Below are 121896 nucleotides of genomic sequence, written 5' to 3'. Positions count from 1 at the left end.
GCAACAACGCCTTGAAAAATTACTCTTTTACTCAATCAAAAAGCATCGCAGAGGCGAGCGCTTGCAGTAAAAGGATATAGCGATGCGCGCCGGATGGCGTAGCAGAAGGCTTCGAAGGCGGCTGATGGCGCCGGCGTCCTCTTAGCGGTCCTGCTGTAGGCTTTTCGACGGCGGGCGAAAGACTCCAACAATCCGGAGGATCCAGCGAAGAGAAGGTCTTTGCTGAAGGAGATTAAATCTAAAGAACTCTCATGACGGGGCGCCTAATATATAGCCTTAGCCATGCTAATCTTGGCTGGCTCTGAGCGCGTGAGCGTGGCGGCTCATTGGTTGCGCGTTCAGAGTCGCCCCGTCATTGGTTCGAGCAAGTTGCCGCAGCACAGCCAATGACCGAGCTGCCTCGCTCATTGCTGTCTGCTGTGCAGCTGCAATGCGTTTTACATAAAGACTTCAATATTTCTCGAGAAACGGAGTTTTCCCATAGCGTAAGCTACTTACGCAATAGGAGAGACCTCTCGAGAGGGAACTCTGTATATGTCTATGGCACCATGCTCTGAAGGGACTGAAAATGTTCTTGGACAGCGCCACCTTGTGGTCAAAATGTATAATACTATTTATATAAATGCTAATAGTGATTGACTCCTTTTGCCTACTGTAATAAAACTGGTCTTGATAGATTTAGTTGTTTATGCAACAATTATCAATGATACCAGTTAAGTCATGATCGAGCTAACTTCCTGTCAGCCACCTTCAAATGTTTTGAAAAGCTACTTTTTCGAACTCCTCCTAGAGTGTTTCTCCAATTTGCATGAAAATTGTTCTGCATCATCTAGAGGCACTCACGACAAAGATATATTCACAGAATTTTTATAAATAATACCGCTTTGGAATGACGCTTAAATAAATTCTATGAAGAATGCGCAAAATTAAACTTGAGGCTGTATCTCCGCAACACTTTGAGGGATTGGGATGAAACTTTGTACGTGTTATCAACATTAAGTCCTAAGGTTACCTACCGTTTTGGCACACTGTCCCACACTGGTATGGAGAGAGAAAAATAGCTATTTTGGCTTATAACTCTTGAACGCTTTCTTGCATGATAACCATAATGCCCAGATATTACCTCAGCAGTTTCAGAACAGTGCCACATACTGGACAAAAGTGAAATAGCAATGTTTAGTTATTTTTACAATAATGGGTTTTTTATGATTGAAAGTTTACTTTTTCTGACTCCTCATACACTGTTCATCGGACTCTAACCGGAAACATGTCACAGTGCTTCTTTTGCTGCTCATGGTGCCAATTATTGGCTTGACCCCGGTATCGCTGATTGCAGCTATATTTCTTCTTGCATTTGCTCTAGCTCTCTTGCATTTCAAAATATTAGTCATATTCATGTTTTTCCTTTGTTGTTTGAATATATTGTTTCTTTTCTTAATTGCGCTATTGCACTCTTCTCTCCACCATGGTATATTCTTCATTTTCTGACCTGTTTTCCTTTGAGTGATATATAATATTGCTGCTTCTAATATCATATTAGAAAAAGATCCACAAAATCCACTGATTCTTCATTTACTAGATTTATATTTCTCTCACAATAATTTTTTTAAGATTTCCAGTCTGCTTTTTCATATAATAATTTTCTTTGTATCTGTTAACTCTTATTGTGCAAATTATTCAAAAGTGCTCACTCCTATCATTGATCACATACCATTCGAACATCTAGTTTGAAATCATTGTTAGATCTATACTTAATGTAGTATTCATTAACATTTAACATCAACATTTATGCATTTGGCAGACGCTTTTATCCAAAGCAACTTACAGTGCACTTATTACAGGTACAATCCCCCTGGAGCAACCTGGAGTTAAGTGTCTTGCTCAAGGTCACAATGGTGGTGGCTGTGGGGATCGAACCAGTGACCTTCTGATTAACAGTTATGTGCTTTAGCCCCCTACGCCATCATCACTCTATATTCCAATGATGTATTCCAAAAGTATTCCATTTTATATTATATCTAGTGCCTTCTCCTGTATTTAAACATACCTGTTAGCATTCCGTTTCACCGTTCATATTCCATGTCCCTGTTGTCCGCCCCGAGTCTCCCTGTCCTTGTGAAAAACTACACTTCCCACAATTCCCAGATCTTCTCACTGCCATTATTGTGTCATTGTTTGCACCTGTTTGTCGTTTGTGATCCTCCTGTGTCTGTGTATATAAACCCTGTGTGTTTTCCACTCCTGGTCGATCGTTGTATGTGATGTTCCATGTGATGTTCCATGTGATGTTCCATGTGATGTTCCATGTGATGTTCCATGTGATGTTCCATGTGATGTTCCATGTGATGTTCCATGTGATGTTCCATGTGATGTTCCATGTGATGTTCCATGTGATGTTCCATGTGATGTTCCATGTGATGTTCCATGTTCCCAATGTTTTATGCCTGCTCTTGTTCCCATGTTTGATCGTTCGTGGATGTTTCGTGTTCGTGTGTTAATTTCATTTTCCCATAGTGGACCTTTAATTTGTTCCAGTGTTAGTGTTCTTTTCACCCGTGTGTTAGTTTGTGTTTGAGTTACTTTTCCCATCGTGGACCGTTTATTTTTGTTCCAGCGTTTTGTGTTCCTCCTATTATAATTATTTAATAAAACCGCGTTTGGATCCGCAACTCTCGTCTGTCTTGTCCTGCTTCCACACCAGTCGTGACAGAACGATCGACCCACTATGGATCCAGCGGTACAGCAGGCAAACTACCGGCTGCTCTGCCTAAAACAAGGGGACCAACCGGTGGAGGACCACATTGGCGACTTTCTCGAGCTGGCTAACGTCTCTGACTTCCCGGACTCTGCCCTGGTGGTCTTCTTCAGGGGCAACCTGAACGCCACACTGAGGGAATGGTTGCCACCGGCAACGCACGAGTGGACTCTCTGCAGCTTCATGGAGGTGACTTTGCGGGTCTGCGGCTCGCCGTTAACCGTGGGCGTCGCTGAGGAGGACCCTACCTCTCCTCCCTCAGCGGTGACTCTCCAGTCACCCATGGCGCTTCCTGTCACGCCAGTCCCACCTGTCAGCGAGCTCACCCCCACGCTAGTCGCCCTCCACAAGCCGGCGCGGTCCACTTCATCTGCCCGGAGGAGGAAGAGAAGACGGGCTTCCGTCTCCCAGCCATCGCCTGCCCCGGTCTGCGAGCCTGAGCCCACGTCAGCCACGGTCAGTGAGCCTGAAACCCCAAACATCAGTGAGCCAGTGCCAGAAGCTTCAAACGTCAGAGGGCCTGCGCCTGTAGCCTCGACCGTCCCAGAGCCAGCGCCTGTAGCCTCGACCGTCCCAGAGCCAGCGCCTGTAGCCTCGACCGTCCCAGAGCCAGCGCTTGTAGCCTCGACCGTCCCAGAGCCAGCGCCTGTAGCCTCGACCGTCCCAGAGCCAGCGCCTGTAGCCTCGACCGTCCCAGAGCCAGCGCCTGTAGCCTCGACCGTCCAAGAGCCAGCGCCCCTCGAGTCTTCCAGGGCTCCTCCTCCCGAGCCTTCTAGGGCTCCGCCTCTCAAGTCTCTCGAGCCTCCCAGGGCTCCGCCTCTCGAGCCTCCCAGGGCTCCTCCTCTCGAGTCTCTCGAGCCACCCAGGGCTCCGCCTCTCGAGCCTCCCAGGGCTCCGCCTCCCAAGTCTCTCGAGTCTTCCAGGGCTCCTCTTCCCGAGCCTCCCAGGGCTCCGCCTCTCAAGCCTCTCGAGCCTCCCAGGGCTATGCCTCTGGAGCCTCCCAGGGCTATGCCTCTGGAGCCTCCCAGGGCTATGCCTCTCGAGCCTCCCAGGGCTATGCCTCTCGAGCCTCCCAGGGCTATGCCTCTCGAGCCTCCCAGGGCTCCGCCCCTCAAGTCTCTCGAGCCTCACAGGGCTCCGCCCCTCAAGTCACTCGAGTCTTCCTGGGCTCTGCCTCTCAAGCCTCTCGAGCCTTGGAAAAACTACACTTCCCACAATTCCCAGATCTTCTCACTGCCATTATTGTGTCATTGTTTGCACCTGTTTGTCGTTTGTGATCCTCCTGTGTCTGTGTATATAAACCCTGTGTGTTTTCCACTCCTGGTCGATCGTTGTATGTGATGTTCCATGTTTCCAATGTTTTATGCCTGCTCTTGTTACCATGTTTGATCGTTCGTGGATGTTTCGTGTTCGTGTTCGTGTGTTAACTTCATTTTCCCATCGTGGACCTTTCATTTGTTCCAGTGTAAGTGTTCTTTTCACCCGTGTGTTAGTTTGTGTTTGAGTTACTTTTCCCATCGTGGACCATTTATTTTTGTTCCAGTGTTTTGTGTTCCTCCTATTATTTAATAAAATCGCGTTTGGATCCGCACCTCTCGTCTGTCTTGTCCTGCTTCCACACCAGTCGTGACAATACCAGTGCTCTATCATCCATAAATTGTTCCACTATTTCCCCATTACAAACTATCTTTGTACTACCCCATAGCCAATTATGTGCATTGAATTCTCCACACCATAGTTTCCCTGTATTTCCACCAACCTTTTCAAGTAACTCTTGTGAAATTTTATCACATGGATTGTAAAAGTTAAAAATCATAATTGATCTCTCTTGGTAGAATACCTCTATACCAACACATTCTATTTCATAAGTGCATCTGTAAGTGTCTTAATTCCTATGCTATTCCCTCTTGAATAGTACATGTCTATGTTTGTGTGATGTATTTTTATGGTTATGTTGTGTTTTTACTATTTCCTTGAGTTATTCAAAATTTATATGGAAAAATGAACAACACTGACACTTAGAAACACTGAATCACGTTTTCTGACAAATAAAAGCTTTATAAATATGCAGATAAATATTTTATTCAGATAGTCTATTAGCCATTTTGAGATTTTAAGGGGAATTCAGTCGTAGTTCTTTTTAAGTAATTAGAACTAACAATTTTAGCATTCAAACTAAAAAACTTAAAAAGGACACTTCCCCTCACAATTAATATATAATTTGGAATTATTCATATAATTAGATTAATATTGCAATATCAATTATTATGTACATTATGCCAAAAGTTTGGAATAATGTACAGATTTGCTGTTTCGAAAGGAAATTGGTACTTTACACCAAAGTGTCTTTCAACTGTTCCCAAAGAATAGCCAGGGGACATTACTTGTGTAAAAAAAACAGCACCATCACTATTTGAAAAAAGTCATTTTTTTTATCAAATCTAGACAGGCCCCATTTCCAGCAGCCATCACACCAACATCCTTGAGTAATCATACTAAATTTAGTACTAGAAAGTCACTTGTCATTATATCAAATACTGCTGAAAGCTATTTGGTTTGTTAAATGAAGCTTAACATCGTCTTTGTGCTTGTGTTTGTTTTGAGTTGCCACAGTATGCAATAAACTGGCATGTCTTAAGGTCTTAAGGTTAAGCTTTCTCTAAAACTTGGCAGTCAATCATTGTTTTGAGGAATTAAGGCTTTACAATGCTTGAAATTGCAAAAAAAAAAAAAAAAAAACCTGAAGATTTCATTCAAAGGTGTACACTACAGTCTTCAAAGTCAAAGGACAACTGGCTCTAACAAGGACAGAAAGAGATGTGGAAGGCCAGATGTACAACTAATCAAGAGGATAAGTACATCAGAGTCTCTAATTTGAGAAATAGACGATTCACACGTCCTCAGCTGACGGCTTCATTTGAATTCTACACGCTCAACACTAGTTTCATTTGCAACAGTAAAGAGAAGACTCAGGGGTGCAGGCCTTATGGGAAGAATTGGGAAAAAAGAAAAACAAAAAGATAAGGTTAGAGTGGGCAAAGAAACACAGACATTTGGCAAGTGAAGGATGCAAGTGAAGGATTTTTTGATGAGAACACTTTGAAGTAGTTTAAGAAGTTCTGAACTTTTTTTTTCAAATTGTAATTGTAATTGTTTACCTTATTAATATCCTGACTATACATTGTGATCAGCTGAATGCAACTTTGGTGAATAAAAGTACCAATTTCTTTCCATAAGAGCAAAATTTGTACATTATTCCAAACCTTTGGTCACCAGTGTATATACAATATTTTCTCAAGAAAACTGCTATACTTGTGGATGCAAAAAACATATGCAGTTAAATGTATAAATAGTTAAAATTAGTTAAATTGGCCTTTGTTAGTTTGGTCATTTTTCTGTGTGTTTTGAGGCTCGGAATCTCAACCATTTTGACTCCATGGTCCCCCACAGACCAAGACAATATTCACAGGCCACTTTCTCCTACATAAAAATGGTCTGAGTGAGTGCTTAGTGGTGCCTTTTCCCCACTGGTTGAGAACCACTGTTTTAAGGAGTTACATTTGAAAAGTGTGTTGTATCTCTTGTAGAAATATATAAGTATGTTAAAGGCCCTCATTCCTGATAAATGTTTATACATTTTTGTATATGTCATGTCAGCCACTTGCTCAACTGCTGTCTACCAGTCCAATAAAAACTTGTAGGATAGATTAGTTTGAACAACATCCTCACCTGAGAATCACTGGCAGTTTTATTGACTTGTATACTCAACCACAACTTCACTTATGCAGTTAGAATCATGAAAAAGCTATTTGGATAGCTATGGGGATTACAGCACAGAGGTAAAGTAAATGAGGTCAGCTTCAATGCAATATGAAAGCAGCAGTCTCTATCTTTTGAAATCAAAAATAATTTTGCCGTATGTATGAACCACAATAGGCAACATTTAGCCAATTACATGGATTGTTTTTGTTCATCAATATGGAATACAGTCAATTGTCACAGAATCTGAAATCAGGTTTTTTTTTTTTTTTTTTAAATATGAGTCATTTTAAGACCATTAAACAATCCAGTCTTTGTGACTGTGCTTTAGTGAAAAGTTTAAATTTTTTTCTTAAAAAGCCTCCTACCTGAAGTATTGAAAACTCAGGGATTTCCCCCAATTTGCAATATTGTTTTTATCACTGGGAAAGGGAAAAGGTGTTGACTGAATAAGGACAAATGATCATGGGCAGCAGGTCATGTTGTTTCTTCATATTTCCATAATTAAACGTAATCTTATAATATTAAGAATTAAACCTAGCTCTTTCTGGCCAGGCAAATAACAGTTTTTCTTTCTTTCTTTCTTTCTTTCTTTCTTTCTTTCTTTCTTTCTTTCTTTCTTTCTTTTTTATATATACCTTATGCCCTAAAAGGATATGGTAATGTATAAACAAAGCTTTAACATATGTGTCCATGTTAGTGACCTCTTGTGGTGCTTGCACTAAAACGAGTAGGGCCACTGTTGCTTCATGAGCACCAGCAAACCTGAAATAATATTTCCTGAATAATCAGTGCTATTGACATTACTGACTAGTGACCCACTATAGTTTTATTATTATGCTATGCTGTGTAGGTTTATAATCAAACTATATATTCAAGGAATGGATAGTCGTCTCAAACACACACACACACACACACACATGTTGTGTTTCCATGTTTTATGGGGACTTTCCATAGACATAATGGTTTTTATACTGTACAAACTTTATATTCTATCCCCTAAACCTAACACAACCCCTAAACCTAACCCTCACAGAAAACTTTCTGCATTTTTACATTTTCAAAAAACATAATTTAGTATGATTTATAAGCTGTTTTCCTCATGGGGACCGACAAAATGTCCCCACAAGGTCAAACATTTCGGGTTTTACTATACTTATGGGGACATTTGGTCCCCACAAAGTGATAAATACACGCACACACACACACACACACACACACACACACACACACACACACACACACACACACACACACACACACACACACACACACACACACACACACACACACTCCTGAAGTGTTTCTAAATGACACGGCACACTTACGCACACCCAAACACATTGCTGTTGTTTTAAGTGTTGTTCTTCAGACTTTTTGTGTGTGTGCAAATGTCATACTGGCTTCTAAAGCATTTTAAATGTCCATACCGCAATGACTTTAGGAAAGTATGGAAAGCTGATTGCAAAGGAGAACACACACATATAAATTCAATGTGCGCGCGGTTTGGCTGCGCTGCAGAGCGCGCGTGCCTGTCTCGCGCGCTCTACTCATTGTTACAAACTGTCACACCTAGACGGCGACATAGAGCTCGAATCTGCTAAAAAAACAACAACATTTCACTCTCTTTTCCTCCTGGCCAAAATGCCTGAGCACGTTTGAGTGACCATGGAGCGCGTTTGCCGTCATGTAGTGAAACGTTGACAAGCGGAGGATTTATTTCGTTGGAATGAAAGTTTAAAGAGCACCGAAGGAGAACAACATGGCTGTGCGGGAGGAAGGAGAGGTTTTGCACAGTAAAATCAGACAGCACGATGGTGTTGTTGGCAATGCAAACAGCGCGGAGAGCTTCAGGAACGGCTATGTGAAGAGCTGCGTCACTCCATTAAAACAAGACCACCAAAGGGGCTTTTTATTCAACGTCTGTAGGTTTTGCAATGATGATATCCTCAACTCCAAACTATTCCGAGGCTCGGCTCTCTACCTTGGAGCGCTGGCAATTTTGGCGCTCTCCTTTTTATTTTCTAAGCGCTTTCAAAGTGAACGAGGCGTTTCGGAACTGTGGACTTTTCTGTTTGATTTCTCCCAGTCCATCAGTCCTTTATTCAGCATAGGCTGTGCTTATTTCTTCCTGACCCTCTATCTGAGGAGGAAAAAGCGGGAAAGCAGCAAATGTTGGCTTTTGTCTTTACCAGCATCATGCTACTTGGGGGATTTCATTGTTTTGCGCTTTTTGCAATGGGGAGAGGAGCACCAGCAGATGCAGATGATGGGCAGGTTGTTGTTTGTGCTGGGCTGTGTGGGTCTGCTCACTCTCATCCCCACTCTCAAACTAAAACACAGTGTGCTGATCCTGGTGTTCGCAAGCCTGGTGTGGCTGCTGTCCTTCACCAGCCTCGGCTGTCTGTCTCCATCTCTCAGGCCGGTGCTGGCGTGCATGGCGGGGGTCTCCGGCTCTCTTCTGGCGCTTTGTTTTGATAACTGTTGCCCACCGAGGGAGACGGCCAACAGAATTCCCAATGCGGAGGAGAAAGTTCCCGTCATTAGACCCAGGAGAAGGTCCAGCTGTGTTTCTTTGGGAGAAACGTCAAGCAGCTATTATGGCAGTTGTAAGATGCCTCGCAGACCTTCTCTGCCGTGTATTTCCAGAGAACAGGTAGGATCTATTCATCAACACACACTCTGATCCTAATACCCCATCACACAACGGATATACCATCACAGTACCAATACACATCATCATACTCCATTTTACGCACAGTTGATGCATCATTATAACACCAACACACACATTTCACAACTGATATACCATCACACACTGGATACATCATAACAATCCGGATACACCATCACAGTCCCAGTGCACACCATCACACTCCATTTTATGCACACACTTGATACTTCATTGCACTCCTTTTACACCATCACACACATCTCACAACTGATATATCATCACAAACCGGATACACCATCACAAACTTTAAACACCATAATAATCCTGATACACACCATTATAGTCCCAATATAAACCATTACACTCTTGATACATCATTGCACTCCTGACACACCATCACACACCTGATAAACTATAACAATCTTTATACATGCCATCACACAACTGATACACCATCGCAATTTATTGCAATGTTTATTCACACCACACACCATCATATTTTGACACTCTATACTGTACACCATTGCACTTCTGACACATCTCACAACTAATACACCATCACACACCTGATACACCATAACAATCATGATGCACGCCATCCCACAGCTGATACACCATCATAATTGATCACAGTACTTATTAACATCACACTCCATCGTATTTCGACTCTTAATACTGTACACCATTGCACTCCTGACACATTTCACAACTAATACATCACACACCTAATACACCATAACAATCCTGATACACACCATCCCACAACTGATACAACATCACAGTCCTGATACAGACCTTCATACTCCATTTTACACACACATTTGATACACAATTACACTCCAGACACATCACTCTTCTAATGCACCATCACACACCTGATACACCATTAACAATCCTAAAACACCATCACACAACTCATACACATAGTAATTTATTACAATCCTGATACACATTATCACACAACACTGTCACACATATCTCACTACTAATACACCATCACACACTTTATATGCCATTACACAACTTATACGCCATCATAATTTATCCGTCTTGATACGCATCACACTCCATCATACTCGGAGACACTCATCAAACCATTGAACTCCTGACTCATCAAACTCTTAATACACCACCACATACATCACACTTTTGATACACACTCCAATACAAAACATCATATTCCTAATACACACTCCTTATACATCATTACACATCTTAATCCTGATACACCATCACTCACATCACACTCATAATACACCAGCAGACCCCTAACACACCTAAAAACGCAACAGTCCACAGCACAGGCACCGATTTATGTTTCTGCCCAAGGGTGCCCTAATGAAAATTAATGGGGAATATCTTGTGTTTTTCCATGGGTGCTCAGCCATGTGCTCGAGTCCACAGCACACACTTTGTAACATCATGAATCTGATGGAAAGTAATTTTTTTTAATTATTATTATTGTTTGGCCAGGTCTGAGTACTAGGTCAGTTTCTGTTGCTTGAGTTAAGTTTCTCTGTGATGGGGCGAGAAATTATTGTATTTGCTTTAACATTTCAGTTTAACCTTGTTTAGTAATTTAAATGTGGTAACATTTTAGGATTTTTTAATGGAACACAGTAATTGGCCTAGTTGTCTAAAGTTTTGGGTTGTAATTTTCCCCCCAGTTCGCATTTTAAATAAATGTGTCATCTTTAATAGAAATTTCTGTGTGTAGAATCCTAGCAATATTTTCTTTATGGTCTCTTAGTACCACAGGAAACGGTTTACTTTTGACCGAGGACATTAGACAGTTTACAGTACTCTTGTAGTGCTGTTAAGAATTTTGTGTTTATACTAAAGTGAAACAAAACATTACACACTGTTAATCATTAATGCATTCTAACTGATTCAAACACTTGAAAAGTTGGGCTGATGCTTGTTTCAGTTGTTGTGCCCTAAATAGGGTATGGAGTTTTGAAAAGTTTGTCATTGATTGACTCTTCTTTAATGTTCTTGCGCAAGATGCAACATTTAAGCAAATCTCTTTTTATATTTAAAAATTCAAAAACTGCTTAATTTAAATTTAGACACAGGCATTTAGTATTTTATATGTATGTTGGTTCATGAGGTGGATATGGTGCTGGCAGCTGTTTGACTTTGATTTTTTTATTTATTGGTTTTAAGTCTAGTCCACATCGGCCAAAAAAAAAAAAAAAAAAGATAGTTCTGTCAGAGGGTAAACGGTCATGTTTAAACGTTAAATTCAAGGTCATCAAACCTGTGCTGCTAAGCAAATATACTGTAACATATTGTTGAGTTTTCATTTAGGCTAGTCATTCTGACTTGTTCCTACATATTGTAAATAAAGGTAACATTCCAATTAATAATAAAATATATATGATAATTCCAGTAAATTTGAAATGAGATCTACATGTTTTTAGACTAACAAAGATTAGTTAAATCTTCTGTGTACTTACATATAAGGCCATTCACTCTGTGCTTCAAGTAGTTTTAGTGCTTTGAATAAGTGCATTGTTCCAGATACGCCCATTAATTGAGATTTAAGTATGACCAGGTTCAGACTAGTTTGACCTCTGAGATTGTTCACCTGTTCTTGGAGTAGTAACATCAGTTCTCCCTTATATGAGAGCTGTAATGACACCTGGAAACAAGATTTCAAACTGGGGAAAAAAGTAAATAGTTTTTGCCAGGTTACGTTGCTAAGCCTCCTTTGCACACTTATCTAATTCCTCTCCATTTTGTCCTACTTTAAATTGAGGCAATATTAAATTCTAGATCATGTCTGTTATTGCCTTGAAAGTTTTGTCATGGCTATTAAGAATATTTCAAGTGTGATGTCAAATATATTTGTATTATCCTATGGTTTATGACATTTTAATGCATTGATGAAAGCTTTTGGCATTTGTGCCATCAGGCCATTACATATTTACTTATTTATTGGCTTTTTTTAATGAATAGATTTGGATTGAATACGGTTCTGTATAATTTATGTCATAAAATCTGTGTCCACATATTATCGGTGTAAGAAGTACACATAAAGCTGCACATTGAACACCGATATTTGTGTGAGTGTATATGCTGCAAAAGTTTTATTTTGCTTGAAGAACATTACAACCATTGAAAGACAAGTTCTTGTTTTCTGTCTGAGTTATGTTACACTGTGTGAGACACCTGACTTTCACTATTATTCTCGCTGTCTGATTCTGAGGCTTCAGCTCTTTTTCTGTGTTCATACTCGAGCACGTTGCTGTTCCCAGGCACATCATCGACAGCCATTTTTTAAATGCTACTTTTGCTAGATTTTCAAGAATGCAATTTTGCAATGTGTTGCTTTACTATTTATTTATTTGTTTGGGTACCACTTTACAATAAGGCTGTATACAAGGTGGTTGCTACATATAGTAACAAAGTTTTATGCATTATGATTAATGCATTATGAACTAACAATGAACAAAAGTATAAATATATAATGAGCTAAGATTAACAAATGCTGTAAAAATATTGTTTGTTCGTGATGCCTTATGCATTATCTAATGTTAACATGTAAAACCTTATTGTAAAGTGTTACCATTTTTTACAATTATTTTAAAATATATTTATTATTTGTTTAGGCAGTTTAGTTTCTATTAGTTATATACATTGGCTGTAGTAAACTTTGGCATCATCTGTCTGAAACATTACTTGTTTGTGTAGTCAACATAAAGGTGGCATCACTATTTTTCACCCTATATGTGCCTCGAAAGTCTGAGAGTGTGAAGTTGTTGTCAGTCAATATCTGCTCTGAAAAAACATAATTGGCAGTCTGCAGTAAACTGAGGTTTACATTATATCACGCATCGATTTCATTCTGTTCAATTCATTGCTGTGGAAAAAGCAAAAATTATAATTAGTTTTATTTTAAGAGCTTTGTTTTTTTTTTTTTTCTTCTGTGACAATAATTTTGTTAAGATTTTTTTTGTCATGTTCCGGTCAATGGTGTGTCTCACTTGTGGCCTTAGGACTTTCCACATGCGCAGAATGAGAAACGGCTCCAGTCCTCTCTTCAAGCCACCTGTGACTCATTGAATTTTCTACCCAATGTTCGTCACAGCCTGAGCTGTGTTTAGAACCAATGGCAGGATTATGGTGCTTTTAAGATGGACCACTGTATGCAGTAGCCAAACTGTTTGAAATGTTTATGTGGCTTGGAACTTTAAATCAGTTAATAATCATAACAAAGCCCAATCAATTTTAATTTGCACAGGCAGCGGCAATATATTGTGGAGATTCTGGGGGCTGAGAAGCGAATGTATTGTCCCTTTAATGTTACACTTTATCACTTAATTAACTTCATCATTAAAGTTTTGTTTAAAAAACAAGCAGTATCACTTTGGGCCTAATCTTTATATTATTACACACTTAGCTTAAGTGTTAGTATGGAAGTTGGTCCCTCGTAAAATTATAAGCATGACAATTTTATTATTTTTTTTGGCATTTCTATACATTTCTTAAGGATTTACCAACCTGAAGGCTAATGTACATCAGTGACTAAAGGGCATCAATTATCAGCATAGCATAAGGTCAGGTTGTGGTTGTTTTCTAAGAGTCACTGATTGGAAAGCTATTTATCTATACCAAAAAGATAATTTAGAATACTAATATTGGGGATGCACCGATCCGATACCTGGAATGGTATCGGCTCCGATACTGAAGCTTTTTGAATCTCCCATTACCAAACATGCTGCTCAATTTTGATCTAATGCATGCAGAAGATATGCTAAAGTTAAATGCCAAATGCATGTGTCCACCTTGTATTGTTTTCTAAAAGTCACCAGGTGGAAATGGACCCATGCATTTGGCATTTAACATAATTCTAAACAATTTTGAAACAATTTGGGTAAAAACAAGAGTACTATTTTAAAGTCTCTATGGCCATGTCTCAAAATAGTCACATACATGTGTTTAGCCAATTTTTATCTAAATCACTGCAAACAGAAGATATGTGACACGTCCTGTTTTCCATTTTTGCCATTAATTTAATGTCTCGCCATGACAACACCATTCAATATATTAAAAATCTGTTGTTCTCTAAATGTGGTGACAGTCTCATGAATCCCCTAGGAGAAGTATTTAAAAGTTTAGCGACAGCAATATTAAAATAATCCAAAATGGCTGACTTTCTGTTGGGCAGATCTAATGACAATAATTATGAAAGTTCTTCGGCTTGATGAGAACTATATACGTGCCAATTTTGGTGACTGTAGGTGAAAATGGGGGTGCTACAGGGGCCGTCTTTCATGCCCATTTTAAACCTGTTAACTGTCACTGGCCAACAGGTGGGCCTTTTGAGTGTGGCTAAAAAACAAATGCTTTGTTTTATATAAAACAATTTATCTGTGTTCACATACTTGGTATCAAATTAAATGTAAAATCTCAACTTTCATCTTCTGCAGTCTATTTTTCAATTAAAACATTATAGTGATACATATTTTAAATTGTTAAGAGTATTTTTTTTAAACATGTGAGTGACAGTCGGCTACTTATGTTTCACATTTTCTACTTATCCAAACAAATGATTGAAGAAAAAACAGCATGCAGTTCATTAGGCTCATTTGAGATGAGCAAGTTCTTTGCAGAACCGATCACATATGCATGCCGGTTAGAAATCTGTCTGACTTGTTATGATATCATGACCATTTTTGTCAAAAGTACTCCCGAGCTAGTTGTAACAGGCAGGTGGCACAGAAATATGAATATCACATATCCCACACAGCACTGTCATAGTGCCGGGAATATTCACATATAATTTATACACATAAAAACATAAAAAAATCGAACATTTTAGAAGATAACAAAACATCAAAGTTGTTTAAGCCAATGAGCATTAAGCGGTGTCGTCATCCAGTCATTTCCCATCGTGCTTGCAGTTTGCACACCTCGGACATAGCAACTGCGCCTCCTGCCTGCTACATCTGCGGCCATCTCGCTCTCGTTGAACATTTTTCATGACATCACAGCAAGTTGGACAGATTTCTAACTGGCATGCACTTGCCGGTAATCACTGGTGATCGGTTCTGTGCAGAACTTGCTGAGTCTGTCCTCGCTGCAGTCTGTAGCGCGATGACATGCTGGATTCAATCTACTACGTACTGGATGTTTGTAACCTCCGTGAAGTTGGCCATATAAATATGGGTTATCAGATACCATTCATTTGTGCTGTGTTTGTGTTGGTTCGGTGATTAGACATAATTTGTTTTGGCTGTGTGCCATCACTTTTCATCCCATGTGGTCCAAATTGCTCCAAACCGGCATTGTTTGCTTTTGCTCAATTTGTGCCATTAATAGAAACACTTTATCAATTTCCCTGAATTCCTTTTGAAATAAGAATTTGAATTTGGTAGCAGTCACTCTGCACACCATGTTATCCAAATCGCTCCAATCTGGTGTCATTTATTTGCTCGATTTGTGCTGGTTTGTACCATTTTAAAGAAACTCTATAACTATTTATCTTCCTTAGATATAGTTAGAAACTTTTCGGGAGCAGTGACGTCACTCTCCACCCCATGTCATCCAAATCGCACCAAACCGGTGTCATTTGTATGTGCTCTATTTGTGCTGATTTGTGCCATTAAAATTAGGCTTGTATCTATTTCCCTTACTTAGAAATAACATTAAACTTTTCGGTAGCAGTGACGTCACTCTCCACCCCATGAGGTCCAAATCGCTCCAAACTGGTGTCGTTCGTTTGTGCTCGATTTGTGTCGGTTTGTGCCATTAAAAGAAACATCATAACATATTTCTTAATTTGTATTTTACAAGATAAAATGCTCAACTCACCACGCGCCCCACCGAGAGCGAACCACATTATAGTGACCTCGAGGAGGTTACCTCATGTGATTCTACCCTCCCTAACAACCGGGCCAGTTTGGTTGCTTTAGAGACCTGGTGTCACTCAACACGCCTTTGGATTCGAACTCGTGAACTTCAGAGGTGGTAGTCGGCGACTTTACTCACTGAGCTACCCAGGCCCCCACAAGATTAATTGTAACCGCACAAATCGAGCACAAACGGATTATACCGGTTTGGAGCAATTTGGATAACATGGGGTAGAGAGTGATGTCACTGCTACAGAATTAACATTTTTATTTCTAAGAAATTCAGGAAAGTAGATACAGTGTTTCTTTTAATGACACAAATCGAGCACAAACAAACACCACAGGTTCAGAGTGATTTAGGCCTCATGGGGTGGAGAGTGACGTCACTGCTCCTGAAAAGTTTTTTGCTATAGGCCTATCTAAGGAAGATAAATAGTTAGTGTATCTTAATGGCGTAAATCAAGCACAAACGAACGGCACCGGTTTGGAGCGATTTGGACCACATGGGGTGGAAAGTGATGTCACACTGCCAAAAGTACATTTTTGTGGCACAAATCGGCACAAACAAATGGTATAGATATGGTAATTAATTATATGGGGTGCTGGTTTGTTTCATACTAGCTATTATACACCACCACGTTAAAAATTACAATGCATTTTACACACATTACATCTACTAATTGCTTATGAATTTATACTAATCACAAAATACATTTAGCTTTTAAGCTCACTTGATAAAAAAAATACTGAAGCTCTGCAACAAACACAAACATTAAGCATGAATATATCATGAAATATTAAAAATCTATTTAGCGTGTGGTTATTCTAACATCCAGAACAAATTAATTAAAATATATATATATATCATTTAAATCCAGACATAAACAATGACAATTTTTCAAAAGACAACATGAGTGCCAAAAATACATACAATATCAGTTCATCGATGCCATTGAGTTAGCGCATGTGTGTTCAAACAGTCATTACATCACCAAAATCGACTTATAATTTTCCACGGCACACCAGACGTTCTTTCACGGCACAGTGGTTGGGAAACACTGCCTTACAGGTCATGGCCAGTTTTGCAACTCTTAGGGTGGTTTATAAAGTTGTTTAAAGGAATATTCCAGGTTCAATACAAGTTAAGCTCAATCGACAGTATTTGTGGCATAATGTTGATTACCACATAAAAAGATATTTTGACTCGTCCCCTCCTTTTAAAAAAAATAAATCAAAAATCTAATTTGCAGTGAGGCACTTACAATGGATGTGAATGGGGCCAATTTGTGGATGATTTGAAGGTGGAAATGTGAAGCTTATAATTTTATAAAAGCAATTTAATTCATTCTTTTGTTAAAAGTCACATATTATTTGAGCTGTAAAGTTGTTTAAATCGTAATTTTTACAGTCTTTTTAGGGTTTTGTGACATGACATCGTCATGACAACGAAGTTGTAGAATTGGCTATAACGTTACACAGATAAGGTTAGTAAGTGATTTTATCACACTAAAATCATGTTAACACACATATCATTTACGTCTTGTGGCTATACTTTTGAAATCTAATATTTCTTTTTACGTTTACGGATTGGCCCTCATTCACTTCTATTGTAATTGCCTCATTCCAACACAGATTTTTGCTTTTTTTTTTTTTTTAAAGAAAAGGAGGGGCAAGTAATTTTATTTTTGTGGTAATAAATATTATGACACAATATTATGCTGTTAATTGAGCTTCACTAGTATTGAACCCAGAAGTTTCTGTAACTCTTTTCAGCATGCCATCATTTAATGAGGCCTCTGAAGTGTAGATGCTCAAGTATTGCTGAAGTCACGAAAGGTTTAAATGTTGTCAGAAGAGGATGCATCTCTCAACATCCACAAACTGACCAACGTTGATGAAATACAGTTTGTTTAACAGCTCACAGTTGATTGTGGCAATGTTTTCATTATGGTGCACTGTGGCAAGAAACAACAGCTTTTGGTCTTGCTGTTGTGTTTTTCGAATTGTACATTTATGAGAATTTTACTAAATATTTATTCAAACTGTATCAAGCACTAGAATGAACACTGATCAAGACATTGCATTGATATTATAGAATATCATACTTTGTGGCAAAATAAGAAGAATTTATTTAGTGAATCACTGCTCGATTAGGATTGTTGTGTTATTGTGACTCAAACTACACATTAGGGCTCATATTCAATGTAAAATAAACCATCAAAAATCATATTAGCTGTGAATTGAAAGAAAACTTCATATATTAATGTGCAAGTAAAGATTTGATTTTAGTCATGACTATGAAAGCTCACCTTCCACTGAGTGGCTCACTTTCTATGGACCCTTTTTACACGTCCGTGTTTGCGATAGCGGAAGTCATCATAGTTGGCTAAACTTTAATGGTGGTGAATGGGGGACCACAGCAAATAACATTTTTGCGGACACATTTGTTTGCTCCAACAGCAAAAGGAAAAAAAAATGACTATTACGCTTTCACAGCTTTGCAAAAGAAGATAAAATTATACAGTGCTGGATAACATCAGTAAGAACAGAGAAACGGGCCATATTTTCTGTCACTTCCCTCAGCAGCTGTGTTATAAGCCTCATCGCAGCTATGGTAACTTCTTAAAAACGTATTCCTGGGTAATATAATACCAAGTACAATGTTCTAAATTTACACTAAATATTTTTGAAATTGGAAATATTAAAAATGTTGCTACATTTACATTGTTAAAGGCGGCGGAAACGTGTCATAACAGGTGAAAAGTGTCCATTGAGTGATTTGCTGTGTGAATTGACAACACGTGAATTTCTTGTGAGTGTGTGTGATAATATAAATGTCAGAGAGAGGCCTTGTGTGCTCACAATAATTTCTCTCAGTTAGGAAAAATTAATGTCCAGTGTCTGCAATCCCCTGCAATGAATGTGGCAGATTTTGGAAGTGATCCATATTGCGCATTTATGAAAGAATGGCGAGACTGACAATTCATAATTCATTGGACTTGATGAGAGAGATATTGTACCTGTCCTCAAGCTGAGCCCCCCCCCCCAAAAAAAAAAACATTAACATGACAAAAACTCTTCTAAACAACACAAGAAAACTTTAAACACTAACAAGTATCTCCCTTTACATTCATCTTGCATAAAGGCACACTATGTAGCACTTAATTTTAACATTACTCTCCCTGTCGAGTGCCGTGTAAAGCATGCTGGGAAATAAAAATCCCCTTCCCAGTTTCAGTTAAATTAAGTTTGTGTAAATTTAAGGAAACAATTTCATTAAACTCAAAACATGTACAATCCACGTTACTTCAAAGGTGTATGTTTTGTGAACTCAAAAGAAAGATACATTTCTAAATACTCATTAAGATAATTATTTTTGAACTTATTTGTATGATTCAATTTTTCCCTACTCAAAACAATTAATTATTTTGAGCATTATGGTTTACAGTGCGCAGTCGGATAAGTGAATCGTTTCATAAAGGCCTTGTTGCGCCAAATCTGATTTAAATGTTATTGTGCCTTTTCTTCGCAAAATTGCAATATACAATGATTAGTTGTTAAGTTTAATTCACTGGTATGTTCTGTTCTGCTATTATGTTCATCTGTGAATAAATGCAGATCTGGAGCTCTTCAGGCAATTTGATCTTTGTTTAATTTTCAGTTGAGCAGGATTATTTGCAATCCCTCATTAGCAAGTGTGTATGTATTTGAAGACAGAACACTGTGTGAAATCAATAGCTTTTCTGTCACCACATGAACATGATGGACTGGTATTTATGGTGTGTGCAACAATGAGGTATTGCCACAGTCGTAATGCTTCACGTGTCATTTAAACTTTTGAATCATCAGCCATTGGGCAGCAGGCTCTACCGTGTTTTACTGTAATAATACAGAGGACTAAAAAAATATTACACAAATGACTGTCACACAGAAAGCACAGTAAAGTTGAATCAAAGGTATTGTTTGAAATGTATATTGTAAAAGTTGTATGCTTGTTGTTTCACCTGTTTCAGACTTGTTATTCCTGTTTCCAATATACCTATTGCTCCACCAGTGCATGTTGCTGTGGGTTTTTTTTTTCATTCAAACAAATGAGTGAAAATAGACCATTGCTATAAATGTTGTAATTAACATTTATAAAGACCTTTTTATTCATAAACACAGTTTTAAGTAATAGCTCCAAAATACCCTAAAATATAAGTAAAGTAAAATATAAAGAGCATGAGATGGAGAGAGAAAAGCTGCATGTGTGTGTGAGGGTGTGTGTGAGACAGTGGAATAGTGGAGCAGTGCTCCTCTCCGCTGTCACGTTCTCCTGCACTTATGCCATGTGGAATGATATAACATTGACGTCACTAAGCGGTGACGTACAAGAGTATGTCTACAGAAAAAAAGCCAAGTTTTACTTATTGCCATGTACAATTTACTGACTGCCTGCTCAACGGCATGATCAGAGTAGAGAACACTCTGTCCATACTGCCGAGAGATTAGACAAACCGCTCACTGTGTGTTTTTTGGTAGAGGGGTTATAGTTTCAATAATAATATATATTGTTTTCCTTCCAAAGAAAATTACAGCTTGAAAACCAGTGACTGGAATACATTTCATCCTTTTAATTTTGTGAAATACAATTTTGAAGCAAAGTTGTGTGAAACTGGTATGAGCACTGGGTGTGAATCTCTGAGAATGGCTTTTAAAGCAAGTGAAAAGAAAATGGGGAGGCTTGGCACTATTGTGTCTGAGTTTAAACACTGTGATTTTATTTATTTTTTTTCCATTATTTGAGTGCGTCAAACAGAAAGGAACGATAACTCTTATTCTCTCAATGGGTTGGTGTGTGTGTGTGTGTTTGAGAGATCTTGCAGTTAGGACCTTAATCGCACATTTTCATTTGGTTTGGTCATATATATTAAAGTAACTGATGTCTTTTTGAAGTGTGTATAAATTGGTTGTGTTTTGTACATGTTGAATTTTAGTTACACAAATTTTAAAAAAGGAACAATGAGGAATGGTCTTTATATGGCACCCATTTACTCTGTTAAAAATGTAAACACGTTATTCTTAAGAAATAGCTATTTTTTCCCCAAAGAGTTTTTCTGCTTGTTGTTTATTAATATTCTTAATTTAACAAATAATTAACTCCTGTAAAATTTTGCTGTAACCATTTATGTCAGGTCTGCTATTTATTGATTTATAGAGTAGGCTGTAGAAGTTAGTAAAACAATATAATTGTGTTGGATCATCTAATAATAGGCTTATTTGTTTTAATTGTTTTAAAGTGAAATGTGCTCTTTATATTGAGAGGAACAAGCAACCTCGAATATTTCAACAGTTGATGCAAGTTGTTACATCTTCTGCCAGAGGTGAAGAAATCAATGTAAAGCCAGCGGTTTCTTTTTCTGTAACTGCCCCCCCCATACTCATAGCACCTGTAGCATGAGTAATTGCTCAGTCGCAAAAATTCTCCAGGTTACGGAGGAAGGGGTTAACAGAGATCAGCGCCGTCTCTGTCTGTAGACTGAAACAGGATGCAGCGAGTGCATTGTCAGCCTGCTGGTGTGAGTACAAACAGATGAGGAAATGCTGGAGCGGCTACTCCAAAACTGTTACCTTGGAAACCGTTTGCGTCATGATCACCAGCAATTAGCTTGCAGCTCTTTAGTTTTTTGTGCTGGCTGTGGCGAGCCGAGCAGCAGTTTCTGAAAGCACTAAAGCCGCACTGTAAGGGTGTCAGTTTGGTTATTAAACACAATGTGGAGTTTTTATTGAATACAGTGTTTTTTATTTAATTTTTTTTTTTTTAATGCTACACACAATTGTTTTGGTAGTAAAGAAAGTCTTGAATTGATCATCTTTTTAATGCAATAAAACCATGTGTGTCTTTTTGTTTTTAAATGTTGTCTTGCAGTTTTTTCCCACACAAGTTAAACAGTAGTTGCTTTTATACATTGCTTGTGTTTTACAAGATTAACATTGATTGATCTTATTAATTTAGCACTGGAATGTTGTCTGATTTTTGTGGACAAGCTGTTCGTGCAAAAGTCTTGGCAAATTTAGCTCTTTTTGTTCCTCAATTTTTAATTTCAGCTCCTTATCTTGCCTTTCTCTACACTTGTGCTTCACAATGCATGTCTGTGCCTATGAAATATGATTTCCCCTTTTTCACCCAATTTGGAATGCCCAATTCTCAATGCGCTTTTTTAAGTCCTCGTGGTTGCGTAGTGATTCGCCTCAATCCGGGTGGCGTAGGACGAATCCCAGCTGCCTCCGCATCTGAGACCGTCAGCCTACGCATCTTATCACGTGGCTTGTTGAGCGTGCTGCCATGGAGACATAGCGTTTGTGGTTGCTTCACACCATCCACCTCTGCATCTATGCGCACATGCCCCACGAGAACGAACCACATTATATCGACCACGAGGAGGTTACCCCATGTGACTCTACCCTCCCTAGCAACCAGGCCAATTTGGTTGCTTAGGAGACCAGGGATAGTAGCCAGTGTCTTCACCACTGAGCTACCCAGTTCCTTACATGCATTTTACTATACAGCTATATGAGTTTTCATTTGGTAGAAAACTGAATGAAGCCCTTTTAAAGTTTGTGCTCATTAATCTGCAAAAGGCTGCAATGTAATCATATAAATATGTAGTTTATATTTATATGATTACATTGCTTCTCTGTGCACTTTTACATACTGCTTCTCTGTGCACTTCAAGATTAATGAGCGTTCTGTCGTCTACTTCACACACAGAATGTAACATGATGTTCATGTTGCGGTGTTGTCAGTGTATAAGCGGCCAGCTTCACACATTCACTTTGAAGTGGGCAGCACATGCAGACTGTATATTTGTTTAATTAAATCACAGCCTTTTTGGTTTAATCATCACAGTAGGACATATCTGATTTTTATTTGATCAATTGTGCATTCATACATTCATTTTATCCCAAATGTATAAAATTCTGTGACATCCCGCATTTTATAGTTAATTTAGTTTTTCTGACTAGATTCCGTGATTCTAACCTTTTTTTCTGCATCATGAAAATCATAGGGCTCTATTAGTGTGTGTGCACTCTCACTCCCTGTATCCATGCAGTGCTTTGTGTCTTTTTGTGGTTTGGGGACATTAATGGAAACAGTTGCGAGATAAGTGGCTTTTCCTGGATGTGTTGAAGTGACTGGTTCACACCATCCCTTAGTGGACAGGGTCGAAATTGGACCAGGAGACCTGCAGGTTAAGCAGGGGACGTTTAGCACACCTCCCCTCTTTGTATTAGCCACACAATCAACACATCTCATTGGTTTTAAGTAGGGCCAGGGATTTTCTGCATGACTTATCGGGAACAGTTTATTGCACCATAAGGTTCCCAGACACTCCAACATTTAATGTGGCCTAGTAGCTCTTAAGTCCACAAGGAGGTTGTTGAAGCTTGTATGTGTCCTGCATTTAAAAAAGTTGTTTGTTCACTTGGCTGACTGCAGGGGAATAAAACACATGGTCAGGTCAGACGGGAGGAGGGAATTGTGGGTCGTATGTAGAGGTCATGAGTAGTGAGTCCGGGAAGCCTGTGTCCAATTTACTTAAAGTCAGAGATAACGACTGTTACTTTGCTTCGGTTATTTGATTTCCATGACAAAAGATAATGAAAGGCATGCAGAATTAATTTATTACTTGATGTAAATTTGCAATGTACACAAATGAAATTTTAGGAATGTTCTGGGTTTAATAAAAGCATTTTTAAACGTAATGTTGATTGCCACAAAAATAAATTCGACACATCTCGTTTATTAAAAAAAAAGCAAATTGTGGTTACAGTGAGACACTTACAATGGAAGTGAATTGGGCCAGTCCATTAACATTAAAATACACACTTAAAAATAAATAAATAAATAAATATATATTATATTATGTTACATGTTATGTTGAATATTGGGATTAATGGGTTTCATTGTAATATTGGGTATAACTTTATACATTTAAGGTTAATAAGTGATTGTATCACTAAAATAATTTTAACAGGTATGATGTTTATGACTTGTGGAAATAAAAAGTGTGTATTAATAAAAAGTGTGTATTAATGTTTATTGACTAGCCCCATTCACTTCCACTGTTAGTAATTTAATTAAACTTTTTTGTTGTAATCAGCATTATACCACAACCTAAAAGAGCCTTTTGAAAGCTTAAAAAAGAACTCCACAGTTGTGTTGGAGAGCATAATTTTGTTGTAATTTCCATGACTACTAAATTAAAGTATTAAATACATTTAGCTGATTTGAGAGTTTTTTTGGAAAGCTTTATCATTAAAAATGGAAGGAAAGAAATCATTAAAGTAGAAGGAAAGCTTAGTTTCAGTTTGATTTCCGAGATTGCCAATATTCAATTTTAACACATGTACCTTAAAAGTGCTGCCTGTTATTCTTTTTCATATTTATGTCATTTTCTTTCTTTGTCCATCTCTCTCTCTCTCTCTCTCTCTCTCTCTCTCTCTCTCTCTCTCTTTTTGTCTCATTTGAAAACAGTGTCAGCACTGCCGCTTTTACACCAAAAGACTGTTGCTAGGTGACTGCTGACGTCAGTGGTGACTACAGAGGAAGGTCTGTGTGTTTAGCTGCCAAGACCAAACCCCACTGAAAGAGGGCAAAACTGTGAAACACTATTACTCACTACAGTGCAAAACCTAAACTCCTCAAAAAACGGACCTAAATATTTTTTAAACATATACCTGCTTTTGAAAAGTTTTCACTATGGAAGTATACTACTAAAATGGAGCTCTTCCAATGACCCCAACCCCATACCCACCCTCCTTTTGAAGCTTTAGCTATGATGACGTCAGCCGCATTTCACAGAAGGGGAAAAGTCAATCATTCATTAGTGTCAAAATAAGGGCTTTGAGTGAAGCCACGGGGTCTCACCCCCTCTTGCGTGAGCTCGTCCTGAATTCCCCTGACTTTGTTTACACTAGTCAGGAAGTCTTTCTTTTAAACAGATGAAATGGTTAAAGACATGTTTCAAATGTTTAGGTAAGATTTCAATTATTTTTTTTTTTCTCTGTTAAATTTTATTTGATAATAAAAAGTGTATTTTTATGAGTAGTGCAGGTTTTGTTAGTGCACATATAAAGAATATAACTAATATCTTTTTGCAAAAAAATTGCTTAATTGTACTTTAATTTTTCACTCAGTTAGAGCATTGTTAAAATTTTCTCCGTAAGGCTTTGACAGCTATAGAAAAACAACATTGTAAATGTAAGTTTTGAAGTACTGTCTATTAAACTGAGGTGAGTGGATACAGTGTGTGTGTGTGTGTGTGTGTGTGTGTGTGTGTGTGTGTGTGTGTGTGTGTGTGTGTGTGTGTGTGTGTGTGTGTGTGTGTGTTATGAATGATGTGAGATGTCATTAGAGATAAGAAGGCCACTCAAGCATGTGGCATGATGAAGAGTGTGATAGGCGTCTGTGGGAATCACGTGGCTTTTAGCACATAGGACTTGTTACTTTAGTGTGCACTTACACACATACTGAAGTAGTGGTGGATGTGGTGTGCTAGATTAAATCAGAATTATTGCCCACCCAAACTGCCACGTATGACGCACGCACAAGTTCTCCTCCAGGTTAATGAATGGAGCCCTCTAAGAAACACAGAAGTGAGCTTTGATTCTGATTTGCTTTATAATTGATTGTTTTCACAACATTTTCTTTGTAAATAACATGAAATGGAGTAATATAACAGTGTTTAAAAAGTGGGAATGAGTGTCCAATTACTCAAATACTTGTTTTCTCGATCAGTGGTTTTGAATATTGGTTTTAAACACATGGTTCAAAACTGTCTATATTACAATAATGTTTGTGAATTCTATCCTCCAAACTAAAATTTCAATATAATATTTTTGCTATAGCTGTTTGGTAAGCAAGTGAACACAAAAAATCAACAACACTGGCATACATGCAAGGGTCAACTTTTTTCATATATCATGTCGGAGTAACTTGTCACATTTAATTGGGGCAAGTTGTCACATGTGTTTTACATGTTATTTACTACTAAAAGGTATTATTAATGACAATATTTTTTGTCAAAAACATTTGTTTGATTTATTATTATTATTTTTTTACTGTAGCTTTTTTGTGCTGTTTCATAATTTTCTTACACATTTAAATGTTATGGTATGTTCCATTTTGAGAACTTATGCCATATGGGCACATGACCTAAGTGTTGGCTAAAAAAAAAAAAGCAACTGAACTATTTTATTGTCAAAAATAATACTTACCATGACAAATATTCACTTGAGTAAAAAGTGTGAGCAATCCTGGTCTCTACTCAAATGTTAATCAAATCTTTATACCAGTACCACATATATAAATTCAACAAATACAGAGTTCACACTCTTAGTATGTTTAGCTTTGGGTTGGAGGGGAATCGCAAAGATGATGTTAGAAATATCTGTGTAAAAATTATTAATTCCAGATTTTCATTAAAGGCCATTGTCTTGAGGCCTGTTTTTTAACTTAACTATCTTATTCTTTTGAAGTGCTTTTAAGAGAGAACAACCCCTTGGGAAACAGAGTGTGATGCTCGTTTTCACTTGCGCTGTGAGATTGACTGCAGCAGTTGCAGGGCTCCCATATGTAGTGATGTGAAACAGGGATTAAACTTGCTCCAGAGGTACAGGAGCACAGCAAAGCCTTTCTCACCACACAGATGCTCACTTCAGCAGGCGTACAGGCAGAGCTTAAGTTTCCTGGCACGGCCCAGTGCCTGACAGGCAGATCTGATCCCCTCAGAAACATGATGACAGCAAACACAGTCCTGCGTAGACATAGGAAGGGATGTATGACCAGAAGCCCTATCATGATCTCTGTCACTCCCTGTATCATGTTCACTCTGTGCATCATGGCACACTGGACAAAAGGTGCTCAGTGCTCTGATGGGCATCTGTATCCTCGATGACAGGCTGATGAAGTAAAACCTGCACAGGGGTGCCACGGATGCAAGTTTGATGTTACATGCTGCACGTAGGCAGAGTAACTTTTATTAATTATTAAGGCAATTTAATTTAAGGGATTGTACTCCCAAAAATGAAAATTCTGTCATCATTTACTCAGACTCATGTTGTTCCCTGCCTATAGGATTTACTTCTGTGGAACACCAAAGGAGATGTTATGCAGTATGTTACTCTCAGTCACCATTCACTTGTATGGAATAAAAAGTGCAATGTCAACATTCTTCCATTTTTTTCTTGTGTTCCATGGAAAAAATGTAATCATTCTGGTTTGGAACGGCATGAGGGTGAATAAATGATGAGAATTTAAATTTGGGGGTGAATTATCCCTTTAAAATAAAGATGCATTTAAGTGATCATGCAGACATTTTTGAATTGTGTAAAGGTAAAAACAAAAATTTACTTTTAGGAAACTGACAAAGAAAATGGTCCAACAATGGTCTTTGTGGAACAAATTGTCAATTGTTTGATTATTCCTGCGTGCAAAGTCTTCAGACTTTAGATTAGATGCTAAATATATTAGTCTGCTATAGTAGAATAGAATAATAGGATCAAAACATCTTTGAATGATTGTTTAGGAATGCCTTGGGTTTCTTAAAGATAACCTAAAGACCTGAATGTGGCAGATCTTTGATTGATGCTTGCTCAGGCTTTAGCATGAGACCTGAGTTACCTCCATGATTTAGTCACTGTTTCAGCAGGAGCCACTCCAGTCCCATTTTTTATTTTTGAGGATGTTCTCTCTGGCAATAACTCGACTGTGCACTCTGTTCTCTGTGTTTTTCTTTTCCCAAAAACTGATTGAGAACCTGTACAGTGATAACAGTTTTAAAGCCCTTTGGGGATCAAGTGGAAAGTATTCTTTTTGCATTCTTCACATAACTCTCTTTTTCGAGATGCTGTTTGGTTAGTGCAAATTGACACCACATGTAGAAGGTAACTACGCAGAGGGAAGATAATGGTTAATATGTGTTTATTTTTCTCTGGGCATATATATATATATATATATTTACAGTCAGTGAATTGTGAGACAACATCAACTAATATTTTTTTAAGGAAAGCTTTTTTTTTTTGGGCATTTTTAAAATGTAACTTAAATTTGAATAGCATTTATTAAACATCTATTTATATGCATAATAGTGATTAGAAATAGTTTTTTAAGCAATACATAGATTCTCAGATTTTTTTTCTTTCAGAAACAAATAAATGTAATCCATATTGTGGTCTATGTCTGCTTACTCTTATCTTTGTTTAAACTTGGAAAGTACTAAAGCACTACTGTTTTCTTGTGGGGCCATCTACAACATACATCCCTTCCATCTTGAAGTTTTCTTTTCTCTCTTTTGTTGTTTATTTTGCCTTTTTATCACAGAACAATTTAGTTTCAGTCTTGTGTGCATTGTGCTGTCTCTGAATGACAGTATGTTCTTCTCAGGTCTGATGAAGGTGGATTAGTGCACAAAGAGCTTTTTCTTTATGGGTTCATTCAGGGTTTACAGCTGATATTTGAAAATGCAGGCACAGCAGTGATGTGAAGAATAATGCTTGTACCAGATGACAGGACACAGCTCAGACTCATTTCATCTGCATGGTTTGAGATTACTACTTTTTATTTCTCAAGAATGTTGAACCTTTTGAGTTGCGATTTTGCTTAATATATTCAGTTTAATAATTTAGTTTGGATTTAATGTGGCCTTCTCTAATGCTCCGATTTGTGATCAAAGCTTTCAATTATCTGTCTGAAAATGTACACAAATGGTGAAAATATTGCCTTTACCAAATTTAGGGTGAATTTGAGGTGATTTAGTATGTAATAGGGAAGTGTATTGCAAATGTCCTGAGGGCAATGTGAATAAAATGCAGAATTTCCTTTATTTTGAGGTAGGCAAAGTGGTTAATTGGTTGTGGTTCTAGATTATGGTGGAGTGACCTAGCACCATGAGTAAAGGTACATTTGTGCAAATTTGTATATATTTGTATATTTATTTGAATATTATTCATTTTCTAAAGTAACACTAATAAATTGTAAATTTTGTTACAACACTGTTAAGACTGCTTTTCTTTAGCAGGCCGGTTGGATTTCTTATACTCTCTAATGTCAGATTAAAAAACAAGAAACCATGCATTAGGCTGCAATTCTTAAAAAGTAATGGTTACATTGACATTCAAAAGTATGATGTAATAAAATGTAATGATTGCAAATGAGATGTATGCAACATTTCTGGAATTCAATTTTCAATTTAATTTAAAACTTTTATTTGACACAATTAAAAATTTACCCAAAATATTAGATTAAAACAAGAAAAGAAATTATCTATTGATAAGACTCTCAGCCAGGTAAGCATGTTTATCAGCCGATGTGCTAATCTCAAATGCCAAATACATTTTTAAATAATACAATTATTTTCCTTGACTTTCCAAAAGAGGTAGCTAATAAATAGCTACATAATATATAATAAATATAATAAAACGGTCGTGCATGGATTACAGCATTCAGAAGAATATATAGAATTTATTTTTTTTTACATTTAATGCCAGTGTAAAATAATACAAAAAACATTGTTATAAATATAAACAAAATAGTAAAAATCGAATATAAAATTAGATGCTAGATTCATGCTGGTTAATAAGGCATAAACACATCATCACGGTCTGTGAAAAGGGTTTGCTCTGCAATCTAGCTGATATCTGTCTTGTTATTTTTTACATCATTCAATAGACTCTGTGACCTTTGACCACTGGGTGAAACCGTATCACTGATGGGCTGTTTGATTCCAGAGAGTGGACAAGAATTTCTTTGGGATGATGGCTGGTTTTCTAGTCTCTGCAGGTCTCGCTACACATGCGCACACTCTCTCTCTTGCCCTCACACCCTCTTGTTATGATTTGGACAAAACTCAGAACAACACTCCTATCACAACTTTCCTTGCCAACAAAGGACCATTTTATGATTCTCATAAAACAAATCATTACACTCACATTTGGCGACAAGAGGGCATTTTTAAGGGATTTCGCAAAGCATGCCTTGCAAGAAATTATGTGTCTGTTAAATCTCAGATATTTTATTTTGAAGTATTTTGGCCAGAATACCCATCATTTCGTTGATTGACAGTAGACAGAGGACACAGCTTGTCAAGTGTGTAAGCATGCAGAGATGAAACACGGTTGTGCCTGTGAGTTTGAGGAAGGTTAGCTGGTTAGTTAGTCTTGTACTGACTGTCCAGGCCATGCTCTGTGTAAGAGAGAGAACACGTGAGCATGAAGTCCTGTTTGCGCATGTGATATCTCAGTGAAACAAGGGCGGGCATCACACACTATAGCAACACACTAAATGCCTGACCTTTCCTGCTCTGATCCCCTTTTCACTGCTCAGAGCTCACTTCTCCTTGCTGTGCGCTGCTCTTCTCAAACAAGTCCCCCATACATTAACACCACTGTCAGAATCATCAGAAAGCTTATTACTGCTGTAGTAATGCCAGTCTGTCAACTTGTGCTTTTTGTATTAGTGGTCAACCGATATGGGTTTTTTAATGGCCTATATCCAGAGAACAGTGTGGCCGATAGGCTGATACAATGCAGATATATAACACAATTTAATATAGTAAATAACATAATAAAAAAAAAGCTAAAAATAATATTAAACTCTTATTTAGCACTATATTTACTTTGTAAAAAATAATATATATTGTATTTTAAATGGTAGATAGCAGTTTCTGCCGATTTCTGTTTAGTCATCAATTTGTTGTAATTTATTTGCATGAAGAAATCGTTAATATATTAGGAAGAAGGGCATAACAGGACACAGTAGTCCAGCAACCATAGATAGCATATCCACGTTAGCGATCGCATTTTCTCAAAAATACAGAATCAAACCAATTGTACATACAGTGCATAGTGAATAAGACATTTACTTATAGCACATGTGAAGCGCTTTTTTCTTTTTTTGCACAAGAGAGACAGACCACTTCTATTAAAATGAACGGGACAAATTTGAACGCCCAACTGCAGCCAATAGTCAACGGATATAGATAGGAAGTCCTGCCTTACAGGTAAAAGAGCCAATCGATACAGACATCGCCTGTCAATCAACTTGAGAACGCGCATGCGCATTTGCTATAAAAGCTGGGAATATGTCATTTTTTTGCGTAATCTGAGGTAAAAAAATCAGCATTTATTATGCCAGTGCTGACAGATTTTACTGCTGATTTAAATTAGGTTCTTTGTTTCTGGTCTGTTATTGTAGTAATATGATGGTATGTAACGACAAAACAAACCATGACTGGTCATTTACATGTCTCAGTTGTTTCACATGCAAACAGGTGATCTCTGCACCCTCAAGAAACAAATCGGCCAAAGGGGATTTTATCGGCTAATGCTGATAATGAAAAAAAAAGTCTGAATATTGGCCAATTTATCGGTGCAGAGCGGAGGAGGGTGGGGCCGGGCTGGCACAACACACGCCCCGGTCCCCAATCAGCCTGATGGGGCGCGCAAGGGATAAAGTAGGCCTGTGACGACAGTTCGAGAGAGAATTACAGGCAGCTGCCCTGTATGTGTTTATGTTTGTGGTTTTGGTTATGTTTATCATTAAACATTATTTACATTGTCAAGCCAGTTCTCGCCTCTTCCTTTCCCTTTAACCCCTTTACAATTGGACTTTGCAATATATCGGTCGACCACTGTTTTGTATCTTTTTGTGAAACTTTGTGTACTGTTTCATGCACTTTCTATCTGTAAACCGTGACTCATTTTTAGTGTCTTTAAGGAATGTTCCGGGTTCAATACAAGTTAAGATCATGCCACAGATTCTATCAATACCACAGAAAATAATTTCACTCAAACTCCGTTTATAAAAGCAAAACAAAAAACTGTGTTTACTGTAATGCACTTACAATGGATAATCTATTGGGCAAAACAATGCCTTGGGATACATTAAAACTGAAGTGTGAAATTTCTGTGCCACTAGTTTTTTTTGTTGTTTTCAAACCACTTGAAAAACTCCTCCTGTCTACCATTAAATAATCAATGAAACAGAAAGTCCCTCCCCAAATTTCAATAAGAGTCAATGTAGCTTAGGAAGTTGGGCTGTTCAAACAGAGATATTTTATATATTTAAGTGCTACAGATTTTAAGGCCTATTCACACCAAGACAAACATTTGGTGTGAATGTTTGTTCCGAACAAGCTTTTGACTAAGAACAATGGATTCCCATGGCACTTTTCACACTGGATCAGACCAATGAGAACTTTTTTTTTTGTTGTTGTTTTTGTTTTTTTTTGTTTTTTTGTTTTTTGCTGCTACTGCACAATCCAGTGCGTTTAGCTAATCTACTTTCAAATATCTGTGCTGTTTTACACTTCTCATGCACAAAACCTCTTAAATCAATGCAAATATGTAGTAAATAAATAATATATTGAAGCTGTTAATGCATTCTTTCTTTTTAGGATGTTCACTCAGTGAGCACTTTATTAGGGACACTATGGTCCTAATAATGTGCGTGACGTGGTCATCTGCCTCAAGGTTCGATGTGTTGTGCATTCTGAGATTCTTTTCAGCTCACTACAATTGTACAGAGGGGTTATCTGAGTTACTGTAGCCTTTCTGTCAGCTCTAACCAGCCTGTTTATTCTCTGTCGATTTCTCTCATCAACAGGCGTTTCCGTCCGCAAAACTGCTGCTTACTGGATGTTTTTTTTTGTTTTTGGCACCATTCTGAGTAAACTCTAGACAGTTGTGCGTGAAAATCCCAGGAGATCAGCAGTTAAAGAAATACTCAAAGCAGCTCGTCTCGCACCAACAATCGTGCCACGGAGATCACATTTTTTATGTGAAAATTAACTGAAAATTAACCCATATCTTCATGATTTTATGCATTGCGCTGCTGCCACATTATTGACTGATTAGATAATCATATGAATAAGATGTATAGGTGTTCCTAGTAAAGTGCTCAATGAGTGTACAGTATATTCACAATAATAATAATAATAGTGTTTAAGCAATCTCACAAGTAAGAGTGCGGTTGTACCAAATAACATTTGTTTTCAATGTTTTTATTTGTACTGTGATGCTCTGTTGTGCAGCACTCTGTTTGACAAAAAATAAGACCAATGTTGAGTTTTAAATTGTGCTGTAACAATCTTTACAGAAGCATGTTATTGGAAAAAAAAAAAAAAGTGCAAAGGTATGTTTGCGCTACTACTCATTTTGTTGCTGAAGTTGAAATAAACATCAATACATGGAATTCAGAAAAAATAAAATGTAAAACATAAGACTTGGGAAAAAATTTAATGTTTCATAATGTTTCTACTTGGAAAAAAGAAAAACGTTTTACTTTGAAATGCTAAAATGTATGTTCAATATCATATTTGTTTCTGTGGTATCGAATTTGGTATCGAGAATCATACAATTTACTGGCATTATTACTTCTGAAATTTTGGTAGCATGACAACCATAATCTGAGGCATGAGTAGACTAACGCCGGTTTCACACTGCACGCGTTAGCAGCGCGTAAGCAGCGCAGGAGCAGTGCGTACGGTGAGCGGAAGCAGGACACGCACGTTTTGCTTTCATACTGGCAGCGTTTGACGCGCGCGGCGTGTTTACAGACAAAGTAGGCTACTCTATAATGGGTAAGTTGGCATTGCTTTATTTCGTTTTCAAATACATTTATATTATATTATCATAATAATATTAATATAATATGATATAACTTTTGGTTCATCTTTGTTTTTGTTGACCGTGTAGTGCGAGTTGTTGATAGAAGGATGGCCATTGCGCTGTATTTGCTATTACGAAGACTACGGAAAAGACGCAGACTTTGGGTTCACTCCATGAACCGACGAAGGAGAGAATATGGTGCATATTACCATCTTGTCGCCGAACTCCGTCTTGACCGTGACCGACACCTAAACTACTTCAGGATGAATGCAGAGCAAGTGGATCACATTCTTTCCCTGATTGGAGGCCAACTAACAAGGCAAACAACAAACAGGCAGTCCATTGAACCCAAGCGGCGACTTGCAGTTACATCTGCTTCTCTTATTTATGTGTGCTTACTGTGTGCAAAATGTAAATAAATGCTTACATTTGTTGTTTCTTGGAGAAAGATTTTTTATTTAGATTGTTGAAATGTCTGATACACATCTAATTTACAAACATTACCCATCATGAACATCTTAAAGATAATTTATAAATGTGTGTAATAACAAACAGCACAGTTTCTCGAAAATTCAACGAAATCATGCATACTGAATGTGTGCTATAATAACATGTCTATTCTATTTCCCTTTCTATATTGAGTTAAGTTGTTTGGGCCAGGGAAAGGTTGTCAAAAACACTTTTAAATTACTTACCATCGGCACCAAGAGCTACTGCAACTTCATCCCATGCCTTTTCCTTTGCCTGTGAGTCTTTATAAAGCATATTTCGTGGATCATAAATAACTAAACGTTTCTCAACCTCCACAATGAGACAAGTGTCGTCCATTATTATATTTTCAAGTGCACTCGACCATGCCGGCTGTGACACCTTGTGCTTTTGTTTATGAATGTCAGCATGATATCAGCATGACATCCTTATGACTATATATATATATATATATTAGTTGTGTATATACATTTATACATTAAATTAATCTAACAAACTAAACTGGCAGTATAAATTATTTAAACTTGTTTTTGTAGTTTGGGCAACAAGTTTGTTTTTGGACATTTGTTTTCTTTTTAAATTGATGAAGGTCATTTGATTGACTGTTTAAAACACAATAGATATCATCAATGCGCTTTTGGTAACTGCTGTGTATTTTTGCCATGATCAATGCATTGTCACTTTAATTCAGCGTAAGCCGCGCGGCCAAAATAGACAGGACGCCGAAACGATCGCGGCACTGCTGCTCCTGCTCTGCTCCTGCTCTGCTCCTGCTACGCGCTGCCGCGCCGCCTCTGCGTGCGATGTGAATGCTCTAATCTGTTAACATGGGCGCCGAAAAAAATACACGCTGCTTACGCGCTGCTAACGCGCTGCTAACGCGTGCAGTGTGAAACCGCCGTAACAATTAGAAGTAGTCCAAAAGAAGGGGTATGTTAAATGATATGCAAATAAAACAACAATATTTTTACTTTAAGGCCACTTTTTGTATTGTAGAAATGCCTAACTTATACAAAATTATTTTTATTGGGGGCCTTTCTAGATAGATGCAATTAATTGCTATGAATTCAATTGATTCGTTGGTGCGTTGTGTAATTAGTTTGATTAAAAAAAATTACCGATCGACAGCCCTACTAACTATGCAATCTAAAAGTACTTTAGAGCTTCAAATTATCCTTTTAAACCCATTTAAATGACTTGCCCCATAGATTTCCATTGTTTGTTCTATAATAATATACTGTACTATACTACGATTGCATTTTATAGATGTTGTCAACAGTGCTAAACTTTTATTGAACCTGCAAGAATCATTTAAAATGACAGAAGGCTAAGTTTGAACCAAGCCGTGGATTCATTTACAGATATGATGGACGTGTATGAAAGGGTTAAGCAGGGAGATCTTGGTTATATGATTTCTTTGATGAATGGTTAAGAAGTTGGTGGGCCTGCAGCTCTGAGCCATCCACTTGTGTCTGTAAATGATTAACTTGTCAACAAGCGATTTCTCTGGGTTCTCTAATAGATGGCAGCTCGGCACCGTTCACTGGCTTGTTAGTGACTGGAGGTCTGTAGCGCTCCGGTGCGGCTATGTTTATGCAAGAGGTCTGTCCGCACTGATTCCATGATAAAGCCAGATGTTCCCTTACAAGGCCTCCAGCCCTGCACTCATGTGGCACTCATGGCCATATCAGGTGGAGTCTTCCTGTTGTGCTCAGATTTTCTCTCCCCTCTGCTTGATAGGATGCCTCTCTGCCAGCGTTGTTGTGTGTTTGGCCTTACTTGACACAAATCAGTCTTTCCAGCGAGCAAAAAATTCCAGAGCCTGACATGTTGAATCCAGCATGTTGATGTTTTAGAGAGGTTATGGGGTATAATGTTAACACTGGGGTTCTGGAGAAACTCTTGAGGTATCAATTATTTGTGAGCTGTGTTACACGGTCTGGTGTGTGTGTGTTTTCTGTTCCATCAGGAACAGCGGCCTGTGTTCGCTTAGCCTTCATTTACAAGGCAATTACTGCATAAATGTCTGTCTGTCTGTCAGTAAAAAAGCTATTTATTGCCTCCCTCCTTTCAAAGTCACTTACACAAAATATATGACTACCTCTTGCTGGTGAAAACAGAGAAGTCAAAGGCTACTTTAGTGAGTTTAATTTAGCATTAGATCTTAGATCGTGCTCTGTAACATTTCTAAACAAAGTTTATTGTTCTCAGTATTGCACGCAATGAGCAAAGTTCAAAGGAAATTTTATAATTCGGATTAACCTGTAAGATTGCTCAAACTTGGAGGACAATACATGAAAATACACTTGAGTGCTTCCATTAACATCCCAGTTTAGTCGAGTGGCTTGGAAGAGTTAGTAAATGAATAGTCCAGTACTTTGTTTTCTGATACTGTGCGCTAAAAGTATAAACTTTGTAAACTGACAAATGAAGAGTAAGCTCAAGAGGCTTGTCATTGAGAGGGACTATTCAGGGTATTCATGACAGTAGGGCACATAGCCAGTGTATTGCACAGTTAATTTAGACCTGTTTGTGCTGGGCTGTACAGCTGAGGTCTAGGTCAATAGAGGATACTGGATGCAGATAAAGCTGAACCCACATGAAATGCCACCTGCCTATTAACTATTAATGGGTGCGTGATTTATTGCGTGCTATGCTTTAACTGTGGATCAAACTAACTCTCAGGATCTCATTTCCACTCTAGCAAAAGTACACTGCCCTGGTGACCATCTCTAAGCCGCTAAACATATTGGGTGTGCAATAAGCTGAAAATAGGAGGTTTTATGATAAACCTTAAATGCTAATGTGATATATTTTTTTATGTGGTGAAAAAGCTTTGAAATATTTTTATAACTCTTGATTTTTTGCATCTTATATTTTAACCTGGGTAAAAGGTTCCAGAAAACATTAATAAATAGAAAACCAGAGGAGTTTGAATCGGTAGAATGAGGCTCCTTCAGTTTTCATGCTGTCAAGTTTTCACACTGTCCTATCAGCTGGAGTTTGAGAAAGTCAGTCAATATGTCACACACTCTTGCTAGAACGCCATGTGCTCTCTCTGGAAAAAGACCGGATAAGCTTTCAAAACTACTTTTAAGAAAGCCTTTTTTCCCAGTACAGTTCCTTGTGAACATTGTTGTGAATTGTTTTTATTTAATTTTTTATTGGTAGTTGTCTGTAAAATCAAGTTTAATAGCTGTATGCTCAAGCTCTGTGCCTATATACTGTGTACCTAACAGTATCAATATGTCATATAGAGATAAATACTGTATATAGATAAATATAAATATGGAGATTAGGCCTGTCACAAATATTAAATTTGGCTAATGATTAATTGTCAAACAAATATTTGTGATTTAAATTAATTGTATGTTTTAGGGCTTTCAATATAAATGTTTTATATATATTGTCATATTTTTTAAGTTGCATGTGTGCTTCATACACCATAAGAAGTCATTTTTACATATTTAATTTCAAATATATAAATCAAATAATAAAATAGAGATATATTGTTTCTTTTAAGGCTGTTTTAGAGGATAATGTTTTAAATATCAAAATATTTCTGAATATTTAAAATGTCTTTCTTTTTGGTCAACTTTTGGTCAATTTTACATTTATTCTGTTGTTTTTGGAATTAATTTCCTAAAATCTTTTACATGTTTATTACATGTTCTTTGACTAAACCCACACGCCCTTATTTCTCATGAAGAAAAACCTTTGAGATTTAATTTCATCAATTTATCACTTCCCATAAATATAGCAAACGTGCTTCTCCTCCTCCTGTGTCACTGTGTGTCATTAACCCTCTGGGGTCTGAGGGTGTTTTGGGCCCTGGAGAATTATTTACATGCCTTGACATTTGTGCTTTTTTCAGTTGCTTAAAAACACATTAAATGCTAAAGTCTGATAACACTGTATTCAGCACAAACTGGGCTACAATAATATGTGAGCAACATGTGTGTACATGTTTGTATTTTTGAGAAAATAATGTTTATGCATGGTTTTTGAAAAACTAAATTTTTAAGTCATTGAAATAAGGGCATATAACACATAGTAAACATTTGTACATGAGCCTTTTGAGAACTGCATCTTGCAGCCTAGAGTTTTTGCTAAAAAGTGATGTGAAAACCATCCTGATCACTCATTCATACAAAACAATATAGTCATTTAACTTTTGTAAGACACTTTTAGTGTTAGAAAGGTCATATGCGAGGAGGCGTGAACTATCATGAATATTGACTTAATGATCAAAATCAAGTTTTAATTTAAAAAAAGTAATCTGAAAGTAGTCTTTACATAAAGACTATTTAATTTTAGACCTACACTACCATTTAAAAGAAGTCTCTTCTGCTCACCAAGACTGCATTTATTTGATCCAAAATACAGTAAAAACAGTGATATTTTGAACTATTTTTACAATATTTAAAATGGTTTTCTATTTGAATATATTGTAAAATGCAATTTGTGATCAAAGCTGAATTTTCAGCATCATTACTGCACGAGCCTTCAGAAATCATTATAATGTGCTGATTTTCTAATATGGGCATATTTAAAGTTCATTTTACTCATTTACACCTGAACGTATATTTGCAAGCACAAGCTTTGTTGATGATAATGAGGCATCATAAACACTAGTTAAAATATAATCTAAACATTCATATTATTTTTATATCATATTACATATCATATTTATATCATACAGCATACAATTTAAATACCTGCTTTATCCTCAGCTGGATCAAGTATCTCTTCAAAATACAAATGTTCATCGGAGTCCCGCTCTTCTTCTGAGGAAAATTGTAACTCTTCGTCACTTTCCAGGAGTTTTCTCACTTGTGTATCGTGCTGTCTTCCAAACGCGCAGAAAAGTGAATGAACTATATGTTTTCAATGCACAGTTGGGGGCGTGTACCATTTGATTTGATCGTCTCAGCACATTACCATATGAATAGTGTGCTCTGCTGGTGGGTGTGATAACATTAGAGATAATTTGCTGAGCCAGAAGAAACTGTACACTGCTTTGTTTCATACAGATTACATTGCAGGAGAATATTTGTTTTAAATTTGAATTGTTTTATTTAAAAGTAAACATTTTAAGCTTTCTTTAGAGATATGTTTCATGTTTGTGTGATAAGTATACGCAGAGTTTCAGTTAATTTTTGTGACGCGTATCAGATATATGCTCGCAAACCCAGAGACTGCTTACAACTCACCCTTTTATTTTTATTTTTATTTTACAAATGCACAATGTTTTGTTGTTATTGTGAGTGTACACAAATAAAGGTAGACCCTTTATAGTCTCTAATGATGTCTTACACTTATCTGTATGCCCCAAAATGATGGTGAACTTTCTTGTTTCCACTGTAATGACGGAAAAAATCCTGCAGGATGCGCCGGTGTGTCCGTCGACCCCAGAGGGTTAACACTGCGTGTATAAACCCGAAACCAGGAAAATTACCAGGACAATTAGCCATGCACAATCGTTAAATTAAAGTGATACCAGAGACCTTTGAGTTCACTTTCAGTTTATTTTTGTTAGTTTATATTTTTGTTGGTATTTGGAGCGAGCCTCTGCTGATGGCACACAAATCGGAGCACTTCACGTGCTTTTCCGGACAGGAGCTGCTATTGTTGATATCTGCGTTGCGGCTCAGTGATGCTCGGAGTTCAACTGAATTACACATAAATGCGCCTTTAATGGCTTTTATATATTCGCTTAAAATTCCCCTATTTGACATTAAAATGTGATTGGAATTTGAACGATTATTTAATAAACATGACAGGCCTAATAGAGATTCATTGTACAGTTTACTTTCCTATAAATGTTGATTTTTATATATTGGCCAATATAGGAAAGTAAATTGTCATAGTTTAAGTTTTTAATACATTTTTAAAGAGTGCAAATACTCCATGTATTCTCTAAATTATTATAGATCTTAATAATTATTAAACTGTTTAATAAAACAATATTTTAAAATATTGCATGTCCTCATGCAATGGTACTTCTGGTATTTTCTAAACATTTTCTAAACATGTTTTTATGTGATCATTTGTTACTTTTTGACTCATGTCAGCTTTTTTCTTTTTTTTTTATGCAAACAACGCTGAACAATGCCAAATAGTGATGGGCTGTTTAGTCCTATAACATACCATTGTGGGAAAAAGTTCATCGTTGACGTAATATTGTTGACCTTCTGCATCTTGTGGCATTTTTGTTGTTCCTGTAAAAACGTGTTTGTTATTATGCAAGCTCTTCTCGGTCTGGCTTGCAGCCAAGATCCAAAACCTGAAGAATGAGTGAACAGACTGACACTTTAGCACAAATTACCCTCGCATAGCTGTAGCTTTTCAGCCTTTCGAGCTGTTAGCTGCCATTTCCATTTACTTTTTTCTTTTTTTTTTATAGCTTGCATTGCAATGCCCTTTTCTCAGAATATGTACACAGAAATGAAATGTGAAAAGGAAAGCCAGCGACACTGCAGTGATTACTTCATTGCATTTAATTTACATCATTATCACACCATAGATCAAACTAATGGGGCTGTGTTTTGGATATGACATGGTCCTTCACCAAGTTCTAAAATTGTTTATATTTTCAGTCAGAATACAAAAACTAAAACTAACTCTGTGCATCTATGTCCTGAACTTTGGAAGAGTGCTCAAATTCTATATGATTCTAATGGAGGAAGTGTTTGTAGAAAAGAAAGATCACACCGTCTAAGTTCAGAACCAGGTCATCTGTGCAAAGCAACAGCACAAAGCATTTGGCACAGATTTACTGTCCAACCAGCTCAGATTTCATTTACCAGGTGTCACGGATGCACTTATATGAGCTTGATGAGTCAGAGTTAGGGCCAGCCTCTGGAAAACGTCAGTCGCCCCACGAGTCACCACCTGACTTGCCCTTTGGTTTCTGATATGGTGATTGGGTAAGCAGGGATGGAGGTGTGTCTCTGAAAGCGTTGAGGCTGGGTTAAGAAGGAAAGACCTTGAGGAAGCCCAACAGAGTGGTCGGCTGGGGCTTCGCATACCTGCGTCAGCAGCATCTGTTTTGGTGGAGGCAGGTGGCCCCAGAGAGAAGAGCTGTAAATCACAGATCCACAGTATTTATTGTGCACACCCCTAGAGCAGCCCTGTCACATGGCACTGCATGCACACACTTTTTTTTAAACACATTTAATCACTTTGTTACACAAATACACTATTACTCACCCCATGAACGAAGCAAACTAGTGGAAGTGGGTGGACAATTACAGTGTAAACATTTATCCAATGCAGACAACACCACTTCTGGTCTTGTCACAATCAAAATTAATTTGATATTACTTGAAAAAGGTTTCAGTAAGCACCTCTGTTCATTTAAAGGCCCACCTCCATGTTATCATGATACCTGTGGTGCTTACCGAGGAGTAAAAGATCAGAAAATAAAGTGATTATTAAAAATAATAGCCAAACGGGTCCTGGGTAACTCAGCTAGTATTGACGCTGACTACCACCCCTGGAGTCGCGAGTTCGAATCCAGGGAGTGCTGAGTGACTCCAGCCAGGTCTCCTAAGTAACCAAATTGGCCCAGTTGCTAGGGAGGGCAGAGTGACATGGGGTAACCTCCTTGTGGGCACAATTAGTGGTTCTCGCTCTCAATGGGGTGTGTGGTAAGTTGTGTGTGGATCATGGAGGGTAGCATGAGCCTCCACATGTGGAGTCTTCGTGGTGTCATGCACAACAAGCCATGTGATAAGATGTACAGATTGACGGTCTCAGAAGCGGTGGTAACTGAGACTTGTCCTCTGCTACCTGGATTGAGGTGAGTAACTGCACCACTACAAGGACCTATTAAGTAGTGGAAATTGGGAATACCAAAATAATAGCCAAACAACAATTAAAAGTATTAGATGCATGTATAATTGTATGATTTTTGAACCAATGGAGAAAAAACTATTTAATGAATAAACAGAGTTTTTTCCCCTGTTTATAAAAAGTCTGTTAATATGAGCATACAAAACATTATAGTACTGAATGCTTGTTAATAATGTAAGTTAAAAGGTATTCCATATCCCTTCCCTTAAATAAATCTGAAATATGGCCATAAACATTTAAACTAGTTAATAAATTTGGTCATACTTTGACAATGTGTTTTATATATATTGTGATACATCAGATGTCTGCATGCGTTTCTCATAAAAACTAGGTAAACTACAAATGAAACTGAAATATGACTTTACACTGTACAAAAATAAATAAATCGGTCTAAATCGGCCGATTTTTGTCTCAAATCTGTGTTCGCAGATCAACTCTTGATTAGGTTCAGATCTGTTTTCCAGCATGCAGGGAATCACACATACACTGCTCAGCCCTTGAAGCATAGATGAAACTACTCTGACGTCACACTGCAGGAAACGTCTGCGGTTACACATGTAACCTTGGTTCCTTGAGATGAAGGGAACAAGACATTGTGCGCTTTTGGCAACTCCTTCTCCGATGACCTAGTTGAAGGCCTTCTAACACTAATTGTATGATTGGCAATGGTGTTTGAGCCCCGTCCTTTTAGGGGTGTATATTCCCTATATAATTGGGCGCTCAGTAACCATTTCTTCAGAATTTTCTGACTGAACGAAAAGAAGGCATCGAAACGCTGTAGTAGTTGTACGGCCATGTTTTGCAATGTCTTGTTCCATTCATCTCAGGGAACCAAGGTTACATTTGTAACCGGATATGTTCCCTATTGATTCAATTCACTCGACATTGTGGTGAAACGCTTTTTATGTAGTGCGCTCATGAGTACCATCATGCCGCACTACGTAACGTAATACCCTAAGATGCACCAGGGTATAAACACTTATGTATAAGGTCACGGGCCCGTCGACATATTGTAATACGTCTTCAAGTGTGTATGAAAATAAATAACCCCACATGGTGAAAACCAGATGGGAAGTTAATCTTAATCTGAGGATCAGGAGTCATATAATACGTGCAGTATAATTTAACCCCTTCATAACCAGAGGTAGGAAGGAAGGTTTTATTCTTATTGGAAGTGCTTGTGACTTCTAGTGGGAGTAAATTGGATAGCAACCTACACAGGTGGTTGTATAAAATTATAACAGGTAGCCCGCTGGAAATAAGAGCTCAGGCTCACCCGCTGGGTGTTGGAACAGTAATCTCTCTTGATAGAGAAGACTCGCGAAGCCATGGATGCCACTTCTAGGTTATAAAACCTTACAAACTTGTTCTGTGAAGACCATCCTGCTGCTAGGTGAGTCAACGTGAGTCACGGTGATGCACACACATGACACGGTACATAATGTTTGAGCCAGCACTGGAGAGGTCTCATGTGTAAAAGACCTAACGGTATTACAACGAATTCTGCTGCCATAAAACCCAGTTTTTCTGAAATTACTTCAACAGAAATGCTTTCCCCAGTTTGATCTGAGACGGAAACTGATGATTGGTCTGAATGCACTCACTCGTGAGGTGCAAACGCATGCTCACATAGACGAGCTGAACCCCAAAAAAGAGATTTGTTGGATGGGACAAAGTGTGCTTTACCCCCGGTTGACATTGAGACCTAGGCTGTTCAAATGAAGTATCAAGTCCCTGTACTCGCATATAGAGCCTCTGATTGGGCCAGTAATATCCAATCGTCGAGGTAATACAGAATGTACATGCCGTTCATCTTCAAAAGGGCGAGCGCCGCATCGACACATTTAATGAATGTGCGTGGGGCCAGAGACAATCCAATGGGGAGGACTTTGAATTGATATGTTGTTCACTTGAACGCAAATCTCAAGAAAAGCCTGTAATGCGGTACAATTCGGACATGAAAGTACATGTCCTTGGGATCTGTTGACACAAACCAGTCCTGAGGGCAGATGTGCGATAAGATCTGTGTCTGAGTTAACATTTTGAATTACTGTTTTGCAAGTGGATGATTCAAGCGTCTCAGATCTAGGATCGACCGAAGCCCGACATCTTTTTTCGAAATGAGAATGAGAAATGAGAGATTGTGAATTTCTGCAAATACCGTCCTCATTCATAGAGGCCTGGAGGTCATCGCGTGCGTACTGCACTAGCGAGGACACTGCATTGGAAGATCAAGGGTGTTGTGGGGCTTGCGCTGGTGCGAGATCCTCCTCCTGTTCTTCCATCTCTACCTCACGGCCCCTCGTGCTTCCTTATCTGCTCCCTCGAAACTTAACACAGTGGAAACGATGGCATGGGAGGTGGAATTGTCCCTCAGAATGAGGGTGACACCGTCTTGAGGGGACCGTCTTGAGACTCATGTCCTCACTGTGAGGGCAATATGTCCCCATGAGAGCTGCTTCGGCGTGGTGCGTGCTATTTTTTTTTTACATAAGTAATGTCCTGACTATACTTTGATCATCTGAATGCCACTTTGGTAATTTAAATTATCAAAGTCCTTCCGAAACAGCAAAATCTGTACATTATTACAAACTTTTGGCCACCAGTGTGTGTGTGTGTGTGTTTTTGTATATACACACACATGCACACACTCTACCGGTAGCATCTTTAAAGTAGTCACCCTTTGCCTAGAATTTGCAGACATAGCAACTTCTTGAGGTATCACCCTGGGTTGCATTTTAAACAATATTGAAGGAGTTCCCGTCTATGTTGGGCACTTAATTGGCTGCTTTTCTTTATTATTTGATCCGTCATCAATTTATTTCAGTTTATTTTTTAATAACATTTTAGTTTTATAATGAAATAAATTCATTATTCAATTTTTGTCTACAAAACTAATTTCAAACACCTTCAGATCAAAATATTTTTAAGATCATGAGAAATAATTTAGTCCAGTGTTTTAAAACTTTTGACCAGTAGAGAGTATGTGTGTGTCTGTGTGTGTATGTATGTCTGTCAGTCTGTCTGTCAGTCTGTCTGTCAGTCAGTCAGTCAGTCAGTCAGTCAGTCAGTCTGTCTGTCTGTCAGTCAGTCAGTCAAAGGATACAGCTCCTGCTGGAATTCTGCGGGAGGCGGGTAGATGTCTTGCTGAGGTGAAGAACCCGATGCCGTCGATGATGCAGAGAAAATCTTCGCTGGAACACTAGAGGGGGTGGGTGAATCCTTTGGTGCAGGCAAAGAACCTCCTGATGCATCTTCAGGGAAATCCTGTCCATTGGGAAATGTCTGTCGATGGCAAAGAGAGGGCTGATGTTTGCCGCAGTCAAGATGATACGATTTCTTTGTTGAAGGAAACATTTCTGAAGACATGGTGATTGAGTACCCACTATTATAGGGTAAATGCATGCCTAAAATGGTGGAGCTCAAACACTATTGCCGTTATGATACAAGGGCTTCAACTAGGTCTTCAGAGAAGGAATTCCCCAAAAGCATTTAGGGAACCCCGGTTCTTTCAAGCAGCGGATTTCAATGGTGGTAATAGGCAGCATTGCAGTTTTAATAATCTTTGAATCTTTATAGAATGTAACAATGTTTTTTAAACTGCAAAACAAGTTTAAACTTGGTTCAGTGAGCCTGTATGATTATGTAGGACATGTAACGGGTTAATGGATGCACATCCTCACATGTTAACACACTTCTAAAGCCTAAGAATTTGGGTACTTAGAAATTAAAACTACCATCAGATGTCCAGTATGTGTCTTAACTGCTTAAATTATTAACCCACATACAATATAAAATAATATTTTTACTTCAATATGATCATATTCCATATCAACTTAATAACAGACATTTCGATTGAACAATATTATTTACAACATTCAAAATAAATGCGAAGATATATTTAATGGAGCAGATGTGATAAAAATGACGGTGACCCGTGAAATATCATCATTGTTTTTCCTGATGTATTGATCTGGTGGAAATTGAACAAGCCCTAATCTCCAATAATCTGGGGAAAACGGGTTGTTTCAACCCCACAAACAACAATTTTGGTGCCGTTTCAGCACAATTTTAGCATTGCATAAGCATATCAAAGCTTTTGAGTAATTTTTTATATTTAGCCAATGTTCTACATATAGACATGCGTGTTGCTAAAACGTTTCTTGAATATTTTTCTCTAGCACTGAAACGCGCTTCACTGATGCCCTGTACCGGTCCGCACCCGCTTCCACTTTTCCCCTAATGTGAGTAAATATGAGGGGTGTGTTTCCAGAGTGCCTTTAAACATAATGTTTTTTTCTTTCTAAATGTAGTTTTATTAATCAGCATGTTCCAAGCCTTTAATAATAAACAAATAGATTTCTGTTCTAATTTTGTGAAATTATTCAGATTTCTTCATCTCTGACAAGGATGAAAGACAAAACAATTACTAGTTTGTAGCATAGTCTTTCTCACGTTAATGAAAATAGAAAAATGGTCCATTCAGACTTTTACATTTTCAAAAGTTTCTCTCTAGAGATACCCCTGAACCCCCATACAGTATTATTCCTCAGTCACAAGGGCTTCTATGCCCCCATACTTGGATATCTGTATGTAAAGAAATATGAATAAGCAAATATATATATATATATATATATATATATATATATATATATATATACATACCTTCATTATGATTCAAAATGAACAGATCATCTTATAACATTCATATCCAACGGCACTCAATTGATACTCTATAAAATATTGTAATATTTTCATAGAAGATCCCTCGGACACCACTGCATTGGCTGTGTCTGGGACCCCAACTCAGTTTTATAAAGAATATTTATACTGTTTAGATTTAGTTTTCTCTTCTTTTTTTGGAAATTCCAAAAAATTTGCAATATGATTCAATATTGTGATAAATATCGATATCAAATGATATGAAAAAGAATATCGGGATATTTTTTGCCATATCACCCAGCCCTAATTAGAAGAAATCTTCTTTCTGGAGTTTTTGCACTTTATCAAAATGCAAAAGTGTAACACATTGACAAAGTTATAAATGTAGTAATGGCTTCAGAGACCCCTACCTTGAAATCTGATCACAGGAAATGCTGTGATCAGGAAATGAAGTCCTCGAGGTAGCTTAGTGACTCGCCTCAGTCCAGCTTGTGGAGGACGAATCTCAGTTGGCTCCACGTCTGATACTGACAATTTGCTTAAGTGCATTACCACGGAGACATGGCGCATGTGGAGGCTTCATGTTAATCTCAGCGGCATCCACGCAAAACTCTCCACGTACCCCACTGAGAGCGAACCACATTATAGCGACCACAAGGAGGTTACTATACCCTCCCTAGCAACCGGGCCAATTTGGTTGCTTAGGAGACCTGGCTGGAGTCACTCAGCATGCCCTGGATTTGAACTTGCGACTCCAGGGGTGGTAGTCAGCGTCTTTACACTCTGAGCTACCCAGGCCCCACAGAAATACATTTGAGATGGATTACTACCAGAAGTGATCATATCACCTGAGACCGATCTTCATATCAGGGCCACAAACACACCCTGTAAACAGGGCCTCATTCTTTCCCTCCAGTGCCAATATTTGTGCTCTTGCAACAGTGTTACAGATCCGTTACATGGGCTTCTGTTTTTTTTTTTTTCTCATTTCACAGTCACTCTTTAGACAGCAGGACTTTAATTTCAGCTCTGGAAAAAGAGCAGTCATTTTGGAGCTCTGTGCCCCTACCTGTGCCAATACAGCGCAGGGGCAATGTGGTGTGGTGTAGCAAGCCAGCTGTTCGTAGAGGCAGGTCGAAAGAGAGGGTAGCCAAACTTAAGGACTGCCCTGCTGGCCCCTCAATGCCTCCCCAACAGTTCACAGCATCAACTCTTGTGACTGGGAGCTGAATGGTGGTGGTGGTGTTTGGGGGGGTGTAAGACAGTGACTCTTGCAGCAACTGATCAGCCATGAGCATTTGGCCGCCACACTATTTTTCCAATTTGCTTTTCAGGAGTGCTTGACCTCGCCACAGAGGTTTCAGTCGTTTAGAATTTTGAATGGATCGAGTTGCTGCTGCTGTCATATCAAAACACCCTGCACAGAAATGGGACAGGATCCCCCTCCACTAAGACCTGTGAATCTTACACACCACGGATGACCACGGAATAACCTCCCTTCCACACCCCCCTACGGCACTTCCAAACAAATGTTGATGGCTAAAGAAGATGCTAGCAAGCTCAGACTGAGACTACACACAATGAAATGGAACTTGTTTTTGAGCTTAACTGGACTCCAGACATTAATCTAATCCATTCTTGTGATGTTTAATTATGTTTGTCATATTATGCCAAAAAAATAAAAATAAATTTTGACCCATTTTGAAAAAAAAAAAAAAGCCATTACCGATGACAACATTGTGGGGAAATGCTTTCAAACTCTCCTTTTGGAACGACACTCCATTACCACCCTATAAGAAGTTTTAATAATTTATAATACTGAAACTAATGCATCAGTGCATTTACAATATCTTTGTTTTACAGCGCCTTATAATGTCCTATTAGAGTGCCTCACAATGTATAATTTCCAGGAAGACCACAATCACACAGTCGCTGTCATATCGGTTTGCTCAAGTGGAACGTTGAAAGCTCATGACTGGTTTGGGCTATATCTGTTACTACCCTCTGTAGTTCAGATCAGATTGAAGTGTTGCTTCCATGTGAAAAGCACAGGATATTGTGGTATCTCCCTGTCCACCCCCACTACGGGAGTGTTCCAAAGTCATGCCAGCTCCTTCTGACAACACAATCTTCCCTAAGATGGCATAATACTGTAATGACTAAGACTGTGAGCCATTATGGATTAAAATGTTTTTTGTTTGTTTTTTGTACTCATGTTCAAGGATCCAGAGCAGATTTGGAGTTAACTTGAAACGTTAGTCAGATGATAATTATATTTGGAATGAAAAATGCATTATTGAAGGTGCACTGAAAAAAGTAATTTTGTCATTATTAAAAAACATTTAACCTTAAGTAATAGTACTTTTGAAAAATATAACAAAAAATATCGGCATTGTAATATAAGAGGGGCTGCGCCATGGGGCCGCCGTGCTTCGATCACTTGACTAAAGAAATACGGCTCATGTTATCTCAGTAACTCACCTATTATTGGAAACTTTTGCTCACTGAATATATGAATTATGCTGAAGGTAACTAAAAAAGATTGCTTTTATGTTAATCCTGCTTCCAAACTGCTGAAGTGTTAGTATAAGTCCAATACCACAGCCAGCACAACTTGACCCTCTGGGTCGACGGACGCGCCGGCGCGTCCTGCTGGATCTTTTCATCTTTACAGCGGAAACAACTTAAAATACTCTGGATATTAAGGAAGAGTTAACATTTTCCTCAGAAGAAGAGCTGGACTCCGATGAACGTTTGTATTTTGAAGAGAGACTTGATCCAGCCGAGGATACAATTTCGGACGAGTAAGTCATTTAGTTTTCTTTAGCTGACATGCTATTTTATATAAACATGTACATATTTTACTAGTAGGACTGTTTCCAGACCTGTTAGCCAGGATTTAGAGTATTGACATTTGAAATATGTCCTAATAAGCATGTTTTAGTTACATTTAAATGCTGTTTATTTAAAGCAGGTATTTAAATTGTATGCTGTATGAAATAAATATGATATAAAAATAATATGAATGTTTAGATTATATTTTAACTAGTGTTTATGCTGCCTCATTATAATAAACAAAGCTTGTGCTTGCAAATATCTGTTCAGGTGTAAATGAGTAAAATGCACTTTAAATATGCCCATATTAGAAAATCTGCATATTATGATTTCTGAAGGATCATGTGAAACTGAAGACTGCAGTAATGATGCTGAAAATTCAGCTTTGATCACAAATTGCATTTTACAATATATTTAAATAGAAAACTGTTCTTTTAAAAGAGTTCACACAATGTTTTTACTGTATTTTGGATCAAATAAATGCAGTCTTGGTGAGCAGAAGAGACTTCTTTTAAACGGTAGTGTAGGTCTAAAATTAAGTCTTTATTTAAAGAAAATGTACAGTCAGATTACCTCTTTTAACTTAAAACTTGATTTTGATCATTAAGTCTCCTCACATTCATTCTCTCTCTGTCACATTCCTCATTGATATGCCCAGGGGAGGCGTCTTTTGTGTCCTCAGGTGTAAATTACCACAGTATTCATGATAGTTCACGCCTCCTCGCATATCGCCTTTTCAACACTAAAATTGTCTTACAAAAGTTTAATTAGTATATTGTTTTGTATGAATGAGTGATCAGGATGGTTTTCACATCATTTTGTAGTAAAAACTCTAGGCTGCAAGATCCAGTTTTTTTAAAAGGCTTTTGGACAAATGTTAAGTATGTGTTATATGCCCTTATTTCAATTACTTAACACTTTAGTTTTTTCAAAAACCACGCATAAACGTTATTTTCTCAAAAATACAAACATGTACACACATGTTGCTAAGATATTATTTTAGCCCAGTTTGTGCTAAATACAGTATCATCAGACTTTAGCCATTAATAGTTTAAGCAACTGAAAAAAGCACAAATTATGTCAAGGCATGTCAAAACTTCACCAGGGCCCAAAACACCCTCAGACCCCAGAGGGTTAAACAAAACTTTACTGAGTGCATGTTTAAATTAGATGGGTAGATATGGTGACGTATATGCATTTTCACCTTTTATGTTTTTAGTCTTATCCCAATATATATTTGATTAAAAATGGGAATTGCTAAAGCATGTCATCTGCTATGTTTGATTTCATGTATAACATTACATATTTTGCCTGAAGAATGTAAATTGTGCAATCCAGATTATTGTGGCCGGAAAATCAAAATGTTTAGTGTGAAATGTGATCGTCTCTGGGGTCAGATTAGACTTGAGGATGGGCCGTTGACCTTGTCTTTGTGAGACTGGCTGGAGTTGACTGCAGAGTAGCCAGGACTTTCCCACACTCACAGCTGCTGCAGACTAGCTCAACCGTGAGGGGCGTTAGCCTGCACTGACGTCAGCTCCCCGACACCCACAGGAACACAGACTGAGGCATGCTCATCTCTGTTACACACACACACACACACACACACAACACACACACACACACACACACACACACACACATACATAACTTTTGCTACCATTCAAGATAGGGCTCTCCAAAGTCCATTTGTTTTGCCGGCTTAAACCAGATTCTAATAATTTAGAATAGTTTTATCTACAGTACATATTAACTCAGGGGTTCCCAATCTTTTTTGCCAGTTAAATTCCTATGACGTAAATAATTTAAAGTACCCCTTGAAATTTTTTAAAGTCAAGTATTGTTAAATTTATCATGAAATAGCCATTTCTCTGTACGTACATTGGACAGAAAAAACTGTAGACTTTATTTTTGGGCAATTAGGAATTATTTTAGGTTATATTAGGTCATGAAAAGTTAAGAGGGCTTGGTGACGTCAACAGAAAATGAAAGTTGTTTCAGAGGTGGAGAAAGATTTTTTTCATTTGATGAAAGATTACGTTAACAAACATTTTACATTGGAATAATGTACATCGATAATTAATTCAAAATAAGACCAGGAATGTGCGTTAAAGTCATGATTTCATGTTTACTTGAACCTTTTAATACATATAATTAATATCACATCATCTTCATGTTATCGCAAGTAATTAAAATTAAAATATGTATTTCTTATTTTAGAGGTTTTCTATTTTCATGGTTTTAATTATATATTTTTTTTTTTTATATATACATTTCCATGGAATTTAATTTGCCATTGGCATTTCTTCAACAATTTAATGAAACCTCTCTGTAGATCCATCATAAACACCAGGCTGGGAAGCCCTGTACTAACCTGTACGAATAGAAAAAGTTTTTTTTTAATAGCTTTTGAATGACAACAACATATTCGTCAATTTTGGAGTTTGACATTGTGGCACCCTTTCATTACCTTACAGTAAATCTAAGATCATGCAATGTTTTCTTATAACAACAAATTAATCCAAACTGTTTGTCTTTTTTATTTAATAAAATAAGTGTTTCTCATTTCCATAAAACTACAGACTAGTGTTTTCTCTTTCTCTCTCTCTCTCTCTCTCTCTCTCTCTCTAAATGTGTTTGGTTTGTGGATGGGATGTAAGATGATATGTCAGTGCTCATCAGTGGTTGGTTCCTTGTTCTGTCACTAGCAGGTCTGTTGTGTGTTGATGAAGCCTTTGACAAACTCTTTGTATTTCAGTGGGCTTTATAGTGATGTTTTTGTTTGGCCAGCTCTTGTTGCTCTTGTGCTTCCTGGTGGTGTGAAGCTATTAAGCCTCTCGGCTGAGATTCTATCACTCTTTCACTTTCACACAAACACACTACACTTTTACACACTCACACGTCTACACTCACAGACACTCTTATAATGCCATCATAGTAGTGCAATACAATCTAGAATTTGTAAAAAAAAAAAAAGTGAAATATGTTTTTATATTAAAGCAAGAATAATGATTGACATATGTTCACCCCAAAATATTAAATATTTAAGTAAAACTTTAATTTGTACTTAATGTTTTTAAAAAGTTTTAACTTTTACATTTTAAATGTCTTTTTGACACTTTTAAATGTCAAGACGTTACACAACTTGACATTTTAATCAACTAATCTTTAATCAACAACAAAATATTTCATATATAAACTTTTTTTAAGAAAGATTTTCATCATCTTGGATATCCTTATTTGTCATTAACTCATATACACAAAATTCTAACACACTTTCAAAGAAATAGATTTGATGTCTTAAGAAACTGACCACGCCTTTATTTTTCTTTTAAGCTAACTTTCTCTCTTTAAAGTTTACTAGTTTAATAGACCATAGAGAACAAAAAGTAAAGCGAGATTAAATGTGAGATTGAGTAAATGTTTAGACTCACAGTGACCTTGTGGGCCTTTCTAAAAGTGGTGGTGTCAGAATTTAGGAAGATAACATGCAGGTGTATGCCATACATTTGATAGTGAGAGTTTTTTTCCAGTCATTGATTGATGTCCTGAAAATCTATTGTTTTGAAATGGTCATTTTTGACCCACAAAAATTTGCTGTGTGTTTATGAGGGAGTGCTCACACTGTCGGACACCTTCTTCTGACACAGCTCTCCTCCATCTAGCTCCCGCCATCCTGGTTGCCATGATGTTTGTACCATTGTTTGCTAACCTCTGTCAGGTTGCCATGACAGTACATATTTGCTGTACAAAAAATCCAGTGTTAAGCAGATGCTGACGACTAACAGGGATCATCTTTTTCTGATCAGTAAAACATCTGATCTGAGGAGAGAGCAGTTCCAAATATTCCAAACATGGACTGTAGAGAAATTTATGCTCTAATGATCCTTTATTTGTATGATTTTATATATGTGATTTTATTGTTATTTATTTATTTATTTATTTATTTTGGCTGTATGCCACAAGCAAGAAGTTTGCAGTCTCACAGGTTCGTGTTTTCAGATCCATCTGTTTCTAAATGAGAGCTGAGTGTGTTTGTGTGGGGTGTGTAAGAGTCGCTGGTCATGCTGTTTGGACAGCTCTGAGCACCTGTGAGTGCTGCTGGTTATAAAGATCAGAGCCTCTTGAAGTGACACATGACATCGCCAGCACAGGTGCAGGGGACTTTGTCTGATGTGCTGAGTTAGAGCAGGCTGTTCTCGCAAATATCACTAGAACTCCCCCTTGTGGTCAAACACTGAGATGCTGCTCAAGTACAGTGGGCTCTCTATGTTTAGCATAGCGATGGCTCACATAGTCAGTACCATGGGCTGAGAGTTCTGTCAAGCCTTATCTGATTATTAAAGCTCTGTAACATAATCACATTTTATTGATAACACCACCGAACTCATTGATTTGTGCTTGGTTGGATGCTACAATCATTTATGCAAAAGTTGATCCCTGAACTAAGTTATTTTATCTGCCTTGATTGTTGCAAGCAGTAAACTAGACTCTAATGGCTTTTTGAATAAAAAAAAAATTGTTGATAGAAATTTAGTTTAGATACATTTTTACACCTATAATTATTTTACATGCTGGTTTTTTGACCTCATACTAATTAGACACTGCATGGATTATTTGTTCTTTGAAAATTTATTTGTCACAGCGCACATCACAGGGCCTAAAATGCATACTCTCTCTTATACATGCAGATAAGATTTAACCTAAAATCTTGGTGTTATTTTATTTTAATTTGGTTATTATTATTTTTTATTTATTATCTATCCAAATGGGTTAAAGCTACTTAAATTAGCTAAAAAAAAATCATTATTATTTAGCTTTCAGACATTAGCTGAAATGGCATTTTTGATTAGGTTACATTTAAAATGTTTTATTTTTATTTTTTTCAGTTTGTCTGGTGCGCAAAGTGTTTGCTTTGAGTTTGGGCGTCTAATTAGGTGATTTAAAATGCATTCAGACTCATGGCAGTTCATAGAACAAGTTATAGTTTACAGAACATTCGAGCATATTGTTATAATTTAGCCAACAGTGTTTTCAATTGTAACTGTAAAAATGGAGTTGCTACACCACGATACCAGAAAACAGACCTAGTCTGTGACCTATCTCAGTGATAATGTTGTGGGATTTGGCTTCTGCTGGATGACATTCCTCTGAGACAGATAACGTGGTAATGCAGTCAAATGACGTAGTTTGGAAAGATAAGATCTGTGAGTGCCATTGTTGACGTGTCACTGTGGTTAGAGTGTGGTTTTCTTTGTCTTTTTTTTCCTTTTCAAAAACAAAGGCTTACATTTAGCAACTTTATGCTCACAAAAAGTGTTGTTCAGGTGTTGACAAAAATATTCACTCCAACATCAAACTAACTGTAGTACATAGCAATACCTAGAAGTGTTTATTTTTAACATTGATTATAGGCGCTTCTACAACACAAAAATAAGCTGTTTTTTTTTTTCCGCCATAGGTTTTGTGCAGGGTGACAGTTGTGAATGAAGTGTGCTTTAATTAGCCTTTGTTTTTTTTTTTGTCCTTTTAGATGATCCTGTGGGACTGGGACCTGAAACAATGGTACAAGCCACAATATCAGGTCAGTACTGCTCCAGTTTAATGTTGCGAAACTCATTTGTGTATTTATTTAACTAAATTTTCATGTTACTTTTATAAGGTAACTGTATATTACAATACACTGAATAACAATATCCAGTCATTCTTAGACTCAATTTGATTAAATTTTGTATTCACTTTTCATGATCGTATAATGTAATCTAGTCTTTATGAAATATTTTACATTTTAAGTAACGCACAGTTTTTACTTGCTATCTTTCAGGGTTTGCACTGTTTTGCTAAACCTGGAAATATCTGGGAATTTTAAAATTGCAAAAAGTTCGGAAACTATTTAAATATCTTCTAGTAATACTCTTAAATGTATTGGCTAGAAATTGCTCTTTGTGAATGTAATCGCTGTAAAATATGTTTTTTAATCCTTATCCAGTAATCACAAACAACTGGAAACCCTGATCTTGGTAGTCATCATTTTTGTATGACTGTTTTTATGCTATTATGTTCTATGTGCGTACGACTAAAACAGGCCTGTTTGGTAAATCACATACAGGCCATCATTTCCAGCATCCTCACTGTCCGTTTTCTGTCTGAACAAGCCTTGTATCATCCGTCTCAGGACGGTTCGTACCGTGTTAGCATGCCAAGGCCTTTAGCTTTCATCTGCCTGCTGCTTATTACTGCGGCAGGCCTGCAAGTGGATAACCCTGGCTCACATAATGCTTGCCAAATGACGTCAAAGCCTGGAGGAAGTGCTCATTGTGCACTTTTACCACATGTGTGAGCACGCACACACACACAGGTCGCAGCAGTGCCGCCACTTTACTTTATTACTTCCATCAGAACCCACCTCCCCTCAAAAAAATTATGTAGGTCTGAATTAAATACAATCAATAAAATGAGCTCAGCATGTACACACAAGACTGAAGATGGATTAAAGCTAGCAGAGTTTATAGATACCCAGAGTTCTTCCCGTAATATCATTATGAATGTTTTTTTTTTTTTTGCTGAATGGATATCATCAAAAGCTGTCTCTGGCACTTGGCTGGATTTATCAAATAGATGGCTTTGAGAATGAGTCATTCTTTGCTGCAGTTACTACTTGTGTAAGTCTAAAACAGTGATGGACCACATGCTGTATGTTTGAGATACTGTTTTACCTCTAAATGACCACAAGTAGGCAGTATGTGTCATACACAGGTTTGTGAAATATTACGTGTATTCTTCTTTAACCAAACGTTCATTGCGTATGATTACATAGGGCGCAGTGAGTGGAAATGGCGTGGATCTTTCCGTAATAAATGAGGCCAGGAACCTGGTGTCTGACCTGCTGATGGACTCCTCTCTCTCGCCCCACGTTCTCTCTTCACTGCGCAGCGCCAGCAGTCTCATGGGAGCTTTCTCTGGGTCCTGTCGGCCACGGGTCAACCCCTTTACCCCCTTTCCTGGTTTTTACCCCTGTGCTGAGATTGAAGACCCCTCAGAGAGAGGAGACAGAAAACCACTGAAGGTAGGTGAGCAGGATAACAAGAAGTCAGCAGAGATGATTTCTTTTTTTAACAATACAGCCTCCACATGATGGAGGTTTATAGATAATTTATAGAGGTGACTAGGGCTAACTTTCACACTTTTTACTCAAGCTAATATTTCTGAGGGAACTTATTGTTATTTATTGTTTTCAACAATATTGAAAACAATTTTATTGTTTTTTTATTTTATTGTTATTTATTGTTTTGAAGGTCAATCCTACCAATAAGTTATTGAACATTTCCATAGGTATTGCTCAGGTGAAAAGAAACGTACATTGAGCACACATTGTCTTTTTGTGACCATATGGTCTAATAGTGGGACATGTTCTCACACTTTATGGAGTCACAATGGAACCTGCCATAAAAAAGCCTATTATAGGGGTTTCAGCTAAATGTAAGCAGTAAAACAGTTTTAACAATTCATGAAACTGCAAAAATTTAAAAGATAATGCACAAAAATAGCAAACCATTTTTACATTGACCTTACATTTCTGAAAAAGTATCCTTGTCCAAGAGATTTTGAAATAGGTGTTTGAAGTCAACATACAAAACCGTAAGTCGTGTCTGCTAATGTACAACTTTACTACTGACTTGTGTTTAGGGTCTGAGCAGCAGGAACAGTTTACCCACCCCTCAGTTGAGGCGCAGTTCTGCCTCTTCCTCTCTGCCTCCCTTGGAATCTGCCGCCTCACGCTGGGAACGCACCAATGGAAAGAGATCTCACTCTGAGCATAGCAGGTCAGATCTCTTATGACTGCAATCTCCATCCTCAGTGCTCTGTCTCTACTCATCTGGGACACATGCGTTAGTGTTAAATCTGAGGAGCATGGGTGTACTGGAGGTTCAGAAAGTAACCTTTTATTATGGGGCAATATTTGCCCTCTGGAATTCATTTCGAGGGACATTTTTTATATTTCAATGAGCATATTTTATATTTATATATATGAAGTCATTTACATTAATTGTCAATCAATTATTTGTTTATAATAAAAAAAATTGTGCTGTCAGTTAATTTTATTTTAATTTTTTTATTTTTTTGAAAGTTCTGAAAATTTACACTTTTCCTATCAAAATAAATGTATTTCCATCTTATGAAAGAAAACAAAAACAAACAAAAAAAAAAAATATATATATATATATATATATATATATATATATATATATATATATTTTTTTTTGTATATATAAATATAAATATATAAATAAATAAATAAATAAAATGCTTATTATAATTTTCCAGACAAAGTATTCCACATTATAAAGAAAGAAATGCAATAAAATAGCACTAATTCAAGTAACATTAAACGTCTAAGTTGGAGGTTAACTAGTCTCCCTATAGGTTGCATTTTATTACAATGTGCATTAAATCTCTTAAACTCTCATCCTCCACATTGTTAGTCTGCCGGTAGACTGTGGTTATCCTCTTTCCTACATCATGAATCATGAAGTTGCATTCATGATTTGTGTCAGGGCATCAGTGCCAGCTTCAAGCACCGCTTTGAACTCTATATGAAAAGTGCTTGCAGACAAAAACTTGTCATTCTGTGATGATTGGTGATAGTTAAGACTTGTGACTTACATAGGTTGACAAATACTTGATTTCAATCACAAGTCCCATCTGGTATTGTTTTGTACAACAAATAACGTTAAGAGGCCCTTTTTCCATCATTATATCACTTACAGGGAAGCTCTGTTGTGTGTGTGTGTGCAGGCGCACGTGGGTGTGTTGTGAACATGACATAAGTGTAATGATTCTGCACTGGCACATCGCAAAGGTTCTGACCTTCTAACAAGTGTTAATGCTAGTTTATGCTGCATTTTTGCACAAGATATCATAACACTAAACTTTCTGCTAGAAAGTATTTTATATAATTGGCCATTCCCAATGTTAGATTATACAGCTCTTTATTACCTGTCGTCCATATAATTTGAATATATAGTTTCATGTTATGGAATAAATAATAATAATTTCTGCTCTTTTAGTTTCTTTTTTCATAAAAGTACTTCATATTAGCTAGACTTTCTAAAACACCTCTGCTGATATTTTACAGCTACATGTCACTGTGGTGTCTGCACTGGCACTTAACCCGAAAACTAGACATGCTTGGAATAGAGTAATCTATGAAATGATAGATGACAGATTAAATAAATAAATAAATTACTATGCTTTTATTTGTCTCCACTTTGTAAATATGTGGAGCATTTTTGTCACTTTTGCATTTTTTCCCCCTTGCCTTGGTTATATTTTGATTGTGGTGCACTGATATCTGTGGATTGTTTGAAGTTTCAAATGTGATAGGATATCATACAGACTATTTTTGGAAGTCAGTCAGATGTATCTGTGGGTTTAATAGGACCTCTTGTATTGTATCATTGTTCTGTTTATCCTCTGGGTGGCAGTGTTTAAAAGAGATTTGGCAGCGACTGATCTGTCACATAAAAATCTTTCAAAGAAGCTTGGTGGAATTTCTTTGTAATTTTTTCAAAGTAAACTGGACTTATAAGTGGCTATTATACATTTTTACCCTACAGCCAGAGTTGTGTATCGAACGGGCCCAACAGCAACCTGCTTACCATCCCTAAACAGAGATCCTCCTCTGTCACCCTCTCCTATGGCCATACTGTCCCCAGAAGACCAGGTCAGCGCCTATCAAAAGCATAATTACCTCTCCTTTCATATCTTGTATGTTCAAAGTTAGCACAAATGTGTGATTTAGTCACACAAAGTGTCTATTATGTATTCACATATACGGAGAAACCCTTATTTTGACAGTGTGTCAAAATCAGGGTCAAGGACAGGTCTTTGCTGCACCTGCTAATGGCAGGTGTAAGTGTCCATTTTGTATTATTTCCTTATCAGGCACTGCAAAAGGTGTTTTCCAATTTGCAGTAATCTTGCAAATATATATTTATATATATGCACCGATCAGCCATTAAAACCACCTGCCTAATATTGTGTACCAACAATAATGCCACGGTCCAAATCACTGAGATCACATTTTTCCCCATTCTGATGGTTCATTTGAACATTAACTGAAGCTCCTGACCCATATCTGCATGATTTTATGCACTGCAGCCACACAGTTGGCTGATTAAATAATCGCATGGATGATTGTTTTACATTTACATTTACATTTATGCATTTGGCAGACGCTTTTATCCAAAGCGACTTACAGTGCAATTATTACAGGGACAATCCCCCCGGAACAACCTGGAGTTAAGTGCCTTGCTCAAGGGCACAATGGCCGTGGGGTTCGAACCAGCGACCTTCTGATTAACAGCCCTGTGCTTTAGCCACTACGCCACCACGCCACCACAACCCCATTGTTGGTGCCAGACTGGCTGGTTTGAGTATTTCTGTAACTGCTGATCTCTTGGGATTTTCACACACCACAGTCTAGTGTTTACTCAGAATGGTGCCGAAAACAAAAAACGAGATAGGTCAACAGAGAATGTCCAGACTGGTTCGAACTCGTATAACTGCTCTGTACAATTGTGTTGAGAAGAACAGCATCTTAGAATGCTGTTCTGAGATGCAGGTTGGCGTAGTTTTGGCGACACGAAGGGGACCTACACAATATTAGGCAGGTGGTTTTAATGTTGTGGCTGAGTGGTATATGTATATGTATAAAGTAGTCTGTCTTTTTTTAAATTACAATAGTTTGTAGGCTTTTTTTTTGGATTTGGATTTTTGTTGCCTATGTACAAACAAACCTTGTTTTTGGACATCTGAAAAGGCACAGTGTGTCCCTTGTAGTTTTTCATTATTTCCATAAAAATGTAGATTTTTGAGAAAATTATTCTTTTATATAGCTGTTTTCTCATATAGGCCATTTGCACCAGGTTATATAGTCACTCAATGCATCTTTCAGTGAAACAGCACCCTAACAAAAATGTCTAGGTCATGACTTTTTGCTCATATTGTGGTTTTGGTGGCTTAGAGCCAGGAATTTACGTTAAGTTCTGGAGTTGCGACCAAAATAAAAATAACCATTTGCCTTCTTAAACTTACTATGGTTAATTTTCCTCTGAGGTAGAAGTTCTTAGAAGATGCACATCAGTGACTGATCTTATCTTCATTAGACTGTTTGATCTCTTTAATTTGATTTGCTCACATTGAAAAAAAAAAAAAAAAAGTAAATCTTATTCTTTCCTGTACTTTGCAATTTCAAAACATTATTTTGCAACATCTTAGAGAAGTTACAGTCCAAAAGTCATTTGGTGCTTGGCGAGTGTTAATTTTGGACCCTGCATGCAACCATTTCTGTATCTGTCAATAGGTGCCTCTCCCAGCCTGAGTCCGGTCAGCTCACCGAGTCACAGCCCCCCTGCTGTTTCCGGCTCCTCTTTGGTCACACGCTCTCCGGTGGAGTTCCCAGACACAGCTGATTTCCTCACCAAGCCCAGCGTCAACCTGCACAAAACACTGGCCTACACGCCAAGCTCCCCTGATTTCCAGCAGCAGTATCGTGGCCCCACTTCAGTCCCTTTGTGCACCAGGTACTTTAACTTCTGGAACATCTTCCTTAATTTCTCTCTTACTAAGATGAGACTGATTAGGCTGTATGTATTGACATTAATAATTGATGTTTGTTTAAATGTGTTTTTGTAATAGTTGTGGCCGACAGATGCTGAAGGGTGTCTCCAGTGTGGAAGTGGGCGAGGGGCATCACCCAGCAGCCAATGAAATGCAACGAACTCGCTCAGGTAGGTTTAAAAGGTACATTATTACAAGACAGCCACCATTATTCACAACAGTCACATCATTTCTGAATACATCATAAATATATTGTTATCTTGTAAGCAGATGGTCAAAATGATGCTTTTGCTCTCTTTCTTAGCTGAAGGTGTGGAGTATGGAGGGGAAAATCTGATTCGAGAGGAGAGCATGGAAGCTGAGTCTCAGGAGGAGAAAACTCCAGACACAGCAGCGGAAAAACAGAAAAGCCAGTCCGAAGAAGAGGAACAGACTTCAAGTACAGAGCAGTCCTCACTACATCCTGAGGTGAAACGCACACACACAAATGCAATATTTCACTTTATCCCCTAATGGTTTCATTATATTAAAGTCTTATCCTCTTAACCAGCACCCCTATTTTTGAGAATTTTCTGAAAATGACATACCCAAATACAAATGTCTGTAGCTCCTAAACCATATGGTCCACATTCATTAAACTAGACACTTGAAACTTTGTTACCCAAGAGTCATATTAATTCAAAAGTAGCATAGGAACAGAGTAAAACAAGGTCAAATTTACATGAAAGTGACTCACGATTTCTATGAATGAACTTCATTTAGGGAAAAATGTATCAGACTTTTATGTTAAAGGCCTGAAAACACCATAAAGATAAAACTGAATGTCTGACCATGTTCTGATTCAAATTTGAAGATGATACTCCCAAAAATGTAGTTTCTGTAAGCTTTTATTCAGGGAAAGTCTAGGCGTCCTTTCCAAAAGGCCATTTGGAGACTCCAAATGGACATCTGGTAACCAAATGACATAAGGAGTAAACACTACATACTACATACATGTATATCAATTCAGAACTGTTCTGCTCATCAAACCACACAAGAAAAAATGATTTCAGCACAACATTTTAAAATACTCTTTATTTTGAACAATTCTGATAGCAAAAACAGTGAAACAAAAAAAAACTCACTTCATGTATGCATTTCAAAAGTGATCGTTTTACAACTAATTAATAAATTATATAAAAAGAAAACAACATTTGTAATTGCAACAGTGTTTTTTACTCAAATAAATTACAATAAACTGATAATTATAATAAATATCCAATTACTAAAGAAAAAAAAGCAATTACAGTATTTACAGTATTTATGTTGATCCAAGGCAGTCACTAACAAGGTTTGTTACCAACTGGAAACCAAAGCCACTGAAAGACAGGAAAGATAAAGATAAAGATATTTTTGTTATATTATATGCATCATAAATATAATGTGTGTGTGTGATATAAATATTACGTCTTTATGTATAATATACAGCTATCACCTAGCTACTCGTGTAGCCTCGTGTCTTTGCTAGTCATTTTATAATCAAAAACATGATATGAACAGAAAAACTGCCAATACTTCATAAACATAAAAACTCAAGATGATGTGTTTCAACTTACCGATCTAATACGGGATCGAGTCCATGGAGAAACATCTCCTCTTCAGCCGAATCGACACTCGACACCGTGCTCTCTCTGTCTAAGATGTCTGTTTCTGCGTCTTTCTGCTGTTCTTCGTCGCTACTCCTCATTAACTCCTCCAAAACACTCTCAACACCACAAAAACTCCTCTTCAGTCGACGATCCATGATGTAGATTGTTAGATATAATGTTACAATAAATCCGTGCGTTGAAACGAGCTCAGTGTAGCAAAACAATGGTAAAAACTGTGCGCGCTGTGCGTAAAATGACGAAGAGCGCACGAGTGGACGCACTTGTATTAGACCTATGTATTAGACAGATCTTCTGAGGTAAACGAAGCAAACTGTCAATCACTGCAATCGTGTTTTAGTTGGTTAATACTCCCATCCATCAAAATTTTGCTGACCAGACATTGGGTGGCTTTTATCCAATCAAAAACCGAGGTGCGAGAGTGACAGGTCCCGCAGCCTGTTGTTGCACTCCCTTCATATTTTGGTCATTACGGAGCCTGTGATTGAAGGAGAGAAACAGGGAATGGCTCATTTTATCGGAAACAGTCCAAATTACGGGGGAGAAATGGTTTTTGAACATTGGAATACAAATTAGAATCGATATTTCATTAAAAGTGAACATGATGGATTACTCTAACTGGAAGCGCTCATGAAAACTGAGGAGGATATTTCGTTTTTTTCCCTATTTTTTTGTTGTTTTGGATTAAAAAGTGGGATGCATTTTGAAGAGTAGACCCTTACATTGAAATTTATGCTGGTGTTTCTTGGATTCGTCCGAACTGATCTGAACCATAGGAGATGAAAGATGAGTATTGCCGTTCATTTTGTTCATATTTACAGGGTCAGTCTGTCAGCATTTAATTTAACCCTTTCCTCTCTGGTGTATTGATTGCAAAAACAAGTTCAGAACGTGATTTTTGAGTGTTTTAGCTATCAAATGATGCATAGTTTATGATAGTTGATTGAATATTTGTTATAAAACAAAGGTAATAAAATTATAAACACGGCCCGCCCACGCCCCCCTGCGGGTATAAGGCGTTAAACATTGCCTCGGGAACTGATATCAAAATCTAATGTTGCTTGTGGACGAGTAATTTTAATTTATGAAGTGCTGTTTATAACAGATACCTTGGAAAGCCCTGTACGAGAAGAGATTTTCTTTATGTAACCTGAAATGCCCTTGTCTTGATTCTACCTCTCTCTCACTCCTTTTTATTTGGCAATCTGGCAGTTGTTAAAGTGGCCAGCTGTTGAACAAGCAGAATAGAGCTCTGGTGTGGTAACCAAGCAGTTTATAACTTGGGCAGAGATGTTGCTGCAGATGCATTGTGCTTATTTGCATTCCCATGCTTTTCTGCATTATGATGTGGTTTCTGGATTTATAGCTGTGGATTTTTAGTGGATCTCTCCGCAAGCCTGCAGTTCATTGTTCTGCCCAAAGGGGGTTTACTGTAAATGCATGCGAGGATAACATCAATGAGCTGACTTAGTAAAATGTTTTCCTTATCTCTGTAAAAGACACAAGGAATTACTTAAGAGTGGTTCAGCACAACCTTTTTTGTTAGGCCAAACAGAACGTAGATGATCACAAAATATAATCTTCTCCCTTCACTCTGCTGACTGTGTGTCATCTCTGGCAGGGAGACGAGGAGTTCGCATTGGATCCCATGTTGGTAGAGCATGAAGCACTCATGGAGAAGATCAACACCTGGAACTTCCAGATATTTGAGTTAATGGATATAACGGGAGGGAAGACTGGAAGGATTCTTAGCTATGTAAGTTCTGCACTACTCTATTACAATAATTTGTGTAAAATGTAGTGTTAATGGACCAAGGATCAGGATCATGAACGGATCATCACTAAAGATTGACAATAGAGATCTAAGTCCACTTTTAGAGCCAGGAATGATGAGAATGCAAAATTTGGGTTAACTTTTTCATCCATTTAAAGGATTGTCCACACAAAAATTAAAACTATCACCATCTATTCACCAGCATGACATCCCAGATGTATATGACTTTTTCTTCTGCAGAACACAAACAAAGGTTTTTAGAAGAATATCTCCGCTCTGTAGGTCCATAAAATGCAAGTGAATGGGTACCAAAATGTCGAAGTGCCAAAAAAGCACAAAGGCAGCATAAAAGTAATCCATATGACTTCAGTGGTTAAATCTATAACTTCAGAAACAATATGATATGTCTGGGTGAGAAACAGATCAATATTTAAGTCCTATTATTCTATCAATTCAGAAGAATGTGAATGTGAAAGTGGAGATATCCTCTGGAGTTATATGGATTAATTTTATGGTGCCTTTTTGTGCTTTTGGAGCTTCAAAATTTTGGTACCAATTCACTTGCAATAATTTTCTTCTTAAAATCTTTGTTTGTGTTCTGCAGAAGAAAGAAAGTCATACACATCTAGGATGGCGTACATTTTCAGTTTTGGGTGAGTCCAAACCAGGCGCGATAAAGCGGCAAGCGATTAGAAGGTCTCAAGTTAATCAGAATTTTTTTTTTGCTAACCAACCGCGTGCGACGAGTGACGGGACATTCTGTTGATTGTTGGTTTCTATTTCTGTGGTGACATGACAGGTAGCCCGCCCAAATTTTCTCATAACTGTTCATTAAACATTTTGTGATTTGCTGTGATTGTGCCACATCGTGCAGCAGTATAGACATTCAGTGTAGACATTGTAGCTGGAATTTTATCCCATCACGTTATGTAACACATTACTTATTAACTTTTTGAAAAGGTGCCTTTATTTGACATCCTTTATCTAATAAAAGGCCGTAGACTTGGAAACAAAATGTATGCACTAGAAGAATTAAAATTCTGTTGATAGAAGATTTTTTTACTTGTGTCAGTTTGATAGTAAAACATGGTTGTTTTTTTAACAAATTAAAACCAGTTCTTTAACGATAAATCCAACCAACTGCAGACCTCCATTGCTGTATAGAACTCCTCTGATGTGACTGACATTTAATTTAAATTTGTTGATTGTAATGCTAATGGTCCCTGTCTACACTATTTGTTCAGTATCTAATAAGCATTAATCTTCAGGGATTCGATGGCTCACTGGTTGTCTTGTCTTTAATGAAGTTCTGTTTGTGTTACATTCTCTCAGGTGGCGTACACTTTGTTCTATGACACAGGTCTGTTTGAGATCTTCAAAATCCCTGTCCGGGAATTCATGACGTACTTCTGTGCTCTGGAGAATGGCTATCGTGATATCCCCTGTGAGAATAAAACTCTTGAAGTTAAACTTGAAAACTGGGGATTTGGTTGTTTCAGTATTTCTCAATTTGGACCCCAGTGCAGATTTGTATAATTTGAAAATGTTTCCAGTAAAGCATTTAAGTGTTATTCCGGTTCATTCTCTAGATCACAACCGTGTCCATGCCACTGATGTCCTTCATGCAGTGTGGTATCTCACCACCCAGCCAATCCCAGGCTTTCAGCAAATAAATAACGAGCATGTCACAGGAAGTGATACAGGTATGTCTAGGCTCTCACACTTCATTCTAGTTTGGTGGTGTAGTGATAAATGATCTGGGCTGGTTGCTGAAAGTTTGTGGGTTCAGACCCCCAATTTAGCCCTTGAACGAGGCACTAAACCCCATGTTGCTCCAGGGTAAAACTGTTGGATAAATGAATACTTAGTAAGGGTAAAGAAGCCACACATTCCTGAAATGAGTATATGATGGACAGATTTAGTTGAGAACATCTGTATCCTCAGTCATGAATTATCGAATTATGTCTCACATACCCCTCTGATCCATCAGCTATAAATTAGAGCCCGTAGCTGCTGGACAGTTTTTGTGATTCCAGCCAGAGGTGCAAATGTTGATCGATCAGAGATTCTCTATATCAATTGAGACCTGTGGTGGCTGCTGGCTCAGCATTTTTGGGGCTTATTTGAAGTCTGCTGATGGCCCTTGTAATTTCTCAAATGGAGTTAACTCTGAGTCACTCTGCTGCTGGTCCACGCAGCTGCCAGCTCTGGCAAGCAGAGGTGTTGAATCACACTGAGACCAGTGACTTCACTTGCTGGCTCAAGTGGCAATTGAGCTGGGAGGAGTACTGTATAATTTTTTTGTATCAATAAGTTTTGCATGCCCTTGCAGTAGTTTTGCATTCCTTTGCAATAAATTGACCTAGGTTTCATATTTAAACCTTAATATTTATATAAGTAATACAGGAAAATGAAAACTATGGTTGTAAAAATCATGATTTGGCAGTTTTTATGTATTTTCTACAAATAACAGACTTTTAGTCAAGAAAATAATGTTACAATTTATGCCGTTCTTCTTTGTTTTTATTAGATTCAGACAGTGGAATCTCCCCAGGCAGGGTGGCATACGCAACGTCCAAAAGCTCATCTTTCTCAGATGACAGTTATGGCTGTCTGGCCTGGAATGTGCCTGCTCTGGAACTCATGGCACTATATGTAGCAGCTGCTATGCATGACTATGATCATCCTGGTCGCACAAATGCCTTTCTTGTAGCCACTAACGCTCCTCAGGTTAGTGATGGAATGATTCCCCAAATTTTTGGCAGTGCTACGAAATTTGTTGCGGCTCCGTAACTGGTGATCCGAGTTAGAGTCTCGGCATATGGTCCTTTCTCCAGCCTGTTTTCCCCTCGTCTCCTCTGTCATATCTTGTCTCCCTCTAAACCTTCCTATTTAATAATGGTGAAAAATGGCAATATATAACTAAAAGGAGTAGTTCTCCCAAGAATACAAAATAATGTAATTATTTACTCACTGGATTGTCAATCCAAATCCATATTACTTTTTTCTTTTGTGTTACACAAAAGGAAACATTTTAAAGACTGTTGTGATCACAGATTTCCATACAATAGCAGTTAATAATGCTTCACTTTAAAGTTTAAAAAGAACCCAAAAGTGTCATAAAATTAGTATATGAAACTTTTGTTTAATATTCCCAGTCTTCTGAAGGCATACAAAAAAAACAAAACATTTAAGTTGTTTTTTACACTCAAATCAAGTCACTATCAACTGCTATTTTATGGAAGACAGGGATCACAACATTCTTTAAATATTATCTTTTTATAGTCATATGGGTTTGGAATGACATGAATGTGACAATTTTCATTGTAGGGGGGGAAATATTCCTTTAAAGTGCTTAAACTTTAACTTTGAATTTTGTAGGGAATTAGTGACTTTGCGACAGGGTACAAAGTCTACAGCTGTCTATAGGCATTCATCACCTATTATATGTGGGGAATTTGCATAATGGTTAGTTTATAGCTTTACGCTTTTGCCTGCATCATATTCCAACCACAAATGCAAGGAATTTAGCTCAATAAGTGGATTAAAGATTGATTTGGGGAATAAAAATATAATGAAAATTTATGTCCGATCAAAGTCTTCGGCCAGCGATGAGTTGAACGGCACATAAGAATAATTCCTACAGTAATACTAATTTCATGGTCATTGAAAATAATATCACAAATAGATTTAAATACTGCTTATTAGCAATGCAGCTTTTTAAGTTCAACAGATTTCTTTGGACCGATATGATTTGATCAAATACAGTCAAATTCTCTTTGAAGATAAACAAGACTTTATTAACTAATATACAACATAAAACTAAACTAACACACATGCAGTAGTCCAGGGTTCGGGAACTGACACAAGTGGGTCTTTGTTAAAAATCAATTGGCTCGCCAGGTGTCTCGCCATTCACCAACACATGATCGTTTAAACATTTCTAGAGATAATTTTCCTGCAGAAAGTGTGGGTGCGATTGCAACGCTTTTAAGTCAATGACACTTTTGATTTCCTTTCTCCCGAATTTGTTATACAGCCTACTCCATGTGAACAAGGTTGGAAATTAACTCAAGGCAAATGCAGATTTTTTATGCGTGAGTAATTTTGCTCATCTACCCACAAAAGGTGGGTGACCTGTAAGACGTCTCGGAGTGACACATGACAAGAAATGCTGTAAGTCAAAAAGACACGCGTTTGAAGAAACACACTTTATTATATTTTTAAGAACAAACAAACGAAAAGCAGCTTATGCTTGTGTCTGATTCGCTGTTTGTTAAGAGTTGTGCAGCACGAGCCTGTCTCGTTGAGCAAGCACATGTAAGAGTTATCACTCCTTTTCCGTTTTATTTGACTGAAAACTGTTTGCATGAATAATGTAGTCTATGAGAATGCTGCAAATGATCTCCGATCATCTCATAATGTGTTGTGAGTTTAGTTTTAGCTTTTTTTCCACAGAGCAGTTCGCTCTTACACATTGTGAACGAAAGTGATTAAATCAAAGTAATAGACACGTTCACCTTGAGCCTAAAATTTACTTTAGGCAGCCTACTGCATTACCAAAACGCAAAACAAACACATTAGATAAGAACACATTTTGCAGCATTTTTGGGAACGCAAGAGAATTTATTAGGCTTATTTATTATGATGATTATTATAATTATCTTTACATTTATAATTGACTTTAGTTCTTAATTTGCAGGCTATTAGTATTTTTTGTTGGATACAGAACATTTTTGGATTTGGGGAGGTGGTTATATATAAGATTTTTTTAATCACAACATTATTTTAATTGCTTATTTCATTTAGTTTAAAGTGCAATTTGAATTTAAAAATGTATTTTGTTTAAGCTTTTCGTGTTTCAATAAATTAATGTAATTCTGAAAGCAAAATCAATAAAGCAAAAATATTCACCGACCCTTGGCAGGGGGGTTGACCATATAATCAGATATCTCGATATTTTAAAGGTGATTATCATTAAAATATTTGTTATAAATCACCCAGCCCAAAAGGGAAGTTACATTTTTCATGAACAATTGTAAAATGAAGTAATTTTATGGAGATCCGTTTACTCAATTCCATATTGCAACATGTTACCTATTAATTTTTGTATATTTGTTTGTTTTTTGTGTTTTTGAGTAGTCTATGAACAATATAAACATTTTTATTTCATTGAAAATGTTTTTTTTGAAAATAGTAAATTATTCGTTTGTGCTATGGCTCTTTCGAAAAAAATGCATCAACCAAAAAAATACAAAATGGTCTCCTTAGGGCAAAAAAGTTCCCAACCCCTGCAGTAGACAAACATAAAACACAGGTTGGTGAGTGAGCTTTGACAGGATATGAAATAAGGTTTGTTTGGGGAGGAAGCGGGAACTCAAAGGTATTTTATTTTACAAAAACTCAAACTACGCTTTCAAGCGGTAAACACTCAAGCATGCTGTCCAGTGGCACACTCAAACACAATGTTCATTCAAACAGCGCACTCTCCGGCTGTGTGAAGCTCTCTCTCCCACTCTTGGGTTTTGGGCAGCCTTTTATCTCCCCTCCTCTCACTGTGAACATAGCAATCACAATTAGCAGCAATTTATCTTACCGCTTCCTCTCTCCCCAGATGAACGCTCAGACATGCCCTCTCCCCCACAAATATGTAAAGAAAATATAAACTTTATGGAGTCTACAGACCATACCTTGTGAACCACAATTACTTAATTTAGGATGCCTCGATTTTAAATCTGGTACAAACCTATTTATAAAAACACCAGCACTTTCAGCAAAAGTTTGGAGGTTTGTACTTGAATAATTGCATTGGTTCCTTGGCTGGTTCTGTAGAAAGTCTTTTTTTTTTTTTTTATTGCAAATTAAAGAAATTATACAATAACAGAGAGCAGAAAAGAAAATAAAAAAAAAAAAAAAATAATAATAATTACAATAACAATAAGAGGGGATACAGACATCAAAATAGAAAGCAATATGTTATACAAAACAATACAATATTACAATTTGTTAACATAACAAATTAAAGGTTCTTTACAACAGACTCAAGGATATTATTCGTTTTAAAAACCTTAGAGCTTAAAGGTTTTGAAAAATTCTTAATGGAAGAAAAAAGGGACTTTATATCAGATGAGAAAATTCTAAAATCAGGATTACAATGAATCTGTAGAAAGTCTTTGTCTGTTGCGTCGATGAATGGGTGATGGAATGACCAGACCGAGCCCTGGAAGTGAGGGCTCCCGCAAAGTGGACTTTGGACTCTCTGTCACGTGTGCAAGAAGAAGAATGAAGAACATTCTTCTAGGACTGTTCATCCTTGGCGGGGAGGTTTTGTTGAGTTGAGGTTGGCCGCACCCCAAAGGTGTCTTTTACTTGGTCACATAGTCATTTCTGTCCTTCCCTCAAGATAATTAATTTACTGTTCTAAAGTTTGAGTTTCCTGCCCATTGTGAATTTCATACGAGAACTGTAACCGCAAATAACCCAAAAATATTTCACACCATCACTCTGGAATTTAAAAGAAAATAAATTGCATACAAAACACTTGTATTTTCTTATTAAATTACAGTTATAATTCAGTTATCATTATATACATTTTGTTAGTTTTAAACATGGTTAGAACATTACACATTATGATAAACAAAATTGTCAGGTGTATCATCTGCATAAGATGCATTTTGTACATTTTTGGTAAAATCCTACATGCTGTGTATTTCAATAGTAGTGAAATAAGAAAAGTCCAATTAAGCTTCATGTGAGATGGTAATCCAGAAACATGCCTCATGATTAGTATAATAATAATTAAGTGTAGAGAGTTGGCTATATTGAAGACCAATGGAGGTTTCCGTGGTGGTCTTAGAACAGTCCCTCAACTTATCAGTCATGTAATGAGTAAAGTTGCGGGTTTATCTGATTAAGAACAAAGAGGAGAGAGATTTTGTTGTGCTTTCCCACACAGTTAAGGTCTGCCAGATGCGACAAACTCAGACTTACTGGCACCAGTCCGTCATTAAGTGGTTCTGCGTGGAATTGTTGAATTTCTCTTCGTTTTGTTCTGTGTTCATTCTCCACAATATGTCTACTTAATTTATTTAAGAATAGTTTATTAATATATTTCTAACTACTGAGAGATTACAAATTACAGGTTTACATTTGCAGGTTACAAATGTTACAAAGCATGTAGATATTTAGCTCTCACACTATCATTTCAAGTAATGAAGGCAGCCCATGATTTTCAGAAGGATGTATTTTTTGTTATCAGCTAAAGAAAGTTCTTGGCTTACGTGCATAACATTTCTTACTCTTTCTCTCCCTGTCTCCATCTCAATTCCCACATGTACACACACACACTCACACAGGCGGTGTTGTATAACGACCGCTCGGTTCTGGAGAACCATCACGCTGCCTCTGCCTGGAGCCTTTTTCTATCCCAGCCAGAGTTCAACTTCCTTGGCAACTTGGACCACGTTGAGTTTAAACGCTTTCGATTCCTTGTGATCGAGGCCATCCTCGCCACAGACCTGAAGAAGCACTTTGACTTCCTTGCTGAGTTTAATTCCAAGGTCAGTGGTTGGATTAGATTCATGAAGACTCTTAGAAATGAAAAGAACATGAAAAGACATAGTTCACCCAAAATTGAGGATTCTGTCATCATTAATTTACCTTAATGTCATTCCAATCTCATAACTTTCATTCTTATGAAGAACACAAAAGGAGATTTTTAAATAAATATTGCGGAAATTTAGGTCATTTTTCAGTGAAAATGTTGACGTCCATTTCTCATTCATAAGTGCTTGAGAGGCTTGTTTACAGTGCGATGTCAGTTTATTGTGTTGTTTTTTAAAGTTCTTGATGATTTTTTCACGCTGGAGCTTTTAAAAACGCATCTTGCGAGATCTGCTTTTTGTTCTGTTTGTTGTGCTGCATCTAAGTTTTTTTGGTGTAAGAATGTGTTTGGTCTGAACAGTCCCCCAAATGATGACAGAATCTTTATTTTTGTGTGATATACCCCTTTAACTGCGTACACATACAAGGTGCACTATTGTTGCATGACCCTGCAGAACGTTTAGCATATTTCTTATGTTTCTGTTATATTTCTGTTGCTTTTTTTGGTACTGGCATGAACTTTTGTAATTGATCGTTTTCTGTCAACAGGTTAATGATGTGAATAGTCCAGGCATCGAATGGACTAATGAAAATGACAGGTTATTAGTGTGCCAAGTGTGCATTAAGCTGGCAGATATTAATGGGCCAGCCAAAGACCGCAGCCTTCACCTCAAATGGACAGAAGGGATTGTCAATGAGTTTTATGAGCAGGTATGTTTTAATAGCTTTAGATAAAGTAGACAACCTGACTCTCTTCTTGCAGCATGAGTTCAACATTTGTATATTTTTTAATTTATGCTTATAGGGTGATGAGGAGTCCACTCTAGGGTTACCCGTAAGCCCATTTATGGACCGCTCAGCACCACAGTTAGCAAAGCTGCAGGAGTCTTTTATTACACACATCGTTGGGCCTCTTTGTAACTCATATGATGCTGCCGGTCTGCTGCCAGGATACTGGATTGACGAAGAAGGCTCTGACGATGAAGAGGAGATGGAAGACATCGAAACGGAAGATGAAGAGCTGGATGAGGATGTTGAACCAAGTATGGAGATATAAACACAGTTAACTTTGTTTAAAGGTTTAATTCAACCAAAATGAAAATTCTGTTATTATTTAGTCAACCTCATGTAATTTCAAACCCATATGACTTTCCTCTGTGACATGCAAAATAAGATGTTTCTCAAAATGAGGCACTGACACCCTCAGTCACCATTCACTTTATTGTATCTCTTTTGCATACAATGAAAGTAAATGGAGACAGGTTGTCAGTCCCTAACATTCTGTCAAACATCATCTTTTGTGTTAAACAAAATAAATGGTCATATGGGGTTGGAACAACACGAGTGTGAGTAAATGATGACAAAATTCATTTTGAATGACCTCTCTTTGAGCATATTTGATTTATAGGGGTGAGATGGTTCCTGGAAAAAAAAACGTACAGTTCACCAACCACGGTCCAATACATACTTGTACTAGTGTTATTGTTCAAAAAGACCTCTGAAAATATAAATATTAAAGGCATAGTTCACCCAAAAATGAAAATTATCTCATAATTTACTCTCCCACTTGCCATCCCAGATGTGAATGACTTACTTTCTTCTGCTGAACACAAACAAAGATTTTTAAAAGAATATCTCAGCTCTGCAGGTCCATTCAATGCAAGTGATTGGTACCAACATTTTTAAGCTAAAAATATATAATATTATATAATATATAAAGATAAATATTAGATTCTTTTTTTTACTATAAATTGCCCAGTAGGTGGCAAAATGCATGAAGAATATGCATTGCCAAAAACAAAATTAGATTGTGAAAGTGAAAGTGGAGATTTATAGTAAAAAATGACATTAATATGAATCTGTTTCTCACTCACAGTTATCATCATATTGCTTCTGAAGATATGGATTTAACCACTAGAATCTTATGAATGACTTTTTGCTGCCTTAATATGCTTTTGGCGCATCACAGTTTTGGTACCCATTCACTTGCATTGCAATTTTTGCCTGTAATTTATGTATTGGTGCATTTTGCTGCAGCAGAAAGCTTAATGGTTCTGAAATCCTGATGGAAGGGGCTCATTAAAGAAATAAATATTGTCAATCAGATTAATAAAGGCCAATCACAGTTTTAAAATTCTGGTTATAGGTATCAGCTTCACATTTCCTAAACAGTGCAACCCTATTACCATGTACCGAGCCATACCAGAATATGGTACAAATCAATTGTGGGAAATTTTAAACGTTGGACCCCTAATGACTTATTTGAGGTGTTGCATGTTCTAATGGAGTACTTTTCCTCGCAGAGAGGAGGAAGGGTCGACGCCGGTTGTTCTGCAACATCATGCAGCACTTAACAGATAACCACAAGGTGTGGAAGAAGACCATTGAGGAAGAAGAGAAGTCCAAAGAGCTGGAGACTCAGCAGAAGCATCAAGCCGAGAGCCCCAGCCTTCCTCCATCCAATTCCTCCTCTGACGACATCCAGGTCATTCAAGAGGAGGCTGAGGAGGAGGAGCGGCAGTAGCAGGAGTAAGGTCAAGAATTGAAGCTCAGAGAGGGGCTTGAACAGAGTTAAACCACCCCTCCCTCTCCTTCACCTAAACACACGCACACACACACATTGACACCCAGAGGAAGACCCTGCAGGATCTACCCATGCTGAAATTAGTCACTGTGCCGACACTCTGAAGCTAATGCAGTTCACATTGTGTTGGAAAAAAAAGGCCTTACTACTGTGAGAGGACCCTCGGTGGGAGTACCACTCCTATGCACTTTCACCCCATGGAGAATCAGTGGAGACTGAACACATCTTTGAAAGACGCAGTGAGATTAGAAGAAAACGTGGTAAAAAAATCGTGCCATCCATGGTTACCTGTCTGTTATGCTGCCTTGAACATAAAGCTCTTAATTCTCCCATTGGTACTTCTTATGTCAAATAGGACACAAATATGACTAGAAGACAATGGCATAATTGACACTCGTTACCAAAGTGAACAGTTCAAAAACACGAAAGACTGTGACTGAGGCCGTTTCAGGCTCTGTGTCAGGAAGCATAATTCAAAATGTGCCTGTCTGAACTTTTGTGGTGTGTGTATATATATATATATATATAAATAGATTGTTTTTATTTTTATTGTGGTCCAGACAATGGACTGTGTACGCTGCACTGTATGTGCAGTCCCCAATTCATGCTGGTGACATAAAACACTGTATTACTGAACAGAGTCACTAGGATAAGTGGAAATGCTGACATTTTTTGACTGAAAAATGACCTGACTTCTGCATCGTTTTGGATGCTTTTTATTCATGTGCATCACCTCTTTTCATTTGCATTTGTTGTTTGAATGGTATACCCCCCCCCCACCCAATTTGTGGTGTTTTTTTCCCATTAACCTTCAGAAATACTGAGTTGCCAATCATTGAGTTTTCTCTGTAAAGTCCATCTGTGTTCAAAAGCATAGCAAATGGGACAGGAAAGCTGGTCCAGTGAAAGGACGTTTTTCCTTTTTTAGATATATATTTTTTCACGGTTACTCAGGATTCATGTGAAGGATTGTTCCTTGTTTTGCAGGTAAAAAGTTAATTCTGCAATTTCTAAATAACTTGCACGTTAAAAAGTTCTTTTCAGAGCCTGAGAAAAAGGTTTCTATTTTTTGTATGAACAACTTGAAAGTCATTAACAAAAAGAGATCTCTCAAAGTGCAGAGTCCTGGAAATTAACACCAGTCCTTATCAGCTGCTCCAGACTAGTATAGCCATGTATATTTTTGCAGAGACCCCCTGATAAGCATTGGGATCCAGGAATCTTAAGTAAAATTGAAATGTTTGTTTGGTTTAGCATGCATGTCATAGACTAAACATTGCTTTGGGGGTTACTTTGTTTGGTATTATTCAAACTTACAAACACGTGCTTTTACTTAAACTAATTATTGCCAAACGCATAATCTGGCCAGTGCAAATATTTCAAGTAATTCAGGGTTTTCACCTTGAAAGCTGTACATGATTTGTTTTGTTTGTTTTTTTCTTTAATTTTTTTATATATATTTTCTTATTCTTCACCAAAAGGCAGGTTTAATACTAATAGTTATATTTTTTCAAGAAATCGAGGCATTCCACTAGAATAATGAGGGATGTCTGGGGTGTTGGAGACTGACTTGATCTCTGCCTCACCTTGCCGAAACTCATTTTGTCTCTGTAGAGGAAGGTTCTCAAGTAGGCAGTGTAAATCAAGCTAGTATATTTAAGAAGGGGGGAAATTGGAAATAAATGTGCACATTTTACTACCAAACAAGTGTTTAATCTCTGCACAGAAAGAATACTATATATATATATATATATATATATATATATATATATATATATATATATATATATATATATATATATATATATATATATAATGATATTATATATTTTTAATTAACAATGTGTCTGTTTTCTACATACAGTTGACATATATTGTATCATAAGAACATGTAATTATCATTGTTTCAGGAGTTTAAAAAAATCGAATGCTATTTACTGTTGTGTTTGGGTGTTGTGTTATTCAGTTTGTTCGTTTTATTTTATTTTGGGTGCACTGTCTTTGTGTTCCTGCTCATAACCACTCTTTACCGAAAGCCTCCTTATTTCTAAAGCTTGCTGTTTTGAGTCATTATCTCAACGGTGTTGCCAGATATCCCTCCACCCACTCCCCCCTGTTTGTGGGTGTTCATCAGTCACTTTGCCCTATGCTCAGGGTGTTCTGTGTTGGGGGCTTGTGCGCACCCAAAGCAGCTTGTGGTGCTTTCTCTTTCCAGACTGTGTTAATCATTTCTTGGATCCGGAAACCCACCATGCTCAGTCACCCCTCCCCTTCCCCCTCCTTTTGCTGAGGTTAGGAGCCTTTGCCTCAGCTGGTCAACCTTCAGAATGTCATTCAGGTTGTCAAGAAGGGTAACATCGGATCTGAGCATCACAGTGTCCCCAACCCCCTTGTGTTGACCACTCGCTCGCTCGATCGTCGAAGCGGACTGTGGTATCTCACTGTGGGGGGGTTCACCACACCACGGTGACCTCCGATGTTCTTGTCATCAGTACCTTTATGATGGCATTAACTTTTTATGTAGCATTTAGATAGCAATGTCTGATGTAACCATTCAACTTTTTCAGGGTTGTGGGAGAGAATTGACTTTTTTGTTATTATTTATAGCTGTCATAAAAGCACCATCCCTGAATTGTTCCACTCTCTCAATTCATTTCTGTCTGTCATATTTTTTTGTCCGTTCTGTGTTTTGCATGTGAGCGGATGTGTAATTGCTTGTTTCAAAGCCTCAGAATGATGCACATTACAGAATCCTAAACTTTTTTTTTTTTATCATTTAAAGGTTTGAAAGCACCTACTCTTTCGTTATTAGTAGTATTTTCTAAACTAAAATGATCAAAAAAGTAATCAAAACTATTAAATGCCACCTGGGATTCTTTTAAAACCATATTGTAGTTTCCATATATGTAGGGCACTTGTTAGACATGGTTTCTTTCCTATCCAGTCTAATTATACATTATTATTATTGTTGCTTTTTTAAAGAAATTTATATGCAGATAAATGTATCTACAAAATTGATTTCAAGAATTTTAGCATGCTTCAAGTCTTTAGATCAAAAGGTGTTTTAGATCATTAGAAACATAAATTCACAAATGTGTACATATATTTGACCGTATACAGTGGCAAGAAAAATTTGTAAACCCTATGCAATTACCTGCATTTATGTATAAATTTGTCTTCAAATCTGGTTTGATATTCATCTAAGATACGATAATGAACAAACCCATTCTGTTTTAACTAATGACACAAAAATAATTGTATTCTAGTACATATTGAATACATCATTCAAACCTTCACAATGTATGTTGGAAAAAGTATGTGAAACCCTAGGTTAATGAAGTCAACAAAAGCTAATTCAAGTCAGGAGTTGGCAAACCTGTTATCCATTTAATTAAACGAGATTGGTGGTGTGAGTTAGAGCTACTTTGACTTATAAAAAGCACTCAAACATTTGAGTTTGCTTTTCATAAAAAGCATCTGCTGAAGTGGACCATACCTCACAAATATGAGATCTCAAAAGACCTACGATCATAAAGCTGGAAAGGGTTGCAAAGTTATCTCGAGGAGCTTAGATATTCATCTGTTCACAGTTAGAGAAATTGTCTGTAAATAGATGCAATTTAGTACTGTGACTCCTCTATCTAGAAGTGGCAATCAAATCAAGATGACTCAAAGGGCACACTGTAGAATGCTCAATGAGGTAAAAAAAAAAAAAAAAAAACAGCTTAAGCCTCAAAGGAATCACTGGAACTGGTTAACATCTCTGTTCATGAGTCTACTGTACAGAAAACATTAAACAGGCATGGTGTCCATGGCAGGACACCACAAAGGAAGAATCTTCTTTTCAACAAAATCATTGCTTGTGCCTGAAGTTTGTCAAAGAACCCAACACCACTAGGACAATGTTTTGTGGACAAAACTAAGGTTGAATTGTTTAGGAAGAACATGCAGCACTTCATATGCCATAAAAAAGGCATGAAAACATCATCCCAACGGTGAAGTATAGAGGGAATATAATGATTTGGGGCTGGTTCGAGTCCTGGACTGCTTGCCATCATCTGTGCACTAGCTGAAGCTCAGTAGAGTTGGGTGATGCAGCAGGACAATGACCCTAAATATTGAAGTAAAAAAAGAGGCCCAAAAAGAGTATAGATATTAACCCAATTGAGATGCTGTGGAATGACCTCAAGAGCCGTTTACACCAGACATCCTAAGAATATGGCCAAGATGAAGTAGTTCTGTAAGCAAGAATGGTCGAAAATTCCTTCTGAATGTTGTGCTGGTCTAATCCAGAGCTACCGGAAATGCCTGGTTGCGGTTATTGCTGCCAAAGGAAAATTGACCAGTTATTAAATCCAAGGGTTCACGTACTTCTTCAACAGCACTGTGAATATTTAATGGTATTTGTTCAATAAAGACGTGAGAGATTATTATTGTTTGTGCGTTGTTGTTGCACATTGTACTTGTCTATACTTCTGACTTTGATGAAGATGAGATCACCATATGACCATAATGCAGAAAACTAGCTAATTCCAAAGGGTTCACATACTTTTTATCTTGACACTGTTTATGTAGTGTCTGAATTGCACAGAGGAAGACTAAGTGTGTTGAACATGACCTTTCACCTATTTAAGGGAAATGCAGACTCAAGCACCATGTCTTTTACCTTTCTCCTTCATGGAAATGCTGCAACATGTTTTTGACATTATCTGGTTGTGCTACAAAGCATCGTCTATTTGCATGTTGCTGTTTATTTCATTCGTGCTCACAGATGAAAGCCCAAGCATTCTCTTGGGGGGAACTGCCTGTAAGATGACAGTCAGCAGATGATGAGTCCCCAAGTGTAGGTCATATAAAAGGCAAGCCTTAGCTCTTCAAATGACAGCATCACTGTGACAGCTTACCCAAAGCAACAATGCCCCTTCTCATCTCTCTCATTTTTAATTGAGTGTTCTGTCCTATGCAGTTTGTTGTATGAGTGATGCCTATAAACAACGTAGATTAAGGGGGTGGGGGGGATGGTTTGGTCTGTCTATGTTTTTATTGCGTGGATCTGGGAATTTTGAAGGTACTGCAGAAGGAATGGGGGGAAAGAAAGTTAAATGTTTCATGTCAGTGTCCAAAAATTTACCAGTGCAAACCATTTATTTTGAAATGTGCCATGTTAACAGATTCACAAAAGTGCACTTCAAAATCTGGAGTAAGTTTCAAGAAATCTCTGTAGGGTTATTTCTATATACACCCATTTATACATGTATACATACACAGCTTTGTTTATATGGTGTATAACTTGGTTTCGGAAAAATGCAACCCTTGAAAGAAAGGTTTTTCGAGATAGACAGAAAATACCCAACCTCACTGGCAGTATTAAAACACAAACATCACAAAGATTTATGTGTTTATTTATCCTCTAATAGGGTGACCAGATTCCTGCTTGTAGAAAAGAAGCCCCCTCCAAGCAAAAATTAAATTGACGTATAAGATTCCTTACCTAGGTGCAGATCAATGCGAAACAGAGTGTGCATCCGTAACTGCTGTCACATTGCACTTCTCGCTGGCAGCAATTTTCTTAGTCGTAAAATGCTGAGCAATCCAGTCCAAAATTAAGATGTACGAAAAGCATTGCCTTCATACTGAGACACTAAAGCAGGGGTCAGGAACCTTTTTTAACTGGAGCCAATTTTTTTATTTACATTTTTTAAAGAGCAATAGCACAAACGAATAATTAATATTTTCAAAAACAAATTTTTCAAATAAAATAAAATGTTTATATTGTTCATAGACTACTCAAAAACACAAGAACATACAAATATACAAAAATTAATAGGTAACATGTTGCAATATGGAATTGAGTAAACGGATCTCCATAAAATTACTTCATTTTACAATTGTTCATGAAAAATGTAACTTCCCTTTTGGGCTGGGTGATTTATAACAAATATTTTAATGATAATCACCTTTAAAATATCGAGATATCTGATTATATGGTCAACCCCCCTGCCAAGGGTCGGTGAATATTTTTGCTTTATTGATTTTGCTTTCAGAATTACATTAATTTATTGAAACACGAAAAGCTTAAACAAAATACATTTTTAAATTCAAATTGCACTTTAAACTACATGAAATAAGCAATTAAAATAACGTTGTGATTAAAAAAATCTTATATATAACCACCTCCCCAAATCCAAAAATGTGCTGTATCCAACAAAAAATACTAATAGCCTGCAAATTAAGAACTAAAGTCAATTATAAATGTAAAGATAATTATAATAATCATAAATAAGCCTAATAAATTCTCTTGCGTTCCCAAAAATGCTGCAAAATGTGTTCTTATCTAATGTGTTTGTTTTGCGTTTTGGTAATGCAGTAGGCTGCCTAAAGAAAAGAAAATAAAAAAGTAAATTTTAGGCTCAAGGTGAACGTGTCTATTACTTTGATTTAATCACTTTCGTTCACAATGTGTAAGAGCGAACTGCTCTGTGGAAAAAAAGCTAAAACTAAACTCACAACACATTATGAGATGATCGGAGATCATTTGCAGCATTCTCATAGACTACATTATTCATGCAAACAGTTTTCAGTCAAATAAAACAGAGAAAAAGGAGTGATAACTCTTACATGTGCTTGCTCAACGAGACAGGCTCGTGCTGCACAACTCTTAACAAACAGCGAATCAGACACAAGCATAAGCTGCTTTTCGTTTGTTTGTTCTTAAAAATATAATAAAGTGTGTTTCTTCAAACGCGTGTCTTTTTGACTTACAGCATTTCTTGTCATGTGTCACTCCGAGACGTCTTACAAGTCACCCACCTTTTGTGGGTAGATGAGCAAAATTACTCACACATGAAATACATTTGGACGAGCAGTTTGTGATTGAGACTAGATTGAGCCTCGTTGCATTTTGCAGGTGGCGGCTGCAATATCAAACCCTGGGTACACATAAAAAAATAACTTACATTCATAAAATTGCTCGTAGAAAATGCTCTTAACAGATCAATAGTTTTTGTGGAATAGTTTTTGGGATACGATGCCCAGAACTCTTATGTATGTGTGTGTCTTGGAAAAGAGCTTTCATTACACTCGTGAACAGTGGACGTGCATCGGAGGCTTTTCTTCAAAATGTTGTCAATCACATGTCTTTGTGTCAGATTTCTTGTAATATATGACATCCAGAAGTCTTGCTGGTCGCCTTCCACAGTGGCTGTTAGGCCACATCAGCAAAATACTCTGCATGAAAAATCTGCATTTGGCGGGTGTTCATTTCAAACCTTGTTCACCTGGAGTAGGCTGTACGACAAATTCGGGAGAAAGGAAATCAAAACAGTGTCATTGACTTAAAGCTTTGCAATCACACCCACACTTTCTGCAGGAAAATGATCTCTAGAAAGTTTTAAATGATCATGTGTTGGTGAATGGTGAGACACCCGGCGAGCCACTTGATTTTTAACAAAGAGCCACTAGTGGGGGAGATTATTTGGGTGGGGGGAAAAAATAAGCAAATGCTTTTGCATTGTCTTCCAAAACATTGCAAAACTTTTGTATTTTCTTGCTAATTATTTTGCGTTCTCTCGCAAAATGTGCGTCATAATGACAGTCTTCTGCTAGCTCTCCTATGAGTATTCTATGATTACTCCATCTTTTGAGTTCAACAAGAAGAGAAAGCCAGTGCAATGAAAGACTGAAACCCAAAAGACAATACTTAGGCAATGCACAAATCATAATCTTCAATTTATGAATGTGTGGAAATAAAGACATCACAGTTAAAATTACAATAAATGTGAGTGGCCTAATTGAAATGGAATGCTGTGGCACACACTTGAATCGCATATTATTATAGGCATCCAACTGCCTTATAATGTCAGAGGGTATGAATGATTCCTCCAGCCTAGACTGCAAGACTTTTCTCAGGTCATGAATGTGCAAAGCTATGGCCATGCACAACAGAATGATAAGCAAAAAGTCCTTCACTTGCGTGCACCTTGTCAGAGTCAAAACTTTGCTTCACAAAAAAATCACTAACACTTGGTATGGCACACTTACTTTTAGCAGCATCCACGTGCTTTTTGTATGAATGGGAAATGGTAAATGTTTTTGTATGAACATGCTGTGTGATGTCAGTGCGGCCTCCATGGGGATGGAAAAAAATTCAATTTATGCGCTTTTTAAAACTGACTCTTCAATAAGTTCACTAACTGGATGTCTATTGATAGGGGATAGTTTAATCCAATACTTGCTATCTTTGATTAGAATACTCACATGACTGAGAAAGCCGCATAGGCAATAGAAACATTTTAGGAGAGATGAAATACTGGACAAAACACATTTTGTTTCTGAATAAGTCAGCAGGTCTGGCCACCGTACCCTCTAGAGTTTTTTTTTTTTTTCAGTTTTGTTTTACTATAACAAGAACAATGTGTCTTTTCACAGAAACTGGTTTAAAGTAAAGTAAAAATTATATTTTACTACGAACATATATTGTACAAAATTAGTTCAGCTATGGCATTAAACCAATGGGAGTCATAAAGTGTGTCCAAAACTTTTTTGGAAATGCAGCTGGTCTCTCACTTGCCTGACTCCAGAAATGGGGGAATATTGAAACAGACAGAGCTCCTATAATTATTGACATAATGCCTCACATTGACAAGCGCAAGGTTAATTTTCTACACTGTATACTTTTTTATTTTATTTTACTGATTAAGTCATCAAACATACATGTTACACTTTATCTTGCTACTGCCATGTAATTTTCTCATTAGGCGTCCACATGTCCTCAAACGTTGCTCTCCATACCATGTATTGTTTAACAGTACTGTTAACAGTACTCACCACCTGAGTTCAGTGAAACTATTGAGGACACATTCAGAGAATTTAACAAGTCAATATTAGAGATCAATATTCCCTGCTGAAAATCTGATGGAATTTAAGATGGGAAATTACGATGCCATTCTGCGTTTCTTGGTAGGATCCCCTGAGGTGAGTGCATAGTGCGAGAGCTCCTGGGGGGAGTTTTACTGCTCTCTTCTGATGGCACATATGGAATATGGCCGATGTTGCAGAGTCATGCCCAGTTTTGGGCTGAGATTTGGAATAAAGCCCTCTGGGAACTGAAGGCAGAACCTTTGGATTAATGTGGTGAAGAATAAGAACATCTCCAACCTGGCCAACTGCTCACCAAGACAGTGACATTTGCCTACAGAACATTAAAGCACAGAGATTGGATTAATGCAAATAAAAAAAAAGAGACAAGCCTAAATTGCAGATGTAACATATTTGCTGAGGCTGCAATTCCAAAACATGATGATAACAAAAGATTTGGAGGCATACCTATTGAGAAGGGTAGAAATACCTCACGTCAGACAAATTTTGCCATTACTGTCAAGGAACCTCTCTGGGAAGAAGATGGATGAATCACTCCAGTACTTCTTATCAAAGTGCACAGAGTACAGGTTAGTGATCACCATGGTGCCCCTGGGGATCGTATAGCCATGCACCAATGCATCTTGAGAGGTAGCGTGGAAGATACCCAGTGGGACAACATTGCAAAGGCACAAGATTTCATGCAGCACTGCTTCCACATAGGGCATTGTAACAAATAACTTCTCTTTCTCAATGGAAAGGAGGAAGCGGGAGACGGCGAAGCCAACTCAAACAGTATGTTTATTTTAAACTCAAAATCACGCTTTTCAGCAGAAACAGCTCAGCGCAGTCTCTTCTGTTTGTGTGTGGTAACTCTCTCCTCCTCATTGGCATCTGGCTCGTTCTTAATGCCTGTCTCCACTCTCACTGCAATGACAAACAGCTGTTCGAGACAGTCATTGCCAGGTGATGATCCTTATTGTTCTCATCTCCTGATCTCGCTCTCCATTCACAAGCCGGCGCTCAACCACGCCCCCACCAACACAGGCATCCTCTGCTTATATTCGAGAGCCGGTGGCCTGCCATTCAGGACACAATTGACCTTCAATTGACATTATCTGCACATTGATTAGTGCTACAGCATAAATATGAAAAATAACCAATGAGCATTAAATGGACACCAACCTTGTATACTTGGATATAGAGCCATGTAGAGCACGGCCTAGTGCAGACAATTCTCTTTGCTGGCAAAGATGAATACTCCAACAGAGAAAGACATTGCCTTATCAGTGGCGCTCCACTCCATCTCATCCAAGTAGGCATCAATGTAATGTTGTGGCAACTGGGGAACCCTTACTTTTGAGAAGCGCTTGGTCATTTGCAGAAGGAAGTTAAACACTTTGCTGTCATTGCAGAACAGCTTTTGTTGCTTCGCAAAGGGGAAGGACCTTAATCCAGGGGAAGGCATTGTACAGGACGTCCCAGCCACTAGCTGCCAGCTCCACGTTCTTGTCATATGCTAAAAAGCACTGATGGGTTTGGTGATGTTGGACAAAGCTTTGGTAACAAGATACTTGGGGTTTACAGCCAGTTTGTGGTGTTCGATCCAATCTTGGCCATATTTGCAGTTCAGAAGTCCTAGACGACAAATAAACAGTTAGGTTTAAAAATGGAACCAAAAGAAAAGTTTAGCTAATGATGAACATTCTGCAAGCTTAACCAAATATTATTGGTCAAACAAAGTCTCATGGGTTTAACACAAATTACAAGAATTGCAATTCTGATAATCTGATTACTCATAGGAATCCCCCCCAACTCTGACATAAAACCATAGTTTTTTTCTCTGAATCACCCAGCCTCAGATGACAGAGTTTAATAATCTAGAACATTCTATATTAAACTATTCTTGGAAACTATTTTATAATAAATATAATCCTAAATTAGTTTTTATAAGGGAATGCTGTCCTCTCATTTTGGTTGTCATCTCAAATAAAGGGAGGGATGGCCGGTCTGCAAAAACCTCACTCTGGTGATGCAGGCACTCTTTAATGGCATCATATCCATTTAAAATAACAGTTGAGATTCCTCCCATGTCAAGATTAAAAATCTGAATATAAATAGCAATATTCATTCATTCACTCCCACTCACATTGTAGCTCTGACAAACATATGTCTACTAATGAATAGAGTATAATTAGAGGGCTAGATTCCCCCGTCATGGGTACAGTGAGGCAGTAAATGAGACTCAGCTGACTCAGCATGTCTTGGCCATTTTGTGAAATGGTCTTGTCTGAGTGCAGCAGTGCTCTGCCAAACATGCAACGCTAAATGAAGTGATCTTTTGTTCTTTTCAAACACCACTATCGCTTCCTGCGTGTACGTGAAGGAAATGCATTTTTGCACATGTCCGTGCTGTTTTACAATTGTTTTCCTAAAACATGGGATAGACGGACAGTTGTGCCGCCTGTGTTATACTGTTTTGGTGGCACTGCGTATTTTAAGCACAAGGACGTGTTCGGTATGAACGTCCCCTTAGTGGTCTTTAAGGTGCATTAAAAGTCTGATTAAAGGGATTTTTGTTGTACTGTAACATCTTTTAAGTGCCGTTTTTAAAGCGTAGAAAAAACATTGAGTATAGAACTAAAAGTAGCCTTTACGTAAAATAACTTAAAGTAACAAACTTTAATGCATGTCTTATAAAAGTAATCATACTATACATTAGTGATATGATTATTTGTATATACTTCAGGTAAAATAAATGTATATATAGAGAAAGAAACTGAGACTGAGAGAGAGAGAGATAGAGAGAGAAATGTTATTCATACCTGTCTGTGGATATCACTCTGCCTCTTCATGTAGATGTGAGGATCTGTGGTTAGGGACATTATATTCCCTATCATGGGCATAGGTGTTGGTCCAGGGGGAACCCCTTGGGGTCTCTGCTGCTTTACAAGCTGGTGAATAATCAGCAAAATGAAGAGTGTAAAGAGCAAACTGCACAACCATACAAGAGTTTGCTCCCAAGACATAGAGAGCAGCAGAGATGTCAACCGATTAATCGATACCATTTTAGATGTACACACTTTGGGATAATCTATGCTTTCTGAAAAGTTTCTTTCAACCTCTATGATCTCTGTCAGAGAGAGAAAGAGAGAGAAGTAGCAGCTCATCTTGTACATGTTGCTCTATTGTTGGCTAAGATTGTATGGATGGGAAAATCACTTATGATGAACTTGCATTGAGTTTGATTAATCGGTAATCAGGTCAGAACGATCATTCGCGTGCATTCTGATACATTACTTTTAATTGGATCATTTTTTTGTTTTTTTTAGCAGGTTAAATATAGCCTACTATGTGATCATGCTCATCCATACAAGGCAGAAGTGATTTATCAGTGTGTAACTTTACTTTGACAGAAGTCACTTTCCATATTTGATGAGCGTTTGGTTGAAGTTCAAAAGCATTCAACATTTTAAAGAGGACTGAAGATTGATAATAATGGTTCTAAAAAGTTAGTTCTAAAAAATAAAAACAGAAATGATAGGTTAGCTCAGGCCATAGCTTTTATCAATCTTTTAAGCATCTCCTTGCTTGTGACAAGAAAGAGATACTGACAGAATTGTATTCTTGCAGATCTTGCACTGACTGTAGGTTCTGTGCTATACACTTTGACCTTATGGTTTTCCCCTCACACCGGCCTGAGACATAATCAGCAGCCCTTCCTGCTATTGTAAACGAGCAGTTTTCAAGTCATCATTTACCATTCTGCTTAATTGACTAGCCTAAATTAACTGTTATCATTTTTTATTATGCCCACATGTCTGGAATGACAATGACGTGGGTGTATTCAATTAAAGGAATATTTCGGGTTCAATAAAAGTTAAGCTCAATCGACAGCATTTGTGGCATAATGTTGATTACCACAGAAAATAATTTCAACATTGTGTAATGGCATCTTCAAAACTTGTGTAATTAAGTTCACTCAACTTAGTGTTCATATAAAATAAACTATTTAAGGTAACTATATGCAAGTATACTTAACTCAGATTTGCTATTTAAATATTGTTGTTTCTTCTTAATAATTTTAATTAAATTGATTCATTTAGATTATACAATAACATAGCTCAAATAAAGATTATAGCTGATTCTAGGTGAATCATAAATAATCTTCTCCACCGAAATGTATATATGCCTTCAATTGCATATGCACAAGGAGAAATGAGATAGAGTTGAAAGGGTCCAACTTAACCAAATGGGACACAGATCATGGTGACAACACACAAAACACCACTCCCTCTCTTGCTTAATTTGTTCCAAAAATAGTTAAAATGTTGCATTTTATTCATGGTTTGGTTGTTAGACACTGGACTTTCATTTATTGTTTATTTTTACAGGGACAATGCACAATTAAAAGTAATTGCGCCAGAATTAGCTAATAGCTAGTTTACATCTGCTGTCCCTGGGCAGGAAAACAAATAAAATAACATACATTACATATACCCCACATAAAACATCACAATACATACATGTACAGAATATAAAATTTAAAACCAGAATATAAAACAGATAATATACAACACAGTCATTAGTGGTTGCAGATCTGTTGTGATAGTAGCCAGTACTTAAGCTTTTTTTAAAAAATTGAGAAGCTATTGAGGCTTCGAATGTTTGTAGGTAGGGAATTCCACAACCCCACTACTCTAACTGAAAAAGCTTTTTCAGCATGTTCTACATGCACCATGAATGTGTTGAGTAAGAGAGAGAGAGAGAGACATGTAAAGGTGATTAATAATGATGTGCTAAGATGTAGGGGGTTTCTTACTGCACACAATGTATGACGTTTGTTTAACATGTTAAATATGAAAGCTTAAATATGAAAGCAGCCAAATCCCGCATTGTAAAAAATGTCTGTAATTTTAACTGTAAAAAACTGTAAAAATGCTACAGTAAAAAAAACATAAATTGGTGAATGAGCAGTTACCGTAAAATATGTTAAAATTGTCTAATATATTTAAAAAGACAATACATGTATTTTTACAGCAAAATGTAACATTTTAGATACAAAATATGATTTTCCCATATAATTAACGGTTCAACTCTATATTATGTTTAACAAGAGAGTACATATACTTTTTCAATTATTGTTAAAATGATGGTAAAAAACAGTTATCGGAACAGCTCCAGAATTCCCTGCTTGACCCATTACATTTCATTATATTATGGGATATATGGGAATAGTTATGTTTCTTCTTATTTTTAATATTAGTTAGGTACTCTGGGGTGTTCTGTGTTATATTTAATGTAGTTTAGTTAAAATGTATTACATTATTTTAATTTCACATGTTACCCTGATTGTTTTTTGTGTGAGTGACACTGAGCTCTGTCTCTGCATGTTTATTAGTCATTGCTCCTGGAAGGGCCACCATTGATGCACTTCATGTCATCATGTGCCCATCTGTAATTACTTGGTTGATTAACAATACTTTATAAAGTTAAAAGCAGATTTTTCCAATTTCACAAGGTTAATATATTCAATTTATCATTTAATAATATAAAATGACGGTACTGCACCATCAAATATAATATAATATAATATAATATAAATATACAGTAAATATACAGTTTTAAACTATAAAATGTACAGGTTGTTCTGTAAGTTGTTTACATTTTTACAGTATGTTTTACATAATTATTCTGGCAACCACAGCTGGCAGATTTTTTATTTTTTTTTGTAAAAACAACAGGATTTTTAAATTTTTTTACAGTCTACATTTTAGAGAATCTAGAAATCTTTACCTTTGCATTATTTCTGCAAGTGCCATCTTCTCACACTAACCATGATGATGCTCTGTTTCTCCCTCACATACGTATATGAGCCTCGTAAACATGATTAAAATAAAAACGAATTTGTTTGGTTAAAATGTCAATTGACGGACGGTTTTTGGAATTATCCGTCAATGTCTTAAAAATTGGTAAATGACAGACAATTAGGTAAATCCAACCTCTGCTTTTTACATCTTGTGCAACTTTAAATGTTTCTGGCATTGGCTGTTTTTTTTATGCATGTGTTTGTGTGTGTGTGTGTGTGTGTGGGGAGGGGGTGCAATCATCATAAGATTATTATAATATATATATATATCATATTATAATTAAGGCTGTCGATTTAAAGCTTTAATTCAGTGCGATTAATGTTACAAAAAATAATGCAAGAAAAAAATTTACGCAATTAATCGCAATGCCCACGGACCGTAATAAGGAAGATTCCTGAGAAATGCAAGCTTGTAGTACCACCTGTTTACTCCAGAGGTCAGTAAGTGAAATTTCAGCTGCATGAGCAACATGCAGTTTATACAGTGAAGAAAACAACACTTCAGTAGGCAGAACAACACAAACATGCGTTAAGTTCTTACGTTCAAAACACTTGAAGGAGCGCAAATGCGAACTAAGGGATCTCAAGATGTGTTTAAAGATTGAGTATTAAACTATATTTAACTTGACACAGTGACCTAAACATTTTATGTTTATGACGCAACGCACCCGAGCGTGTAATGAATTTTAATGATCTGAATATTTTTTATTTTCTTTCTATCTATCTATCTATCTATCTATCTATCTATCTATCTATCTATCTATCTATCTATCTATCTATCTATCTATCTATCTATCTGTCATTCCAGCACAATGACCCAACAGTCACAGCTCCTTTTTCAGCCTGCCTTTTAGATATCTCTGCCTGGATGAGGGAACACCTCCTTCAGCTAAACTGTGCCAGGACAGAACTTCTGGTAATCCCTGCCAACCCATCTGTTGACCACAAGCTCACAGTTCATCTTGGATCAACAATACTAACACCAACCAGAACAGCCAGGAATCTGGGATTAGTGATTGATGGACCAGCTTACTGGTCATATCTCATCAACTGCCCAGTCTTGCAGCTTTGCACTTTACAGCATCAGGGAAATCAGTCCTTTCCTGTCCGAATATGCTGTACAACTTCCGGTCCAAGCTCGTGCCATATCAAGACTTGACTACTGCAGAGCTTTGTTGGCCGGCCTCCCCACTAGCACAATTATGCAACTGCAGTGTGTCCAGAAAGCAGCAGCAATTCGGTCTTCAACCGACCAAAGAGGGCCCAAGTCACTCCCCTCTTGATCTCACTCCACATACCTGTAGCTGCCCGCATCAAAATCAAGGCTTTGAGATTGACCGCCAGGACAGCCAATGAAACAGCACCCTCTTACTTCAACTCACTCCTCAAGGTCTATGTCCCCTCTTGCTCCCTGCAATCAAAGAAGAAGCCAAGGCTGGTAGTTCCACTGCAATGAGGCACAAAGTCGCTCTCCAGATCATTCACATTCTCTTTTCCTCAATAGTGGAATGCACTTCCAATCCCCACCCGATCTGTTGAGAGCTCAACATAAATCAGGTACTGATTACAAATGACATGACAAAAATACAATCAATAACATAATCTCGGGGATAATTTTGGGGGTAATTCTATTACTATTAACTTTCAACCTAATTCAATTTTATTTTATGTCACATGCATTTGAGTAGGATAATCATTTTAACATAAAAGTACAAAGAGAAAGAAAATGTATTCTATTCTTTTTACTAACAAAAAGAGCCTCACCAAAACTGAAATTTTAAGTGCTTTAAACATTACATCCATCCATCCATCCATCCATCCATCCATCCATCGCCTATTCCTAAACTGAGTTGCAAGATATGATCTATTGAACAGCAAGAATATTCTAAAAGAGCAGAATATTGTAAAACAGCAGATTTCCACTGAGTCACACATGTAACAACTGTGTCAAGCTTCATGCAGTGAACTCCACTGCATCAGCAGCAACATTAGAGCGATGGACTTTATTCCATATTGCTGCACATTTTGCAGTTGAACTATTATGTTCCCTGTGGGCAGGACCCTTAGATGGCATCCACTAGATCCTTTGAAGCAATTACGTTCAATGTGTGAGCTGCACACTTAGGTCAGGAAGTAAGAAGTAATACATATATTTTTAAAACAATATATATATATATATATATATATATATATATATATATATATATATATATATTTTTTTTAAAACATATCTAGAAACATTATATAAACAAACAGTAATGAACCTGGAATCAACAACAATGACATTGCTTGGTCAAAGCTAACGGCTCAAAACTAACACTTACTGTACTTTAAACCCTTACCACTTAGTAACAGTCCATCTCCTATTCCTTTGCTGAGGTACATATATTACTATTGTAACATGTAAAGAGCACATGCTCAAAATGTTCATCTGTGAGACTATTGTGCTTTGGGGTAAGAATATGATGATATTGATATAAAAATGATCAATAAATGATTAAAAGTTTACTGCCATTGCCTTGTTAATATGTAATTATGTAATCTAAAAAAAAGTATTTTAAAATGTAATTTAAACCAATTACAAGTACTCCATTTTTAGTAATCTGATTATGTAATCCATATTTTATGTACTACCCAGCACTGTGTATATATATATATATATATATATATATATATATATATATATAATCTGATTGGACGAGAGACGTTCCATGAGCACTGATGGTCTGACAGGATCAGCACTCAGACGCTTCACTGTGTGTGTGTCACTCTGCTTGTGATCGTGCTGTTCTAAACTAAAGTGTAAGAGTTTCTGTCTTTATTTTTGAAATTACATATGTTAGCCAGCAGGTGGTTGCAAAAGATCATTTTTGTGTGTAATATGAGCCAGTTGGTGACATAAAGTGAATCCGTTAGTCATTGTTTACATAGAACAGTGCTCTGTGAGTTTCCACACTGGATACATACTGTTTAAAATGGCGGAGGACATCGCTGTTTCTATAGTGAATGACATTTGCGCACCGGCTACCCCGAAATAGAGAGGAATACCTGGCTTGGATGTCTATATTCCACTGAGAAAGCTGACCTTCAGAAAGCTGTAAACATCTCTTATTGCGTGTGGCAACAGGTGATCACACATGCTCCATATCTCTCTCTCTCTCTCTCTCTCTCTCACACACACACACACACACACACACACACACACACACACACACACACACACACACACACACACACACACACACACAGACAAACACACACTTCCATCCGTCTATCCTTGTTCATCCAATGACTTGTTAGAAACAACACAAGCCATGATACTATTTCTGAAGCAGAGGGGTTACCAGGATATCATGTTTGGGGGGGCAACATAAACAATTGAAAAAATCGGCGCAAAATTAAGCTATACTACACACAATCTGTTTTAGTGCATATCTTTTTCTAAGCCAGGAACCCAGAGATAGGCACAGGGCCCCTATTAGACTATAGGGCCATCACATAAAAGTTAGTTAAACCAGGTCAACATTAATAATATGATGATGATATTATTATTATTTATTATTATTATTGACAGATTCATATATCAGATCACGGTGATTGCCTGGTGATGAGTGACAGGTGTTTGCTTGTGAGAAGACGTGCTACACGAGTAGGCAACCGAGACGAGAGAGTTTTTTAAATGAATCTGAAGTCACGTTTGTATAGACAAGAGGTAAATTAATTTGTTTCTTCTTCTAAGCTGTTCCAGTCTTAGGTGCTACTTTTAGGGCTAAAATGCTTCGTGAATTACTCTTAGTAAAACACATTAGGAGTCTAAAGTTATGAAGCTACTTGTAGCCTCTTATAAGATTTTTTGTGAATGCGGCCCCAGGTAAAAATGTTTGATATGCTCATTTGAACGGTATGAGAACAGTATTTTAATGTTATTCTCTGGTTGTAAGTGCTGACGACTGTGACTACTGCGCACTCTGGTTGTTAATGTGATCCGGCAGCAGACTGACACACACCCAATAAAGGCCAATAGAAAAGCAATAGGCTACATTTTTTTTAATGAACGTTCTAGTTAGGACTGTTCGTTTTTTATTTAAGTGGCTACTGGAGGAGTTTTGAGATCTATAGTCAAAATAGACTTAGATAAATGTATTTAATTAAATACTACTATTTTTCACAGTCTCATTTTTACTTTAAGACCGGGGTAAAGCAAGGAAAACTAAAATTTACCTCAACAAGGCGGGATAATGAACGACTCTAGTCTCATTCGTGGAGGTGGAAAAACAAGTTCTTTGTGAAATGCAAGATTTATTGTATTAAAATTTTAATGCAAAAGAAAAGGTGTCTGCTGTTTTTGTCAATTTTAAGTTTTAATTTAAAATGTTTGCGATTTTAATATAAATACATGGTTAAATATTTTTCCACTTAATTGCTCAAGCAAATTAATATATACATCTGTATAGAAGTAATGCATTGAATACGTTGATTAAATTGGGTTTTAACGTGAATACGTCTATTAAAGAGTGTATATGTGTAAAAAGAGAATCGCAATGCAGACAAAACTTTTTTTTTTTAAATAAAAGTTGTTGATATCTTCTGGATTTGAAATAAAAAAAATTGTGAGTATGCCTATGTGTTTCTGGTACAGTACAGCCGCGGATCAGTTAGCCTACAAAGTAACGCAGCATATGTGAAAGCATCTCGCGGTGCTCGTGCACCGCATACAGTGCACTGCACACTGCTTTCTCATCGCCGCACATTCTATCAGCTGCAGTTCTGGCGCCTCGATCAGCCCCCGAAAACTCGACGTACATTCACATCATATGTTAGTTCTGAAGTGAACATTTTTAATTACTAATGGAGGTTTGGACGCATCATTTGTTTTGAACCAGTAATGGCAGATTCTGATCAGTCACGTAATAAAGTAGTTCCATGCACAAATGCGTTTTTATGACTGTACTTTTATGATCCTCATTTTTTTAAATGTACTTGTTCATTGAACTGTTGTATATAAGCAATATCATACTCGCAATCGTGCTATATGGCCCTACATCAGCACTGCTGTAATTACCTACGGCCTGCGGCCTCGTGCCTGTGGCCAAATCACAGCAGTGCTGATGTAAGGCCATATCGCACTCTTGCTCGTGTGATATTGCTTAAATATATATATATATATATACACACAGTACGGTGCAAAAGTTTTAGGCACTTGTGAAAAATTTTGCATAGTGAGGATGTCTTCAAAAATAATGACATAATAAGTTTTCATTTATCACTTGATGTCATACAAAGTCCAGTAAACTTTAAAAAGCTAAATAAATATTCAGTGTGACCCTTTGCCTTTAAAACAGCACCAATTCTCCTAGGTACACCTGGAATTTTTTTTGTTAGCAGATAGGATGTCCCAAGCTTCTTGGAGAGTTCACCACAGTTCTTTTATCTATTTAGGAAGTTTCAATTGCTTCTGTCTCTTCATGTAATTCCAGACTGACTCGATGTTCAGTGGGGGGCTTTGTAGGGGCCATGACATCTGTTGTAGGGCTCCCTGTTCTTCTATTCTAATCTTTTCTATTTGCAAAAGCAATGTTTGGGAGTCTAACATTTATATTTCCTATTGACACAGTAATGTAGCAGATATAAATAAACATTTGAAGACAAATGCTTTTGTGAAACATCTTATATGCCTAAGATTTTGCACTGGTGGCAAAAAGTTTGGAACAATGTACAAATTTTGTTGTTTCGGAAGAGAATTGGAAATTTAATTCACCAAAGAGACATTCAACTGATCACAAAGTATAGTCAGGACATTACTGATGTAAAAAACAGCACCATCACTATTTGAAAAAAGGCCATCACTCCAACAGCTTATCCTTGAGTAATCATGCTAAATTGGGCATGGGTCAGCGAGGATTGATGCTGGCCACCAACCCTGGAGTCGTGAGTTCGAATCCAGGGTGTGGCAACTGAGACTTGTCCTCCTACACCTGGATTGGTGTGATTAACCGCACCACCACGAGGATCTAGTAAGTAGTGGGAATTGGGCATTCCAAAATTGGGGAGAAAAGGGGATTAAATAATAATAATAATAATAAAAAATAAAAAACACTGCTGAAAGATATTTGGTTCATTAAATGTAGCTTAACAGTGTCTTAGCCAAAGTATGCAACAAACTGACATGTCTTGATGTCAATATTAGGTCAAAAATGGCAAAAAAGAAACAGCTTTCTCTAGATACTCAATGATTGTTTTGAGGAGTGAAGGCTATACAAAGCTTGAAATTGACAAAAAACTGAAGATTTCATACAAAGGTGTACACTACAGTCTTCAAAGACAAAGGACAACTGGCTCTAACAAGGACAGAAAGAGATGTGGAAGTCCAGATGTACAACTAAACAAGAGGATAAGTACATCAGAGTGTCTAGTTTGAGAAAAAGATGCCCCACATGTCCTCAGCTAACAGCTTCATTGAATTCTACCCGCTCAACACTGTTTCATGTAAAACAGTAAAGAGAAGACTCAGGGGTGCAGGCCTTATGGGAAGAATTGGAAAGAAAAAGACACTTTTGAAACAGAAAAACAGAAAAAAAAGGTTAGAGTGGGCAAAAAAACAGACATTTGACAACAGATAATTGGAAAAGAGTGTTACGGATCTTACCACCATTGAGCTTTTGTGGGATCAGCTAGACTATAAGGTGCGTGAGAAGTGCCAGGCAAGACCGCCACATCTATGGTAAGTGCTACAGGAAGTGTGTAGTGTGTAGAGTGTAGTGTGAAGAGTATCTGGGCAACCTGACCGCTGGAATGCCAAGGATCTGCAAAGATTTTTGTAGAAATCTTTACTGTAAAGTAATCTTTACTTTACTTTACTTCAGAGAACCCTTTGTAGTTTAAGAAGTTATAAAAAAATGTTTTCAAATTCTTATAGTAATTTTTCACATTATTAATGTCCTGACTATACATTGTGACCAGTTGAATGCCACTTTGGTGAATACAAGTACCAATTTCTTTCAGTAAGAGCAAAATCTGTAAATTATTCCAAACTGTTGGCCGTCAGTGTGTGTATGTAAGTATATATATATATATATATATATATATATATATATATATATATATATATATATAAAATCTGGTTCTTCTGCTATATCTTCTTTACTACTCCAGCTACGATTAGAATTTAGCAGTGTGATAATGCAGATCATGTTGGATTTTGAATGACAAATTGCGTTTGTTCCTCATTTTCTAAGTTGCTTTGGATAAAGTGTCTGCTAAATTACTAAATGTAAATTTATCTGTCTATCTATCTGACTGTCTGTCCGGCCATCCCTGTATCTGGCTTTTTACCAATTATTTCATTAATTTATTTGTCTGGCTAAGTAACCTAAGATTTTTTAATGAATAAAAGCTAACAAAACTCTAGAAGGAGAATTTGCTTCCATGTTTCTTGTGCTGGTGGTATAGTTGAAACATAGTTTTTAACTGTCACCCGCTGGCCATCTTGCATGGTTTCCTGATTTTCTCTGTGACTGTGCATCCTAGCATGTCCTAAAATATGTTATTTTTAAGTAGACAAAACAATAATTACAAAAAGCATTTTCCTTTCATTGTCAGTCAGAAATAATGATTTATTCACGATGCAAGAAGAGTAAGAAAACTCTTGAACAGATGTTCTCTAATAATTTTGCATCATTGTGGACAGTGTCCTTTAAATTTCCCACACAGATAGAGGATCATAATGTGAATGGGCACACTGATAATGTTGCATGAGATGGGAAATATTCACATTGTTACAATTGTACTCTATTACTACCCTTCAGGGATTATAAGGTTTACGGCATTACTGTTAAGTTAAAACTAGATTCTAGTCATATAGTCATAAATAATCTAATTAGGGGAATAAAAAATTTTCATATTAATTCCAAAAACAATATTTGCTGTCTTGTAAATATCCAGCTCAAATGTAAAAAATAGAATCCTGAAGTGAGACAACACGTTCTACTTTTTTGTAGTGCAGCACAATCACTAAAATAAATGGAAAACAAAACCCCAACAAATAAATGAATGAATAAATAAAGAGTCTTATCCATTTTATTACTGAACAGCACCTCAGAAACGTGATAGTGCCTTTAGAGTGGCATTACCATTTAATCTTAACTGCAACCTATAAAAATTGCATGAGCTAGTATTCATAAACTATGCATTGTGGGAAATGCTGTCTTGAGAGCATAATAAGAAATAGGTAAATAAAGTGTATGTCTATAAGCAACAGGAATTGACATCTGCAGGTTTTTTTTCCACATTTGCTGAAATATCAGGGTATTAAGTACAGCCGTGGCTGTATTGGCAGTGACATAAATGTTGTGTTTTGCAAAGTTTGCTACTTCAGTATCATTAGATTATTTTTCACTTGTTTCTATGGTATACTGGAAAACAATGATACGCAGTTCATAAGTTTTAAGGCTTTTATTGGCAAAAACATTTAATATATGCAAAGACTCAATATTTACTGTGTTGACCCTTGTTCTTCATAACCTCTGCAATTCGCATGCTGGATATCAGATTCTGGGCCAAATCCTGACTGATAGTGATCCATTCTTGCCTTATTAGTGCTTGGAGTTGATCACAATTTGTGGGCTTCTGCTTATCCACTCGCCTTTTGATGATTGACCACAGGTTCTCTATGAGATTAAGATCCGGGGAGTCCAAAATTTCAATGTAATGATCTCCGAGCCACTTCATTATCACTCTTGCCTTGTGACACGGTACTCCATCATGCTGGAAAATGCACCGATCATCACCAAATTGCTCCTGGATCGTTGGGAGAAGTTGCTCTTGCAGGACATTTTGATACCATTCTTTATTCATGGCAGTGTTTTTTGGGCAGAATTGTGAGAGAGCCCACTCCCTTGGAGGAAAAGAAACCCCACACATGGATAGTCTCAGGATGCTTCACTGTTGGCGCGACACAGGACTCATGGTAGCATTCATCTTTTCTTCTCCGGACTATCGATTTTCCAGATGTCCCAAACAGTCGGAACGGTGCTTCATCAGAGGAAATAAGTTTGCACCAGTCTTCTGCTCTCCAATCCTTGTACTTCCTGCAGAATTTCAGTCTGTCCTTGATGTTTTTCTTGGAGAGAAGTGGCTTCTTTGCTGCCCTTCTTGACACCAGGCTATTGTCCAGAAGTCTTCGCCTCACTGTGCATGCAGATGCACTCACACCAACCTGCTGCCAATATTGAGCAAGCTCTGCACTGGTGGTGACTCGATTCCATAGCCGACTCCTCAGGAGGAGATGGTCCTGGCGCTTGCAGGACACTCTAGGACATCCTGAAGCCTTCTTCATTGCAATTTAACCTCTCTCCTTGAAGTTCCTGATGATCCGGTAAATGGTTCTTTCAGGTGCAATATTCTTTGCAGCAATTTCCTTGCAAGTGAGGCCATTTTGATGCAAAACGATGATGGCTGCACATCTTTTTTAGAGGTAACCATTGCTAACAAGAACACAATGATTGGAAGCACTTCTTCCCTCCTTTTATAGCTCTTATAATCCAATGAGAATGATAGAGTGATTTCACCTGACTAGTACTCGTTCACACTTTCCCAGGTGCTGCTGATATGATTAGTGAAATTATGTTATGTGGTAATTTTGTGCCAGGGCCAAAAGACAGTGAAATTTGTTATTTGTGATAAAGTTAATTGTTTTGGCCAATGAAGCTTTTTGCAATTATTTAAAATGCATCTGATCACTCTTCATAATAATCTAGAAACAATTTGAATCAACACCACAACTGAAGCAGAACACTTTGCGAAACACAAAATTTATGTCACTGCCAATACTTTTGGCCATGGCTGTACATTGTTAGGTGTAATGCATTACTAAGTAATTAATTACGGTAATTAAATTACTTTTAATTGAAAAAAGTAAAAGATTACTCTTAATTTTTGAGTAATTTAATTACAGTTACTTCTGATGTAATTTTGTTAAATACTGTATAGACTAGGGCTGCACGATTAATCGCATCGCAATCGCAATCGCGATGTCAGCCCTCTGCGATTATATGACGGCAAAATGTTGCGATTATATTAAATAAATAAGTGTGTGTGAAGACAAACTTTCTGAGAACAGTTTGCCGATTTTCCTTGCCGAAATCTGATCTGACAGTCTCAGTAAAGGCGTGTTGCGTCTCGTGCCGTGTCACGTGCGTGGTCACTTGTGTGTGTGTGTGTGTGTGTGTGTGCGCGCGCACTGCGCAGCGCGAAAATACCAGAGCGAAGATGGATGCCGAGGAGATCGGCACTGATCTGGTACCTAAAAATTACTCTACCTCTGTTATATGGCGGTATTTTGGATTTCGGATTACTGACACTGAGCAGAGAGAGGTACTGTGCAAGATTTGCAAAATTAAAGTTGCTACATCACGTGGCAATACGACAAATTTATTTCAGCACCTGAAACATCACAGAGAAAAATATGAGGAATGCATGACGGTGAAAGAGACAACTGAAGGAAACACGGCACAAGCTGTTCCCCGAACAAAACAAAACAAAATTACAGATGTGTTTGCAAGCATCACGCCATATGATAAGTCTTCGGCTAGATATAAAGAAATCACTGACTCCATAACGCACTGTTTGGCAAAAGACATGATGCCCATACACGCTGTTAGTAAAGTGGGATTTCAGAAAATGATCCACACACTGGACAAGAGGTACCAACTGCCCTCTCGAAACTATTTCTCTCAAATAGCGATCCCTAAACTTTATAACTCGCGCCGTGACGAAGTTCAAAAGGAAATGGCTACGGTGACGTTCTTTTCAACCACTACGGACCTGTGGTCAAGCAGGACAAGTGAACCGTATATTAGCTTGACTGTGCACTTTGTCGACGAGGAGTTTGAATTGAAAAGCCGCTGCCTGCAAACATCGTATTTCCCCGCCGACCACACAGGAGAAAACATAGCCTTGGGCTTGAGAGAGGCACTGGCTGCGTGGGACCTCTGCGAGGAGCGTCAGGTCGCCATAACAACAGACAACGGCACTAACATGGTCAAAGCAGTGGAGCTTAATCAGTGGACTAGAATCCAGTGTTTTGGTCATAGACTTCATTTGGCCATTGGTAAGTTAAATTGCTTTCATATTTCGTTATATTACACTAAAGCAAATATTTTAACTACTGTACTTTTATAAGCAAATAACTTTGGGTTAGGGGCAGTTGTACCATTTATTTAATTAAATAAAATTACTTGAAATACAATGTAAAATTCTGTGTGTCACAAAAGATACTAGGAGTGGCCCATTTCATTTAGGGCTATTAATTAGCATTAAACATAACTCTGTAAAAGATGGATGATTGTAAAGAACAAATCTGCCATTGCCATTTTTGCCTACTACTCCAATATAATTAATTAGGCCTAGAGTTGTGACATGATTTAGTACAAATATTAACTGTGTGTGTGTGTGTGTGTGTGTGTGTGTGTGTGTGTGTGTTTTATGCTATTCATATGAACTGGGCATGGAATCAGAATGTGAATATTAAACGTTTTTGCAATGTGTAGTGAGTAAATGTTTTTCATCTATCATTCACAGAAAATGCTCTGAAAAAGAATGCACAATGCATTAACAGAGCTACTGGGATATGCAGGAAGATTGTGGGCCACTTCTCCCATAGTTGGAAGAAAAGAGTGGCCTTGAGGGAAGCACAACGAGAGCTCAACCTCCCAGAGCATGCCATGGTGACAGACTGCGCAACACGATGGGGTTCCACTCAGAAAATGATAGAAAGAGTCCTGGAGCAGCAAAGTGCATTGTCCAAGGTTCTCTCAACAGACCGCAAAGTGCGACACCTACTCCCTTCTTGGCAGGACCTGGAGGTCTTGGAATCTGTAAACAAGGCACTCAGCCCTCTACAGGACTTCACGGATGCCTTATCAGGTGAAAGTTATGTGAGCATATCTTGTGTGAAACCTGCTCTGCATCTTCTGAACACATCAGTGCTGGCTGAAGACGAAGCAGACGCTGGCCTGACCAAGTCACTGAAATCCAACATTCTTAGCTACCTCAACAGCAAATATGAAGGCATTCAGGACTTGCTAAACTTCACCACTTTCCTAGACCCAAGGTTCAGAACACAACACATCTCTGAAGAAGAGACCCAGACCTTAAAGGAACGAGCCATATCTGAGTTGATCGTGAGTGAAACCACAGAGTTTACTGGTAAAAAATTATTCAATGTAACAAATTTCTAAAACATGTGCATTGTTTATTGTTTCAGGAAATTCACGGCCAGCAGTATGTAGCCCAAAGCCCTGCAGTGATGGAGAATAATAGCATAGATGTGGAAAGTCCACCTGCTGCTAAAGCCAAGAAGAAAACTCTGGCCAGTTTCTTTAAGGAAACCACATGCACAGCACCAAGAGCACCATTGTCATCCACATTTGATTCCATGGCACAGTTAAGAGAAGCAGTGGCCTCTGAACTCAATGTTTACATTTACATGCCATGTGTAGACCATGGAGAAGATCCACTGAAATGGTGGAAGACACACAAAGTCAGCTTCCCTAGGCTATGCAAACTAGCACAGAAATATCTGGGCATACAAGCAACAAGCTCTGCATCAGAGAGAGCTTTTAGTGCTAGTGGTAATGTTGTGACAAATCATCGCTCCTGTCTGAAACCAGAGAAAGTCGATATGCTTGTGTTTTTGTCAAAGAACCTCTAATGCGATAAGATTAACTGTTTAGAAAGAGGATTTGGAAGTACCAGTTGGTCATTTAAGATTTAGTGGTTTGGGTTTTCAACAGTTTATACAGAGAGTATATGTTACATCCTGAGTAAATGTCCATGTTTGTTTGGACAAAAATGTTTAAAAAAATCTTATTTTTGTGAAAATGTGTATGTTTTTATTTGTCTTATTTATTTAGCTTTACTTTTGAGAAAATAAGTTTACATAAATGCAAATGTTAATTTTTGTATTTATTTTGAAAACATTTCTAGTTTTACAAATACACATTTTAGCATTATCACTAATCTGTGTGTGCATTTTCCTTTAAAACCCATCAAGTTGACTCATGATACAATTTATTATAATCGCAATCGCATATCGCAATATTGACCTCAATAATCGCAATATGACATTTTCCCCAAATCGTGCAGCCCTAGTATAGACTATAACAATTCTATATAAAACAAAAATGAATTTAAAATAGAAATTTAACATCTAATGTTAAAATGTTTGCTTTCTAATTTAATGTAGCCCCTTAAATTCTTTGGCCAGTTCATGAATAATTAATTTTATTTTATATGATTTATTTGAAAGAATTAATATAACAATTTCATGTCTATCCTTGTGTTTTTCATCTGGCTGAGGTTGATAAGGGTTTTAGTAATATGTAATACAATTATTTTCAGACAGAGTAATTAGTACAGTAATCTAATTACACTGTAGAAGATGTAATTAGTAGATAGTAATTTATCACTTTTTTAGAGTAACTTACCCAAAACTGGTTAAGTATTCCCATATTAATCTTATCATAAATCAAATAATCTGCTCAATTTGTCATCAGACTCCATGGTTTTCTCAATTATAGTGGGATATTCCATGTTGTTGATGGTTCATCCCTTGGTGTCTAGGGCCTTATTATCCAATGCATTTTCTACTGAGCCATTTCACTGGCATGGAAAGATAAATCCAACAGATCTCAGAGGATTAAAGCGTTTGTGATATATAATGAGGACATCAATATGTACACCCAAAATAAACATCTTATATGTGGTAACAGAGAAAAAATTAGTGAACATATATTAATCAATACAAGTAAGTGAGAACTCATAGCATCAAGAGCACATTATGAAAAGAATTACTTTCCTGTAACTCTTTTGAAAGAAGAAGTCCAAAAAGTAATTATTAATAGAGGGCACTTAGTATCTGAAACAGATTTTTCCTGCATGCCGCATACTGCTTTAATGTTGCACGCAAGCAGTTTTGAATGGACCCTGCTCATACCCATAAGAGGTGTTTCAGCGATTCTTTTTTAGTCCTGTGACTTGGTAGCATGCCAGTCCAAGTCGGATGATGCCATTGGCTTTTAATTTGTAGTCAAACTAAAAGAATGGTGTGTGTGTGTTTAGTAAATGAACACAGACGAAATTATGATGAACACTTACTCGCTAAAGAGGGTTGATTGATGAGCAACACTCAGTGATTAAATCTAATTTCCTTAATGTCTAAGGATGAACTGCGCTGGCTCCTCTCTGACCATTTAGTGATACCCTTTGTCTCAGAGAGAGTTATGAATTGTGTTTGGTTTTCCTCTCAGAGCCACTACAAATCTCACTTAATCCCTGTGCAGTGCACCTGCAGGTGTTCAAACAGCCATGTAGTCCAAACAAGCTACAGATATTTGATATGTCAAAAGTTTCCTGCATCATGAGAACAGCTGCAGTGATCCTCGCAGCTTGAAATCTTGTCAGTTTTGAAATAAATCTCAGGTAGCTGCATAGAAGTAGGTGGATGCATCTCATGAACAGATAGACAAACGTAATCCATAAGGCATCGCATGCTTAGAAACAAAATGATTATCTGTCTTTTGAAATAATTTACACAAGGCTGAGTGGAATGATTGATGTTAAAGTATGACAAACATTTTAAAGGTTACAATATTGACTCTGAAGTTTTAAGCAGGAAATAAAAACTTGCGGGCTGACTTTGTTTGCTTACTCACTGATCTATTGACGTGGTAAGTCTCGGCAAAGTGTTCCGCTAGCGGAAATGACCCTTCATTAGACTAAAGGAGTCCATCACGCTTACAAGTGTAGTTTGCGTCAGTAGTGGAGCTGAGCGGAGGTCCCTGGTCCTGTCAGGTCGCCCAGATTTACTGATTCCGTCATTGGCGTAGCTTTGGATTCGATTGCACTAAAAGGCTCATCCAGACTAATGGGGTTCATATGTGATGCAAACACAGTCTCTCAGTGGAGATGGTTTATTAGACCAACAAGGAAGAGGAAGAGTTCAGTAATTGGGACTGAGATAGAAGACTTGTTATAGTCATAACCTCTTTGATTTGGACCAATGGTTACACCAACATGGAAATCCAAATAAGGACAAGAGCAAAGCTGCAATTGATCACCCACATTATTACAGGATACACAGTGAAAATGGTATTTGAGTTTGTTCCCATCAGCATTTGTCTTGCTCATAATTTGACATCAATTCACAAAATGTCACACACACACACACACACACACACACACACACACACACACACACACACACACACACACACACACACACACACACACACACACACGCCTTGTCCTTTTCCCTCTGAAACTTTAACCATGTTTTATTTCTTATGTAACTATGTGTGTGAGTGTGCTTTAATCCCAGTTTCCTGAACAGCAAACATAAAACCTGAAAATTATAATTCAAGTATTAGGCAAGAACAATATCATGCAAAGTCAATATGTATAATCGAGCCATATCACATACAGTAAGCAAAGAGACAATGGTTTTTGAGCGTGTCTCAATAGTACTCTCTAACACACAGACAGACAGACAGATAGATAGATAGATAGATAGATAGAGTAGTTCAGAATCATTAAGTGAGAATTGTTACAACTGTAAAACAGATCATAGACCTTTTATCAGTTTCCTCTAAGAAATGAGTTCTGTACTCTCCAAATTTTGTTCCAAACAGTACTTTTACATCTTCTCTTAAAACGTATCTTTTCTCTGTATCTTTTGCTACTATTTACGGTCACGTTTACATTCTGTTTATTGGTGTTTTGTTCTGTTTGATTTTATATTGTTGGATTGCTTTCATATATTTATGTAATCTATTACACATTTGTATCTAATTCTACAGCACTTTGGTTCAACTTTTGTTGTTTTTATATGTGCTATAGAATTAAAATTTACTTGACTTGAAATTGACTTGCTGAGCACTGGTGAATTTTTGTGAATGGAGCAGTTTGTGATTGAGGAATGACGTCATTGGTGTGACACACTATTTATCATTTTCCAGAACCTGAAGACAAGCTGATTGGTTGGACAAGGGAGCAGAGAGCTCTGGTTGGCTGTTGGAGAACCATTAAACACCCACACTGTCAATAGTGAGACCCAAATAGTGGGTATATAGGCAGGTGTATTTGTAGCTTGATGCAACAGACTCAAAATATCATCAAGTTGAAAATTCCCCTCTATTTTGGGACGACTCTTTTCTATTCTCTTTCTCTTGTGCGAGCTTAACACTTTAAGGTAAGTAAAACTATTTATAATAGATGTGTCATACTTTTTACATATCTCAATGGGTAATAAGTACCATGGATGTGTGAAACTAAATAAAATGTTAGGGAGCGCTTAATTGTATATACATTACTGTTTGGCTTGTGATTGCACAGAAAGGTATGCTGTATGGATTTTTCAAGGAGAACTGGACAGCTCCTCAGCCCTGGCTGGGGGTGCAGAGACAGCAGCTCATTACACTAATGCACAGGGTCCTGCTGGAATGGAAATCAGCAGACTAATATCTTTAATGCTGCAGTTATAGCATAGTGCATGACAGTAGGAGATGTCTGCCCGAACCACGCAAACTTTGTTCTCTTGTAGCAAACAGGAGCATAACAGCATGCAGAGAACTATTGCTTTCCAAATGTTAACTTTAGATCTGTTGTGTGAGTTGTTTTCTTCTTTTTTTTATCATTTTTAAACTAAGTTGGTTAAATGGTGTGCCAATGCTATTGAGCAGACACAAAAGAAGACTGAGAGGAATGACTGTTTAATGTTGGAAGGACAAGAAGAAACAGTTAAAATTGTTTGGGTACAAGTTGAAAATGAAACTTTTCACCCGTTAAGACATTTAAAATGTTCTTTGGTCACACTGGACTTCACTTATCTAATAGCAAAATGTCTCGCTACAGGGGACCATGGTTATGTTGAAGATCTCCGCATTTCTTGTTGCTTACGCTCTGATTCTTTGCCAGATGTACAGCTCTAACGCAGCTCCAGCCAGGTGAGGATTTCAAGAAATGTCATGTTGATAAATGTGATGAGCTTAAACGGTAGCGTTTTTGCCCTGATAATTCCAAACTATGCATCTATGTAAGTGAAATTGGTACTTTGTTAAAATAATTTGGACAGAGGCAAGAGAGCATATGTTTTCATTAGAGGTTGTGGCATCATGCACTATCAGTCTTCTGATTACATCGGATGAATCCCAGCCAAACCCCATTCGCTTACGGCAGTATTGATCGGGTGATACATTTTAACTTGGCAACCGGACAGCTTTTAAGTGCCACACTCTTAGAAGATTGTTTTGATTATGTTTAGGATTTGTCATAGCAAGCAAAAAGTGATTTTATCATAGACAAAATAAGACCACTCACAAACCATTTGTATAGATCTCGGCAAAGAAAGACATGATAATCATGAACACATTGCGTTGCAGGCCTGTACTAGAATCGTCACAAGATGGAACTACACTTACCGACTATGAAGCGAGAAGATTGCTTAACGCGATTGTCAAAGAATTTGTGCAAATGACAACAGAGGACATGGAGCAACAAGCTACAGAAGAAAACAGGTAAAAATCCTAATATGGTCTTTTCCTTGAAGATCTTTCTAAAGGTAATCTGTTAAATTGTTTAGCGAGTGTGCTCTGATTTGTTTCTCTCACATTTAAGACAATAAGACTGAAATGCCTCCAACATGAGAGCAATGCCTCCTTAATGTCAAGTGTAATTTTACATGTTTTATAAGACAGGTATGTGCTTCCATGTAATGAATTCATTTTTAGATTAGTGCTGTTGAGTTCTCTGCCAGCTTACTCTCTGTGCATGAAACATTATTTGTTTCATATATATTATAGATTTATGGGAGACTGACCATTACGTCAATGTCTTTTTGCTCTTAATGCATGAGAAAGAGTATATCAAATGGCATGGACGAAAGCATGATCTGATAACTTGTTAAGAGATGCCTGCATGATATGCTTTGTATCATCAAAGTAAAGATATGAAATGTGAACCAGCAAAGCATGATTTGTTTTATTGGACATACTGTAAGATCATAATGACAGTGTGAGAAAGCATGTCAACATGCATTCTGTCATTCATCTTTATTCTGTATGTGAGCAGAAAGAATGCTCTTGCATGTGTCTATGAGTTTTTCTGCATGTGGTCTCTTTTCTCACAGCCTGGGTAGACCAGTGTCCAAGCGCTGCTCCAGTCTCAGCACTTGTGTGCTGGGGAAACTGTCCCAGGAGCTGCACAAACTGCAGACATATCCACGCACCAATGTAGGAGCGGGCACACCGGGCAGGAAGCGCAGTCTGGAAGAGAGCGATGCATTTGCTGGATACGGAGACACACTAAATCGTATCTAATCTGCGACTGCTGTAACCCATGCTTGGCCTGATATGCAAGTGCATGTGGAATGTTTGCCTGACTGACTTGAAAGAACTTTTGTTTTCTACTTTCTTTGGCAGAGTAACGAATCTCATGCAGACTCTGTTCCACTAATTTCATATAGTCACCGGAACTTTTTAGGTTATTCATAAAATCAAGGGGATAAGAATTTTTTTTTTTTTTTACACACAGCAAAAATTCCTGTCTTGTGTGATTTCAATTTGTTCCTAATGTTCTAATAAAGATATTTCTAGAATTAGATTTTTCTGCCTATTGATTGTTTGAAGTTCAGAAATACAAACATTATTCAATTTGACATATTAAATGTAACCAGGCTTAAGTATACATTTTAGGTAAGATATATTTCTGCTGCCACTTTGTTAAATATACATAACATTAAATATCATTATGTATACACACACCCATATTAATACTTTAAAAAAAAGTGTTTATCCCTTTTAAAATTCCTAATCACTTTTTACTTCTCCAGTGTTAAGACACAGAAGAGAGCCTGTAACACAGCCACATGTGTGACCCATCGTCTGGCAGACTTCCTGAGCCGCTCAGGAGGAATTGGAAGCAGCAAATTTGTCCCCACTAATGTGGGCTCCCAAGCATTCGGCAGACGAAGGAGACTCAGTCAGGAGTAGACAACCGAACGGGCCTTTGGGATCTGGTGCGTGAACATTTCTCTCAAAGGCTCTCACGTCTTTTCAAGCATCAGATTCATGTTATTTTTATTGCATTACCATAATAATTACATGACAGGAATGATAGAGAAAAGACATCATTATATAATTATAGAATTATTTAAATGTAACAATGATTATATTCATGTGGCAAAATTATATGATTATATGATCATCATACTGAGGACGCTACACCATGCAGAGATACAGTATGTTGCTGGTGTTATAAACAACGCCAATAACATGCAGAATTACTTCTATTTTGACAGATCACCAGTCTACACATCCACAGTTCTTCTTTGATTGCAGTCAAAAAAAGAAAACCATCATGTCCACATTAAGAACCCTGGGAATGGAAACTCCTCACTTTCATCAGAATGGACTCCAGCTGATAGAACAGTGAAGCAACAAAATGTTGAAAAAAAAAAGAAAAAAAGAAAATAGAGAGATGTGATCAGTAACCATAATAATTTTTCTACTTATTTGGATCGGAGGAAAATCACTGCTTCATTCTTTCCTCTCAGCAGAGAGCACATTCAGTATGTACAGTCTGGTTTGTCCCTTGTTCCTCTAATGTGTCTCAGCACATTATGGTATTTTGGGGATCATATTAAAGCAGTGCCTCATAAAAAGGCTTACCTGAGTATGGATTTGTCTTGTGCCTTGATGTAACACACTTTACATGCCGCTGTTGTACAGTATGTTTGAACTAAAGAAAGGGAGGTACTACCACTGAATTACAAATTGTAACAATTGTGAATTTGAGCAAGATTAAAATGTATTTTAGATACATAAGCTTTGGGGTATTTGATTTATTGACTGACTGGCTGTTTTAGTAATTGGTCTGCATAGTCTTACACACGCCGCCCCCCCCCCATACATCATGTTGTGATCCATTTAGCATTTTTGATACAATAAGAATTAAATGATGACCATTAAGATGAAAAATATGTTACAGTTGTGATTGTCCAATTGTTCAGAATGCCCATTTAACAGGTCAGAATGTCTTTTATTCTTGAACTGCAAAAGGTTCCCTGTGCCTTTATCCTAGAAAATAAAAAGATGCCTCCCACTCAGCACAGATATAAAAGTCTAATTGGATAAAAAGTCCAGTTTGGACTAATTTGGCCTAATGACATATTGATTCATGAAACAATGCTGAATCCACTCAAAAGCATTTATTTTGATAACAGCAGTAACTACTGTGGCAAAAAATATTTATAGTGTGTTTTATGAACAGTGCTTAGTAAAAATAGAAAAAAAATTAAAGGAATACTATCATAGGGATGAAAATGGGGATCAAAAGGTTCCATCTTCCTGTTCAAGAAATAAATTGACATTTTGTAACATTGCATGTTCTGTATCCCCACATAAAGCTATATACTTGATTGTATTATTAATGTGTCCTCTGTGCATATTACAGTGACAGCAGCCATTCTGTGTGAAGACTTCTGGGAGCCGTTTGTCGTGAATCTGTTTTTCAGTGGCTAATTGTCAAGCTGGTCTATAACTCCCAACGGTTACGACCCAGGGGAACAAATTTACCGTCAATTCAATTTCTTAGAATACAAATAAAATTGCCTTTTTTGGTGTCTTTTAGTGGCAACATAGATCTGTTATGGCTAATGAAAATACATCGATTCTTATTTTCAATGATGCCATTGTGGTCACAATGAAACTCAAGGGCACACATCCTCTGATTCTTTAAGAAGGAGGATGTCTTTGAATTATCTTGAATATATAGTGTATATATAGAATCTATTCCTGTAATTTAACAATGTGTGCAAATGAAATATATATATATATATATATATATATATATATATATATATATATATATATATATATATATATATATATAAAATAATTTAAGCCATAATATTTTATGGGCTTCTAAATGAGAATAAAACAGCAAAATGTAAATGATTCATTTTCATTCATATAATCTCATAACTGGGGTTGATTCTAATCACTAAAACCACTCATCCGAGTTTCCCATTACAACCTTCTGAACAATTCTGATGGCATTTCACCAAGTGCTTTTTTGTGTCCTCACACAGTTCAAATGGATTCCATCCAGTAAGATGCTTTGTTAATTAACCTCTATGCCCTCATAGTAGTAGTGACTCATTTCATATTGCAGTGGCTTCACTGCCCGCCCCATTCCTCTCTGCTAATAAGGAGAGATTGTAACTCTTTGTGCCTCTGAGGCAGGGTCTCACTGAGAGCCAGCCAGTCAATTAATCTGTATCTGCAAACTTTTACATAATATTATCCTATCACTATACAAATGTCATTGTAATTACATTTAACATCTTTCAATAAGCCAACAGAAAAGAAAATGCAACAATTGTTGGATGGAAAAATTTGAATTGTCAGCTTACAGTTCATGACATTGCATGTGTATACAATTTAATTTAACCTAATTCTTCTTATTGCGTTATGTTATGAGTAATGATGTCTTTTATCAGCAATAAAAGTGCATGGATAGTTCTATATATGGAACGTTTTAGAAAAAAATAAATAAAACAAAGCTCTGCATGTATTTGCTAATTGAGCTCCATAATTGAGTTAATGGAAGTGCGATGATTTTGCCATAGTAAGATGTCATTAGCTAAATGGATTACAAGCCTCCGGCGCTGTACGTCCAACTTAAAAGAAATGGAATGATCTAAATGAAATACATCAAAACATGGAGCTAAATAAAGCAGCGAGTGCTTTAGAGTTTGGATTAGTAACTTCATTGGCAGTCAGCCAGTGAATCCACCTATGACAAATACTATTTAAATATGCTGTCTAAAATAGAAAGCAATCTAAAATTAAAATAAAAAATACATTTCTAGAATGAAGTAGGTAGGAATGATTCAACAAGGGCCTGTCTGTTAAAGGAATGTTCCAGGTTCAATACAAGTTAAGCTTAATCAACAGCATTTATGACATAATGTTGATTCCCACAAAAACTAAACTTTTTTTAATAATTTTTTTTAAAGAAGAAAAATGCAAAAAGCAAACATTTTGGCTAGAGTAACTTACAACGGAAGTAAAGGTAGCTATTTTATGAACATTAAAATACACACTGCTTTTTTGTGGTAATCAATATAATGCCACAAATGCTGTTGATTGTGCTTAACTAGTATCTAGATTGAAACGTTTGTGGACAAACTTTAGGTTGGCTTGAAAAAGATAAATAGCTAGAAAGATAGAAAGATGTGTTTTTACACTTGGTTACTAGGGTGAGCTCATTTGGTTGCTAGGCAGCTGCCAGGGTGATCCTTATTTTCAATGTTGTGACACTTAAAAGGCTCCTTGCTAGCCTAAGTCAAATGAGTCAACCCAGATGTGTCTATGATGTTCTGGTGCAGACATATGTGTTTTGTTATTTGGTTGGTAAGGTAACCCCATCTGGCTGCTAGCCAGTTACCAGGGTGATACTCAAAACACTCCTTCCCAGCCTAAGTCAAATGAGCCAACCCGGAAGTGTCTACAATTTTCTTGTGCAGAGATATGCATTTTTTAATTTGGTTGCTAGTGTAATCCCATCTTGTTGTTAGGCAGTTACCAGGGTGATTCTAAACAGGCTCCTTGCCAGCCTTAGTCAAATGAGTCAACCCTGAAGTGTCTACCATGTTCTTGTGCAGAGATATGTGTTTTGTTAATTGGTTGCTAGGGTAACCCTATATCGTTGCTAGGCAGTTACCAGAGTGATACTTAAAAGGCTCCTTGCTAGAGTTTCTACAATGTTCTGGTGCAGAGATACCGATCTAAGCAATTTTGAATGGAAGTCAATGGGGTTTGGTTGCTAGGGTGCTCTAAATGGTTGCTAGGGTATGGCTAAGTAGTTTCCATGATGATACTTGAAGACTGATTGCTCTCCTAAGTGAAACAAGCCAACTCTCATGTCTCTAGGACATTTTGAACCGAAGATATGACTCTCAGCCATTTTGAATGGTCTATGGGGCTGTTGCTAGCGTGCTGTAAATGGTTGCAAGGATATGGCTACGCCCTTTCCAAGATGATGCTTAAAGACTGAATGGTAGCCAGAGCAGTGGCGGAACTAGAGTTTTATATTTGGGGTGGCCAGGGTGTGGCCACTGCTACTTTCGGGGTCCACACACATGTGCGCGCGCACACACATACACACACACAATGTTGGTTTTCCATGTTTTATGGGAAATTTCCATAATGATTTTTATACTGTACAAACTGTATTTTCTATCCCCTAAACCTATCCATCACTTAAATATATAAATGTAAAAAAATGTGGTATGTATGATTTACAAGCTGTTTTTCTAGTATTGATAGTAATAACACACACACACACACACACACACACACACACACACACACACACATGGTACTCACATAGAGGAAAGTATTGGGTCACTCTGTTTGTGTCTACAAGTGTTGAACATCCTAAATACTTTCAGAAAATAAAGCTTAAGTACCAAGGAGACAAGATACAGTACCATGTGTCTGTTACATTAAATGCTGAGTTTAGTTACAAAAAACCTCACATTTACCAAAAAAATACATAAAAGTATTTCACACAGTACTTACAGAGAGGAAAGAATTTACAAGTGTTTATAAGTGTTGAACATCTCCTGGCAGCTCTGGCTCACTGTCTTTCTCAGAACAAGAGGTCTCTGTCTCATCCCTTGATGCATCTTTTTATAACACAAGAACAATTTGTGTATAATCACTTGGCATGTGACTGACTGCCTGTGTCTGATAGATGCTCTGACCTGTTGGTGGTCCTGAAGTCTGACCACACTGACTCTGCTCTGGGAGCTGCTCTGGGGTCCAGTGGTGATGCAAGGGCTGGGGTATGTTTGTACCTGATCTGCCTGTTTGTGCTTCTTTAAAAAGAACTCTCCCTTTAAAAATATATATCTCCCTTTCTTTTCATATTTAATTGATCCTGTGCAAAAATATGACAGCCTATGGTTACATCTAATCATCCAATTACCAAAAATTTTATCTTATTTACAAATCCTCATTTTCGTAACTGTACATTAAAATCAACTACCAGTCTAAGTTACCAGTTTGATCATTGCTAGCCCTCCTCTGAACTGAAGTAACTGAACTAGCTAATCAATTTCAAACTGCTAAATGTTTACTCTCTGAAGCTGTATCCTACTTCCCCACATTACTGCACGATACTAGAGCAGATGTAATCTTAAAGGGGTCATATAATGGTACATGCACTTTTTCAAGTTGATTGGACTGAAATGTGTGTTGGCTGTGCCTGTACACAACCATCCTATTATGATAAAAATCCATCCAGTGTTTTTGTTTTAATCTCCTTATATATTTTCCCCTGCCTCAAATCGAGCCGTTCGACCGTGTGACATCACACGGTCGGACGCCCCTCCCAGGATTGTTGATTGACAGCAGTGTTTCAACACAGACCCGCCCTCGCTCGTGAGCGAGCTGTCAATCATTGTCCGTCATCATTGTTGATACACTGGAGCAGAATGGTGCCTAAGTGATTGTGGTGTTCTGTTCTTCGGTGTAATAACGAACACAGCAGTCATTTTGATGTTCCTAAATCTGAACCGCTGAAGACGCAGTGGCTGAGTTTTGTTTACGATAGGAATATTCCCCACGAGCAACGTCAATGCGTTCATGTTTGCGCGAATCATTTTTCACCAGACTGCTTTATAAACAAGGGTCAGTATAAAGCTGGTTTTGCTAAGAAGCTGCTGCTGAAAAAAGATTCGGTACCAACTATTTATATTCCCTCTGCACCTCCAGAAGAAGTAAGTGTAACGTTTTATTAACCTTTATATTAATCTTTGCAAATCGCTTGCACGCTTCACAATGAATGTGGCTAATGTTTACACTCAGGGTACATTACGGCATGTTTTCCATAACGTTACGACGTTCTCAATATAATTAATAATCCCACGTTTATAATGAACAACGCGTTATGTTTATTGTGTTATTAAAAACTGTGTACGCAGGTGTTACAGTTAACATGGTAACACTAAGTTACACCTGGTTTACTTGTATGTTACTGATTAAGAAGTAATGTCAAAAAAACAGTTATACGGAGAATAACTCCAGAACGGAGGGGCGGGGTGACCAAAGCTCATTATCATTTAAAGTCATATGCTCTGAAACGGCTTGCTGAAAACAGAGCTGTTTTTGAGCAGGTAAAATTAGTGTTTTCTTAAAATACTAATGAGAATTTTTAATAAAAGTATATTACAAAGTTTTCATTTAGACCCTAAAGACTCATATTAACTTGTACAAAAATGGCATTATATGACCCCTTTAAGGATTGTTATGCTAAATTGCGAAACGATCTCTCTAATCTTAACCTGTAGCCTATTGGAGCCTTAACTCACACAGCATCTCATAAAATGTATTCAGCAAACAAACATGATGCTAAACCTTAACTTACTTAAAATATGACGTTTTCTTATTCTTCTGTATCTCACAACTATATTCTCTCGTCCTCTGCTCGTCGTCCGTTTGAAAAATTTGTGCGCTGCCGGCGAACGTAAAAAAAATACAAGAGGTTAAATGAGATGTCAATCAGCATCAGCAACTGCCAGTAGCGAATAAAAGGTTGGGATGGCACCCGGGGTGGCCAATCAGATGTCAAGGGTGTCCAGTGCCACCCCAAACACCCCTCTGGCTCCGCCTCTGACCAAACTGATATAGTGCACCTTCTTTCCCAGGTGAGCCAGCAAGCTCTCACTTTCTGGATGCTCTTCCTCCCTAGCCCTCTGGCCGCAGATTCAGCAGAGAAATTCGCGCCAGACCCACCACTTGTCGGGTGCACCGTGTTGGGCTTGGGCTCCACAGGCATAGTTCCCACTTCAGGGAACTCCCTGTGACGTATTTTCCGCGGTACGGTCCCCCCACTGGCAGGACCCGCATCTCCCTGAGGCAGTCCTCGCTGCCCCCCGGTCACCATGTCTGTAGCAACTCCTTCCTTGTCAGGCAGGGTCTACCACCGCACTATGTCCACGGATGGCTTGACAACCCCCATGTGTATTAACCACAAGTTACCTCCCCCCAGTATGGGCAGGTCGTGGTCTCCGCAGGGCCTTTTCCCCCTGAAAGAATAGGAACGGGAAAGGACGCCTTCCCCAACGCATCTATAGCGTTAAAATAGCCCCAGCCGCTTTTTAACTCTGTGACGAGAAACATAGAGCGAGAAAAGGCGTGGCTGGCCGGCTCCCATGCAAGTCATGTTGCCTGTTTCTGTACAGGTACGGGGAACCTAAGAGCAATATATGACACCTTTCATTGGGGGCGTTGGGGAGGGTTACGTGCAGCCGACCCAGCTGCTTCTAGTATGCAACAGCCTGCTTGCACCTGGCTCGGCAGCCATGTAACACGGGGTAGTGCATGGCATTTTTAAGTGGGACCCCTTGTGTAACTACAATCAACACAATGTCGAGTGAGTGACAGAAAGGGAACGTCATGGTTACTGTTGTAACCGCTGTTCCCCGATGGAAGGATAGAGACGTTGTGTTCCCCTTGCCACGTCACTACTCCTACCACTGTAATGCGCCGTAACCATATTCTCGGCTCCTCAGTGAAAACCTGTCTGGCATTCGCTCGCACGCTCCCTTTATACCCATATGTCCGGGTGCGGTGCATGCACATTCTGACTGCAAACTTGACATTGGCCTTTTCTCAAGTTCAAGTTCAGAGGTATGCAAGGCTCTCAGAAGAGACCCCTTGTGTCACTACAATCGACACAACGTCTCGTTCCTTCCATCGGGAAACGGAGGTTACAACAGTAACCATGTCGTTTTTCTCCATGCACTCCAAAATGTTCCTGATTCATGAGATCTTTGTGTGTGGTGTCTAAAGGTTGATCTTGAGGCAATTTTATATCATTTTTTATATTTTTATAAAATTGTTATCAAACAAATATATTATTATAAAATGTTGCAAATGTATGTAACTAATGAAAATCCCTGAAATTAAAACATTTATTTGGAGACAAAATACTTATTCATTATTTCCAGTTTTGTTGAAGGTCATTAAATCAAAAGTTTTTTAATAACTATCCAATAAGTGGAACAATAGTATTTGGGGTAAAAAGCCAAGTGTGTGTACTCTATCTGTCCAAAGAATTTAACATGAAGACCATCTCAAATAGCAGGATAAACATGTATCATAAGTTCAAAATGTTTCTGTTATTAATAAAAGGGATTCTTGTTTAATTAGAATTGTTCTGTTTTAATATACAAGACCTAATTTGCTCCTGGGTTATCTAAAATGAATCATTTTCATTAAGTGAGAGCAGTATGGGGCGGTTCTGTAAGTTGTCACTACTGGATGTGTTTTACTGTAAAAAGCAATTGCTTTGATTGAAGGAAAAGTGATGCACATCCTCTAATAAGATCAATGGCAGAATATAAAAACATATTTACTAAGACTCTCACTCTTCAGTGGAACAAGAAAAGGCCAAAGGAAAAACAAATATTATTTCCACATCACTCTCTTGTAGACTCTTGTAGTTTATGGAAGATGAAATGGCCATTTTGGCCCCAAACCAGGTAAAGGATGGTTGTCTTTATTCTCAAAGAAGATCCTATTCTACTACTGTCGAACAATGCAAATTAATAGCCTGACTTCAAATTAATAATCTGTTTCTCTAACAAGTGGGAGAAAACACAAACATTTGATATTTTGAAAAACATACCTGACATCCTCACACCGGTTCTGTTATGATAAATATTTGTGAGGTCTGTGATTTGTTGTTACAAAAGGATGAAAAAATAAATAATCAATTGAGTTAAAAGGATTCTGTTCAAATGAGTTAAGAATCAATGTTAAGAATAGGCTTGTAAAACTTTTTAAACACTTCTATATATATATATATAAAGAAGTTTATTTAATAGGTAGTGCTGCTTGACAAAGATCCTGACCAGCTACAAACACATGATTATCTCCACTTTGATAAGTTGGGTGTTCTGCTCGTGATTCACTGGAGCATAAAGTCCTATAACCGGAGACTGCTCAATGTACTAATGGTAAGACATAAAAGCACTAAGTGACATCAGCCAGTCTGCACATTGTCCTCTGGTTTCATTGCTTTCCGTTGGTATAGTGACGCGAGGAGCGTGGTTGAAATCCTGAACCGTGAAATCGGTGAAGTGATTCCCACTTTCTTCCTCATCCTTTGACAGTTTGCATTTGATTATCAATAAGCCATGAAATTGAGGTTACATAAAGATGAATGAGCAAAGTGTGAGCCATGATCATAATTTGCTTGTGAGAAAGGGAAGCAAGCTCAATCAAAATCTCAATCTCTTATCAAAATTCCAATGTTAACGACCCATTTGCTGTAAAACTACTCAGTGCAGGAAAATAATTAATCACTTAGATACAGAACTGTGATAATTTTTTGGGACATCAGCAGGAATTAAGACATTTCTCTGAGGAAAAAATAATTGCTTAACCTTTGTGTGTGTTTAAAGCCACCTCCAAATGAGTACTGAACATGATGTTTAAGATGGAGTTTGGTGTGTTGATGATACATTTAGTTTTTTGCTTTGCCTAAATAATTAAAAGGCTAAAACCATAGTTTTCTCTAATATAGATAAATAGACCTATATATAGGCTAGGCCGATAACCTTGCTTGGTTGTCTGATTAACAGTGTTGAAGATTAGCTCTCCCTTGTGTCAGTTAATAATGCACAATTTGTTTACAAATGTTTTAAGCGCTTTTCACACTGTTTAACCCTGTGTTAACATCTCTTTTAACACCAGGTTAAGGCCACTTTTACAGGGATAGTTCACCCAAAAATAAAAATTCTCTCATTTACTCACCCTGTTGGGCTATTTTTTAAATATAATGTTTTATTGATGTGTAATCATACCATAATTGAGTACCTTGCAACCATGTGCAGCATCAAAGAATCAGCTTCTTGAAGCCTGCACTGTTTCCCAAACGGCCTGGATGATTTAAAGTGAAAGAGGACTTCAATTTTGAACTGTTTCTCACCCAAAGCATTCATATTGCTTCAGAAGACATGGATTAAACTACGTTGCCTTAATGTCCTTGCTGCTTTTAAATCCTTTTAGGAGCTTGAAATTTTTTACCCCATTGACTTAAAATGTATGGAAAAAACACCTCATACAATATTCAAAATATCTTTATGTTCCTCCAAAGAAATATGTGTTTGGACATCATGAAGAACAGTAAATGATGAGAGAATTATATTTGTAGGCAGGGCCGTCCATAAGGGGGGATAAAGGGGAACGTTTTCTGGGGCCCAGCCGCTAGGGGGGGGCCCATGCAGTCCAGCAATAATTATGTTCATCCTAAATATCAGGTTACCATATTTTATGTTGAACCAAAAAAGCACCATTAATTGTTGAAAATGCATTTTATTTAATGCTGCTTGAGTAAAATGTAGCCAGTGTCATAATGAAACACCCCTCTCCTGAAAATGGTCTGAGCAGGCTATTTTTTTTTTTTAAAACGTAACGTAACGTCAAATCCGCCAGTGCTTCGCGCCAGTTTGCGGTCAGCAGAAAAGTGACAAGAACAAAATAATTAACTTAATATTGTAGTACATTTAGTTGGTATGCCAGGGCCAGCTAATAAATCAGGGTGCCAGAAGAGAAAGGAGAAGAAGAAGAGGGAGCTGGCAAGGGCTTTAGACCCAAACAAAATTCGACTGACCAACTTTTTTCAGTCAGCTCAGAAACCTGTCAGTGCTCCCAGTCAGGCTAACGATAGCCAGGAGGCTATTAGCGAGAGAGCCACCACCAATTGCGAAGATGTTCTGCATTTAACCAGAGGTGGGTAGTAACAAAGTAGGCCTACATTTACTTGAGGATTTTTTGGGGAAAATTTTAATGAGTTTATTCCAAGCTGAGCTGTATTTTTTTCTGGGCATGAGCGACTCTCAATTCACAAATGAATCACTCTTTTGAGTCGATTCTGTTCAAAGACTTCATCAAACAAGTTGGCAGATCTGTCTAAATCGGTTCGCGAATCAGTTTGAATGATCTATTCAGTTCCTCGCGCACTGAATCGCCTGAAGCGCTTTCAATTCACACTCGACTCGAAGTCGCTCTAACAGGAAGATTTGAGAACATGCGTTGGATGAATTGGCCGTGGACCTAACGTTACAGTACAGTCAAGTGAGAGCAAATTTTCAAATGCATCACATTTTTTGCCAGCGTCAGCGATGAAGATCTTTATTAATTGAACATGCTGTCTGTGAATTAATGATTCCACAGGACGATACAATCGATCTCATTTCATTCAGGTAATACATTTTACAACCAAACAGATTATTACGCCATGATAGCACTACTACAAAGTATGACATCATCGTTTTTTGGACATATTAATTTATACAATAAGCTACCATTGTTCACAGTTTATGAACCTGCCATCACGCGGTAGTTTGTGTGTATTATGCAGTGGCGTGCAAACTCGTTTTGGAAACAAACGCCTTTGCCTGCCTTAGACACAGTTAACCAGTTTAAACATGCTTGCAGAAATATACATTTGATTATATATTATAGAGAACAGACAGAAGTAGATCCGTCTGTGTGCATTTGATCGTTCTTTGTGTTCAGATCAGATGTTCAGTAGCGGTCATGAGCGTCAGCACATGTGAAGAGTTTTAACTATTTATTCTCTGTGTCAATTACATGCCTTTGAATGTAAAACTCTGCAGATCCTTTTTGTCGACATTGTCTAATAATCCAAATGTAGTTGTATAAGTTACTATTATACAAACCAAAGGACAGGCAATGATTTTTGGGCTATAGGTGGCAGAAATAATGCATGTCTCTTCTGTTTTTGTTGCAAAGATAGCCTATCTAATTATGATAATAATAGTCATTTAAATTAATGAAAAAAATATTTAGGCCTATATGATCTGAAGTAACTAGCTACTTGAGTAGTTTTTTCATTGGATACTTTTTACTTTTACTCAAGTAACTATTAAGATTATTACTTTTACTTAGAGTAAATGTTTCTATAAACACTTAACTTCTATCTGCATTTAACCCGACACCAGGATTTGAACCCACGGCAACAACTGTGGGGAGTACTGGATAATGATGTTGCGCCTACTTCTGTGGATTCAGAACCAAGAACACAGGCTGGACATGAAGGGAAACCTGTGAGAGTGGCACCGATCCCGGAGCTACACCGATCCAGGAAAATGGCCCGAAAGACTTAACAATGTAGAGAGAGACAACATTGTTAGAGCACTGGCAGGTGTTGACAGCATTACTTTGTTACAAGGTATGTCAGTTAAAGATTCTGAAGGCAGGCCTTTCCCAGAGTATTTGTCATACTCTAAAGCAGCAAATGGACGTGAGAAAGTGAAAAGAGACTGGCTGTTTATTAGCGAATGTAACAAGTCATTGTACTGTGTTCCATGTATTCTCTTTTCTGACGAATTTGAAAAGAAGTCTACAAGCGCTCTTAATAGCCGAGATGGGTTTAGGGCATCTACAACAAAGTGGCAAAAACTCTACAGTAAATTACCAGAGCATGAAAAAAGCAGCCCACATAAACACTGCTACTGGAAGTGGCGAAATCTACAACATTCCCTGATGCATGGCACAGGAGTTGATGGCCAGTTTCAAAAGGAGTTCCAAACGCAAGTGGAAAAAAACAGGGCTTTGTTGGAGAGATTATTAGATGTAACACTCTTTTTGGCATCTAGAAATTTAGCTTTCAGAGGGGACACCAGTGAGCTTGATGATGTTCATAATGGAAATTTTTTAGGGTTACTCGAGCTGATTGTTTAAGTTTAACTGAAGCGGCTGGTATGTCTATTTCCCAGCATGCTTTGCTGATGGCACTTGAGAGTAAATGCTAAAATGAAGTGTAATATAATGTTGTTGTTTTTTGTGAAAGATTAATGTTAACTGGGAGATTTGTTCTAATTGAGATTACATGAAAGTTTTAAGTAAATGTATGAATTAGTGTACTCCTAAATCTTAAGTACCTTGAAATGTTTAAGTACAAAATAAAATTTGCCAGTTCTGCTTACTTAAACTTTGAATTTCATTGAGGCAATCGATTGCCTTAAAGGGGTGGTAAAACACATTTTTTCGAAGGCTTGATTGTGTTTGTGGGGTGCACTGTAACATGTGTTCATGCTTCATTTGTAACTTTACAGATGTTGTTTATGCTCAAACAGCAACATTACACACTAATCATAACTAAAGTTAGAAAAGTGAAATCATATTCAACAACCCCTTTAAATGTTTTGAGTTTTGCCAACTTATTCGGGTTTACAGTGCAGATCGTTTGAGAGTCAAGTCTCTCTGTTAAATGTATGTTAGTGTGTGTGTGTGTGTGAGAGAGAGAGAG

At 37.5% G+C, this 121896-nt stretch overlaps 3 protein-coding genes across 3 annotated transcripts; 2 read left to right on the top strand and 1 right to left on the bottom strand.

The window, feature by feature from the left end:
• Nucleotides 1–8072: 8072 nt before the first annotated feature.
• pde3b (phosphodiesterase 3B) lies at nt 8073–77663 on the top strand. Its single transcript, XM_052145539.1, has 16 exons — nt 8073–9170; nt 55071–55121; nt 56355–56603; nt 57224–57360; nt 59155–59261; nt 60903–61122; nt 61238–61329; nt 61464–61627; nt 64427–64561; nt 65912–66023; nt 66169–66282; nt 67110–67309; nt 71935–72138; nt 72731–72892; nt 72987–73224; nt 74485–77663. Exons 1-16 carry the CDS (start codon nt 8277–8279, stop codon nt 74703–74705), a joined length of 3300 nt encoding a protein of 1099 aa, XP_052001499.1. The 5' UTR covers nt 8073–8276; the 3' UTR covers nt 74706–77663.
• Nucleotides 77664–83438: 5775 nt separating this feature from the next.
• On the bottom strand, nt 83439–89443 carry LOC127655178 (vitamin D 25-hydroxylase). Its single transcript, XM_052142827.1, is given in 7 exon segments — nt 83439–83955; nt 84090–84129; nt 84131–84353; nt 84677–84723; nt 84790–85062; nt 85064–85259; nt 89418–89443. Coding segments are annotated over 7 exon segments (987 nt in total). The 3' UTR covers nt 83439–83773.
• A 3029-nt stretch (nt 89444–92472) lies between these two features.
• calca (calcitonin/calcitonin-related polypeptide, alpha) lies at nt 92473–107957 on the top strand. Its single transcript, XM_052145786.1, has 5 exons — nt 92473–92617; nt 105504–105736; nt 106399–106490; nt 106926–107060; nt 107672–107957. The coding sequence occupies exons 3-5, from the start codon at nt 106405–106407 to the stop codon at nt 107859–107861; spliced, it is 411 nt and encodes a 136-aa protein (XP_052001746.1). The 5' UTR covers nt 92473–92617; nt 105504–105736; nt 106399–106404; the 3' UTR covers nt 107862–107957.
• Nucleotides 107958–121896: the final 13939 nt, after the last annotated feature.

The sequence above is a fragment of the Xyrauchen texanus genome, chromosome 2 (genome assembly GCF_025860055.1).
Source record: "Xyrauchen texanus isolate HMW12.3.18 chromosome 2, RBS_HiC_50CHRs, whole genome shotgun sequence".
Lineage (NCBI taxonomy): Eukaryota > Metazoa > Chordata > Actinopteri > Cypriniformes > Catostomidae > Xyrauchen > Xyrauchen texanus.
Note: the sequence above shows the minus strand (reverse complement) of the source record. Positions and strands in the feature narration are given on the sequence as shown.

Excerpts from the sequence above, each read along its gene's own strand:
- pde3b (XM_052145539.1), top strand. The coding sequence starts at position 8,277 with ATGGCTGTGCGGGAGGAAGGAGAGGTTTTGCACAGTAAAATCAGACAG. Across the intron at positions 61,628-64,426 it reads AGTCCTCACTACATCCTGAG|GGAGACGAGGAGTTCGCATT; the intron begins GTGAAACGCACA and ends CATCTCTGGCAG. Across the intron at positions 72,893-72,986 it reads TCAATGAGTTTTATGAGCAG|GGTGATGAGGAGTCCACTCT; the intron begins GTATGTTTTAAT and ends TTATGCTTATAG.
- calca (XM_052145786.1), top strand. The coding sequence starts at position 106,405 with ATGGTTATGTTGAAGATCTCCGCATTTCTTGTTGCTTACGCTCTGATT. Across the intron at positions 106,491-106,925 it reads TCTAACGCAGCTCCAGCCAG|GCCTGTACTAGAATCGTCAC; the intron begins GTGAGGATTTCA and ends ATTGCGTTGCAG. Across the intron at positions 107,061-107,671 it reads CAAGCTACAGAAGAAAACAG|CCTGGGTAGACCAGTGTCCA; the intron begins GTAAAAATCCTA and ends CTTTTCTCACAG.